General features: G+C 43.1%; 8 protein-coding genes across 21 annotated transcripts in view; 5 read left to right on the forward strand and 3 right to left on the reverse strand.

Annotated features, from left to right (window-relative positions):
- Positions 1 to 7458: 7458 nt before the first annotated feature.
- Positions 7459 to 34727, reverse strand: NRROS (negative regulator of reactive oxygen species). 2 transcript variants are annotated; one of them, XM_066620311.1, is made up of 3 exons: positions 34676 to 34727; positions 12089 to 12194; positions 7459 to 9719 (listed from the first exon to the last, which is right to left on the reverse strand). In XM_066620311.1, the coding sequence occupies exons 2-3, from the start codon at positions 12176 to 12178 to the stop codon at positions 7767 to 7769; spliced, it is 2043 nt and encodes a 680-aa protein (XP_066476408.1). In that variant the 5' UTR covers positions 12179 to 12194; positions 34676 to 34727; the 3' UTR covers positions 7459 to 7766. The 2 variants fall into 2 exon arrangements, with proteins under 2 accessions (XP_066476408.1, XP_066476407.1); XM_066620310.1 differs by lacking the exon at positions 34676 to 34727 and adding an exon at positions 14016 to 14067.
- Positions 28159 to 34948, reverse strand: FBXO45 (F-box protein 45). The gene is made up of 3 exons (XM_066620322.1): positions 34676 to 34948; positions 32053 to 32409; positions 28159 to 31293 (listed from the first exon to the last, which is right to left on the reverse strand). The coding sequence occupies exons 1-3, from the start codon at positions 34946 to 34948 to the stop codon at positions 31108 to 31110; spliced, it is 816 nt and encodes a 271-aa protein (XP_066476419.1). The 3' UTR covers positions 28159 to 31107.
- Positions 34761 to 45277, forward strand: WDR53 (WD repeat domain 53). Of its 9 annotated transcripts, XM_066620313.1 has the most exons (4): positions 35408 to 35439; positions 39078 to 39199; positions 39870 to 40363; positions 43742 to 45275. In XM_066620313.1, the coding sequence occupies exons 3-4, from the start codon at positions 39884 to 39886 to the stop codon at positions 44315 to 44317; spliced, it is 1056 nt and encodes a 351-aa protein (XP_066476410.1). In that variant the 5' UTR covers positions 35408 to 35439; positions 39078 to 39199; positions 39870 to 39883; the 3' UTR covers positions 44318 to 45275. The 9 variants fall into 9 exon arrangements, with proteins under 9 accessions (XP_066476412.1, XP_066476409.1, XP_066476410.1 ...); XM_066620315.1 differs by lacking the exons at positions 35408 to 35439; positions 39078 to 39199 and adding an exon at positions 34761 to 34843; XM_066620312.1 differs by lacking the exon at positions 39078 to 39199 and having other exon boundaries at positions 35393 to 35439.
- Positions 45278 to 49690: 4413 nt separating this feature from the next.
- On the forward strand, positions 49691 to 56162 carry SMCO1 (single-pass membrane protein with coiled-coil domains 1). The gene is made up of 3 exons (XM_066622376.1): positions 49691 to 49740; positions 53196 to 53345; positions 55746 to 56162. The coding sequence occupies exons 1-3, from the start codon at positions 49691 to 49693 to the stop codon at positions 56128 to 56130; spliced, it is 585 nt and encodes a 194-aa protein (XP_066478473.1). The 3' UTR covers positions 56131 to 56162.
- A 3184-nt stretch (positions 56163 to 59346) lies between these two features.
- RNF168 (ring finger protein 168) lies at positions 59347 to 73372 on the forward strand. 3 transcript variants are annotated; one of them, XM_066620887.1, is made up of 7 exons: positions 59347 to 59409; positions 62641 to 63112; positions 63746 to 63822; positions 64047 to 64223; positions 69235 to 69344; positions 71175 to 71262; positions 71922 to 73372. In XM_066620887.1, exons 2-7 carry the CDS (start codon positions 62812 to 62814, stop codon positions 72963 to 72965), a joined length of 1797 nt encoding a protein of 598 aa, XP_066476984.1. In that variant the 5' UTR covers positions 59347 to 59409; positions 62641 to 62811; the 3' UTR covers positions 72966 to 73372. The 3 variants fall into 3 exon arrangements, with proteins under 3 accessions (XP_066476984.1, XP_066476985.1, XP_066476986.1); XM_066620888.1 differs by having other exon boundaries at positions 59354 to 59409; positions 62770 to 63112; XM_066620889.1 differs by lacking the exon at positions 59347 to 59409 and adding an exon at positions 59429 to 59602 and having other exon boundaries at positions 62770 to 63112.
- A 3148-nt stretch (positions 73373 to 76520) lies between these two features.
- Positions 76521 to 110757, forward strand: UBXN7 (UBX domain protein 7). 3 transcript variants are annotated; one of them, XM_066620272.1, is made up of 11 exons: positions 76527 to 76605; positions 80922 to 81069; positions 85302 to 85369; positions 90338 to 90403; positions 93596 to 93708; positions 99880 to 100026; positions 102172 to 102262; positions 102379 to 102506; positions 102890 to 103280; positions 106284 to 106363; positions 108263 to 110757. In XM_066620272.1, the coding sequence occupies exons 1-11, from the start codon at positions 76533 to 76535 to the stop codon at positions 108422 to 108424; spliced, it is 1467 nt and encodes a 488-aa protein (XP_066476369.1). In that variant the 5' UTR covers positions 76527 to 76532; the 3' UTR covers positions 108425 to 110757. The 3 variants fall into 3 exon arrangements, with proteins under 3 accessions (XP_066476370.1, XP_066476369.1, XP_066476371.1); XM_066620273.1 differs by lacking the exon at positions 90338 to 90403 and having other exon boundaries at positions 76521 to 76605; XM_066620274.1 differs by lacking the exon at positions 76527 to 76605 and having other exon boundaries at positions 81025 to 81069; positions 85304 to 85369.
- An 8789-nt stretch (positions 110758 to 119546) lies between these two features.
- Positions 119547 to 127483, forward strand: TM4SF19 (transmembrane 4 L six family member 19). The gene is made up of 5 exons (XM_066622453.1): positions 119547 to 119723; positions 120891 to 120968; positions 123491 to 123672; positions 124609 to 124816; positions 127412 to 127483. Exons 1-4 carry the CDS (start codon positions 119547 to 119549, stop codon positions 124814 to 124816), a joined length of 645 nt encoding a protein of 214 aa, XP_066478550.1. The 3' UTR covers positions 127412 to 127483.
- Positions 127484 to 138125: 10642 nt separating this feature from the next.
- NEU4 (neuraminidase 4) overlaps positions 138126 to 141776 on the reverse strand; it is a 4930-nt gene continuing 1279 nt past the window's right edge. The window contains exons 2-3 of the mRNA XM_066621864.1: positions 139651 to 139906; positions 138126 to 139198 (exon numbers count right to left, since the gene is read on the reverse strand). Coding sequence (XP_066477961.1) covers positions 138126 to 139198; positions 139651 to 139906 — 1329 coding nt within the window. The remainder of the gene's footprint in view (positions 139199 to 139650; positions 139907 to 141776) is intronic.

The raw sequence follows: 141776 nt of genomic DNA on the forward strand, positions 1-141776 counted from the left end.
CTACTACATCTGAAGGAATGGACATCAATTGCAGCACAGTTACTATTTAAGGAATTGGGAAAATGTGTAGATTGCAATAGTGGCAGCAGAGTCCAATATCAACCACCAAGCAGGGCTTGTGAAATCTGCATCCCTGAAAGCGTTCTCTGAATATCAGTGCTGCGCAAAATCTGTTCTATTTATTTAAAATATTGATATACTGCTTTTAACTAAAAAGTTCTCCAAGCAGCTTAGAGAGTCTTTGAGCCTAAAATAATCCTCGGGGCTAACAGGTAAAATGATGGGAATATTTGCCAGTTTGGCCAATTCTTATTGAAATACTTTATATACCTTTCAAACGATGTAACTAGTCTCCTAGAGGCACTTAGAAAAGGGCTGTTCTATGCCTTCTCCTTTCTCCTTTGACAGTGATTATTATTATTAAGAACACTTATATACCTCTTTTCAACAGAAGTAGTTCACAAAGCAGTTTATACAGTAAAAAGTGATCCCTCAGATTCTTGAAACACACCACATGAAATAGTAGCAATATTGTGGTGGGGAGAGAAAACAGCCTTCAAGTAAGGCAGAAGAGAAAAGCCACTGAAAGAGAGCATAGAGAACCTTTGAGGTAAAGGCAGTTGAAGGTAGCAGCCCTCTGAGGTTAGCCAGATGCAAAAGAACCATGTTTAGCTTTGTCGAAATGAATGTCACTTTCTGTGAAGCAGGGGAGTGCATCAATGAGCAATTATGGTCATGCAGTTATGGTCATTGAAAATGTTAAGAACCAAAGCAAACACAGGACAGAATCAAGAGTCACATTAAGGCTGTTAGGCTTTGAGGTACAGTCCACTCAAGTGTCAGCATGCAAGTCCCTCACCCCCATCCCCAACTCTGTGGTAGGAAGTATCAATTTTCAAGTGCACCACAAACTAGAACTGGGCAGGAAACACACAGAAGCCAGAATGATTGTGATCATTGCTATATACCATTATCCTCCTCCCTTAGTATGCTTGCAAGCATCTGACTCAGTGGGGCCTGAATGCTTTTTATACCTGCCTGGCAGGCAGAAGTTTTAAAAGTATGTCATCAGCCTCAAAGAGTAATGTTAGAAGCTACCATCAGCAACTGTCAAAAGATGGGGGAGAGTTGAAGAGCACATTCTTTGCATGGAGAAGGGGCCTGCTTCAATCCCTGCCATCTCTAAGTAGGGCTGAGAAAGACCCTTGTCCCAAACCCTGGAGCACTGCTGCCAATCAGTTTTGACAGTGCTGTACCAAGTTAGATGAATCACTGAACTGACTTAGCAGAAGAGATGTTTCCATGTTCACCATGCAAGCAGGATTACACACAGAGCTGGCTCATGCATGAGGCCAATTGAAGTGGTCACCTCAGGCAGATGAGTAGTGGAGGGTGTCCATCTCTGTCTGTTTCTTTCCACTGCTCCTCCAACTCCCTGGACTGGAAAAGGAAGAGGGGAACAGAGAGGCAGAGAAAATGTGGAGGGAAAGAGAATGAGAATGTCGAAGGGTGTGAGGAGCAGAAGCTGGCACATCATTGCGTAAGGCAACTGGCATGTCATCTCAGTCATCAGGAGTGGAAGTCTTAGGCCAGCCCTGGCTGCCCAACAGCTTCCTTTTCCAGCTTAGTGCCACTACACTCGACTGAGAGTAAAAGAAGTGAACCCCCCTCCTGCAAGGCACTTTTTTCTGGTGGAGCATGTCCCGGCCTAACTACTGAAATGTAGTTTTGTAGCCTGCCAAGCCACCTGTATATACCCTGTCATGCAGCTATTACTCTGTAACAATTGAACAACCATCAGCCACTTTATTTCTGTATTTTGAAACCTTTTTCTCTCACATTCTCCCTCTCAAAAATCTCATGTATGAGAAATTCTCAGCCATAAGGAGGTACTAAAGTTTGGCATGATGTTTGATAGTTTTCAAAGTCTCACCCCCTCCATCTGCTATCCACTTTCCTCTGCAGCTCATGGCCTGTTTCACATCCTCATGAAATAAAATTTCTTTACTGTCCATGTGATGATCCATTCTCCAGCTTGCTATCACCAATCAATAAGCTACCTGTTTGTGAGCACATGGTGTGAGCAGCAGAATCCAGTCTGTTACCAAAATGCCTCACCAGTTAAGGTAACATACAGTCCAAGAGACCAAGAGAGGAAAGATCTGAAAATAAATATCAAGACACATTCTAAGCAACATTCCCAGTACTGGTTCACACATGCATATTAGACCACTTGATTTCTTCATACTTGAGTTGCAGCTGAATGTGTGAAGCAACTCCACTGAAACACGCTGTGGTTGAAATTACTGGAAATTCTACCTGTGGTGTTTGATGTGGCTCATTCACAATGCATATTATTGCTTGATGTTGCAATCTTCTCATGATGGACATATATATGACCTGACCCATAGCTTCAAAGAATTGAAAAGAAACAAGAAGGCAGTCAAACTCCTTGCCAAAACTCCTTGTCAAAAAGCAGAACCATCCACCACATTTTTCACATACACGCACAGATCTGTTTTTGCAATCCAGAGCATAATGTGCCAAAAAGGGAGAACATGTGGATTGCATGAGGGTGTCTACAAAGCAGGCAACTCCAAATGGCCTGCATCACTTTCACAGAGCTTCTTCAGTGGCATGTCCTGTGACTGATGAGGTTCTCAGGTTGTTGATCAGTTTCAATGAGTTAATTCCCATTTCTTCAGAACCTCCTACTGATTTTCGGTTGGGCAATCCAGATGCCCATGCTCTTAACCACATCCTGAACTGAAGCGGTTTTTCCCCAGCAAAAGGAGAACCAGTGATCTCTGTTGCTCCTATATATGGTAGAGGAAGTGAATGCATCTGCCTAATAAGGAAAATGAAGCACAGTCATTTCTGCCTTCTTCCAACAGCATTACAAGAAACTATTAAGCACATCTGAAAAGTAGGGCATCTTGTACCACCCGGCCTAACTGACTTTGGGACAGCAGTAATTGTTAGGGTAAACAACAAGTAAAGGTTGGGGGAGAGGGTAGATATCAGTGATAAGTCAGCCATAATGCACAGAGCAGACTGGCAATTTTGTTCTTAGGCCATCTGAAAATGTCAGAGGTCTTTTTCTCATCATTAGATATTTGCAGGTTGCTTAACAGTAGGTTGCCACGAGTGGGGTAGATGAGCACAGCTGCAATTCCAGTGGTAAAAAAAGAACTAGCTAGCAACTAAACAGTGACAGAGTTCAAAGCATGCACAGTGTTCAGTATGTAGCAGTATCAATGTTTAAACTACTCTTGGAAAGCGTGTGGTTTTCGTAGCTTCCCAGAATTGAACAGCCTGGATTAACCTTCTCCTAAAGGCCTGGAACAGGGCAACTTAAAGACTGCCCCTTTCTACATGTACCCCTGCGCGCACACACCTTTGTCAGAAGTCTGGCTTCATGTGCTCCTGCCCTTTTTAGTTAGATAGGCTGTGACAACCAATAGTGGCAACTCTCCCTTTGTAGAATTAACTTAGGGAAGCAGAAGCCTGCCAAGCTCATTCTTTCATATGCTTTTGTTCAAAAAATAAAAGAAATAATGTTTTCTGTTTATGTAAGAGTTGCAGCCAAGGTGGACCTTGCCAGTGGTACTGGTGTGGACTGGACTTAGGTTAATTTGTCATCTCCCATCATCTCATGCAGCTGTCCCAGCAGCATAGCTTTTATTGTATTGTGTCAATTTGCCATAAGTCAACTGAAAGGTAGGGCATCCAAACATAAAATGTGTTTATTTTAAACAGATAAATGGTATGTTTTAACTATTTGTAAATTGCCTTATGAGTCAATTCTCAAACATAAGGCAACAAGATAGAACTCTTAATTCATGTATGAGGTGCGACAAAGCAGATATTTGCTTTTTGGTTAAGTCACTGCAGCTACTTGAAAGCTTATTTTTATGCACTCCAAGCTTGTCCCCACTACTAATTCTGCATGCAAATAAGCAAATCTCAGAGATATTTGTATAGCAGACAGTGCTATTAATTGTCCCTGAAATTTCCCACTCAATTATCTCATCAGATGCATGATGTGGAAAGCACTGTGTATCCTTCTTGAATAAGATGTAAGGACATAAGAAGAGCCCTGCTGGATCAAGCCCAAAAGGTTCATCTAATCCAGTTTCCTGTATATCATAGTGGTCCACTCAGGGAGCACACAAGACAACAAGATACCTGCGTCCTGCTGCCAGACATCACATTAGTATTTACTAGCCACACTGCACATGATAAGGCCTAGTGAAATATGACCTTCAGAAATGCCCCCCCTCTTTCATTTGTACTGGGTATTGTTTATTGAAACATGTAACTTGGCCAGGTATTTCTGAGCTTAAAAGCAAACCAAGATGCATTCATGCTCATGCACTGTGTATGAGCCTCACAAAACACACACTGAGGTTTCCTCAACATGTGGTTTTCCTGCTTGTTTACCACAGGGAGGCCTCAAAAAGCGCTGATCCACATACATACCAAGTTAGTTACTTGGTATACTTGCTAGGGTGATGGTAGCTTTGTGTGGTACAGTAACACTTCTCCTACATCATCCTCCTCACCAACAGACTTATCACTGGTATTAAGCAGTTGAACTACAGTGGAAAAACTCTGTTGCAGAAATTAAGTATGAACTGCCCTTGATCTTATATTAATCTGTCACAGGCCAATCCCTACCAGTCCCAGAATACAGTCAGACCTGACAGAGACACTAATTCTAAATGACAACTCACATTTTCAGGGCCAGCCCAAAATTTCCTGGTACTTGAAATGCATGCCAATTGCTAATTAACCCCCTTACCTGGTGATGTGTCCGCTTCTGCCCCTCCCACTCTCTTGTATTAGAAAAGAAAGAGGAAGCAGAGTGCAAGAAGAAGCCTGGAAGAGAGTGATAAACTAGAGTATGTCTTTGCCAATCTGCTGCCTGAGACAACCACCCCAGTCAGTCTCATGGATGGGCCGGGCCAGGCCAACCCTGGGCATGGATGGGACTCTCCCAAGATAAGATCTTAACAAATGAGAAGAGATTTGTTTCTTGGCTAGGCCACAACTGCAGCTCATTTTGTTGCATTCATTCTGGACCTTAAACATACCATAATCATATGAGTGGCCAATCAGACCTTTGATTAAAAAGATTTCGTTAATGTTCCTTAATGGTTAGCAGATGTTTCTTATTTAGGTGTATCCAGAGATCTCTCTGGAATGATGAAAGCCACTAGAGCCTTGATGCCCAAGCTAAAGAGAGGGCTGTGTTTGTCTACATGTGTCTGTGTGTGTGTACAAAAGACACTGCTTATGACAGAGAGAAGGAATTGAGCTTTTTCTCACCCTTTATCTGTGAGAAGAGAGGGGGGGAATGATGAACTGACAGCACTTTCAGTGCAGGGATTCTCTCTGGGTCTCTAATATAGAGGCATCCCTTATAGGAGCACACAAGCTGTTTACCCACTCCTAATGTTCTACTTGCGCATTTACAAATAAAATTACAAAAGCCCTCCACTGCTATCTTCTCCAAAGGAAGTCAAACTCAGGAAGTGCTTCCCCTGGAACATCTCATCACTTAGAGCAGTGATTTTCAACCTTTTTCATCTCATGGCACACTGACAAGGTACTAAAATTGTCAAGACTCACCATCAGTTTTTGGACAATTGACAAGGCACAGCTTGCTGTTGGTGGGGGGCTCATATCCCCAATAGTCCTATTAATAAATGACCCTCCACCAAACTCCCATGGCATACCTGGGGACCATTCGCGGCACACCAGTGTGCCACGGCACAGTGGTTGAAAATGGCTAACTTAGCAAAATGGAGTGTGTAACTCATCATGTAAGATGAGAATGTCCAATAAAGTTTAAAGCAGACATAGTAAAGATCAAGAGACTTCAGAATGGCTTTTGTGTTCCTTTTCTCAGAAAGATCAATCCAGAGAATGACTGCCCAAGACTTTCAAGTGAGAAAAAGAAGGTCACGTTCTACTACAGTTGAAAATTTTCAACAAACTTCTTGGGAGATGGCAAAAGAGATTAGTTTGTGAGAACAAGGATAAAACTACATAGCACCTGATAACTATTCTTAGCTAAATTTGAGCTTTTCAGAATCTCTATTTACACATTTCACATCAGGCTACAAACAAACATAGCTGCAAAATATTATAGCCAATAAAATGGTAAAAGTTGGAAGCAGCTGAATCTACACCTGGTTTTGTGTGTGTGTGTGTCTTTTAAGAGACAGGATTAGATGTAATCCAGATGTAATTGATCCTAGTACTCTGATTTGTTTGGATAGCGCTGTTTCTCCCCACCAGCAATGGTGATTGTTCCACCAAGACAATGGGACTCAGAAATATACTGCGACATTGGAAGTTGGATTACTTGCATGATTCTCTAGTCAATCCCTTGGTTTCTAGCACTATAGCAGAACATTTTCATGTTGCTTTTCCTTCACAACAAAGAGGTGATAATTTTTTTTTTTTATGGAAGTTATGATAATTCCAACAATTTTGCCATATTTAGCTACTGACAGTGTCATACCTACACAGATTCTTATGCTCAAAGAAGCACCCTCAAAAATTTAGTTGTGTGCTCTGGAGCTCAGTAGATCACATATCTTCTGTCTTGCATCTCCAGCATCTTCACACATCTTAGGAAGTAGGGTTGGAAATCTACAGGCCTGGAGATCTGCCACAAGTCAGAATAGACAATACTAGGCTAGATGGATCCATGGTCAATGGTCTGACTCACTGAGGCTGCAATCCTAATCACACTTTCCTGACAGTAAGCCCCACTGAACAAAATAGAACTTACTTCTGAGTAGACCTGGTTAGGATTGTGCCCTGACTTATATTAGGCATCTTCACATGTTCAAATTCTGGCTGATTATCCATTTCAGATGCAACACTGTCACCTCTGTCCCATTACAAAATTCAAGTGTTAATTCTTTAATGGTGGATGAGTGCTAGTCAGTAACCAGCTCATGAAATCTGCCCCATAGTGAGTCAGGGTGTTCCCATTTACACTATTCCAGATTTAAAATATACAATGTATATTTTTTTTCTTTCTGTATTGGGCCTGCAGGAGCTGGTAGCACTGAAATGACCTCTACATGCAAAACTTATGCTACTCTGGAGAACAAAGAGAATCTTTGGATCCCCAGGCAGAAGCCTCAGTTCTATAATATTTGAAATCTGGGGGGAAAGATAGGGGGAAATCTCCCTCTTTTGCAGTTGCTAAGGGGCAGGACCCTTCCTACCTTCCCTACCCCCATAATCCATGTGCTGTCACAGCATCCTTTCCAACATTAGGCCTGTCCCAAAGGCCTCAATTAGTGTCCTTCAGCCGTGAACAAGGCTGCAAGTGGATGTCCCTCCTATAAGAAGAAAAAAAGCAAATTTTGCTTGTGAAGAAGCTACATCTACTGTATTTGAGAGCTGTATTTATTTAGAACTCACAGTCTATTCTCAGCATTAGTCTCTTACATTTTTCTTCCTTTGCAAAGCCTTTTTCTTCCAGTTGTAAAATTGTACAGTATTACCACCTTACCCCGCATCTTTCCATACAAACTGCATGCATATTGTGCCATTATCCCTGTCCACTACTGTATATACAGTACATTTGACTGGGCAGGTCCATGTACAGCACTGACACACACTGTAGTTTGGTGGAATCTGTAACTGCAGCACCTAAGAGGACAGGTCAAGCTTCCCCATCCTGCTTGTAACCTTTCCTGGGACTCAGTGGCTTGAGATTTCCCACCACCACCCCAAAGTCAATATGAGCTAGACTTTCTGTACCTGCTCTTCACCATTTGCATAATGTGTTGCCTGAAAGTCAGAAAGACAAGGGCAATGGCAACCAGGAGGGCCAAGCAGGTAGGAAGAATAAGGACCAGATACAGCAAAGCCATATCTGGTGTGAGCCATGGGCAATTCTGCAGGACTGAGTCAGGTAGATTTGTTGCACTGATGAATGTGGAGGAGTAGTTGCAGGTGATGTGTCTCTGGTCTGCAATGTGTACAGTGCCAAGGCGGTGAAGGGTATCCCACCATCCCAGTTTGCAGCAGTCAAAAGGATTCTGGCTGAGGTAGATCACTTGCAAGGTCTTTCCAAGTTGCTGAGGTAGGGTGTGAAGGCAATTTCTCCTGAGATCTAGAGTGTGTAGCTGCAGGCCTACTAAAGATTCTGGAAAGCTGGTCAGAGAGTTTTCAGACAGGTCCAGGTTGATCAGCTTCTCAAAGGCAGAGAAGTCCATATTTGCCCTTGCAGTAGAAAGACTAGTGTTCCTGAGTGAGAGCACCTGTAGGGATTGTGCAACATCTTGCAGAGATCCCAACCCATGGAAGAGCACATTGTGATTGTTAGAAAGGTCTAAATGCTTGAGGGAGGTCCCCTGAAACACATGGCTGCCCAGCACTGCTAGACCACAACCAGACAAGAAAAGATTCCTGAGGGATCCAGTGCTACTGACTTCAACACAACTGGGTCTTCCAGCACCAGTGACACTTGCATGTGGGCCACAAATCTCTATGTGATTGTTGCTGAGGTCAACTGTAGTGATTTTTGGTGTGTGAATAAAAATGTTAGCTGGCAACCTTTGCAGTCTGTTGGTGCTCAGATTAAGCCTTTGGAGATTGGGTAAGGTGCCTCCAGGACCCAAATTCACCTGAAGATCCGAAAGCTGGTTGTAGCTGAGGTCCAGGTCAATGAGAGAGTTTAGTAACTCCCTCTCCTGCATCTGCAATGTTTTTAAGCAGTTGTGACTGAGATTCAGATGAGTTAGGAGTGCTGTCCCTTCAAAAAACCTGTCAGGAAAATACCAGAACTGGTTCCAGCTCATGTCCAGAAAGCTCAGGGAAGAGAGGTTGCCAGGCCTGTTCTCTTCCCAGAGATTAAAGGTGGTGATGTTGGTGACATTGCCATCCAGGAATTGCATTTTCACTGAGCTTTCAGAATGATTGAAAAGATTGCCATAGAAGCCCATCTGATTGTGCCTTAGCAGTAGAGTTTGCAGTTTATTTAGCTTGGGCAACAGTGGAAAGAACAGCAGCCGATTGTGAGACAAGTCTAGTGTTTCTAGTTCAAAGACGTCATCATTCTCTGCAGCCAGGAACCATTCTATGAGGTTGCTGCTAACATTTAGCACCTGGAGTTGGGTCAGGTCAAAATCCACAATGCAGGGCATATAGTTGTAGGCCAGATTAAGCTGCCGCAGCCCTCGCAATCCTTCAAAGGTGCCCATCTCAATCTCAAAGATGTAGTTCTGGTGCAAATCCAGGTTCTGCAGATGGAGAAGGTTTTTGAAGTGGGAGTCATCCAGTCTCATGATGGCATTCTGGGCCAGCAACAAAGATTCTAGAGAGGGCAAATGCTGAACCAGGGTAGCAACCATATCTTCAGTGAGCTGGTTTCCAGATAGGTCCAGTCTCCTCAAGTCGGACAAAGTCCATAGAGCAGCTGCTGTCACAGAAAAATTCAAAAAGAGGGCATTGTTGGCCACAGATAAGCTAACAAGACTTCTGCTGCCAAGGAAGGCCCCAAGTTCAATGAGCTCCAACCTATTCTTGCACAGGCTGAGGCTCTGTAGGACTTGATATGGTGCTAAAGAAGCATTTTTTAGTGTCTGTATAACATTGGAATCCAGGAAAAGGTCCATTGTTCCAGAAGGCAAGTCTGCTGGGATGGAGCCCAGCCTCCTTCCATTGCAATCTGCAATTCTTTTTTCCTGCAGCAAGAAACAAGTAGATACATAATCATAACAAGCATTTACAAAGGCTTTCAACAGTTCTCAATGCTTCACATGATTTCACCAGCTATTCCTCACCTTTCAGCCACACTGCTGGCCCATCCATGAGGTGGGCTGCATCAGAAGTAGACTTTGAGAAGTTCAAGGGGACAGTAGACTTGGGTTGCCTTTTACCCTGAGTCTGCTGCCACCACCTCTATCCAAGCTGCAATGATCTGCTCCCCTCCCCACTTGGATCATCAGGTTCATACCAGACATGATAGGAAAGCTGTTCATATCCCTACCTCATTCACATATTAAAGCAGAGGCAGGATCCTATGAAGGAGTGCACGGAGATGGGAAACCAAGGGTGCACTCGTATGCATGCTTACTTGGAAGTAAGTTCCACTGAATATAATTCATTGAGTTACTTCTGAAGAAATGTACATAGGTCTACACCCCTTCTCCCCTTTCCCACCTCAACTTGCTGCGCTCCACTGCTTTAAGCCATTTTCCCTTACCCTAACACTAGAAGTGAATAAAGTGAGAGAAAATTGCTTCAAGATAAGTAGGGTTAGGCAGGTTTTGCTCCCTTCCTTGTATAGAGTACACACCTCCCCACTGCTTTTTATGTGGTCCAGGCCAGTGTTTCTCAAACTGTGGGTCGGGACCCACTAGGTGGGTCCCCAATTTCAGATGGGTCCCCATTCATTTCAATATTTTATTTTTAATATATTAGACTTGATGTTACCATGGTATGTGACTGCATTTGGGAACATGTACAGACTTGTACTTTTAACAAGCTACTATGTATAATCTTTTAACAATGATAGCCAGTGGGATTTACTCCTGGGTAAGTGTGGGTAGGATTGCAGCCTAGGATTGTTAAAAATTTCCTGTTTGATGATGTCACTTCTGGTCATGACATCACTTCCAGCAGGTCCTGACAGATTCTCATTCTAAAAAAGTGGGTCCCAGTGCTGAATGTGTGAGAACCTCTGGGCTAGACACATGAATAATACACATGGTTATCACATCACATCTAGTTTGACCCTAAATAACCAGCAGTTTTGTGTTAGCAAACAAACTGCCATAATCGATATTATCCTTTTTTCCCCCTTTATTGGGAACTGTATAGCTTAGATTTCTATCCCTCATTTTAAATTAACCATGCATATCTGAACAACATGTTAAAAGGGATTGTGCTATTAGATTATGGTGCATTTTCAGCCAAGAGAGTCTCCCTCTTTTTTTTACTGCACTGGGAAAATTCAGATCCAGATTAATCTAGGACAGTGATTCTCAAACTTTTAGCACTGGGATCCATTTTTCAGAATGAGAATCTGTCAGGACCCACCAGAAGTGATATCATCAAGCAGGAAAATTTTTTAACAATCCTTGGTTGCAATCCTACCCACACTTACCCAGAAGTAAGTCCTATTTACTATCATTGTTAAAAGCATATACAGAGTGGCCTGTTAAAAGTACAGATGTGTAACATTTCCCCAGTGCAGTCACATACCATGGTGACATCAAGTCTAATATATTAAAAATAAAATATTGGAATTAATGGGAACCCACCTGAAATCAACTCATGACCCACATAGTGGGTTCTGACCCACAGTTTGAGAAACACTGATCTAGGATATTGAAGTTTCTTGTGATGGTGACCACTACACCAGAAATGTTATTGCTTTCCATGAGTACAGTTCCTTTCTTGTTTGATCTTTCTGTAAACTCATATCATGAGTTGTGCCTTGACATGAGATACTAGTGGTTTTTAACAAATAAAATTTACTGCCTTGGAAGCGAAAGATGAAACCACATTACATTACAACCACATTTTTAAAAAAGTCCAGGTCATAGGAAAATTCTTGAAATATTTCTAAAATGAAAAGACAAATAGAATGGTTGAACATCCAGTGATTTTCAACCTTTTTCATCTTAGATCAGTGATTTTCAACCTTTTTCATCTCCCACCACACTGACAGGGCACCAAGATTGTCAAGGCACACCATCAGTTTTTTGACAATTGACAAGGCACACTGCCCTTCTGGTGGGGGGTTCACATCCCCCAATGGCCTTACTAAGAAATGACCCTCTCCCCAAATCCCATGGTACACTTGCAGACCTTTCGCAGCACACCAGTGTGCCGTGGCACAGTGGTTGAAAAATACTGTCCTAGATTCTTAGGATAAACTAGTGATTCCTGGAATCTGGGAGTTGCAACACTTAACTCAAACACCAGCGTAGGATTAAAATGCTGGTCCAGCTGTTACCATTTCAGTTAACACCTTTTATTGAATCTTTTCATTTTTTTTACAAAATCCAACAGAGAAGAAATACATTTAGGATTTCCAGAGACTCACTAGTTTGCAGAGACTGTGAGCAGCTGTAGATTTGCTTCCCCATCCTATGAAAATGATACACAGGGAGATACTCCGAGCTAATAACGCCATTTCAACAGCAGGACTCCTGCAAAGGGAGACAGCATTCATTTTAAAAGGCTTGTTCTATCTTTTTTTTGTTACTACCGTTTATTATAGAAAGAACTACATGCTTACAGGAAAGGATAATTCCAATGTCTTGTAACACATCGTATTAACCAAAAGAGGTTTGTTCTTCAAACATTTCAGATCCACCACAAACCATACACCAATCTCAGCAAGTGAATATTTTCTCTTTGCAGTGCATATGCATTCCCCACATTTTGAGTTCTTCTGTAAAGGTACACTACACAGCATAATTAGGGCCAGATTTGGAGGGAAAGTGGGTAGATTCAAGGGTCTCATTTTGAAGGCTCATCACTATAAATAACTCTTATGCTGGAGACAAACAGATTTAAGCAAGCAAATTTGAGAGTCTGTTCAGATGTAAGAGTCTGTTCTAATCTGTGGTTTTGTGTTATATGAACAAATATTGAAGACTGAGCCTCAGGCTCATGCATTTCTTCTTTCACCCTCCCTCCTCCCAATTTTTGTTTGTAGCAAACCATTGTTTGCCAGTTCATCCTTATAAACCAGTGGTTCCCAACCTGGGGTATGCGTACCTCCAGGGGTACTTGCCAGAACCTTTAGGGGTACTTGAAAAAGAATTGAATAATGGCAGGAAAGACAGGTCTGTATTAGAATGCCTTCCGGGGCTGGCATTAGAATGCCTTGTGGGGCTAATATGAAGGGTACAATTTATGGAAATGCCAAAGGGCTGCCAAGGGGTATGCAAGCGATACAATGTTGGGAACCACTGTTATAAACTATGGTTTGTGGTGCCTGCAAACTCAATTCTGAGCCTCATTTTTAGGCAAGCACAACAAACCATACTTTGCCCATTCAGATGAACCAGCAAAACTATGGCATGTCACGAACAAGGTTTGGAGGTCCAGGATCATAGTGCATAAGGAAAGGAGACAGGGGAGGAGGGAGCATGTGTACCCAAGGTTTCTTGAGCCTTGTTCATGCAACGCCAAGCTATGAAGTGATATACAATACTATTGAAGATGCTTCAAGTTTTCACTTCCACAAGTGCGTGAACATTCCACATCACCTCTGGTCAAGCACATATTGCAAAAACTATATTTAAGAGTAATAAATGAGCAAATTCATATACTTTATACAAATCATCATCATCATCAAGATCCAATGTTTTCAGTGGATCGATCATCAGGTTAGAAGATTATTTTCTTTCTCTCTCAGCCACTGACTAGCAAGATTGCCTACCCAGAGTTCTTGCCCTGCCCAGTGTCTGTAATTTTCTTTCCCATCATAGCTTAATGCCTACTTCATCCACCACCTGCTTTCCTTCCTAGTTTGATTCCTGCATGCTCATTGAAGTGTAAGACCCCATGACTATTCAAAGCAGGTAGACAGCTATCACTTTGTGTATTCCACATGTCCAGCACCACCCTTGGATTGAGGGTCTGTTACCGAATCCTACATCACATACTCCAATACGAAGCACATGGCATGAAACCAATACACTCACATGCTGTCAACTAAGGATGCCCTCTTCAGTGTGGGCATTCAGAATGAAACACAAACTGCTGCATGGTTCCCTTTGGTCACCATCAGCCAATACTTTAAGTATCAGGGGAAAAGTGGAAGGGGTCTCATCCCCTTACCCTTTCCTGCCAGCCCCCTTAGCCACTGTTCTTAGAAGCCTCCAGAGAGGAGGCATAATTAAGCTAAAAGTGGATGGGCATTGTAGAGTCCCTTTGCTTTTCCCCCATCATTTGAGTGCTGCCATCAGCTGCCCCCACTTAAGAGAAAGAATGTAGCCAAGTTCTGGATCATTACTCACCCCTTGGAGCAATGTGCTCAGCTCTAGGCAGCTCATTCTGCAACAGCACTGTCCTCCAATCTCTCAGTATGGCTCAAAAAAAATAAAATTAGCTGTTTTCTCTTGCTTCGCACCAGATTAATTTAGCACTTGCGGAAGGAACTAAGTAACGGAAACTGCAGTCACATGGATCAAAGACTGAGTTGCAAGCAGCTTTACTCTTCCCCACCCCACCCCCACCCCACCCTGTGCTTAGCAGTTGCACACCAAAAGGCAAATCACTTGAAAATGAGGAGTCGAGAAGAAGGGGAGTGAGAGGAAGAAAAAAATTGTGAAACCATTAGTTTAATCTTCGGTGACTGTGGCCCAGTGGAGGTTGACCAGCTCCTTTCCCAACAGTACTGGTCGTCAATAACCTCTGAGTGGAGCAGAGCTTTGGGAACACTAGATGAGAAAAAAGAGTTTAAGTGAAGTTCCAATAACTTTAGTAAGTGAATAAAATGACTATAAAATTCTCTCTCTCTCTCTCTCTCTCTCTCTCTCTCTCTCTCTCTCTCTCAATAATAATAATAATAATAAAAAAACTTTATTTTTATCCCGCCCTTCTCTCTAACGGGACCCAGGGCGGCTAACAACATATTAAAAAAACAGATTTTAAAAACATTAATACAAGCAGATAAAAACATTTAAAAACACACTACAGAGGCCATAAAAACAGTAGTCAGATTAAAAGAGTAAAAGAGCAGAGCACCGAGGAATCAAGCCTGTAAAACTAAAAGATGTATAAAAAGTTAAGAAGGCCAGAAATCAGAAGGCTTGTTTAAACAACAGTGTTTTCAGGCCTCGCCGAAAACTCTCAAGAGAGGGAGCCATTCTCAAGTCAAGGGGAAGGGAGTTCCATAATGTTGGTGCCACTACCGAGAAGGCCCTATTTCTTGCAGCCACCCCCCGGACCTCCTTGGGTGGCGGCACTTGCAAAAAGGCCTTCTCTGATGACCTGAGAGGGCGAGCCGGATTGTACGGGAGTAGGCGGTCTCTAAGATATCCTGGCCCAGAGCAGTATAGGGCTTTAAAGGTCAAAACCAGCACCTTGAATTCGGCCCGGAAACGAATGGGCAGCCAATGTAGCCCCCGGAGAAGCGGGCTGACAGAGTCAAACCACCTGGCTCCGGTGACCACACGGGCCGCCGCATTCTGTACTAATTGTAGTTTCCGAACCGTCTTCAGGGGCAGCCCCACATAAAGCCCGTTACAATAATCTAACCTCGATGTCACTGTAGCATGGATCACCGTGGCCAGGTCTGCACGATCCAAGTACGGTCGCAGCTGGCGCACCAGCCGAAGCTGAGCAAAGGCCCCCCTAGCCACAGCCGCCACCTGGGAATCCAGGAGCAGCTGCGAGTCCAGGTGGACCCCCAAGCTGCGAACCTGCTCCTTCAGAGGGAGTGCAACCCCATTCAGAGCAAGTCGATAATCCAGCACCTGCATCGAGGATTTCCGAACCAGGAGAGCCTCTGTCTTATCCGGATTTAATTTCAGCTTGTTAGCCCCCATCCAGATCCTCACTGCTTCCAGACAGCGCTCCAGGCCCTCAACCGCCACCCTGGAGTCTGGAGGAAAGGAGAGATAGAGCTGGGTGTCATCAGCATATTGATGACACCTCACTCCAAACCCCCGGATGACCTCTCCCAGCGGTTTCATGTAGATATTAAATAGCATGGGGGACAGAATTGAACCCTGCGGCACCCCGCACCTCAAGGGCCAGGGTGTCGAACAGGCATCCCCCAGCACCACCATCTGGGACCGACCCTCCAAGTAGGAGCGGAACCACCGCAAAACAGTGCCTCCAACTCCCAACTCGGCCAATCGGCCCAGAAGGATACCATGGTCGATGGTGTCGAAAGCCACCGAGAGGTCCAGCAGGACCAACAGGGACGCACTCCCCCTGTCCAGTCCCCGGCGTAGGTCATCCACCAAGGCGACCAAGGCAGTTTCCATCCCGAAGCCCGACCTGAAACCAGATTGAAAAGGATCCAGATAATCCGCTTCATCCAAGACCCTCTGGAGTTGGGTTGCCACCACCCGCTCAATTACCTTGCCCAGAAACGGGATGTTGGAGACTGGCTGATAGTTATTCAACACAGTGGAACCCACGGAGGGCTTCTTCAGGAGGGGGCGAACCACTGCCCGCTTCAAGGCGAGCGGCAACGTCCCCTCCATCAAAGAAGAGTTGACCACCCTCCCCGTCCACTCAGCCAGTCCCCCCCGGGCAGCTCTAATCAGCCAAGCTGGGCAAGGGTCAAACAGGCAGGCAGACGGCCTCACACTCCAAAGGAGTCTGTCCACATCCTCAGGCTGCACAAGCTGAAAAGAATCCCACAATACTGGACAAGCAGTTGCCAAGGGGACATCATCAGACATTGTCAATGTGGCATCCAAGTTGCGACGAATACAATCGATTTTATCTGCAAAGTGTTGGGCAAGCACGTCACAGCGGCTGACCGTGTATTCCTCCTGGACTACCGAAGGACTACCGAACTACCTGGACTACCAAAGGGGCCTGAAGGGGACGAAGGGGCCTCTCTCTCTCTCTCTCTCTCTCTCTCTCTCTCTCTCTCTCACACACACACACACACACACACACACACACACACACACACAGATAAAACCATTCATTTGAATATTTTATTTATAGATATATATGTATTCTGGCTTTCTATTTTTAAAACGACTGCTTCCACTCCACTATCTAGCCACCCAAGGAAGCTAACAAGGGGATCATGGATGGTGTCATGGAAAGGGGCTCCCTAGAGAAGGCCAGCTCACCAAGATGAGTAGCACCTAGTGGTTAGTGCACACGCAACCCTTCTTGCTCCCCACTTTTCCTTGACTGGAGCAGCAGCTGAATGGGAGAAAACCCTACATAGTTTGTATCAGCTGCCAGCATCCCAAGCTTCAGAGACCAGGCAGAGGAGGGTCAACTGAGAAAAAAGTCACCCAGGAGAGCACTGAACCCCAGGGGTTCTTATTAAAAATTAAGCCCACGGTAGTGTCTGCAAGGTGAAGAGATATGACAATCCACCAGATTACCTATGAACATGGATGAAGTAGACCAAGGGTCAAAATGTAATGTTTATTAGAAGTCCAAAAGTGATGGGAATCAAACAATATAGGTGGGGGGAAAGAGGGATAGTAAAAGTACAAGCCGGCTGATGAAAAATGCCTGATTTGGATCCTGTTTTTATATCCCACTTCCAGCTGATTGCAAGTTTTCTGTGTTACCCACCCTACTTAAATCATCTGTTGTTGTTAGCCACGTGTCAGTGTGATTGCTGGAACCCACCTATACTGGCAGAGAGGCTGCTAAATCTGCAGCGCCTTCAGCATTTGCCACCTCATTCTAGCTGTCAGGTACCCAACTGATTAGAGTTGGGTCATCACATTAGAAGATAGTTGATCTTTGGCAGACATGACCACCCACCACATGATCATTTTGAAATACAGCAATATCCCCCTGAATATCTGATTCTCAGTATCCATTTGGCAGCTCAGGCATTTCATTCTTACCTCTCTGTCTAGGCCGATACTGGGAAAGATGCACAGTCTTACTGTACCTCGGAATCTGGGGCTTTTCTAGTACTGAAGCCCCAAATAGCCAGCAATAAATTTAAGTCTAGAACTCAACTTTTCGTCATGTTAATTTTTTACCAATTTGTATATTTAGAGCATTCATACCAGTACTGGTGCCCAGATGCTCTGGGACCCCCATGGCATTTCCCCCCAGATAGTCCATTGGGCACTATCACTGGTACTGAGGGCTTAGGGGTGGCCTGGACACATGGGCCCTTGGTCAGCCTCTAATGCCACTCCTCTCTCTCTCACTCACACACTCCACTGCATCTTACACACACCCCACTTCATCTGAAATTGTACAGTCCATAAACAGATACATCTGCCAATCAGGTAAGTTGGGCCAAAGGAAAGGGAGAAGATATATAGTAATGAAGGGCCCGTCAGCAATTACCAAATGCATGCTTGGGCAGCCACTACAGTCCTCAAGTCCATAACAGCAGTTTTCTTCTTACTAGTTCTCTAAACAACTTAGTAGTACAAGTAGAGCTGCAGGGGGAAGAAAACAAGTGTGAAATCCATTTTGAATAGTGAATTGGCACACTAGCCAATGTTAAGATGCCCTGTGTCTCTAGACATAAAATAGCTTTCCCCAATCCTCTTCTAAACTACAGGCAAGCACAATGCCCTGATAGTCCACTGATAGGAAATAGCAATTTCCACTTACCTGCAAGTCATCAATCTACACTCTACCCTTAGTTCAAAGTTAAGGTTAGCAAAAGTGAAAATGCTATACTGAAGTTCCCCACAGACCCATGTGTGTTTCAAAGAAGCCACACTCACTGACCAAGATGGCTAACCATGTAATACATGGTGTAACATACCTACTATAAATTAAATAGCTCTCCATTTAAAGCTGTTTGTTGCCTCATTTCTACCCCTTTTATGAGTCAGCATAATCTTCAGACTTCTCAAGTAGTTCATGTAGAGGCATATCTAGAGACTACTGCTAGGGCTGGCTCATCCAGAAAGCCAAGTGAGGCAGCTTCCTCTGGCAGTACATTATCAGGGTCATTCGCTTTCATCCTCCCAGTTGCCTTCACTGTTTGTCCTCCTGCCACTGCCTGGCTTGAAGAAGGAAGAGGGGGCTGGAGCAGAAGAGGAAGTATGGCAAGTGGTGGGTGAAAGTACTCTGACACTCTAGCCCACCACTTTCACTTCTGTTCCACCCCTCTCTTCCTTTTCCAATTCAGGGGGTGGGAGGAACAGAGACTGGCACATCACCAGGTAGGGGAGGGGCAGCATTTGTCAAAGCATCTCAGGCATCAAAAGGTCCTGGAGTGACCCTGACCACCAAGGGCCCATGAATGCAAGAATACCGCCTGTGTGATATATGAGCATCTGCCATATATTTTAAATGTTCTGTGGTATTCTCAGACCAATGCTTTGGTCCAGTGTACAGTACATGTTAAAATGGGCTAAGACTACAGGTATAACTAATTATCCATGAATTTTTCACCCGTGGTTTCATCTCAGTGCGATAGAAGACCCTTTAAATTAAAGGGAAAAAGTTGTTTAACAATAGCCTCGTTAATGCGAGAGAGGGCTGCTGACTGACAATTCATCAATCATTCTCTCTCCAGGCACTTAGCACAACTTCACTCCAAGGCAAGTGAACCTTCCCCCCTCCCTGGGGGCTCAGAGTGAAGCTTTTCCTAGTGTCTGGAGAGAAACATTGATGGATTGTCTGCCTAATGACTGTCCTACATCACAAAGGCCAGCAAGGCTGTTTTTAAATTGCCTCACAAAGGGACATTGTTTTTTAAATGGATTTGCTTTAATGTGATTTTTGCCATCCATCTCTTGAATAAGGAGACTCAACCTGTATATAGAACAGTTGCCACAGGGAAATTCATGGAAACAACCTCCACATGCCAAACTGTTTCAGAGTTAATTCAAGGTCCTGGTTATCACCTTGAACATGAATAGTTTCAGAGCAGGAAACCAAAGCATTACCTGACTCTCATATATGAAACAGGTCACCCCCAAGATTCATTTCTTGTGCATCTGTCTTCTTGTGTATCTGTCACCACTGGAGGCTAGTTTGGAGGTAACGTGCAAACGAACCTTTTCTAAGATGGCACCCAGAATGTGGAACTCCTTGCCAGGGATGGGCAAATCCAATACAGTTGACTTGAATCGAGTCATGAGTCTCCACCCCCACAATTTGACTTGAAAACAAGTCATAATGGGGGCACTTTCCAAGTTACTGAGCCACCTTTTCACGACTCAAAAAGATTCGAGTCACTAGTCTTTTTGATAGAGTCAGGCGTGAGGGGGGGAAAGGGGCTTTTGCTGGGCTTTGTGTGTGTTGGAGTTCTCTTTAATCACTCTCCTGCTGCCCCATCCCATCTGTAAACAGAGCAGGAGGGGGTGGGACAGACTACATGAGAGCAGGGAGAGAAGCAGCAAATGAAATGAGGGTCATGTGCAGCAGCTGTGAGATTTACCATAATGACCCAATCCTTTGCAGCTCTACTCAGAAGTAGTCCCACTGTAGCTGGTCATTCAATGAGGCTTCCTCCCCTCCCACCAACTGAGCTCACAGCAGCCATGTGATTGAAAAGCGTGATTGCTACGAACCTTCCCCACCTCCTTTCTCCCTGGGCATCTCCAGCCAATCCTAAGGCAAGAATCCTCTTGGGCTCCTCCTCCTGCCCTCCCTCATCCAAAGAAACAAACCAGACTGCCCATCCTTCATCCAATGACCATCAGTTCCTTTTGAGATGGGCAAGAGAGCCCACTTCTGCTGGATGCAAAAGCAAACATTAACCCTTCCCTGCCTCCTGGCTGGAACCTCCCTGCTGCTCACATGATCCGAATGATGGTCCCACAAGGTTTTTCATGATGCAAAAACAGTAAGCAAACACACCCAGACACACTCGAGTTTGCATGTGTGGGGATGACTGCCAAGTCAAGGGGCCCTTGACTCATACACCCGTGGCTCTGGGCTGCATGGGGGGGGGCATTTTGCAGTGCTGGCCCTGGGCAGCACAATGCCAGGTTTGCAATTGAAAAGAGTTTGCAAAGTCTTCCACATGCGTGACTTGAGTGTAAACGAGTCAGCAAAAAATGCTGATTTTCACAACTCGGACTCCTGACTGAGTTCCCATCTCTGCTCCTTACCATGGGAGGAAAGAATGGTTGCTTTGCTTACAGTCTTTGGCAGTGGTTCAGAAATTTATCTCTCTTGTCAAAGTTTTTTTAGCTCTTAGTTTGTTCTTGGATTACTGATTGGGCCGCAGTATTATTGTTTTTCATTGGTGCATGGAGAGTATTAGTTGCTATTTTAGGAGATTGTTAACTGCCTTGCACACCTCCATTTCGTGGTGGGTAGATGAGATAAAATTTTTAAATTAATAACATACAATAAAGAATTATAGTGTTACACACATTATGGCTGCCCTGTGGAGCTGCTACCGAGTGAAGAGTGTTTGAAACAGTCTCCATTTGATGATTGCAACACATAGACCAGTCGTTTGAGACGTTAGAAGGAATGGGAAATTGCAAGTGCCCAACTCTGGATTATATGGATCTGTTTTATTTTGGATTCAGACCTGATTTTGGTAGAAAAATAGGTTAGTCTGATGTATATGAATTAAACTTTTCATTCATTTTGTATTTTTGTTGTGCAAATCTGTAATTCATGAATATGTGTACTTTCAATACATGGATACATGTAATTACATGCTTTCGAATGCAATAACTGAAGGAACTCCTTGCTGCATCCCCCTATGAAAAGGTTTCCTTTTTTCTTCATTTCTTGCAACTGTAAGACAATTTGAAATTGTCACCATGAGAGAAGAACTACAAGGCCAGGCAGACAGGTCATTTGGTGAATTGCTTGTCCCCTTCAACTGACATCCAAAGACCAACATATCCTAGCCAGCCCACTTGCTGAGACTGAACGACCAATTCCAGTGTTGGAAAACTGCTGCTCAGCCCCACACCTGTGCATTACAGGATTCCACTAGAAGATTCTCATCTCCCACACTATACAAAATCTACATGAAACTGCTAGGTGAAGTCATTCAAGGATGCGTAGTGAGCAATTGCAAACCTGGTATTGTGCTGCCCAGGGCCAGCACCGCAAAATGCCCCCTCCCATGCAGCCCAGAGTCGCAGGGCCAGAGAGGCCGCACACAGCCTCCCTAGCACCCAGGAGACCTTCTGAGGGCTCCAGAAGGCCTAAAAAAAAAAATCACTTGTAGTCTTAGCTGAAAACTGGATGTGATGTTTTTAGGCCTTCCAGCAACGTCAGAATACCTTCTAAGGCCCTGTAAATGAAGAAAAAACAAACAAAAATCCAACAGGAGAGGGGGTTGCAGCAGTGCCCCCGCTGGGTGGTACCACAGGGTATTTGCTCCCTGCCCCCCCGTGCACCAGTGGCAGAGAGGCACCATCAGCACACTGATGACCATTCTGTTCTGCTCTATCTTTTCATTAGTACTTTTGATTTCCTCCCACATCCTCCGTTGGAATAAAATTAACTGTTCTTTTTTTCTTTCAGCAAATGTCCTGGCTGGCAGCAAACACTTTCCAGAAGCCTTTCATGCCCACACTCTCAGATTTGCTATTCTAAGGCTACAGTCCTATGCACACTTATCTGGAAGTTTCATTGAACTCAATGGGGCTTACTTCTAAGTAAATATGCATAGGATTGTGCTCTTAGACACTTACACATTAATTAGATCATAACAGGGCTCGTATGCCGTGTGCATTTTACCATTACATTAGTCATGAACATATGACTAATGTAAGGCGTGAACCTTGCAAACTCATGGCAAAATTTTTTAAAAAGATCTGTAACCAGCATGTATTAGAAATTTTTTTAACAGGAGATCCCATTACACTAGTTTACTTCCAAGGATTTTGGTTACTCTACCCTCTGCTACTGTATATGTAAAGTTAGGGGATATTTTTTGTCTCTGAGAAACTGCTGTCCCCTGCTGGTGGGAAAAAAATTAATATTCAAACCTAAAACACAGCAAAATAGTCATACTTATTCTGGCATAAATATAAGTGAGCACTTTTCGGTGACACAAGCAGACACATTAACCCTATGGAGGAGAGAAGTTGATTGTTAGCAAACTCATACCTATGTTTGTTGTTACTTACTTTCTCCACTTCAGAAGTCCCAGGGGCAGCACTACAAGGTTTCTCATCCAAAGGAAATTAATGCCCTGGAGACTTAACAATCTCTTTGTTCTATTTTACTTATAAATATATTAACACCATGTACTGGAAACAAATATGCACTCCTATAGTAGACAGCACAGCTGTCCAAAACCTGCACTGTGTCTGTACAGAGAGCCATTGCACCCCATGATGTTGTGGCCAATTCCCAGCACTCTGCCACTCTTCATCTCTTCCAATTCAAGATATCTTCTTCTGCCAACTGGAGGATGTAATCCAATAGAGTATGCAAAGGTATTATACTCCAGAAGTTGAAAAAAGAGAGAGATGCCTGAGAGATTCTCTGAGGAGAATACCTTCTGTCATTAACTTGCACTGATAAAACATCAACCAATCATCTTGGAGTATTCATGTGTCATCAACAGAATAAAAGATAGCCAGCATCTGCAACAATGTATTACCATATATTTATTCCCTGAGTCAGTGGTGCAGTGGTAAGTATTAAAGTGCAGGGGCTTTTCATGACACTCTCCCCCCAAGTCTCCACCCCCCACAGCCGCAACCCATTGTGACTATAACAAAAAAAAAAATCAACAATAAAATTTCATTAGAGTTATTTCCACAAGGTCTAGCTCTCAGTCTCCTCTGGATTGTACCCACAAACTTCAGTGGGACTTGGGCTACAAATTTATACTTACGTTGGTGTATTGAACTCAACATGACTTACTTCGAAGTCAACATCCATATGCTCAAACTGCAAATCACTCTTACAGGGTAATCCTGTATAGCAGTGTTCCTCAAACTGTGGGACCCACTAGGTGGGTCGCAAGCCCATTTCAGGTGGGTCCCCATTCATTTCAAAATTTTATTTTTAATATATTCGACTTGATGCTATCATGGTATGTGACTGCATTTGGGGAAATGTTACAGCTCTGTACTTTTAACAGGCTACTTTATATATGCTTTTAACAATGATAGTAAATGGAACTTACTCCTGGATAACTGTGGGTAGCATTGCAGCCTAGGGTTGTTAAAATTTTTCCTGTTTAATGATGTCACTTTCAGTCATGACATAACTTCCAGTGAGTCCCAACAGATTCTTATTCTAAAAAATGGATCCCAGCGCTAAAAGTGTGAGAACCACTGCTGTATCGCGTTACAGTGTCTGCAAAAACTTGCTAGGCAGCTGGACCGGCGTTAAGGTCCAAGCCATCCTGGCAGCACTGAATGTCAACCCTGCATTGGCTGGCACAAGTAAATTCGTGCTGGGTTGTGCAGGGGTATGAGGGTAGTGGGAGAGTGGTTTGGAGGCAGAGATGGAGCACTTTTGAGTGGGGGAGGGTGGAACGGGGGAGGATTGGGCCTGGGAGGAGGGCAAGAACAGCAGGGGTTTCCTCTGCCATATCTTAACCCCTGCTCCCAGGCCAGACAGCCCTACATGGGCTTCCCAGATTTGTGCCAGCCATACAGATGGTGCAGATCCTAGAAGCTCCATGAGGGGGGCTGGGGCTTTACTTGTGGTAAGGAGAAAAACATCCTCTTACCCCAAGGAGACCTCCAGCCTGCTCCTAAGCTGCTTTGGATGCAGCACAAGCCATGCTGATTGGCTGTGCCAGCGCAGTTTAGGATTGGACTGTCCATTTATTCTCTTTCCATTGCTTCCTCCCTCTGCATCCCATTGTTTTCCCATGTACATCCAGAATAGTATTCTAGATGGCAAATGATGACATGCAAATATACTGCACAACATCGCATAACATCAATGTACATGGCCAGATGTGGCAGAATGCTAGTGTGATCTTTTTCTGGAAATGTCCTACCGGCTTGTAATTTGAGCAAGTATACAAACAAGCAATCTTAATACACATTTGTCCTGCATATCGTAACTTTAGTTCACCTTTTGTTGCTACTTGCCTTTTCACTATCATTTAAATCTGTAAATTAAAAGTCAGCTGGAATATGCAATTACATATTAAGCAAACATTAGTAGAAATCAGCAATCGAAAAAAGCAAATATTCACATGACTTTCACGTATTAAAAATAATTCCTGAACTCAGCTGACAAATAGGAGTTCTGCAGCTCCATATTATGTTTGAGCGCTAGCTATTTAAAATAGGTGTACCCATCAAATGTATCACTTGCATTTTGTGAAATCAGAAGATCAGACAATTTCTAGCATTTATGTTGTTGAAATTTGAAATGGAAGATGAACAGGTTGAAGAATGTAGGATTAATTAGACTAAAGTGTGGGTTATGAGCTTTCTATGGAAAAATGGAAGCATATGAAATTTACTTTAAATGTCAACTTCAAAGAAAATGTATATAAGGTGATTTATAGATGGTCTATGACAGGGGAGTCAAACTCGTTTCATACAGACGGCCGAAGTTAGCATTCAAGGCTCCAGCTGAGGGCTGGAAGTGATGTCATTAAGCAGAAAGTGACATCATTAAGCAGCTAATGACCAGAAATCAAACCCTGTTCTCATATAGAAACTCATTAATTGCAAATGACAGAAAAGCAAGTACGCAAATCTTGACCATATTTCAAGATTTGGGAAAGCCCAATTTTCATGTGGGCTGCCATTTCAGCTGTAACACCTCAGCAGCTGAGAGCCGGATAAAAAGCTTCCAGGGGCCGCATCCGGCCCCTGGGCCTTATGTTTGACACCCCTGGTCTATGACACCAAGTAAGTTAACTAAGATGTACAAAAATATGTCAAATAAGTACTGGAAATGTAAGAAACAGGAGGGACCTTTTATCATATGTGGTGGGCATGTATTAAAGCAAAAAAGTATTGAATACAAAGACATGCACAGATACAGTTGATTCTAGGAACAAATATGCAAATGAAACCTGAATTCTTTTTGTTGGGTGTGATAGATGAATATGTGGGGAAAAGCTTCAAAATTTTATTTTTATATAAGTGTGGCTAGAATACTTTATGCACAATATTGAAAAACTACAGACATTAGAATGGTGGACAAAGGTTATGGACTTTGCAGAAGTGAGAAATGCAGAAGAGAAATCAACAGAAAACTTTATGAAGAACTGGAAACCAATTATTGACTTTCTGTATGAAAGAGAGAACAATAAGTTAATGAGTTATGTATTTGAAGATGAGATTTTAAGAGATAGATAATATTGTTCCAGAATAACAATTTTAAAAGGGCTGTTGGAGATATATATAAAGGGGGAAATTTAGTTTTTTAAGATATAAAGCCTAAGTAATTAGAATATTCGACTTTGCTTATGCTACACTATTAGGTTTTCTTTGTCTGTAGTTTTAAATCTATTTTTAATGATGTGGTTTTTCATTTTACTGTTTATTTTTCTTTTCATTTTATTGTATGTTTTCTTTTTTCTTTTATTATAAAGGTAAAAAAATGAACCACTTGCATTTTGATGTACAAATTTTCAAATAATTGGTAGGCGGAGCCAGGCACTGGATAAAGATGGCTGCCTAAGGCTGCAATCCTACTCATACTTTCCTGAGAGTAAGCCCCATTGAATAGGACTTACTTCTGAGGAGACCTGGTTAGGATTGTGCCCTAGGTTTATCAGTCTACATTCAGATACATTTAAAACAGCTAAATATACTGCTTTACCCAGTACCTTTTTAGCAGCAGCTTGGCTATGAGTTAAGGGCTCAGGTATCAAAAGAAAGGGTTCTCACCACTTATATGAGGCAAAGGGTCCACTTTAAACAGATGGAGGAGAGAAAATGAGGGAAATGATGCAGACGTCATGGCTCAATGCAATAGGAAGCCAGAGAGTGCAGGTTGTTGATGAATCAACCATGTTGCACAAGGTAATGGTGCAATTAACAAACATGGCTTTAAGCTGCGCTCAGGCACTTCAGCTGCTACAATCTAGCACTGCACACATTTCTAATAAAATTGAAGCATCATCACTACTGCAAGTAAGGTCCTTGATCTTGAACTCAGAAATGAGTGTGGAAACTTCAAAGGAAATCAGATGACCTCAAGAATACAATGGAACCTTCAGTCTGCGGTATTCCTGAAATTGAATAAGTTAACAATTTATGTGATCTTCCTGTGAAGTGGAGAAACACTATTCTCTCATTTCTCCATCTCAGAGGATGATTTCAAAATGGAACAGAGCCCTGGCCTCTCCACCCTCTTGCCAACAGTACCCAAGTGACATTATTTTCCACTTTGCACAATTCCTTATAAAAGAGAAATCAATGAGGGATCTTTGTGCAGCTCAACCCCTTCAAAACAAAGGAGTAGAAACTATGGTATTTTAAGACCTTTGTCCAGAAACTTTGACATGAAGAAAGCGATTTCAGTGTTATACTGAAAAACTATGGGAAGCAAGGATTCATTTAGGAACCAAAGAGGGTATTCTTCAGGAGAGGGGTACTTCACCTTCGAGTCAATTCTCAGTTTCCTGCGTACACAGGTGTTTTACACAGCAAGGGACTAAAACAAGTCTTAGACTTGTGTATTCTCCTCCCATCCAGCATACAACCTGTCATGAGAACCAAGGCTGATGTTCCTGTTTTCAGTAGAGGTTATGCAGACAGTAGGAGAGGCTATGTGCGGACATGAGTCTTGGGTATAATATTTCTAGCAGTCCTGCAGGAAGTAAACAAAACTTACAGTGACAAAGAAGTCACAGAAGCAATCTTAAAAAGAAGCATCTTATGTAAAAGATATTGGGTTGTATCCAAAGAAAGTTAGTCATGACTATGCACCATTGAAATCAAGTTAGTCGTAACTAACTTAAGTTCCAATTAATTTCAATGAGATTTAGGGCCCAACTTTCCAGTGCTAATGCAACTGTGCCAATGGGGTGTGAACTTGCAGTTAGAGGGCAGTCACTGAGGCCTCCTTAAAGGTAAAAGAATACTTATTCCCTTACCTCAGAACTACATTGCAGCTGCATTGGTGCTGGAAAGTTGGGTAGGACTGGGCCCTTAGGACTAATTTTTGTAAGATACAACCCACTGTATCATGCAGCTAATTTGTGAACTATTTACAAGAGAGGAAAATCAAGTTTCTACAGTCCCTTTAATTCTAATATTGTGTGAAACAAATGGTGCATTTTCCCATGGGAAATTCAAAACTCCAGTCATAGGAGTACTGTAAAAATGCTCTATACACTATTCAAATAGAAGATATCCTAAGATCATTAAGGACCCAATCCTATTCAATTTTCCAGTGCTGGTGCAGTTGTGCCAGTGGGGTGTGCACTGCATCCTGTGTTGGAGGGGCAGTCATTGGGGCCTTCTTAATGTATGGGAACATTTGTTCCCTTACTGTGGGGCTGCATTGTGGCTACACCGGAGCTGGAAAGTTGGATAGGATTGGGCCCTTAGTCAATTGCTCAAATATAAAACACAATATCACAGAGTACTATTTCTATTTTTAATAATTTATTTCAGTATTTTGTACAGCTTGCAGTTGGTCTTCAGGTGATAAGTTACAAGGTTTATACACATTTGTCCTCTTCACTCCAAAGAATGATAGACCAATTGGCAAAAATGGAATGCTATGCCACAAAAATATATGGGAAGGAAATGCAAGGTATCCTAAATAAATGGCAGCAAAACCTAACAAATAATATTCCCTGGCATACTTCTTAGGATCAACTCTCACTACTTGGAGTCCATAAATAAGTGAAGAAGGTAATCTATCCAAGAATGCACAGAGAGAATATATTAAAATAAAAGGAAAGGAGTTTTTTAAAGTTAACTATAGTGATATGTTTTATAGCATAGTATATAGTCAACATTTCTAACCAATTTTTTCTGAAAGATGCATTTCTCACTTCATTCAGTTATTCTGAGTACCAGTACAGTGAAAGGCATTCATTTGCTTAGTTTTGCATTTGTTTTAAAGACTGACAAGGAGCAAGCATGTCCTGTTAAGCAACATACTAAAGAAGAAATATTTTTAAAATCACTGATTCACACATGCAGCCCCCCCACCTCAGTGCAATTTTGTGGTATCTGAGCATTAAGGTGAGTAGAAATGAGAGAGGTGGGAGAGAGTCAAGTCTGAACAGGTGAGAGGATGTAAACATGAGAATCTCCCAGCACACAGTCACTCTTCTCTTTTCTGAATCCCCGTTTTCTCCCTCACATTTTCAGGGACTATGAGAAAACCCCCTTTCTGCCTAGAACCTAATGCTATCACCATCATCCATACCATTAACCAGAGAGCACAGGCAGATACATTAACTGTAATCCAAAACCAAGCCTCAACCCCAAGTGCTCTCTGCAGTTACCACAAGGAAGCAGCACCAGGATTTTGGAAACCAGATGACAGCCACATGTGTTAATGTGCCAAAATGGTAGAACAGGAGACAATATAACTAAACAGCCCCAGATTTCTATGAAGGTAACAGCTTAACGGCTACAGCTCTTACATACTAAAGGTCAGCATCACCTTTTGGCATTACCAAAAGATACTGGGTTAAGTAGTACTGTTTTAAACTTTTCATGCAGTTAACAATATACTCTCCACCTGTAGGATATAGGTCTATTACCAAGAAATACAACCTAGTAGTTTAACAGCACCTGCAGAATTCAGTCAACTGTACGTACCATTTCTCTGGCTTCAAGAATATAAATAATATCCAAGAGAAACTTTTTACACATCTAGCAAAGATAACTACAGGACTGCATAATTCATATTATGTAGTGACAAGTGTAAACATATCTCCTTTTCTCCCCAAGGCTGCAAGTCTATGCACACTTACTTGGGAGTAAGCCCCACTGAACACAGAGGGGCTAACATTTAAGGAAATATGCACAGGATTGCACTCAAAGTGTTTTGTCACTTACCCTTAAATAAATAAAGTACAGCAAAATAATATTTTAGTACCAAGAACTGGTCTTTGGACTTGCACAGTTAAGACATACCAAATATGCAGGATATAGATGAATGTTGCACTAACAGAGAATGGTAAATTTCTAGAATACTACAGAGAAATGTGGCCTTGGGTAAAGACAGTTGCTCCATCATCCATAAGTGCTTCCTTTGAATACAACTCAATAGCTTTGCAGAAAATCTCAACCTCCACAGTAAACTTTAACACAGTCAAAAGACAGACTCCATATCTAAATGTGAGCACTAGACATTTAATTCCTGTTTGAAGTTCAAGGTGTTTAGGCTAAGGTTTAAATATTTCAAAGTAGTTTTCCTAGGAAATTTTTAAACAGTAAGCATTTGGATAACGCTTTGGAAGCGTACATTTCCAAAAGCTTAATATGCAAGGCTTGCAGAAGTCCAATATCTATATCAAGAGGACTATAGAGGTTTGTGTACAGACCAAAGTGAAGGTTGTGAGAACTAGAGACCCATGAAAGGCACAGTCCTCCAAGCACTAGTTCTGCGCACACATTGTAAAATTCTATTTAAAGTGAGTGGAAGATAAAGAAGAGCCATACTTAGCTGATGCTGCCCACAGACTGTAAGGTTAATTTAAGTCATTTCTTTTTTGAAGGCTTATCATCACTTGCAAAACTCATTCAAATTTTATGCAAAACAAAAATACTCGTATTAGAAACAAACTTCTTCCTCCACATGAACATAATGATCTGACTACTGAATCTCAGCCATTTTACAATAAGCACACAAGCTCTTTTTGCCACAAGAGATGCTTTACAACAAAACAAAAGAAGTGCACTTGTATATATGTTGTCCATTTCTTGGATAGAAGCCAACAATTGACATGTAGTGGTTTTTCCATTTAAAAAAATTACATCCCAGTTAGAGTAAAAGCAACCCTTTGTTTTGTTCTAACTTTTTTAAGTGTTCTGTATATATAGTCTTTAAAACACACTTCAATATAGCTGCACAGTGTTTAGATCTGGAGAAGTGCCACCCAGAAACCATGCTTCTCAGTACATTTAAAATATAATAAATAAAACCCAACCAGTTCTGGTTACCTTCGGTGAACACACTGGCTGAGAGGCAGGAAGGAAATGAGCTGCTTTAAAAATGGGAATCTTTTCACAAAACACACTAATTACAAATCTCAGGTGACTTCTTCAACCATTTCTATTAAAGATTTCCTTGAATATGTACAGGATTCCACATTGCCACCTTTGCAATAAAATCTTATCCAACAGACATGTGGTTAACTGCCCATTCAACCAACTGCAGCCCCCTGAGGACTTTTCTGGTCCGGCAGAAAAAGGAAACATAATACAATCTCTGCAGTGCGGCTGATCTTATAAATCACAAATCTTGGTTCTCCTGGATGTCTCTTGGACACACATCCACACAATTCGCTCATGCTTTCCTATAAACCAACATGCAGGTTTGTCCATATTGTTAACTTGATCTTCATGTCCCAGTAAAAAATCCCCAAAGTTATCCATCTAAAGGTTTTCCCAGATAGACTAACGTCACCTCAGTATTGCCATACACAGCAGACACTGCTGGATACAGACATGTTTTTGGCAATCCTCGGAATGCAACTCCTAGGAACTCATAGCCTCGCTCGAAAGCCAATGTCTTGTCTTCCATATCCAGGATAACACGAATTCTCTCACCTATCTGTAAACAAAAACAAAAAAGATTTAAAAGAAAAATAGATGGTAAATGGCTGTTAAAGACACAACTCATGGGGGGAAAAATTTATACACTTAACACACATATAAGTCCTTCTGAAGCCATCTTCAGTTGATCAATACTAAGATTCAGTCATATTGTTGTCAAATAGGATGCTCAAAACAACTACATTATTTAACCAAAAATAGGTTGCCTTCCTGTGTACACTTATTTGGGAGTAAGCACCACTGTAATACAGAGGGACTTCTAAGTAAACATGCACAGCATTGTACTGTAAAACAAACAAACAAACAAACAAACAAACAACAAACACAACAACAACAATAATAATAATAATAATACAGGTATTTCTATACCGCCTTTCTTGGTCCTCAGATTTCTCCTCGGACTTTATTCAAGGCGGTTTACATAGGCAGGCAATTTTTAAATCCCCGTAGGGATTTTTACAATTTGAAAGGTTCTATCTTTCAAGAAACCACAACATTCAGATGTTTCTTTCATTGATCTGGTCGCACATTCTGGCCTCCATCCTCCCACGCTCAGAGCAGATGGAATAACTCGGCTCAGCTTGTCAGCTGCTTCAAGGTTCAAAAATGTCCCCCTTTTTTGCATTTTGTCCTGTTTTAAAACAAGTTCCCACTGAAACAATGTAGCAGCCTAACAATGCCTCACAGCCCAAATATTCAAAGATGCTACTCTTAATAAATTAAACAGAGCTTTGAGAATACACCCAGTCTCACTCACTTGATACTTTGGGGCATTGTTGCACTGCGGGAAGCTGCCATTGACTTCTCCATTATGTAACAAATTATTGTCCACCAAATTCCAGCCCCAGCTCTGGTCGTCACTGCCCAGGAGTGCTACATAGCCCTGACACTGCATGGGAGCTCGTTTTGTAGCAATTCCAATTACTGCCACTGTGCCAAGAGGACCTTCCCACCAGACTTCCCAGGCATGACGGCCTTCACTGAAGCCAATCTTGGTCCTTGCTCCATCTGTGCTCTGAGCAATAGGATTCCGGTGCAAAGTAAATCCATTCTTCTTAATATAGACATTCCTTGAACAATCATTGGTGCTGAAAGCATGCTGAAAGGCACGTACCTAAAATACAAGGGTTGAAAAAAGAAAGAGAAAAAGGATTATGATGGAGATAAAATTGTCAAACTAAGAGAATTAGGGAATTGCCTAAATTCCCTCCCTTAGATAAAGGTTTAGTCAAATTAGTTAGCCCTTAAAGACATTTTTGGTACCACAATTGACAATGTACTATTACAATCAAACTTAAGCACTACAGCAGGGGTTTTCAAATTGGGGCATCACTGATGCCCCAGCCTGAGGGCCCTGACCTCTGCCCACTTAATGGGTGGGGGTAGTGAGGAGGCAGGGAGGAGGCAGGATAGCGTTGCTCAGGGGGCTGCAGGGGCTTGGCTGTACTTACTAAAGCCTCCTGCAGCCTCCTGGGGGTGTGGGGAGCCCCACACGACTATCTGCAGGGCTCACTGAAGCTTTAGAAGCTAGAGCAATCACGTGCTTCTTCCAGTTTTGCATTGGTGGGGTGCGATTGCTTCACTTTCACTTTTGAAACTTCAGGGAGCCCTGCAGATGGTCGCACAGGGCTCCCCGCACTTCCGGGAAGCTGCAGGAGGCTCTGGTAAGTACAGCCAAGCCCCTGCAGCCCCCTGAGTGACATGATCCTGGGGGTTGCGTTGCTGCCTTCCCCCTGCCCCGCCACCTCCCCCCCCCCCAAGGACTTACAGTGGTTTTCAAACTCCCAGAAAGTTTGAAAACCCCTGCACTAAAGGCTTAAGGGGCCAATCCTATCCAACTTTCCAGCACTGGTGTTGCTGCAATGCAGCCCCAAGGGAACATTTGTTTCCTTACCATGAGGAGGCCACTGTGACTGTCCCTCCACCACAGGATGCAGCACATGCCCCATAGGCAGGGCCGCACCTGCACTGAAAAATTGGATAGGATTGGGCCCTAAGGCTGCAATCTTAGCCATATTTACATGGGAGTGAACCCCAATGAACTCGGAGGTACTGTACTTACTTCCAAGTAATTATGTAGGATTATGCAGAAAGACACAAGGCAGATAAGCAAGGAAAGAAAGGACTGCACAAAGGGATAGTTCAGAGTGAGATGGGAAGTTAAGAAAAGGGGTTGTTCTTACAACAAAAATAGAAATAGAAAAAAGATCAGATTTCTTACTAGCAAGAACAGCCCATCTGGCTTTTGCTGCATACATATATTGGCAAGAACAAACAAATAGATGCAGATGGCATTTTAAAACATGTTTCACAACATGAAGTTTTGCATCATGTTTGCAAGCTAACTATGAGAAGGTAGGAACTAAAAATTCATCAGTCTGAAATCTATGCACGGAAAACCCAAACATACATTTTATTCTCCAACTACAACACAATCTACATCTATGAAGAGACACCTCAGAAGTGAAGGAATATTACAATGCCACAACTTCAGACTTTGCCACTTGCAATACAGGGCTGATATTGGGACCTGACTCAGCATGGGAGAACTAGACTTGCAGAGGCCTTGCAGATACACAACAAAAGAACCAGCAGAAGCATAAGGAAGTTTTTTGACTCCAGCTTTTTCTCAGTACTGCTGAAGGCAGGCATTTCCATCTGAAATGCATCAGAGTCCAGCTCCCAAGACAGCGATTCCTTAAGCAGTACAACTGCCTGAATTTAACACTGCAGTCCCCCAGCATTGAAGGCCCCTGGACCATAGCGTGAAGTTGGCATAGGTACCATATTCACATAACATGCTTTGGCAGGGGTTGGGGGGAGGAGGAAGCAGACAACTTTCCACATCACCAGAACCAGTTTTGCATGCCAGAGCTTTGTTTCAGAACTCAGTAATAAACGGCTTTAACCCATTTCTGCCCAGATCACAGCTATATACATGTGATCCCTGTAGCTATATACATTTGATCCCTGTTGTGTACGTGCAATAGCTTAAACCTATGCAGAAGTGCCTCAAAAACCTGGATTCAAGGGGCAGGGGAGGGAAAGCATCCAGTTCCCAAGGCATGGCTCCTGAACAGCCCTGAGCCTCAGAACCTCCAATTTTGAGGACTGGGTACGGGAAGTAAAGCAAGCAGATCCCCACAGAACTGGTCTGAGAGCCCCATCCTGTGCTTGGCAACTCAGAAGAAAGCCCCATTATAGTCAATAGGACTTACTCCCAAGTAAGTGTGGATAAGATTGCAGACTAAGGTTGCCATCCTCTCCACACTTTCCTAGGAGTAAGCCCCATTGACTATAGTGGGACTTGCTTCCAAGCAGACAGGCACAGGACGGGCTCTCAGCGGGCCCCCCCACCCGCTGGAGGGAGGGCCGCTGACCTTGCCCTTGTAGGTGGGCACGTTGCAGAGGATGTCGGTGCGCAGCGCCTCCTCGGCGAGGCTGCGGGCAGCGAGGCTGCGCCACACGTCGCTGTTCTCGTCGCCGTGCAGGACGCGGTGCCAGAGCCGGCACACGAGCGCGCAGCTCCGCAGCTCGCGCAGTTCCAGGTAGGAGAACACGAACTCCAGCACCCGCCCGGGCAGCCGCCAGCCCGCCGCGCCCGCCGCCGCACTCGGCGCCCCGCCGCTGCCGCCCGCCGCGGCCGCCGCCATCGCCGCAGGCGCGCCCGGCCCTCGTGTCTGTGCAGCCCGCCGCCGCCGCCGCCGCCGCCCCTCCAAGCCAACCGCCCCGGCCGGCCCACAGGCAAAGGCGGCGCGAGGCCGCGAGCCCCCTCGACCAACCAACGAACCAGCCCAGCTCGCGCCGTCAGCGCTGCGCATGCGCTCCACGCCTCCCCTCAGTTGCCGGCAAGGGCGGGCGGAAGCGGGCTCCCCGTGTTTGCGGCTCGACTTCGCGAGGAACGCCGCCTCTCACGCGCGGCTTGTGACCTACGTAACCCTTACGCGTCCCTCGGGCAGAGAGGCTCTCACCCATTCCCCTGTGGAACTAGGCCCAGAAGCCGGGGCGGCCATATTGACTGAGGGCACAGCTGTCAGCTCATGACAGCATCGCACGAAACGGAGGGAGGGGCTGCGTGATGGCGTCACTTTCCTGCGCCGGAAGAGCGTCGTCGAATGGAGAGGCTGTGCTGCTTGTGTGTGAGGTGGCTGAGTTTTGTCGCCCAGTGTGGTGGGTGGGATGGTGGTCAGGGCGCCTAGGCCTCTGCCTGTCTACTCTGAAGTAAGTCCATTCTAGTCAGTGGGGCTTACTCCCAGGAAAGTGTGGCTAGGACGGCAGCCTTCAACGTCCTCCTTTTCCCTGCGAGCAGGCAGTTCAGAGCCTTCTTTTAATGAGGGATATATATAATTATGTGTAACTTGGTTTTAAATGGCATAAGTAATATAGCGTTTAAATTCAGCACATGAAATCAGCCTTCGGGTGTTTCCAGCTTTGGCGTTGTCGCATCTTGCATTCTCCTGGGTATCCTGCCCTCTTCTGTTCCCCCTGCTGGCAGTCAGGCGTGCGGCTGCATCACTGTCTTCCTTGGGATGAGGTCTTGTTGAATCTCTGGGACTTGTTTCTAAGCCTGTGTGTGTCGCCCATCAGTGCCAGTGGTACTTGAGGTGGTGTCTGGTGGCACTCGCTGCTCCCCTGCCGCCTGGCAGTAAGGCCAGAGTTGTGACACCACAAAAATGGTAGGAGCCTTGGCTGGGCTGGGGGGGAGCAGAGCTCCAAAGCACACTCTCCTGCACTCAGAAAAGCCCACCCAGAGCCTCTTACTGGTGTATGTCGCATTGCAGGTGGCCTCCCAACCCAGAAGTCACTGGCGATGATGTTGCTTCCGGTGTTACTTCAAATAGGTGGACCGTGCGCTGAGGAACACTGTTCTAAGCACACATGTTTGGGTTTTGACTAAACATGTTTTTTGAGACCTGTAAGCTTATTTTAGTCATGAAGACAAGTGCCTCTGTTTCCAAGTCTTTCTTGCTATTTTTCTTACCTCCGAAGAGCCTTCTGTTGTCCTTTCTCTTCCTTTCACCTACCCTTTACTAAATGTTTTTCTTGTCCTGACTATTGTCTGACATGTTCACCCACCTTTGTTAGTTGACTCTCTGCCTGGGCTAGCATCACGTACCTGCCAAGGCCCAGTCCCCTCCCCTGCTTCATCTGCCCTTTCCACTCTGAGGCTTTAGGCTGTAATCTTATACTCCCTTTCCTGGGTTTAAGCCACATTGAGCACAATGGGACTTACTTCTGAGTAGACATGTATAGGATTGTGCTCTTATTCTGGCCAGTGTTTGTCACTACAGTGTGCTGCAGTAGCCATGATAATATAGAAGTTAGGTCCATGGAGTTCTCACCCTTGGAAGTTCCTGCCTGCAGCTCTGTTCTCATATTTTAAACATATGCACTGTTGTCCATTCCTATTTTTTCTATAGTTCAACTACCATAGTTATTGTATGCCTAAGGCAAGTGGTTTTTTTTAATGTAAAACAAATCTTGTTGTGTTAGTAGTCTGTCCTAAAACTGCAAATTCCTGCTTTGCTCCTCAGAAAGGTTTTCCAGAAGATTCCTAGTTCTTCTGGTAGACTGAGAAGAGGTTTTTGTGGTTGGAGTGATAAACTGAACTTTGCACTCAGAAATGCAGAATAAATAATTCTTTTTCACTTGTCTATATAGGAACAACACTACAAAGAACCATAGACTGGCATTAAAACATACATAGATTATTTGTTATTTATATTGTTTACTTTTATACCCAACATTACTTTAATCTGATGAAATACATTTAGAAAAACAAGTACTTGAAATATAAACATCTACTTTAAATACGGTTGTTATTATCATTGAAAATATTTGTACTCTATATTATTCAACCAAAAGGTTCCCAAAGTGGTGAGCATAGTACAATAAATAAACAATCTTACTAAATATACTTGCCACTTAAACGATCACTCAATCTAGTCAGAAGGGGAAAATATGTTTTTAAAACTTAAGAAGAATGTCTTATTTGTCTTCCCTAAACATATTTATTTTGAATTATATTATGCTAATTTCAGAGACCCTTGCCTTCTAGTAAAGGTATTTTGGATTGCAGCCTGGTATCTTCATTGTCAGTGTTTGTGATAATTGAGTCATTATGTCACCTTACCTGTTAGGTTACACCTGTGCATGTTGCGTTACAAGCTGTTTTCTACTGAGTCAGCCCATTGGTCCATCTAGCTCAGCATTGTTGACAGTGATGGCAAATGGTTCTCTGTGGTTTCTAACTGGAATTTTTCTCTGCCATAATTGGAGATGCCAACGATTGAACTGTGTGTATACAAAGCATGTGTAGAGCCCTTCCCCTCTAGCGCAGAAAGTGAAGCAACATTGTACTATCTTAGTGTTGTGTTGTGTTCTGTATGCGCAACCTCCTGATTTTAGAAATGGGTTAAGTCAGAATGCCAGATGTAGGGGAGGGCACCAGGATGAGGTCGCTTGTTATCTGGTGTGCTCCCTGGGGCATTTGGTGGGCTGCTGTGAGATACAGGAAGCTGGACTAGATGGGCCTATGGCCTGATCCAGTGGGGCTGTTCTTATGTTCTTATGTTCTTATATGTTACACATAAGGGTTCCTGTGGGAAAGAGATCCCAACTCCTTGAGGCAGGAAGCCACATAAGCGATTTCAGCTCACTATCAGTTTATTGCCTGTGTTCTGGACAAGACATCTTGACCAGGGAGTGGCAGAGTGATTATTTTCCTGGTGTACCAAAGAAGGTCCAGAAGGGTACAGAAGAACATGCATCTATTTTCCTGGAATTAAGGAAATTTGCAGTTAGTTGTACAATGCCTCGTTTGCATGTACATTTTTGTCTGGTCAAGATCAGATCATTGTGTGATCATAAGGCAGTTTGAGAAAGTCAGAAAGGGATAGTTAAGCATGCGTAGGGAAGTGTCTAACTCTTCTATGTCAGTCAAGAAAACTTTGACAGTTCTTTCCAGGACCAGTCACAGTTAAAGCAGAGTCATTTCTGTCACTAAAACACATTGGGCTGGATGTGGCATAGCTGTAGCCTTTAGAAACCAGCTGCCTACACACTCCAGGAAGTTGGGGTTCAAATTGAACCTGAGAAATTTGTGCTGAGTGGATAAATTAGCAGTTCTTCTATACCTCAGATGGGTATCTATCATCTAGCACTTGTAGTGCCATAGCTTGACTTGGAATGTGAATCAGCAAAAGGTGCTGATGTTCTCCTGGCACTGTCACTTGCAGTGCATTTCAGGATGCTGGAGATTTAGGGCACCTACAAGTATCTAGTACTTTCACATGCCACGCCTAGCCATATTTGCTTAGAAGCCCTGTTGATTTTAAACCTAACTTTCAAATAAATAGGATTAGTATTGAAGCTGTTCAGATAATTTCCTTGTTTCTTCAAATTCCACCATGTTCAGTATGACTTTCTTCCTGGTAATTTACACATGATGACAACCTTACCTGCAGAAATTGAAGTACAAAAGAAGGATTAGTTGAATTGTATCTTGTAGCTTAGTCTTAAATGCCTGTATTTGATTTCAATAGAAGCTGTTCTTTTTCCATGTAAAGCTGCAATCCTATGCACACTTACCTGGGAGCAAGTCTCTTGGAACACAGTGTGATTGACTTCTGATTAAATATGCATAGGATTGAGCTAGAAGTGTTCTTAGGCTAGAAGCCTGGAACTTGCTTTATAATTCACTTGAATCTGGTTATTGTTTTGGAGTGTGCCAAGAGTTTTTAATTGCATTTTGTTTTTCTTCTTTTAAATTTTATATAATAGTCAAACACAGCAAAAAAATTCTTTGCTTGACCCCATCTTATGGATTTTTAGCTGCTGGAGTTGCACTGTACCTAACAATTTTGTGTGACCTTGTGCTAAAGACATAGGAAATAAGCTTAATTGTAAGTACTTAAGAAATTTTTTTTTTCAATTTCAGGTGTCTCATACTGTATTTTTGAAATAACATGTTCCTTTTTCTGTAGTTAAATAAAGGAGTCATATTCTCAACAATTTGTATACTATTTCTGATATTTGTTTTACAATAGAATATTTATTTATTTAATCGATGTGTACCCTGCCTTTCTCCCAGCAGGGCACTCAAGGAAGCTTACAATCATATTAAAAACAGTACAGTATAATAAAACAATATAAAATAATAAAAGTAAGGCCCTACTGAACAGTCTCCAAAGAGGGACCAGTTCCTAATTCTAAGGGGAGGAAGTTCCTTAGATGAGATGTTGCCACTGAGAAGGCAGAGTCTCATGCTATTCATTCACACTGAAACCTTTACTGTTTAGGAACTCATGACATTGGCATTAACTCAGGCACTAAAATATAGCAGAGACTTATAATTACAAAAGGAAGTGCCTCTGATAATGTTTTTGTTAACTGATGGCCTGATATACCAGTATATTTGAAGTATGTGTTCTTATTTCTAACCAGTATATGCTGAACCATGGGCAACTACTACAGGTATTTCAGAAAAATATTGCATCTTCTTATACTGCTGCATTTCTAGAGCTACATAAGGAACAGTTCTTACCTTGTTAATTGGCTTCTTCTTTTTTTCAGGCTCTGAAAGTACTATGGCTGAAAAGTGGACCAATGGACACTCTTCTTCTATATTATGCTTAAATGTGAGCAAAGATGGTCTAGTGGCTTCAGGAGCAGAAGGAGGGGAGCTCACCATCTGGAGTGAGGAAGGGACCCCATTAGAACGGACACAGGTCCAAAAAACAGATGATGTCACTTGTGTTATGTTCTCTCCCAAATGTCCCAGAAGACTGTATGCTTCTCATGGGGAAATAGTTAGCGTGTGGGATGTCAGATTTCTCAAGGAACCAGTTGAATATTTCCATGTGAATGAGGAAGAGATCAACTATCTTTCCATGAATGAAACAGATAGTTTCTTGGCTGCTGCAGATGATTCTGGAGCAATAAAAATCATTGATTTGGAAAGTAAGAAGTTAAGCCGCTGCCTGAGAAGACACTCTAATATTTGTGCTGCTGCGGTATTTCGGCCTCAGAGACCTCAAAGCCTTGTTTCATGTGGTCTGGATATGAAGGTGATTAGCATAAGAGCAGATGAATATTCGTTATGTATCACATACTAGCCATATGTGTGTGTGAAAATATTTTCTATGTTCTATTGTATCTTTTATTTATATTAATGTATTTATGAACTGCATATGCACCTAGTCACCTTTGTCTTTCTATGCATTTGTTGAGGAACTAAGATGTTGCCTTTTAAACCAGTTAGTATGGAAGTCGGCTTAGGTAAAACAAAGAAGTAAGGCCATCTTGGGAGTTAACCAATCTTGGGAGGGACCAAATGTGTACATCTGTGGGCTGGGCAGAAATGGATCAAAGATGCACCAGCAAATAATGACTCTTCATCTTGCTGGTTTTTCTTCCTTTTTCTTCCCCAAGGGAGAGGTTGTCAAATACTGTGGTATACAAGAGATAGGAAATTGATGACAGATAAGAGATTACCATCTTCTCCAGAGGTTCCTGCTCTGGGGCAGAGAGTCTTTTCAATTGGGAAGTTGGTTTTTGCAAGATCTTTTTATTTTCCCAGGCCTTTAAGTGATTTTAGTAAACTGTCACAGTAGTTAAAATTCTACTGCCTTGTAAATCTTTGAATTGGTGCCTTGTGCATTTTTGTTGTATGCTGTTTGCCTACAATATATTTATTGCACTTTTTTGAGAATATATGTATTGAAGGGCAGAATAGAAATTTTCTATATAACTGAAAGGTAAAATATTAATTTACTTTATTAATCTTGAAAAGCTTCAAGACCCATTAAACCCTGCATAAGGTGAATTATGATACATATAATGCATGCTTAGTTTTTATAACACAGTGTCTGGTTTAAGAAAAGCAAAAATTATTTCTATCACCTTCTTGGTTAGTGATCATTGTATTTCTGACAATGGAGAGGTCTGTAGATTATCTGAGATCTGTACATTTCTGTTTTCATAGCTGAGGTGGGGATGGATCACCATGTCATTTTGATCACCTCTGTAGTTGTGGTTGATGATTTTTTTCCTCTGTTGGTCAAAGGATGTAATAGACAAATATTTAAAAATTTAGAATGCTTCTACATTTATGTAATTTCTTCAAGCTGTAGTTTCAAAGCAGAACAGTGAAATGAGGACTCTTTTAATACAAATTATATACTTTTTCAGTTGATTTATAGTCACAGGAACTGAAAAAAATGCATTTAAGCATTGCTTGTGAAAAACACCTCAGATGGCAATCCTATACACACTTTCCTGGGTGTAAGCTCTATTGAACACAGTACTACTACTTATTTCTCAGTAGACATGCATAAGATTGCGATGTCAGTCACTGATTCTGGGACAGAACAAAGGAAGGGAAAGGCCTTGGGACCATTTGGATGTTCTCTAGGATAGAGGAACTGTTACCAAAAAGGGCTGTTATGGTTTAAGGGGAATTATTATATTACCCTTTTGGAAACTTCAGGATCGCAGGCTGGATAACAAGACAGCGTAATGCAAAGAAATTCCTTTTTAGCTTGAAAAGAGACTGGGAGAAAGATAACTTTCAATAGGATTATATTTTTATTGCAAAAACACACAGGTATACATAATGCACATGGAAAATGGTAAGTATATGTTTCTTGGTTCCTAGTACTTGGATCCTGTGTACCTAGCTTTATGGTGGTTGCATGTGCTGTGTATTTGGTGCATCCGAGAAGGACTCAGAAAAGGATAGGTTGTAGGGAAGGATTTTAGGGGCCCCTGGTCTGCATAACCCAGTTGCTAACTAAGATGGGGAGAGAAGGGGAGAAATAGGTAGGATAGAAGGGAGAGAGTTCCAGATGAAAGATATAGTTACCTGTCCTGAGAAGCAGTTGGGGGGGAGGGGGGAAGAGTCCTATGGAGGACCTGTGCCTTGGAGGGCAGCCAGAGAGAGAGAGAGAGCACACATGGCAGCCTTTCTCTTTTAAGGGTTTTTGCTGACCTGGATGCTGACCTAAAATGACCCGGATGTGGCCTCCTGAGCTGTCCTAAATGCGCATGCGCATGCTCAGTACACACGTGGAGCAAGCAAGAGAAACTGGAGGCTCAGCTATCAGCCATGGCTGACCTCCTGGGGGGGGAGGCAGTTTGCATAAGGTGCTTAAGAGTGATAAAGCTACAACAATAGAACAATAGACTTCGGAGGTGCATGCTTGTTTTGCATAACAGTGATTGGATCAGGAGGCATTTTTGCATTGCTAGAGGTTGTGTAAACTTGTGACTTTTACCAGGGTTTTGGAAAAGTGTACTGGGGGAAGGGTGTCCTGTATTTTGAGGATCAAAGATGACCTGCATGAGTTTTTGTCCATAATACATAACCAGACATAAAAATCACAACTTAAAAGGAAAAAGGGGATTTTCACGTAACAGAACATGTTGAGAAATTAAGTGACTAAGTTGTTAGAAATGGAAAGATCGATGCTTTGAAGTAGAATGAGTCTTCCTGTAAGCTTGGGAAAAGGAAATGCTGTGGCACAGGGTTGTGGATACTTCGAAGTTCTTGCAGAACCAGAGCCCTGACCAACTGGAAGAATAAAACTGCCAAAGGAGGCACCAGAAGGGATAGAAACAGCTGGGAAGATCTCAGGAATGAGCTGGGTTTGGATGGCTAGTGTCTGATTGTGAGAAATTGAGTACACCTGTGAGAAGAGTGACAGATTGAGGGATGAGCTAAGCGTGATTCAGCAGAATTATGGAGAGTTGGATTGGCCCAACAGAGATCATGGAAAAGGGGTAAAATGGGCAAGGTGTGCTCAGAGAGGGAGGGTCTCTTGGCCCTGACTCTACTGGATGCTGTTGGTTGGAACAGGGACTGGACACCATCAACATGCAAATCTTGTAAGCCTTAATTATGTAGTTTATGAAGTTAGCTTCTTTTTTTCTTGTTGCCTTCAAATATTCCAACTTTCCTTTCTGGAACACTTTTTTCTCACCCCAGTTTGGAGTAGAAGAGGTCCCTTAACTTACTAATGATATTTTTCTTTTAATAAACCTCTCTGTATTTTTCCTTATATTTCCAGGGAAATACATCCACAAGGAACCCAGGGAAATGGGGGAAGACTTTGGCTATCTCCATTCCCTTTTCTAGCATCCTCCTCCTGAGTAAGCCTGCCTGCAGGGGAGGTTCCTGTAGAGCGTGTGGGAAGCGCTTAGCGGTTTTGCTGGTTGGTCAGCAGGCTTGGAGGAAAGACTTGGAGCAGACTGGGGCTGTCACTCCTTTGGGAGTTGGGAAGGTACACCCCACCAGCACCCAGAACCCTCAGCTGGAGGGGTCAAGTGTAACTTCAAGCGTGTCGCAAAAACTTAAACTTTGTGCAGCTAGTGCTATGTTTTCATTCCAAAGTATCTGTATTATAGGTCCTATACTACCAAATAATTCTGGATTGTTTTATTTGAAGGTAATGTTGTGGAACCTGCAGAAAGCTCGCCCACTGTGGACTGTGAACTTGCAGGATGAGGAAGCAGAGGAGCAGTCAGCTGGTCAGCTCTTTAACCCTCCTCTGGCCCATTCCCTTTCTGTTTCTACTTGTGGCAATGTCTTTGGCTGTGGAACTGAAGATGGTAAAATCAGAATCTTCCGGGTAACAGGTGCCAAGTTTGAACAGGAGGCAGCATTTAAGGGTCACACCTTGGGAGTGTCACAGGTTTTTTTTCTACCAGAATCCTATCAGTTGATTACAGGAGGAAATGATGGCAAGGTGTTGTTGTGGGATGTCAGCAATGGAATAGAAAAACAGAAGAGTCCAATCAAATCCATCCACAGAAGGAAGACAAAAACACAGAGTGCCACCAAAAAAGTTGACAAAATGAATGCAGAACTTACAAATCAGAGTGAGCCAATTTCACCAAAACTAACCATTGAACATGGAGAAAAGGTGAACTGGATTTCGTACGCAGAGTTTAAAAGCTCCAGAAGCATACTGGTTGCTGATCAGACTAGCACAATATCTGTTTATTCTGTTGCTGAGCAATAAGCATGACCTACCTAATAACTGGTTCCTTGACATATTGGGCCACATTATTTCTCTGATGCACCCTCTCATTTGTTTCTTCCAATAAGTTTACCTAACTGCAGTTCTTCTGTATATTGCTAAGAGTGTTTATTTTGACAATTGATAAAGCTAATTCAGTATTTGAATAATAAACTATCACTTTAAACTTGGTATGATCTTACAGTTGAGTTTTGCAAAAAAAACTATCAATTGTAGTAGGGTGTGTGTGTGTGTATTGGGAATTTTTAATGAGAGAAAGAAATAAAGACTGATCAATATCTGTTCCTCAAAGTAGTTGTGCCTATGCTTAAAAGGTTAAATAGACATGCTCTGTTTTTATATTGTTGTATTGATATTATTTTATTAATTGGTGTAGTGGCCAATAGGTAGAGCAGTTAGGAGACTAACAGTGAAGTCCTGTGTTTGCTTACTCAGAAGTAAGTCCCACAATGTTCTGTAGGACTCATTTTCAGGAATGCATACATAGGATTGGAGCCCAAGCTGTGAATTGAGATTTCTCTGGTTCAGATCTTGCCTCTACAGCAAAGTTCCAAAGTCCCACTCAGAGTTTGGGACCGCACTAAAGCTGCGTTCTTTTTTTAGCTAGGAAAATCAGCAGAAGTGATATTTCAGCCATGCTACTAGGATGCTTTCAGAGCGGTTAATTTAAAAACAACAGAATTGTAACTCCTCATTAAAATCAATTGTACGGAGGTTGCCATGTTGTTCCCACTGCACTGCACTGCACTATGGAGGCCACCATGTTTTTGGCATATTCTTCCATTCTTTAGACAGGAAAATAGGCAGCAGTGAGGTCAGCATGATGGCAGCCATCTTTTCTGGAAGGTAAAAAAAAACACCTTTCTAATGCTAGAAGCTAAAAAAATGAACGCAGTCCAAGTGTTTATGTGGGTGGGGACTGGGGCAGAGGTATACCCTGCAGTGATTGCGGGGACGTAGGGGCTTGTATCCTTACCAGGGGGGTGCACTGGCTTTGGGGAGGGCCCAGGAGGCTTGCAGCCCCCTGTGCAAGCCTCATGCAAAAACTGAAAGAGGGCTCCAGTTGCTGATTGAAGTGGTTACAAGAAGTGGGAAAGTGGCAAAGGGATCTGTGAGCCTCCTGGATCCTTCCCAAAGCCAGCGTGACCTCCCAGGTAAGGATACAAATCCTGGGTCCCCATGGAACTGTGATCACTGAGCCCCTATGAGGCACCCATTTCTGGGCCACTTCCCTTAAAGGCCTGATCCTTAAAGGGGAATGGCACTCTTCTGGTTCCTGTGGTGGGTCGCGACCCATCACTTTGGGAACGGCTGCTCTACAATACTATGAACTCACTAGGTGGCCTTAAGCATGGCACTCCATAGCTTCAACATTCCAACTAAAATATGGAGATAATACTTACAAGGTTGCTGACTTTGTCAAATAATACACATGAAGTGCTTTTCACACTCAGAAGTGCGGTACAAATCACTTAACTCATTTACCGATGACCCAATCCTATGTCAGACTGGCACCCATGTACCTGCTTTATGGAAGTCTAATGGAGGCTGCCTCCAGAGTATTTGCCTCCGGGCACAGGTGGAAGCAACTTTATAGTGGTCACAAAGCACCGGATGTGCACTGCCAGGCTGCTGGTGGGGAGGCCAGAGCAACTTCTGACATGCTGGCAGACTGCTAAAGCCACCCTGAAGCTGGTAATGCCATGCAGGGACTGGAATGGGGTGGGGGTGAGGGCAGAACAAGGAAGGGGTGGGTGGAATGGGGCGGTGATGGGGGAAAGAGAATAGATTAGGTGGGGGGGAGGTTTTGGCAGCAGATGCCAAATCCTGATCCCCCTTCCCAGGCCTGATCCACCTTCCTGGATCAACATGGACTTGCTCCTGTGATTGAGTTAGCGCAGGTCTAAGTTGGCCCATAACGGCTGCTGGGGGTTACTGCAGGGCAAGGGAACTAATATTCCCTTCTCCTGAGGAGGCCTCCAGTGTCCGAATATCCCCCATGGCATTGTTTCTCAAACTGTGGGTTGGGACCCACTAGGTGGATTGCGAGCCAATTTCAGGTAAGTTCCCATTCATTTCAGTATTTTATTTTTAATATATTAGACTTGATGCTACCATGGTATGGGACTGAATTTGGGGAAATGTTACAGACCTGTACTTTTAACAAGCTACTATGTTTAGTCTTTTAACAATGATAGTCAATGGGACTTACGCCTGGGTAAGTTTGGGTAGGATTACAACCTAGGATTGTTAAAACTTTTCCTGCTTGATGATGTCACTTCGGGTCATGACTTCACTTCCAGTGGGTCCTGACAGATTCTCATTTTAAAAAGTGGGTCCCGGTGCTCAATATGTGAGAATCACTGCCCCATGGGATAGGTGGAAGCCACAGTGCACCACTACATCACCATGTGGGGATTTAGTTAGGTTTGGGCTATAAGTGAACATGTGCAAAGCTTCAGGCTTGGGAAAAAGATTAGCAGGTTTCCTTTTCTAAAAATGTGCAATAAAGGTAGCTTTTTAAGATGAATTGTTTAAATAGCTGCAAAAATGATATACACTGTATAACATAAACCAAACAGAAGTCTCTGAACCTGGGTACATTGCAAACTGCTAAAGAATACCAACTAAATGTTGCAGTAAGATAAACATATTATTACCTGCCACTTACAATATGGGCTAAATACAGGAAGAAAATGTTGAGAACAATTTTTAAATAGCTACCTACTACTTTTGTACATAATTTGTAAAGTAGTAATGAAAGAAAATTGTCCAGTTAAAGTCTGTCAAATCATTTGATCGTATTATCTTTTTGTATTTGATCCTCTCTTGTATTTGATCCTCTCTATTATGCACATGACATATTAGTGGTTACAGGTGTAAAAATGCTAACCTTAGTTCCTTTCTTTTAGAGCAGTGATGGCCAAACTCGTCACCGCTGTGCAATGGAAATGCAGTCCCCATTCGGACCTCATCTTTCCATTCCACCCAGGCGCTGCATTTAGTCCTCCTTGATCAGGGGACAGGGACTCTCTGGGCACATGTGTCTGCTGCCCAGTGTCCCAATAGGCCATGCAGCAGGACGTCCAGGCATATATGACTGCCCAGAGCATCTCTGTCCCCCGATCAAGGAGGACTAAACATGGCACCTAGGTGGAACGGTCAAGTCCACTCAGCAGGTGGATGAATTCATCTGAACCCTGGATCTGGCTGCCAGGCCGGGGCTCAAGCAGCCCTGTTTTAGAGTATTCTTACTTTGATCGTTAAAATCCTTCCATGCACTTTGAAGTAAATGAACAGGGACTCTATCCTAGTGTTGAGTCTTAAAGCCCAGCTTATGCATGAGGAAGCCCTGATTTGATTGGGTGATGTATGGACACTGTGGCTGCATTTGTTTTAAAAAATAACAGGAAGTTATCTCGCATGCTTCTAGCTCAATTCAAAAACAAATGACACAGAAAATGGCATAAAATACAAACGTGTATGGGGTTTTTACCATAGAGATGCAGTGGCTAGAGGAGCACCATCCTGTCCTCCATACAAAATCATTACAATGGCAATGGGGATGTTTCTAGCATCAAGCTCAAAGGAAAGATTGCTAGCAGGGTGAGTGTGCTAGAACGGGTGTCCAAAGTTTTTGGCAGGAGGGCCACATCATCCCTCTGACACTGTCTCGGGGGCCGGGGGAAAAAGAATTAATTTACATTTAAAATTTGAATAAATTTACATAAGTTTACATAAATGAATATATTAAAAATGAACTTATATGAATGAATGAAGGTCTTGAAATAGCTCAAGGCCTACAAAAGGCTGTGCACAAAGCAAGACTGGTCTTTCCTTTGCTGCTGCTGCTGCATCACAGACGTGAAACACGAAGCAGTGGAGGAAGCCCTCATCCCACAGCTCATTCAAGAGGTCAAACAGTTGCACTCACACTAAGAGCAGTTGCATCCGGCCAGTGCGGGCTCCAACAAATCTCTGGAGGGCCAGAGGCTCATTGGAGACTGGGGGCTCCCTGAGGGCCGCATTGAGAGGCCTCGGGGGCCGCAAGTGGCCCCAGGGCCGGGGTTTGGGCACCCCTGTGCTAGAAGGTGAAAAATGAACGCAATCCTAGTATGCTGGAAGGAGATAAAACAGCTCTCTTAGCTCTAGAAGCTGAAAAATGAACCCAGCCTGTGTTTGTTACTTGTTGGTCCATAAACAACAAAAGAATCCAGCACTCTTACAAATTAAGCCATTTCTGCCCAACATGCATATACGCAACAGGGATCAAATGTGTACCCTGTGGGCTGGGCAGAAATGGGTTAAGAATGTTTCATCTACAAAGCTGCCATTGCATAAGGCACACGATGGTTTAGTTTTTTGTTTAGCTTTTTGCCACATAAGTTGGTATCCTCCAACCATTTTTAGTGTGCTGTGGTTCAAATAATTCTGCCTGGATTTGTAAGTTAATCTTTCTGTTGCTACTGTTGGGTAATTTGTTATCCAATTTAGCTTTAAAACTTACATTAAACACTTAAAAAACCTTTTCCTAAGAAAAATAGTTCCTGTGCTCATTATTGGTGTAATAAATTTAAAGCAGGTAACAAGTTTTTTCTGTTTTTAGTTTGTTAAAACTGATACTATAATAAGCTTACAGTAAAGGAAGAAATGTCCTCTGTGATAGAAATAATGAGAAGGGAAGGTAAAACTCCAAGCAGACCATTTCTAAGATCAAAGCATGACTGAAAAATGAAATATAATTCTAAGCAAATTTGAAGAATGTGTGCCCGTCTAGCTTAGCTACCTTTTCCTCTTTAAAATGACCTTGAACAAAGATGGATTCTTTGCGACTTGTGTTTTATCAAGGAGGTAAGTGGCAACCATTTAACATTTCTTCCCTTTATATCTGAAGTGATACATGGTGTCTTTTTGTTGATGAATATTGACACCCATGTATCAAATTCTGAAATAAAAATGCGTAATTGAGAAGAGGAGTATTCCATGTTCTCTGTAGAACTTTAATATAGAAAGGCTGAAGTGTTTTAACCAATTTGCTTCTATAACTTCCACAGGGCAAGCTGATATGCACCTCATTATACATTGATGGTTTATTATAGTGTACCCAAAAGTAATTCATATAATTTCTTTGTATAAGCTGGAGAAACCAGCATAGCAAGACTGTTATAGTTCAATAAATAATGTGCTCGTGGGCATGTGTTAATAAGCTATACTTGGATGTCCTAGCTATAAAAAGCTTTACGTGAAAACTGACCTTCAGTACAAACTGGATCTTCTCTGCACATGATTGCTGTCTGCTACCAAAGTGAAACAAGACGGCACTTAAATGTACTTTTTGTTTTTCTCCCTATGAAGATGACCAAAAAGGCTATATCTCTGTGTGCTCTGAACAAGGCATTAAACAGGTCACAACAATGGAGATTTGCTTTACTGGGGAGGAATCTGGGAAAGAAGCTAACATCTACTTGGATATAAGGTCTAGCAGTTAGAGAAGCCCTTTTATTATGCCATATTTATTTATTTAGCAATTTATAAATCAAGTTAAAATATTTCAATGTGTTACAGGTATTTGCATTTCCTTGTTTCTTCTTTACCCTGAAGTACAATTTATAAACCACTAGCTGTGCAGTTGTTTGTGTTAGCACTGTGTGGCTGAGAACCTGTGCCCATGTTTTTGGGTATAAATGTCTATTAACATTCAAGGTGAATGTGTTTTCAGGACTGAAGTTTTTGGTTGCACAGTGTGTTACAACTTGCATGTCTTTATCATTTCAGCCTTGCAAAACAAGATGATTGTTTCCATATTACAGTCACAGGGCAGATGTTGATGGAGAAGTGATTAGAGAGGCTCAAATTTAACCTGGTTTGCAAAGGGTTCTAGCAAGCTTTGATCCCCACACCATCAGGATACTCTTAAGAAATTACTTCAGGAAACTGTATGCTGGTATGAAGGAACAGGGCTGTACTCCCAAATAAATATATAAAAGCCCTATTATAAATGGGTCTATGGATCTAAAACCGATTTGCAGCTGTTCTGAAAACAAGGCTCTTTCAAAAGGGAGATCTCCTATCAATATCAAAGGGAGAATTGGTTAATGGCAATTGACTAAGTTTGCTCTTCTACACATCTATGTTAAATTCTGTACATCAGAGTAGAATGCTTTTTCTCTACAGGATCTGTTCAGTAATTTAGCTCTTTTGGATTACTACTATTAAACTGACATAGGAAAGGATAGGGTGTTTACTCCTTGGTTATCCTGAGGATGCAATCCTATGCATACTTTCCTGGCTGCAAGTCCCATTGAACACAGTAGAACTTACTTCTGAATAAATATGCATAGGAGTGTGCTGGACTGGTATACTGTTGCTTGGAAGAGGAGATGAAAGATAGTGTTTTGGAAGTTACTATGATTTTTTTTTTTTTACAGTGGCTAAACTTTTTACAAACTGGAACAGACTGATTTCACCAACAGTAGAGTGAAAGTACCTTTGGAATGTTGCACTGCTATCTGAGTTAACCTATTGTAGGAGACTGCCAGCCCAATCCTAACCTCTCCTGCTCAGTAAGGCTGTGTGGCCTGCACTGTATCCAGCACAGGTTAGGAGGTGGCTGGGGGTCTCCTCAGAGTAACAGGATATTTTCCCCTTACCCTGAGGAACACCCTGGCCTGCCCTATGGGGCTAATCAGTTTTCCACCAGCTGTTTAGCTGGTGGAAGTCCGAGCAGCCCCATGTAAAGCTGCCTAGCCTAGCAGAGAGGCTAGGATACAGCAGAGGAGGCCAAGATAGTAAAACCAAGATGGCAATCCCTAGCTCCTACTTTCAGTAATGGGAGAATATGTTTAAAGTGGGAGCCCTGCTAGGTTATTGGAGCAGCTGCCCTAGGGTGACTGCCTCAATTCTTCTTTCCCTATCTGATCTCTTGAAGAGTTGGTCACTTTTCTGTTCTCATCCTACAACTCTACATGCCTCCTTGACCCTATTCTCTCTCAATTCCTGATTGCCATTAGGACCTTCCCCTCAATTCATGCTTGGGGAAAAGAGCTTGGATTCTGCCTTTGGGCTTAGCCGGACTATCCAATTGATCCCCAGCAATCTGGCTTTTGTCCTCTGCAAGTACCCTTGCTAAGATCACAGATCATCCTACTGCCAAATTGAGTCCATTGTCCTTTCTGACTTCTCTGCTGTCTTTTCTACAGTCTTATCCTTTGGTTGTCTTATCTCTGTCAAGACTCTGCTGCCAAAATTATTCACCTATCCCATTGTTCTACAGCCCCACCTTTACTGGCTTGTTATCCCTTCTGTGTCCAGTACAAACTCATATTTGTTTTTCTAGCTATCAGTAGCCTGGCCCCACCTTTCCAGCCTTCTTTCTTATATTCCTGCTCCTGATCTCTGCTTCTCTACCAACATTTGATATTTGTGCTGCTCCTGAATATTAGCTTGCTGAGTACCAGGGATTATCACTTTCTCCAAACTTTCAGAAAGAGGATCAGTAGTGCGTTTTGCTAATACCCAATTTTCCTAAATTGTTTCAGATTAGATAAATAAACCGGTTAGATTTATATATTAGATTAATAAACCAGCTAATCATATAAAACAGTTTTTAAAATAATATTTGAAGTGAACTATAGGCAACATGTTTGGTAGAAATAGGAACCAGAATAAACTAAACTGTGTTTTCTGTTGGCAATAAAACACTGTTAATTATGTAAACTTGTTTTGAATTTTAAAGTAGGGGCAGAAGTAATAACAAGGTAATGTATCTTGGCAGAACTCAGTACAGATCTGTGATTAGCTGGTTGTACCAGATAAACTTGAAAATGGTATGATAAATAACTAAATACTTCTTGAGAACAGAAACATTACATAAGGAAATTTTGATTAATTAAAAACATACATCATAATGGTGTTAACTGTTAAGGCTGCCAATCTTTGCCAAATTGCTTTCATCTTTACCAACTGGAGGAATATTTCATGAGAATGACAGTGAACATATACTTCTGAGCAACCGGCTTCTTTTTGCATGTGGTAGTGTGTGCCTTTTCAGAAATATTGGAGCAAAGAGGTGCTATAGTATAGTATAGTATAAAGAGGTAGTAAGGGGACAGGAGGTCTGGTTGAGAGGGTAGAGCCTCCATTAGCCCAAAGATAACATCAGAAGGTCGCTAGTTTGAGGACACCGGCAGCTCCCTAAATGGCTGAGAATGGCAAGACCTTGAAGCAGCTGACAAAGCCGAGCGGAGTAATTCAACCTGCTCTTGGTGTGAGCAAGAAGTGTCTTGGCTGCCTTCCATGTGAGAGATGGAGCTGCTTGTCAGCCTGCGTGGGAGAACTAGAGGCCAGAAGTGAAACCAAACCAGGAAGATCCATTCTGAAATGTTGTTGGTTCTTGAAAGAGAGAACCTCTATGATTGTAAAAATCCCCTTGAGGGATTTGGAAACGCCTGCCTATGTAAACAGTCTTGAATAAAGTCAGAGGAGTAATCTGATGACCAGAATGGCGGTATATAAATACCTAATTATTATTATTAGTAGTATGTGCCATGTCAGAAATATTGGAGCAAAGAGAGAACTCCAATGTCATCCGCTTGGTGCTTTAAGATTTATTTCGATTTAAGTTTATTTCATTACACACTTGTTTTATAGTTTGTAAGTAGAGGAGTAAGTACAGTTTGTATGTGCAGGAGTTGCCAAGTGCTAGCTGCCCACATAACACAAAGGAACTATGGTAAAACAACTCCCAAGTGGTATGCTAATGAAATCCATCAAAGAAAAACTGAAGGAGCTACAATGAAACATATGGTGTAGTAATGGAGCCTCCTAATTTTAACTTGTTCTGGCTTTTAAATTTCAACAGAGTGGAGAACAAACTGCAAAGTATAGAGACTCAGTTCACTGTGCTAGAGTCCAGCATGAAGAAATTATCAGAGAAATTGGCGTTTCGGAGCACAGCTCTGGAGAATGAGATAGATCAAAATGAAATGTGGGAGTCACTATTAGAAAACAGGTGAGAAACTTAAAGTAAAGGCAGAAACATGTATGAAATGATTAACTTTTTATTAGAGAATGTTTCACATTTACAAACAAAGAAAAACAAGCAAGTAGCAAATATGAGGTCCTGAAACACGGTTACATATGTTGGAAAGACATTGGTAATCACATGCACAGAGCATTCAGGCATGGTATGCAAGTCCGTTTCAGGAGGTTACAAGTGGTGGGTTTAGAGTTTGTAAGTCACTAGGACTTGCCTGGTCTCACCTTGCATGTGGCCAGCAGTGCCAGGCCAGCCTTCTTCTGCCAACGGCAGCCTCCGGTCATAGATCCTGGGTCTAGGGCATCCTTCAAGGGGGCTCTCCACCATCATTGTTGGCATGTCTGGCTTCTGGATGGGTTTGTTCTAGGCATACATTACAGCAATGGGGCCCAAAATCAAAGCACAAGGTGACATACAAAGAGTAAGATATGATAGGGTTGAATAAAGTGAAGAGATGGCATATGTCAGTCCTTCTATGACGGCATGTACCTGAAGGTGCAGTGTTGTTCAGGTAGTCCAGGGTCGGAGGTGGGCAAGGCCCACCTTAATGCTATGTGGGGCATGCCCCCCTGGGCACCCTTGAGCTGATCAGTCTCTTGGCTGGCTTGGGGGCTGCTGAGGGATCCACCTGCAAGACGGGTTGCCTCCAGCACTCCTAAAGTTGGTGGGAGGCTGGAAGGCCATTGCTCATGTTGAGTGGGACAGAGTGGGTTCTGGCTCGCCCCTTGCATGGAGCAGGGTTAAACCATGGGTGGCTCCCCTTCCACAGTCTCAAGAGGGCAAGCTGTGGATGGCCCCCTTTCACAGGGTCAGGAGGGTGCTCGGTGGCCCGTCCTCTTTGGGGTTAGGGGAGCAGGCCAGTTGTGGTCCCCCAATCTTTGAGTTTGGGAGGGTGACCTGGTTCCTCATACTGGTGGTGGCCCAAGATATATAACACATGGAATGGCTAGCAGTTGTTTCTGGGTACATTTTAGCAAAAGTGTAATTACTGTAGATACTTGCCTATAAGATGAGAAATTTCTGCCAATAAATCAAGTGTAAATCATCTCCTAGCCTTATCTGTGGGTCACTCAGGGGTCAGGGCTATTCAGGCAGGCAAGAGAAGCCCAGAGGAGAGCAAGAGGACAAGGCAGAGATAATTGAAGGCTATTAGTTTCCAGGGCAACCAGAGTATTAGTCTCTGCAAGCTGCAGCCAAAGTTAACCCTTTCATCCTCCAGAGAAAAATGTAAGCTAGGGCTCAAGGCTTCCATTTAAATCAAGCAAGCCTCCTTCTCTTTGGCAGGATCACACACAACCCTTCTGCACCATTTTGCAAATGTTTTGCAAACATTTTGCAAAATGCATTATTTTGCACCATTTTGCAAATGTCTGGCAGGGGTCTGGTTTTTAAAACACCCAGAATGTAATCCTCATTTCCACTTGAAACAAAGTCTCAGGCTACAATTCAGTGCACTATTACTTAAGAATTGCATCCATGGAAAGCAGTGGGTCTACTGAGTAAATCAGATTGCAACTACATGTAGCTATGCTTGGTCATGTTCAGTCCTTGTTGCTGTGAATTGAATTACACACTCCCAGTTGTGTGTTATAAGTTGCATATTATATGTGAAGCCTCTGGCTTAACACACCAGGCACCTTAAAGAAGGATTTGATTAATGGTTCTACTGGTATGTTATTTTAGTGCACTTACTCTGATAGTGTTTACAAAAAGGTTGTGGAGACCGCAATTAAAAAAGTTAATGAATAAAAATGTATCTTATGATCTTTTACTATATTTAATACATTAGAATCTGTACGGTTCTTGGGTAACAATTACTGGTAGGTTATTTTTCAGGATCTGGCCTTGGGTAAAATCAGACAAAATTATAGTCAGGCACCCACCCAAGTTTTTTTTAAACTCCCCCCCCCCCCCCCACTTATCCAAGAGTTATAGAAAATTCTGTGATTTTGGCTCATAACCTGCCCTCAACTTATCTGTGAAATCAACTTATAGGCAGGTTATCTACGATATTTTTAATGCTTGAACAGAATTTTTGTAGGAAAGGAATGTTATATCAACAATTCGGTTAAAGACTTGAACAAATCTGGGGGAGTGGGAGCAGTCCTAACTTTATGCCAATGATATGAACCTCAACATTGCCTTTTTGTTCAGTCTAGAAATGAATTCAAGTTTGAAATGGCTGTGTTTAGGACTGGGTTGTAATTATCATAAAATATTTCAACTGGACCGGCTGAATGGGACTTATAAGCATAATTAGGATGGGAGCGTTAGAAACTCTATATTCTCTTCTCATCTGGAACTCTTGTCATCTGGACCTGTTAATATGATCAGTTATTTGAGAAGTGGATTATATTTCCACCTCTTTTACAGCTTCACTTCTGTGGAGGTAAATCTTTTCTACAGCTACATCTGGGAAACAATTAATTGCTTACATTCTCAAGTGATTGAAAGCCTATCGGATTTGGCAGGATCCCTTCCTACTCTGTCATCTATCCTGAGGTGGAAAGGCAAAAGCCAAAGAATTAGGTTGGCATGGGAATCAGCACTGGAGACATTGGAGCTGCAAGAAAGAGACATTAAAGCACTCTGTGCCTTTTTCATGATACATAGCTATGATGCTTGCTATTATCCTGCTAATCAAAGGCAAACTTACACCAGTGACATCAGCTCTCTAATACATAGAGTGGTGAAGAGTCAACATTTTAAGCGTAGTCTGCTGTGTGCTGTTCATGTGATAGAGAATAAGAAAGTTTGAAGATAGTTTATAAAGACAAAGAAAAAGTGTTTGTATGAAATTACTTATAAATGAGAAGCCCTTGATTCATCATTGAACTGACTAGATGATTTTATGTGTGACCATCTCTCAGCTTTCATTCTTTTGGGGAAAGGTATTACTGGCCTACCTTACAGAATTGTTGTTCAGATGATAAAGACAACATGTATGAAGCAGTCTAGACCCTCTCAGGTGCACAGTACTTTCTGCTGATGGTTTTATATTGCTTTTCTTGTTATATAGCTTTGTTCTTTTATTGATTTTGTTATGCTTTTCTTGTTTTTATTATTGTTCTTAGACTCCTTGAACCCCTGAGAGAATATTAAAATAAACAAATAATAATTTAATCAATGTTTGGTGTCATACTACAATAACCAGCACTGTGAATGGGAGGGGAAATTAGCAGAACCAACCTGTTCAACCCTTCTTGTTTTTCCCTTCCTATGACCTTCCTGGTGCCATCAAGCAGAGATTTATTGTTTTATAAAGCTGCCTCCAGTAATCAGCCTTTTGCCTTTGGAGCACTCTTTGACTACTTCAGTATTAAGACACTGACAGCCCAATCCTAGCCACACTTTCCTAGGAGTAAGCCCCATTGACTCTAATGGGACTTACTTCTGAGTAGACATGCACAGGATTGGGCTGTGATACTACCGGCTACTAGGCATGGAATTGGCTATACCAGTAGTGCTTCCCAAACTTTCTAGCACTTGGACCCATTTTTTAAAATGGCAATCTATTGCAACCCACTACTAGACAAAAAAAGAAACATGTTTATTAATAAGATATAAATTATTAATCAATAATAGTTGAGGTCTTGTGCCCCTGAGGCTGCTAAACACCTTACGTATAGTGTGTATGTGTGTGTATACATTTGCTAGTTTCTTCCTAGAAATGGAGTTTAAGGACTGTTCCCCCAAAACTTTAGAGTCATTCCAGGGAACCCAGAAGGCTGGAGAGCAAGATGGGTAGTTAGGGAATTCGAGGCCAGACAAAAGGCTGAAACTGGGTTCACAGGTAACCTGTAGCACTCCAATTACTAGAGAAAGAAAATGTGACATTTTAATTTGGGGGTATGAAGATTACCTTATATCACTGGTTACCAGCTAATGATTTTCTTAGGCAAATCAGGGAAGTGTGCTTGCAAGGTTTTTTTAAGTTTCAAAAACATTTTGCGACCCACCAAAAATCAGCTTTCAACCCACTGGTGGGTCCTGATCCACAGTTTGGAAACACTGGGCTATATGCTTAGTATATGAGAGCTCTATATCAACTACACAGCAAAGCCAACAGTTGCGACTCCCATGTCACTCATTTTGATGTTTCATCACTGAATGCCCACATGGGTCAAGTTTCTCTCATGTCCATACTACTGAACCTGTATTTTGAAAAGTCAAAGCTTACATAAATAGTATAGTTTTTTTAAAAAGAAATGCTCCTACACAGTCATGCATTCAAGCTCTCTGGGTGACTTTTGATACCATTAAAGAATAATAGGATACTGAGAGGTTCAAATGTTTGTTCTAGCTTGAATGTATCTTACTTACACTTTACTACTGAGTGAAGAATGCTCCCTGTGGCCGTGGGAAGACACAGAACATTTCACTGCTGCAATTAGGGATTGAGGCTGCAATACTGTCCCTTACCTGGGAGCAAGCCCCATTGACTATAATGGGACTTATGTCTGAGTAGACAGGCCTAGGCTTAAGAACATAAAAAGAGCCCTGCTAAATCAGGCCAAGGGCCCATCTAGTCCAGCTTCCTGTATCTCACAGTGGCCCACCAAATGCCCCAGGGAGCACACAAGACAACAGGCACAACCTGCGTCCTGGTGCCCTCCCCTGCTTCTGGCAATCAGAGGCAGCTTGCCTCTAAAACCAAGAGCTTGCACATACCTACTATGACTTTGTAACCCATAATGAACTGCTCCAGAAATTTGTCCAAACTAATTACATGCTGGGTAAAGAAATATTTTCTTCTGTCTGTCTTAACTCTCCCAATACTCAGCTTTCGTGGATGTCCCCTGGTTCTGGTGTTATGTGAGAGTGTAAAGAGCATCTATGTATCCACTCTGTCCATCCCCTGCATGATTTTGTATGTCTCAATCATGTCCCCCCTCAGGTGTCTCTTTTCTAGGCTGAAGAGGCCCAAACGTCTTCCTCATAGGGAAGGTGACCCAGCCCTGTAATTATCTTAGTCGCTCTCTTTTGCACCTTTTCCATTTCCACTATGTCCTTTTTGAGATGTTGTGACCAGAACTGGACACAATACTCCAGGTGTGGCCTTACCATCGATTTGTACAACGGCATTATAATATTAGCTGTTTTGTTCTCAATACCTTTTCTAATGATCCCAAGCATAGAATTGACCTTCTTCACTGCTGCCGCACATTGGGTCGACACTTTCATCGAGCTGTTCACCACCACCCCAAGTTCTCTCTCCTGATCTGTCACAGACAGCTCAGAAACCATCAGCCTATAGGTGAAGTTTTGATTCTTTGCCCCAATGTGCGTGACTTTACACTTACATACATGGAAACGCACCTGCCATTTTGCTGCCCAGTCTCCCAGTTTGGAGAGATCCTTCTGGAGCTCTTCTCAGTCTCCTCTGGTCTTCACCACTTCACAAGAGTTTGGTGTCATCTGCAAACGTGGCCACCTCGCTGCTTCACCCTGCCTCCAGGTCCTTTATGAAGGCTTGGACTCTAAAGAGCCCCTGCTCTTAGAGCCCCAGCCTCTGCATGTCTACTCAGAAGTAAGTCCCATTAGAGTCAATGGGGCTTACTCCCAGGAAAGTGTGGACAGGACTGGGCTGTCAGTCTCCTCGTTGCAGCCAGTGGGGCTTGCTCCCAGGTAAGTGCTGCCATCGTGTCCACAGTGACCCAGGAGCAAGCCCCATTGTCTGTACGGGGACTTCCTTCCGAGTAGACTCCAAAGAGCCCAGTCGTACGCGTGTCTGCTCAGAAGTCAGTGCCATTGCAGCCACCGGGGCTGCTCCCAGGGAGTGCGGGCAGAGCCTGAAGGGCAGTGCAGGACTCCGAAGTGCTCCGACCCGCTTCGGCGCGAGGCACCTCCTCCCCGCCCTGGAAAGCGCGCGCGGCCTGCGAGGAGCCGCTGTGGGATTGGCTGCGGAGGCGCTGCGCCGGTCGGGCCTCGGAGGAAGCGGTTGGGCTCGCGCGCGGCGCGCTCTGCCGTTCTTCCGGCGGGAGCCATCGACGTCCGGGAACAGCAGCTCGAACGGGAGGCCGCCAGTGACGGAGCGGTGAGTGAGCGCGGCCCCGGGAAGGGGGCGCCCGCTGGGCCTGTGCGGGAGGGGAGCTTGTAAAGGCGAAACAGTCCAAGGCTAGGCGAGCGTGACTGTGTGCAGGGCAGTTCCGAGTGGAACATGGACGTGACCCTTCCGAGCTTCGTGAGTCGCGGGCGTTGCTACGAGCACCGCAGACCGAGTCTTGGAGGTGTGTTTATGGTAGTGCTGCAGGGGCGGGTGGTGAGGCAGGTGAGGCAGAGCCTCCCCGCCAGAGCTCTTCTGACAGCACGAGTGCAGTGTGAGGCGCCAACAACCCATGGTGGGTGGGGAGGCAGGTGAGGCAGAGCCTCCCCACCGGAGTCCTTTGAAAAGCACCACTGCAGTGCGAGGCACCCACAGCCCACACACTCTGGAGGGTCTGGGGTCCAGGGTCACGCTCCACACATGGATTGTGGGTGCTTGGGTGCCTCCCACAGTGGCAGCGCTTTTCAAAGGACTCCAGTGGGGTTGGAGGCCAGGTTGGAGGTTGGAGGCCAGGAAGCAGAGAGTGGGTGTCAATGGGCAATTTTCACAATGGAGAGAGGTGAAAAGCGGTGTGCCCCAAGGATCTGTCCTGGGACCGGTGCTTTTCAACCTCTTCATAAATGACCTGGAGACAGGGTTGAGCAGTGAAGTGGCTAAGTTTGCAGACGACACCAAACTTTTCCGAGTGGTAAAGACCAGAAGTGATTGTGAGGAGCTCCAGAAGGATCTCTCCAGACTGGCAGAATGGGCAGCAAAATGGCAGATGCGCTTCAATGTCAGTAAGTGTAAAGTCATGCACATTGGGGCAAAAAATCAAAACTTTAGATATAGGCTGATGGGTTCTGAGCTGTCTGTGACAGATCAGGAGAGAGATCTTGGGGTGGTGGTGGACAGGTCGATGAAAGTGTCGACCCAATGTGCGGTGGCAGTGAAGAAGGCCAATTCTATGCTTGGGATCATTAGGAAGGGTATTGAGAACAAAACGGTTAGTATTATAATGCCGTTATACAAATCGATGGTAAGGCCACACCTGGAGTATTGTGTCCAGTTCTGGTCGCCGCATCTCAAAAAAGACATAGTGGAAATGGAAAAGGTGCAAAAGAGAGCGACTAAGATGATTACGGGGCTGGGGCACCTTCCTTATGAGGAAAGGCTACGGCGTTTGGGCCTCTTCAGCCTAGAAAAGAGACGCTTGAGGGGGGACATGATTGAGACATACAAAATTATGCAGGGGATGGACAGAGTGGATAGGGAGATGCTCTTTACACTCTCACATAATACCAGAACCAGGGGACATCCACTAAAATTGAGTGTTGGGCGGGTTAGAACAGACAAAAGAAAATATTTCTTTACTCAGCGCGTGGTCGGTCTGTGGAACTCCTTGCCACAGGATGTGGTGCTGGCGTCTAGCCTAGACGCCTTTAAAAGGGGATTGGACGAGTTTCTGGAGGAAAAATCCATTATGGGGTACAAGCCATGATGTGTATGCGCAACCTCCTGATTTTAGGAATGGGTTAAGTCAGAATGCCAGATGTAGGGGAGAGCACCAGGATGAGGTCTCTTGTTATCTGGTGTGCTCCCTGGGGCATTTGGTGGGCCGCTGTGAGATACAGGAAGCTGGACTAGATGGGCCTATGGCCTGATCCAGTGGGGCTGTTCTTATGTTCTTATGTTCTTATGAGGCTCTGCCTCACCTGCCTCCCCACCCACTGTACATCCCTGGGATCAAATGATCTGTTACAGAACCCCCAGAGGATTAAAAAAAATCAGTGGGTACTACATCAGTGGAAACATAGCTTTAAAGACCCGCTTCCTGGTTTCTTGCTTCATACCAGGGGTGTCTAAACTTTTTGGCAGGAAGACCACATCATCTCTCCGACTCTGTGTCAGGGGCCAGGAAAAAAAATTAATTTACATTTCAAATTTGAATTAATGTATATAAATGAAGGCCAGCCTTTCCTTCACAGCCACTGATGCATCACAGCTATGAAACAGCAAGCAGTGGAGGGAGCTTTATCCCACAGCTCACTCAAGAGGTTGAACAGTCATACTGAGAGCAGTTGCGTCGGCCCAGCATGGGCTCCAGCAAGTCTCCGGAGGGCCAGAAACTCATTGGAGAATGGAGGCTCCCCATGGGCCGGATTGGCAGTCTCTGAGGGTTGCAAGTGGCTCCGGGCTGGGGTTTGGGCATCCTTGCTCTATACCAGGGGTGTCCAAAGTTTTTGGCAGGAGGGCCACATCATCTCTCTGACACTGTGTCGGGGGCCGGGGGGGGGAAGAATTAATTTACATTTAAAATTTGAATAAATTTGCCTAAGTTAACATAAATGAATATATTAAAGATGAACTTATATGACTGAATGAAGGTCTTGCAATAGCTCAAGGCCTATAAAAGGCCTTAGACAAAGCAAGGCTGGCCTTTCCTTGCTGCCTCTGCTACATCACAGGCATGAAACAGCAAGCAGTGGAGGGAGCCCTCATCCCACAGCTCACGTGAAGCTCAAACAGTTGCCCTCACGCTGAGAGCAGTTGTGTTGGGCCAGTGTAGGCTCCAACAAATCTCTGGAGGGCCAGAGGCTCATTGGAGACTTGGGGCTCCCTGAGGGCCGCATTGAGAGGCCTCGAGGGCCACAAGTGGCCCCCGGGCCGGGGTTTGGGCACCCCTGCTCTATACCATTGCATTCTGGTGTGACAGTGGAAGAGCAAGAAATCCAGAAGTGGGTCTTAAAAGCTACCTTTAATTCCCGGAAGCTTGCAACCAGTGCAGTTTAACAGTGTTGCAAAAGTAGGAAATTGGATTTTGGTGCTTTTTTTTTTCTTGTTACATGGCATTTAAAGGCTGACCCTGGTGTTGGTGAGTCAAATCAGTGGATATCGAAGTCTTACCTGTGTCTTCATAGTAACTATAACAGGACAATCTGCAGTGTGCACACAGAAACCAACAATCAGCAGAACTGAAATGCCTAGTAAAGCCTTTGTCTGAGAGCCAAAATTTAGTAGTAAGTGGCTCAAACCAGCTTACAAGGACAGAGAGTTTCACAACCTGGGGACTACAATAAAAAGGCCTTTCCTATGTTATCAGTGCTGTAGAGAAAATGTATGCAAGTAGAGTTTCTTAGAAATGTTGGATCTCGATTTAAACTCTTCTCCCTCCCCCTTAGTATTTCATCTTAAGTTAAGATAATGTCCATATTTTTAATTGACATTTGTTTGTTCCAGCAGGTTTAACACTGGGGAGGATGTTGAGAACATAATTGGGTGAAGATAACCAAGCAGTATCAGTAAGGAAATAGCAAATGTTTTGGGTCGCATTTTTGATGGCTTCTAAGTAAGTAATGTGTTTGATTATAGAAGCTGATGATGCTGTAGCCACCATCCCTTTGTGGAACAAAAATGTCACAGGAATCAGAGGCTCCACTCTCCTTGTCTGACTGTCGCTGTAATATTTGCATGGAAATTTTTCTGGAACCAGTTACATTGCCATGCCACCACACTCTCTGCAATTCCTGTTTCCAGCTGACTGTGGAAAAAGCCAGCCTATGCTGCCCTTTCTGTCGTCGGCGAGTCTCTTCTTGGGCTCGCTATAATGCTCGCAGGAATACTCTTGTCAATTCAGACTTGTGGGAGAAAATTAAAAAATATTTCCCAGAAGAGTGCCAGCGTAGAATTGATGGTCAGGCTCTAGAAGAAGATGGTGAGTAAAATTGTATTTGTCTTGGGATGTCATATATAATTCTTGCTTTGAGATTTGGGTAATGTTTGGGGAAATCAGCAATAAAAGAAACACTCGCCTGGTAGTATGATACAAGAGTTTCTTCTAAATCAGGGGTCTCCAAACCCAAGCCCAGGGGCCAGGTGTGGCCCTCATAGAGCCTCTATCTGGCCCATGGCCAGCCTCTGATCCCCTGAGTGCCCAGTTGACCAAACACAACCAGAGTTGTGCTTGTGGGGTGAGGGAATGGGGATCCATTTAAGTGTGTGCTTTATTTCTTGGGCTGTGTTGGTGCTTGGAGAAATCCTGGACATTGGTGCCCATTCAGTCATTGATTCATTCATTCAAGTTCCATCTCTAATGTATTTAAACTTTATATTTAATTTTTTTCCCCGACCCTCAGCACTGTGCCAGATAAATTGCAGGTTGAAAACAAATAATGGATTGTATCCTAAGGAAATATTGAAATAAATGGGGCCTAGTTATAATGAACTAAATTTAGGATGCAATCCATTGTTCTCATCTCTTCATAGAAATGGTGTAATACTGCAGTCTAAATGTATTCATAATAACTACACTCTCTCCCACCTTTTCCTTTTCTCCTCTATGAATTAGCATGCATACCTCAGCCAGTACGCTGCCTAAGTAAGCCTGGAGAGTTAAGGCAGGAATATGAAGCCGAGATTACCAAGGTAAATCTATAAGACTAAGTAGGGCCAGCTGGTTATTTTTGAAGGGCCCACGAAAATGTACAGTCAGTTATAGAATCAGGGAAGGGGAGGATAAGTAGTTACAGCAAATAATACCTGGTTTGTTATGTTTAACAAACTTTGTGGACTTCTGCCTGGAAAGCAGTTAAGGTAGTTTTGAGCTTGAATACAAGTTTGAAATAAACCATGATAAACTGCTGCTTTAGGTGGAAGCAGAACGACGGGCTCATGAACAAGAAGAGAGCAAAGCAAGTGAAGACTATATTCAAAGGCTGTTAGCAGAAGAAGAACAAGAGCAGAAGTTAGCAGAAGAAAGAAAGAAACAGATAGCAGAACAGTTATTACAAGATGAAATACTGGCACAGCAACTGAGTTTCAGCCTGGTAAGTTCAATCAAGGTGACACTTGCTAGTACTTAAATTTGATATTTATTAGTAGATAAATCCTCTGTTTATGTTCTTAAATGGTGCTAGAAATTTTTAAATTAAAATGGTGTGCTTGATAATTTATACTTAAATAATCAGATATATTATTTTCAATATTGCTATCTAGAACAGTGTTTCTCAACATTTGCCCTCCACTGCACCAGTTCACATGGTCCACCTATTTGAAGTACTACTGGAAGTAACATCATCAGCAGTTACTTCTGGGTTGGGAGACCAGATGCAACGCAACATACACCAGTAAGAGGCTCTGGGTGGACATGAGGGCTTTTTTGAGTGCAGAAAAGTGTGCTTTGGAGCTCTGCTTGCCGAGCCAAGACTCCTACCATTGTTCGTTGTGTCACATTCCTGGTCTCACTACCAGGTGGCAGGTGTCCAGTGAGTGCCACCAGCCACTTCTTTTGCTCATGCCATCTCATGGCACACCACTGTGATACAGCACATCTGTTGAAAACTGCTTATCTAGAGAAGCAACATTTACTCTGTATATTAAAATTGGGGGAAATTAAAAGCAAATACTGTCAGTATCTTGAAATGTAGTTACTACTTTTACAATGGCTCACTGCAGTGTTTTTCCTGGATTGCATAATGTCTAGTACCCATATGCATTTTTAGAATAAATTTGGATTTTGTGAAAAAAGTAATGTTAAAATTGGTATACCTTGAAAGAATCTTATCTTCTGAAATTATTGTAGGTGACATTTCTGTTAGAACTGCAATAAATTATAGGTGTGCCCTGGTATCTGCAGGGGTTCTGTTCTGGAACCCCCCACTGTTAACTGAAACCGGAGATACTAGGGAATGCCCCTCCACCCTCCGGAGGCAAGGGAAATTCTGCTTCCCTTGCTTCAGAATGTCCATTGAACCCAGTAGTGGCCATGGATGTCTGTCTGCATCCTCTGCTGGGCACCAGGATGCAGTTCTCTTGTTGTCTTGCGTGTTCCCCAAGGCACCTGGTGTGCCACTCTGAGATACAGGAAGCTGAACTAGATAGGCCTTTGGCCTGATCTAGTGGGGCTCTTCTTACGTTCTTATCCCTGGATATATATTTTTAAGAAGACCGTTTGCACGGATGCTCTGGTAATGCATGTACACGCAGTCTTCCTAAAAATACATGTCCAGGGATAAGAACGTAAGAAGAGCCCCTGTATCTCACAGTGGCCCACCAGGTGTCTCAGGGAGCACGCAAGACACCAAGTGAAGTGCATCCTGGTGCCACTCCCTTGCATCTTGAGGCCTTGCATCCCTTGCCTTCTTAGGTAGCCTACTTCTAAAACCAGAAGGTTGTATATACCCATCATGGCTTGTAACCTGTGATGAACTTTTCCTTCAGAAATCTGTCTAATCCCCTTTTAAAGGCATCTAGGCTACATGCCATCACCACATCCTATGGGGAGGAGTTCCACAGACTAATTACATGGTGGCTAAAGAAATTTTTTTTTCCTGTTCCAACTTCCAACTCTCCCAACACTCACTTTTAGTGGATGTCCCCTGGTTCTGGTATTGGTGTGAGAGGGAAACGAACATCCACTCCATCCATTCCCCTGCGTAATTTTGTACATCTCAATCATGTCCCTGCTTAGGTGCCTTTTTCTAGATTGAAAAGCCCCAGGCACCGTAGCCTTTCCTCTTAAGGGAGGTGCCCCAGCCCAGTAATCATTTTGGTTGCTGTCTTCTGCACCTTTTCCACTTCCGGTATATCCTTTTTGAGATGTGGAGACCAGAACTGCATGCAATATTCCAGGTGTGGCCTTACCCTCAGTTTGTACAACGGCTTTATAATATTGGCCATTTTATTCTCAATCCTTTTTTTAATGATCCCAAACATGGAATTAGCCTTCTTCACCGTTGACACTTTCATCAAGCTGTCCACCAGCACCCCAAGATCTCTCTCCTGATTTGTCACAGGCATCTCAGAACCCATTTACCCATATATGAAGTTTTGATCTTTTTTTGTCCCAATGTGCATTACTTTACACTTAATTACATTGAAACTCATCTGCCATTTTGTTGTCCATTCTCCCAGTTTGGAGTGATCCTTCTGGAGCTCTTCACAATCCCTTCAGCTTTTCATCACTTGGAAAAGTTTACTGTCATCCACATACTTGGCCACCTTCCTATTTAACCCAGATCATTTTTGAACAAGTTGAAAAGCACTGGTCCCAGGACAGATCCTTGGGGCACACTGCTTTTCGCCTCTCTCCACTGTGAAAAGTGCCCATTGACACCCACTCTCTGTTTCCTGGTCCTCAAACAGTTTCTTATCCATCAGAGGACCTGCCCTCTTATTTCCTGACTGTGGAGTTTTCTCGATAGTCTTTGGTGAGGGATTGTGTCAGATACCTTCTGAAAATCCACACATTTAATATCTATGGGTTCCCCCGCATCCATATGCCTGTTGACCTTTCCAAAGAATTCTAGAAGGTTCATGAAGCAAGATTTACTCTTATAGAAGCCATACCGATTCTCCCTAAGCAAGGCTTGTTCTTCTGTGTGTTAAGATTTTATCTTTGAGGCATTCCACCATCTTACCTGGAACAGATCGGGCTGATAGACCTGTAGTTTCCTGGGTCACCCTCCTTCCTTTTTAAAAGATTGGCGTGACATTTGCTACCCTCCAATCCTCTGGCACAGTGACCATTTTAAACAACAAATTGCATATTTATAGTCAAGAGATCAGGATCTTTAGCATCATGCATTTTTGCACATGCCTTTTGAGACTGGTAACATTAAAGGGAAGGAAGGGTAGAGAGTGACTTGGAACCCAAGCACTCCAAACAAAAAAATTGTATTAAAAGAAATTAATGCAATGAACTAAAGGAACAGTGTTAAAAATATGAAAGCACTAATAACTATAAGCAATTGCCAAAAATATGGGATAGAATTTTTTACAAATGTTTAACTAGAAGAGAAAAACCACAAGAGGTTATATAAGATTAACTACTCATACAGTTAAGTATAAATAAACATTGCAGGCAGAAAAAAATAAAGGAACCAGAAAGATGCTGCTTAAATATGCAAATAAAAGCTTTCCCAGGAAAGGTAGCAGGTAATTCCTGGCAGAGGAAATGCTTAACAAGAGTTAAAAGGAAGAAACCAAGTTGGCACAAAGAAGAAGGGTTGTTAACCTGTTCTTGAAGCTAGAGAGAAATTCAGCTTAAAAGAAAGAAATTGTTTGAAGTGATGTGCTCATGCTCTTTGTTTCTCTCTTATGTTTGGGCTTACATCTCCACTCACTTTCCTGCACTCTTGGGAAGGGGGCAACTTTTAAGGAGGTTGTCCCTATGGTAAAATTCCAGGGGGGGGGGCATTCAGGTGAGCTAAATCCAAGTAAAACCAGTTTTAATTTGATAAGAATAATAGGATCATTTCTGGAGATAGGGAATTGGAACTTGGAAAACTTTCAGTGCCCGTTTGTTTCTCACAAATGAAAATGGAACCACTTAGCCAGCATCATCTAGTCCAGGGGTCTCTAAACTTTTTGGCTGAAGGGCCACATCAAATATCTGGCACAGTGTCGAGGGCCAGAAAAAAAAACTAAATATAAAATTTAAATAAATACACCCAAGATGGAACTTAGATGAATGAACAATTGAATGGGTTCAAATGTCCAGGACTTCTCCAAGCATGAACACAAACCAAGAAATAAAGCACACACTTAAATGGACCCCCATTCCCTCACCCCAGAAGCGCAACTCTGGTTGTGCTTGGTCAACTGGGCCAGAGGTGCTCAGAGACTGGCCGCGGGCCAGATAGAGGCTCGCTGCGGGCCGCAGTTTGGAGACCCCTGATCTAGTCAAAGGAGGCACACTGTGTTTTCTTCTGGGAGGATCTTGAAGGCAAAAACTCATTCAGATTTCAGAATTTACGTGTCATCTTTTGGCTATACCAGTGGTGCCCAAACCCCGGCCCTGGGGCCGCTTGCGGCCCTCAAGGCCTCTCAATGCGGCCCTCAGGGAGCCCCCAGTCTCCAATGAACCCCTGGCTCTCTGGAGATTTGTTGGAGCCCACACTGGCCCGATGCAACTGCTCTCAGTGTGAGGGTGACTGTTTGACCTCTTGCGTGAGCTGTGGGATGAGGGCTTCCTCCACTGCTTGTTGTTTCATGTCTGTGATGCAGTAGCAGCAGCAAAGGAAAGGCCAGCCTTGCTTTGTGCAAGGCCTTTTATAGGCCTTGAGCTATTGCAAGACATTCATTCATTCATATAAGTTCATCTTTAATATATTCATTAAATTTATTCAAATAAATTCAAAGGTAAATTTATTCAAATTTTAAATGTAAATTAATTCTTTTTCCCCCCTGCCCCTGTCAGAGAGATGATATGGCCCTCCTGCCAAAAACTTTGGACATCCCTGGGCTAGACATTTGAGGAATTTTGACACCTTTCCTCTGAGAGAGGCTGCAGTTTAACCCTTTCAGTTGCTCAGAGGGCACTTAGCTTAAAAGAAATGCAAGTGAAGCACTAGTTTTAAAGAAATGTTCATGAATGTTTCTGTTTAAACTGCAACTTCCAGATGAGAATTATTTGGTTGTTCTGAAAACATCCCAGGTTCAAACCCAGAAGCATACTTGGTCAAGCCAGTGCCTGTGTTAAACAAAGTAGCAGGGGGGAGGGATTTATCTTTGACAGGAAGCAATGAAACTCACTCAATTCTATCTTGGGCAAAAATAAAGTCCCACCTGAACAGAGTCCCATATTACTTGAAAGCAGTGTTCTCCTCTTTAACTATACACTGGAGACTACTCAGATTATCTCTGAACTCTTGAACCTGAGTTCAAGCATTGAAACTCAGTTAAGCATTGAACTGGCTGAAAGAGAAAAGAACCAGGAATTTTGCTTCCACTATGCATTTTCTTCTCCCTCTTCCCCCAGTTAGGGAGAACTATCATCATGATACATTTTATGATGAACTACATAGGCGTTCCTTTTATTTCTTTTTGTCACTGAAGAATAGCTGTAATGAAGAACATAACCAGAGTGGTCTGTCACCTGGCCCCTCTCCATCTAATTCCTGCAGAACATCAAAAAACAAATCGAGCAATACTGGAGGCATTGAAAAGTAAGTAACATCCAGTGATCTGTCTCAAGATTTGCTGTTGGTGTTTAAAGTCAGCATGTTCATTAACAAGAACTTTACAATGTAATTCTACTTTGGTACTTTTTCACTAAAGTTATTTAAGATAGATATTAAAATGACTCACAGCAGATTGGGAGTTTTTTCATTTTCAAGTAAACTGTATTTTCTTGCAGTGTTACTCTTATTACTTTGTGTAGTAGTTGGGTTCTACTTCTGTAGTACTGCAATCTTATCTCAGTATGCCTACTTTGAATATGGCCTTCTAATCTGTATATTGCTCAAATTATTAGTGCCCTTAATTTGTTGTTGTTCATGTTGCCCTTGTAAAAGTGTTAATCTTTCCCTCTACATTTGAGGGCATTTTTTCTGATGAGTCACTGACCCTTCATGGCATCTTAAAGACTGACAAATGTAAGGTGTTTGGTTTCTCGGTCCATACCCCACTTTATCAGATACATGGTTACCTAAGTAGGTAAGCAAAAGAGCAGGAAGAAAAGATGAGGCAAAAAGATAAAGTAATATAAGAACTAACAATAATGTATTACAGTACCAAACAGAGTTCAGTTGAGTACCAGATTCAGTCAATATGAGTGTGATGCATTATTGATTAGCACCCCCCTATGATGCTGAATTAGCGCAACAATCCCCTGGAATTAAAAATGACTCCCTCTTAGGAGACCTTTCTGTGGGGCCTCAAGACCTTATTCGTAAAGGCTTTTAGGTGATGCTGGGGGCTGGCACTTTTTAATGATTTATATTTTAATTGCTGTGATCCTGTTATAATAAAATTATTTTAATGTTTTGTTTTTAATATAATATTGATTTTATGTTTTTACATTGTTAGCCACCTTGAGTCCCCTTTGGACTGGGAGAAAGGCGGAATATAAATAAATAGTGTGTAAATAAACACCTAGAGAGAGACATTAATTTTTGGAGTGAGCTAGTTAATATTTGTTGAGATCAAACCCATCAAATTTGCTGACTTCAGTTTGGGAGTTCCCCTTTTCTAAGTTTTTGTTTAGTATAACAATTGGAAAATTGCTGATAAATAACCCGACTTCTTGCTGCATTCTCAGGAAAGCAGCAGGCTCTGGCATCACAATGACTGTACTTCCTGCTTGATGATGTCACTTCTGGTCATGACACCACTTCTGATGGGTCCCAGATTGTCATTCTGAAAAGTGGGTCCCGGTGCTAAAAATTTGGAGAACCACTGTTCGATGATATAAGCAACTTCTGCAATAACCAATGATAAAAGAAGCTGCATCAATGTTTTGCCATACAGTGAACTCATTGTGTGCATGCCTATGCAGAATACTTCCCATTGAGTTCAGTGAGATTTACTTTCACATAAGGGTGTATAGCAGTGATTCTCAAACTGTTAGCACAGTTACCCATGTTTTAGAATGAAAATCTGTCAGGACCCACTGGAAGTGATGTCATCAAGCAGGAAAATTTTTAACAATCCTAGGCTGCAATCCTGACCACACTTACCCAGGAGTAAGTTACATTTACTATCATTGTTAAAAGCATATACAGAGTAACCTGTTAAAAGTATAGATCTGTAACATTTTCCCAAAGCAATTGCATGCCATCAAGTCTAATTTATTAAAAGTAAAATATTGAAATGAATGGGGACCAACCTGAAATTGGCTTGCAACCCACCTAGTGGGTCCTGACTCACAGTTTGAGAAACCGGTGTATAGGATTACAGCCAAATTTAAGAATTGTGCTCTCTTTGCCCAAATATACTCATAAGACTTTGCTCTTCAGACTGTTAAAAAAAAAATGTTTGTCCCTTTTTCTCTTCAGGTATTTGTCTCCAAAGACCTGTAGTGCTGTTCCTCCAAACTTGCTCTTCAAAACATTAGAGGAAGAAAGCATTAGCTCCTTTTATGGGGTAATCTATACATATTTGGATTCCTATATACTGCAAGCTGATAGTTGTTCAATGTTCTTATATTTTTGTGGTGCAAGTGCATGTGATATTTCCAAAACTTGATTAGAACAAATTTCCCAAACTGCCCATTTTTATTTCAATTCCAAGCTCATGTGAATCTGTTTCTTGTTTTATTTTTTTATTATACTTTTTTATGTTAAAAACAAACTTTTACAACAGTCTAACTAACCCAGATATGAAGGGGAGGAGGGCAGAGGTAAAATTAGGAGGGAAAAAGAAGGAAGTTCCAGTTGAGAGTAATAAATCATACTGGTTAGAAGCAGGTACAAATTAGTACGAGTATATGCGGATTATAGAGGCAATTTGATTAAGGTGCATGTGAGTCCCAGAAGAAACCCAGAAGACTTTCCATGCACTGAAGAAAGTATCTTCATTATTTTTACAGCACATAATAATTTCAGTTACAGCTGGGAAATGTAGAGCCTCCAGCTATTAAGACTGATACCTGTCTTTTCAGGTGTGCAGTGTTCCTAGTTTTTCATTTACACCCAGCAAAAATTCCAATTTTCATTTTTTTAAAAACTTGAACACATTAAATCTCAGAGTAAACTCTGTTTGATTGCTTAATTTGTGCTCTTATTCTCCCTTCTCCTTCCCAGGAAAACAGCAGCACTAAGAATGGTTTTGCCTATGGGAAAGAAGGAAGAGAAGATGAAATGCCCACACTGTCTCCACAAGCAGTCAGCGAGGCAATAAATACTGAGGATTCCATTTTGGGAACATCTATGCCGCATTTAAATGTATGTAATGCAATTGCATCCAAGGCTGTCAACCTGGATCTGTCATGTCCTTCCCACTATCAGGTAAATGACCTAGCAAATAAACTTTCCAATGTAACACAAAGTGAAGAAACTGAGACAGGATGTCTTTTCTCAAAGAGTGGTGCAGCTTGCTATGACTTCAAAAATGCTAATGTTACAGGAAGCATGCACTTGACAAAACATGCAAAAATTAATACTTCTCATGAAGCATTAGTTTCTGTGACATCTGATAACCAGCAGAGCAGCTGTGTTACAACCTGTGACCTACTAAAAACAATGGGAAACAACCCTGTAGAAAATGACCACAGTGGCTCTTTAATCACTGAAGCAATTTTGAAGAGAAAATCTCAGTCTTCTCCTGACACAACATTTGAGTCATTCATGGGTGACAAAAGGAGAAGAACTTTCTTACAATCTGATGATGATGAAGAAACTGATATACAAAAACAGATAAGTTTGCAGAAGCAACTTTATGAAAGGTATAAGCAAGAAGAGGAGGACAGACTTATAGCTCTGAATCTTCAAAAGCAAATGGACAAAGAGCAGAAGATGCTAAACCGCAAAAAAGGCTCTCCAGATGAGTACCATTTGCGACCCAAAAAGTCTCTGACAGCAAAAGAAGCTCCAGTGGTAAAAAAACACTGCAAGCTGTCAAAAAACGCAATGCCTTCAATCAGCCGTACTGGAGTAGAGCAACAAAAAGTGCGCAAAGGCTCTCACAATGAAAACCGGAAGCCCTCTTACAAGGTCTGGCCCAAGTCACCTATTGTAAAAGGAGGAAATGTCTTGAACTGTGTCCTTAACAGCTCGAAAGATCCAGAATTGTTGCCAAACAAACAAAAAACAATCCTTCAGATGTTTAAGAAGTCTTCCACAAAGTAGATGATCAGCAGCACTTAAGAATAGCAGCACTGTGTCACTGATGGGAAATAAATACCTGGAAATCCTTGGGAAACCCAACTGGATTAAAAATTAATTTGTGCAGGGATCAAGAGTTTTCATAATGTGCTCCTTGGCTGGGAACCAATAGTGCCTGCTGCATACTCATTTGCTTTGGAGACTTGAGGCATCCAAGTTCTTTAACCCATGCATGTTAACAGGTTATTCTTACTGTTGAGTTATTGCCAACATATGTATTACAGCTCATGGCAGTGCTATGTGTTTGGGTCAGAATGTATTATCAAAGCAGCTCTCCAACCCTATTCCTACATACAACAGCAGTAGGTAAATCTGAGTGGAGTGTGGTGGCATTTGACTGGGAGCAATAAAGTTTGTATGCATCAAGTAAATGAGTAATATTTATGGAGATTTTGAGTTGAACCCTAACATTGTTCTGCTTGTCGTAATGTGCTCCTTGGCTTAGTGTGATTAGTGTGATTGACACTGTTGCCCATATTGACTGTGGTGTCCACCTTAACACTTACAAATCACACCTCTCCTAATGTATATTTTCCCATTGACTAAGTATATTATTTCCAAGTAAACAGATGTTTCTATTTCTTTGAATATACAGATTTGCATTTGCTTATGACATTATCCATTAAAATGGCTTTTGAGCCCACCTATCTTGAATGGTTTTTCATTTGCCATTCAGTAGGACTCCTTAAGACATTTTGAAGAAATATCTATCACAGTGGGTTGTATTTGCACTGTGCAAGAGGCAGGAAGCCTATTAAAGTTCTAGATACAACCCACTATGAGTATGAAGATAAGGCATATGCATACTTTCAAAGTGTACTACTGATAAATAACATGCTAGAAATTTCATACCTTTAAGACACTTTGATCTTCATAAGCAACAAACTGGCCCCTGAGTCCTTAAACGTGGTGACCAGGCCTGAAAATATCTTTATTTCTGGAAAGATTGATGCTGAGAAATGTTGCTAAATAAAGCATGTGACAATGGAGTGGTATACAAATATATTTTAACTGCATCTTGTAAATAATCTTCAGCTCCATTCCTACTAGTTTTATCTCTTTTCTTCATTTAAAACATACTTTTCTGAATCTTGGGTGGGAACCCAGCTATGAGACCTTGGTTTTCTGGCATAAAACAAGCTCCCACCTATACAGTACTAGATAGTTCTGCCTTCGTGGAGCAAACAATCCTAAGGTCAGTTGCAAATGTTCTTTTGCTCTTTAGAATGTTGCTTATTTCGGAGGAAGGACAAAAAGTTTAGTTTGTGAGTGCATAAACACCTTAAATCCAATAAAAGCCCCTATGTTCTCTCCTACCCTGTCTAAGGTTTAGAGCAGGGGTGTCCAAACTTTTTGGCAGGAGGGCCACATCATCTCCCTGACACTGTGCTGGGGGCCAGGGAAAAAAGGAATTAATGTACATTTCAAATTTGAATAAATTTACATAAATGAATATATTAGAGATAGAACTTATATGAATGAATGAAGGTCTTGCAATAGGTCAAGGCCTGTAAAAGGCCTTGCACAAAGCAAGGCTGGCCTTTCCTTTGCTGCCGCTGCTGCATCACACACATGAAACAGCAAACAGTGGAGGGAGCCTTTGGCCTGCAGCTCACACAAGAGGTCGAACAGTCATCCTCATGCTGACAGCACTTGTGTCGGGCCAGCTCAGCCTCCAGCAAGTCTCTGGAGGGCCAGAGGCTCATTGGAGACCAGGGCTCCTCATGGACCACATTGGGAGTCCCCAAGGGATGCAAGTGGCCCCCGGGCTGGGGTTTAGACACCTCTGGTATAGAGCAACATTTCTCAAAGTGCTCAGGGGCTTGTGAAGCCCAGGGGCTTCACAAGCACACCAAAAGTGGCCACTATCTGTTAGACTCTGTGCCATTTCACACATGTGCCTGCACTTGGGCTCCCCAAGGTTCCATGCGTGCGCAGGCATGGCTTCCCATGCCCCAGTTTAGGAGTGTTAAAGAGCTCCAGAGACAGAAAAGTTTGGGAACTGCTGGTTTAGATATTTTTCTTAATATATTATTGTGTTAGCTCCAGATCTGCTATTGTGCATCAACAGTTTGGAACTTTTCTGCTCCACTGGCATAAATATGTGATATGGGCATGACTTGAAAATAATTAAGGAACAAAAATAATCTAAAGATAAAAGTCAGTCTTCAACTGCAACAGAAACTACATGACCAAAGCAAACAAACCTATTTTTCATATAGTGTAGGTGAAACGAATTATCAAGTAACAGTACTTTCACACCACCATTACCTAGTAAAATTGCCTAAAGGGTAAGAACCTTATTAGTTTATGATACAGCAAAATCAAAAATCATCTGGAAAAGTGGTAGGGACTGGTCATTTTTTGTATTTGTTTCTGAGCTGTAGCTGCTTTAAGAAAAGGAGCTGTCTTCTAGTTCTGCCACAGGATTAAGCTATTTCTCTCCAAAATGTCATTTCAAAAGTGCCTGCTGTGCTCTTTAGGGGTCGTGGTTATATAAGCAGTGCTGTAATTAAACAAATTACAAGGCTGTACCCTTCCTTCCAGACACACAGCTCTGGGCCCAATCCTATCCACTTTTCCAGTGCTGGTGCAGCTGTGCCAGTAGGGCATGCACTGCATCTTGCAGTGGGGCAGCAGTCACAGAGGCCTCCTTAAAGTACGGGAACACTTGTTCCCTTACCATGGGGCTGCATTATGGCTGCACTGATGCTGGAAAATTGGATAGGATTGGGCCCTGTGATGTGAATGGTGCTGTTATAAGTTGTGGTGTGACCAAACGCTTGTTTCTGTGGCTGGCTGGCTTCTGTGTCGCTCACAGAGTCCTGTGGAGTGCAATTACGAGCCCGTTGTAAGGTGAGTGATATAATGAACCTTGTTTTACAGTGGAGGGTCCGTTGATCTGATAGTAAAGTGAACACATTCTAAAGGGGGGGGGGTCTTGGTGGCCTTTGGCCAGTCGCACAGAGTTGTGGAGCAAGAGGGGCGGAACTACAGGCGCCACCCTCAGCTCCTTGGGGGAAGGGGGCACAGAGATGTGGAAACTACTGCTCGCGGTCTAATGGAGATGGTGCAAAAGGAGTGGCTCCTTCAAGTGCAGGACAAAAGGGCAGTAGTGAAGTGGAACAGCCTTGCATGGGCTTGGGGGCAGCCCCTTCCTGTGGCTGTCCTGAGCTGTGGCCATGCACGCTCTTGACTTCCAGTCTTGTCAGTGCCAGTGGCCTGCACGAGGCCCCTGCTGCTGCTGGAGGTCCCTCTGGCTACGACCAAGCGAAGCAGCCACTGTGCAGCCCCAGTCCAGGATGAGACTGGTTTCCTCCAGTCCCACCTTAAGGGAAGACGCACGCCCGCCCGCCACTCGGGGGCGCCCGCGCGAGTCACGACACCCGCCGGAGAGGAAGCCTCCGGCCCCACGCGAGCCTCTCTTCCTCCCCGGGAAGGCGAAAGGCCTGCCGGGGCGCGGCTCCAGTGCGCCTGCGCACGGAGGCCGGCAGGTGGCGGGTGTTGTTGTTCGGCGGCGGGGGAGGCAAGATGGCGGCGTCCGGGGGCTCCGCGGGCTCCTCGGTGGTGAAGGGGTTAATCCAGCAGTTCACCGCCATCACGGGTGAGGCGCGCGGGAAACCGCGGGGCTGAGGCATCTCAGCCGTTGGGGGGGGTGGAGGGAGCCCGGCGGGGGTGCTGGAGGGAAGTGGCGAGCGAGCGAGCGAGCGGGCGGGAGGGGGTTGCTGACTGGGAGGGGGCGGCTGCTTGTGCAGTGGTGGGAGCTCGGGGGACGGGACACGGAGGCGGCGGGGCTGCGGGCGGCCGCCTGGCGCCTCGGGGGAAGGTGCCTGCCTGGAAGGAGTCGAGAGGACGCTCTTTGTGAGGGAAACGCGCAGGCGCTGGGCGGGGACGAACGCTGGCTGAGGCTGCAGCCCCCGCAGGTTCCAGGTCGGGCGAAGGCTCAACGCCCCCAGGTGCGCCGTGGGGACCCCTTTCCCCCTGCAGCCCCAGCCCCTCGGAGGAAGCAGAAGAGCTCCTGGCCACACTCGGGCCGTCCTGTGCAGGCTGCAGCCCCAGGTAGGGAACAGATGGCTCATTCCTCGAGGGGGCCTCTGACCGCCCCCACTGCTGGATGCCCCATTGGCACGACTGTCCCGCACTGGGAGGCTGGAGAGGTTTGGGCCCTCATTTGACTTTTCCTTAATGCAAATGAAGCCCCCTGGTACTGTGTGTAGTAAAACGCCTTTGAGGGGGCTTCTGTGACTGCCCCCCACTGCAGGATGCGGGCAGTGCATACCCCATTGGCATGGCTACCCCGCACTGGGAAGTCAGAGAGGTTTGGGCCCTCACTTGGCTTTCCTTAATGCAGACAAAGTGCTCTGTGGAGGAACTGTTGCTCTTAAGTACTACATGTGGTAAAACTCCATTTTAAATGGACTGGTGATCTGGTCAAGGCAAGGCTGCTGCTCTTGTTTTGAGCTGTGCCATTCTGCATTGAAGAACGTATTCTGGAAGTATTCATCATTAGCAAGTTTCAGCTCAGGATCCAAATGTGCACTTAAAGTGAAAATTTGCCCAAATAGATGTGGTTGATTAAGAATGTTAACGGAATTGTATTCCAAGTAGGGCTTGTCTGAGACTATTCCAACAGACCCCTTTCCCCCACCATGGCGCATTGTCGTTAATGTTCATGTTGAGTAAGTATATTTAAGAATTTAAATGCTTCTTCAATATTGTGGTTCTCCACCATCTCTCTTGCAGTGCTCCAACGTCTGAAGTTTAACATATGAGGCTCTTGCATTAAACCAAAGAGGCTCTACAGATTTCATGGATTGCTTTCCATTGTCAGTCAGTCATCCATGCTGATTCTTGGAGACTATAGGCCAGGGGTGGCCAAGCATGCTTAATGCAAGAGCCTCATATGTTAAACTTCAGATGTTGGAGCACTGCAAGAGAAATATTGGAGAGCCACTATATTTAATATATTAAATATTTAGATTTCAAATTCTTTAATATATTTACTCAGCATAATTAAACTGACATTTTAATCCAGTGGACTCTCAGTTTATACCTAATAAATAATTATAAAGCTTGAAAATTTTTATTTATCTTTTATATTGTGATGCGAAAAGGAGCTCAGCAGGCATATTTGCATGAGCCATACAAATAAAGAGCCATGTGGTGCATGAGCCACAGTTTGGCAACCTCTGCTCTAGGCCAACCCTTGAGAGTTGGCAACCATACTTACTAGATGAAGGCAAGAGCTGTGTAGTCCAGTGTAATCGTTACCATGGTAGATCTCCAGTCTCTTTTGGAGCTCAGAAGTATAGCATGAGGATGGTGGTTATCCATTGTTGCTTGCCCATAGCATCTAATAATTGGAGAGGTTCTGTCCCTGGATACAGATATTTTACTTAGTTTTACTTATTTAAAAATTTTATGTCATTTTCTCCCTTTGAGAGACTCCAGGAAGCTTACAATATTAATTTTAAAACATAGTGTAAAAATACAATATTATGACGCTGGTAGTTAAAACGAAATCATAAACAATAACAAATTAATCTTACTCACTAAAAGCTTTTGAATGGGCTCGATCTTGAAACTCTGGCAAAATATTGACAGGGAGGAAGACAACCACACAGTGCAAGGCAGGCAATTCCACATGACAGCTACAAACCCCTGCCAAAAATCACATCTCCTACAGTGAATGAATGTTTACTCTGAAATAAGTCCAACTGTGTTGGGCTTACTCTCTGCTAAGTGTGTTTAGGATTTGCCCAGGCTCTGTGTTGCACTAATAACAATTGGATGGTCCAAATCATGTGTTCCTGTGGCTGGCTACCCCAGCTAGGGTAACCATATGAACTGGGCAACCCAGAAAGAAAGCACCTGAAAGTTTCTGGTGTGATATGAAGCCTGATGATGAAGTCTTTGGCATCTACATGAATTGCACTTATGCTTTCTGGCTATTTAGTATCACTTGGTAATGAATTTCATATCTTAATCTTGTCTTGCATAAATAAATATTTCCTTTTGCCTATCCTAACGTATTGCCAGTCACTGTCATTGGATAATCTTGTATGCAATATTTTGAGACAGAGAAATTTCTTTATTAACTCGGAGTTGGTACCATTCATAATTTTTTAAAAAAATGTTAAACCTCTCTCTTTCTCTGTGTATATATAATTATTAATATTTCCCCCCGCCTATATTAGGATGCTCCATGCTCTTCAGTCTTTTTTTGTGGGGAAGATACTCCAATTTGATGGTTTTGTTGCCCATTTTTGTACCTTTCCCAGCTCTGATTCAGCTCTGATTCAGTCTAGTCTTTGCTAGACTGCATATACAACTTAAGTTGATGCTGTAGAACATTCTAATTGTAGAAATGCAATCATGTTTAGATTGGGAAGCTGTTTTTTCATCTCACTATTTTTCTATAAATTTCATCCCACTATTTTTCTATAAATAAACTATAAAAGTGTAGTTTTTCTTTCTCCTAATGACATCAGAAGGTTGTGCACAGGAGGCAAAAGCTAAAGATGGGACAACTAAAGGAGACATAATGGTTTTTGTTTGTTTTAATAATCTATTGCACTGTGTTAAATCACCCTGCTTTAATTGGCCTGTGCTATTGAATCCTTAATGGTGAAGCAACTTTACCCTAGGGAGGCCAGTGTTCCCATGAAAAGTAGTGTGAAATAGAGCTCCTAAGTGATCATAATAGTATTCACCTTTATCAAAACAAGGTATTTGTGCTTTACTGAGTTTCTTTCACAGGTTGGATAGTCTTAACCTTTCACATACTTCAAGATTTTCATAGCTGTAACAAGGCCTGACACTCTCCTTCCAGAGCCATTCTGGCCAGTTAATTTACAGCAAATTTGTTTCAAATTTGTTACATTACTAAATTCTGCATCATTTGTTAAGATGCAGAATATACCAATAAAATGTATTTTGTAATAAACGAGAAATAGTTACAGCCAAAAGTTGCTTTAATAAATAACACTGAACTTGTTTCCAGTGTTAGGAACCACATATCAAAGTGTAAAAGGGGGCAGTTATTTATTACTATATATTGCAGCAAAACCCTGTACGTGTCTGTTCAGAAGTAAGCTTATTATCTTCAATGAGACTTACTCCCAGGTAAATCTGTATTGGATTTCTATTGTGGTCAACCTATTGGGGGGGGGCGGTGATGACTCTTGGGTAGAGTTCCTAATTCCTTCCCATCCGTTATTTCCTGTCTGTTGAGATTTAAGAAAAGTACACAAATATGGTTCCATTTGATTTATAAATTTCTATCTAAGCTCTAGGTAATGAATTCTTCATTAGCTTAATTTGGTCACATTTAAATTGTTAGCAGTCATACATAATCTGAACAACATTGAAGTATAAACATGCTTATAACTGAAGTATATGTTGCAAACTCTTATTTCACTATTTCTGGAAGTTTTGGGAGAAGAGAAGGTCTCCTGTTTTGCTCAACTTCAAAGCAGGCAGAAGCTTCTGTTTGCTTTGAAGCCCAGCAGCGCATTGGAGAACTCCCCTGACTTTTTGCATTCCATGAGAACTTAGGGGACAGGATCTGTGTGTGTTGAGCCTCCAGAATGCCCATCAGCAGATTGCCAAGGCCAGAAGTGCCCGCAGCTCCAAATTGCTAAAGGCATTTCAGGCTGCAAGGGGAGTGTGTTGGAATTGGAATACTACGTGTCACTGATAGGGTTTATCTACTTTATACTCTAATTCACATATTTGTCATTAGGGTTGAGAAGGGGAAAGCAACTCTGTTCTGCCTTGGTGATGGGTATTAAAAATGCAAAGCAGATGTATACAATGAAATAATAATAATTTTAAAGAACCAAAAAATTGTTTCTAAGCACGTTCATCTTTGTTCTGTCTTTTGTTGGAATATCGATTTTGCTTTTCCTTGTTTTAAAGGTGCCAGTGAAAGTGTAGGCAAGCATATGCTTGAAGCATGCAGTAACAATCTGGAAATGGCTGTCACTATGTTCCTTGATGGTGGAGGGATAGCGGAGGAACCCAGCACTAGTTCAGCAAGCATATCAAACCTTCGGCCGCTTTCAGAGTACGTATCTTTGTGAATAAACATAGGATGAATAATTGGCTTTGAACTTTGGAAAGTATAGATACAGTAGAATTCTTGATTTTTGTTACTAAACTATTTCTGCTTTACTATTGTTCCCTTGAATAATTTAGTAATCCTGTTCTGCCCCACTTCTCTGTACCAGTCTAGACTGTTGATCCAGGATACACGAACCACGTAGTTTGATCTGATCGTGGGTTCTGACCTCGCAGATTTGCTGGACTTGTTGCCCTCCCAGTGGGTATTCTGAGGGCATTTAAAGCTACTTCTGGTTTTCAGGGGGAAACTGGAAGTGATGTTTTTAGGTCTTTAAAAGACATTTTGAGGGCTGGAGAAGCTGCAGCTTCCCCAGCCCTCAGAATGCCTTTTAAAGTCCTAAAAACATCACTTCCAGTTTCTCCCTGAAAACCAGAAATGGCTTTAGAAGGCATTCTGATGGCCCTCAGAACACCCTCGAGATGCAACTGGAGCACTTCGATTGTGTTCAGAAGGTTTGGCGTGCCTGACCCATGGATTTCATTATCAGTGGGTTTTGACATCTGCAGGGGTTCCAAGAATGGAGTCCCTGTGGATAGCAGGGCATGACTATACTCTGGAAAAATGCAGGCAAGTTCCAGTTTTTGCAGTACAGTTCCAGCCTTTTTATATGTTGATTTTTTTATCCACGGATTAGATTCAACACTGCAGATAAGAAGGACCCTGCCAATCCCTAGAGAAAGAAAAAAAGTCCCTTTACAATCCGTGTTCTAGAAGCCGCTTTTCTAGGAAGTCAGGCTATTAGAACTGCTATTTTGCAACTCACTCCAAGAAAAGTGATCCCCTTCCCTCACCCTGACTCACTGAACAATGGAATGTGCAAGTGATTAGTCACCAGCCACAAGCCAGGGCAAAGGGAGGGGGGTCCCTTTTCTTGGAGCAAGCTGCAAAATAGCAGTTCTGATTGGCTGCCTGACTGACTCATGTTTTGTTTTAACTGATTTTATTTAACACATTATTTTTGTTTTTGAGGGGAGTCCCAGAACCACATCCTGGCAAATACCAAGGTCTCACCTGTACCACATTTGCCTATTTAAACAGTTCTTTCCTCCTTGCTAGAAAATCTTAATCTCTAAGGAAGGGCCATAGCTTTGTGCTAGAGCACATGCGCTGCATGTAGAAGATCCCAGGTTCAATCTCTGGTATCTCTAGGTAGGGCAGAGAAACACTCCTGTTTGGAACCTGAAGACTGCTGCCAGCCAATGTCAACAGTACCAAGCTAGTTAGTACTTATAGTCTGTTTCAGTATAAGGTGGCTTCCTATGATTCTGTCTCAGCTAAGATGGAGGTAAATATTTAAACACAATTGCAAGTGTGGTACACAATGTTTGCAGTGAGTGCTGGACCTGCTGGCTCCAGAGTAAAAGGTAGCAAATGGAGCACCAGTCTTATGTAAAAATATAAATATGAATGAAGAAATTCAGTTGATTGCAACAAGAAGTTCAGGAATAGGGCTTTCAGTCATGTTGGCTTTTTTGCAAGAGGTGACTTTCATAGTGGTACTCGTATCTAATAGCACTGAAATTTATCCATATTGCCCAACACCACTAGTATGTCCCACAAAAGGGACCATAATATGAAAGAACAACACCATGAAGAGACAGGCAGAGGGCACAAGTAAAGAATGTTCTATACACCTTAGTTTGCTTTGTTATGGAATGCGTTTTGCATGTGCTCAAAAACATCTGTACTTTGATAACTACCAGAAGTGTATCCATTCCAATAGTACTGTTTAAATGGACCACATGATTAACATTTGGCATGCTACATTGCCTGAACTGGCTTCTAGGTAAGTAGATATAGGTCTAGGTCTGGGGTCGGCAACCTGCCATTCTGGAGCCGCAAGCAGCTCTTTCAGCCTTCTGCTGCGGCTCCATGCGGGGCCAACCCGTGGGAGGGAGGGGCTCACCCCTCCCGCAACGCACCTGCCCCTCACCAGCCTGAGTGCACTAGCGCAGCTCCCACACATACTGTGGCTGCGCCCCATAGGAGAGGGCGAGAACGGGCTGGCGGAGCAGCTCCTGCTCAAAGAGCCCGCACTGCCCGTTCCCTCCTGCCTGAGCCGCAGTGCAAAAGCAAGCAATTGAGTGCAGCTGCTCAGTCCTCCTGTGTGTGTCTCCTCAAAAGTAAGTCCCATTGTGCTTGCTCCCAGGAACGTGTGCCCAGGATTACAGCCTTCAAGCTGCCCACTCAGCATTCCCCCGTCACTCACTCACCCTCTCACTGCCCCATTTCCTTCACTTGTTTCCCCCCATGATCACGGCAAAAGCAAGCAATTGAGTGCAGCTGCTTTGTCCTCCTCCAAAGCTCAGAGCACAATCCTGTGTGTGTCTCCTCAGAAGTAAGTCCCATTGTGCTTAATCCCAGGAAAGTGTGCCCAGGATTACAGCCTTCAAGCTGCCCACTCAGCATTCTCCCCCCCCCCCTCACTCGCTCACTGCTCCATTTCCTTCACTTGGAAACTTGAAAGGGTTTTGGAGACCCCTGCACCAGATGGTATTCTGTATAAGTTTGTATACTGTATGTGTAACATACTGTATATGTAGCATCAAAGCATATTTCATTGTTGGGAAGTAATCACTGTTAGTATGCCTTTTATTTTATGCAGTTTTGAACTCTTAACTTGTTTGTTCAGGAGCACCTTTGTGAACAGTGTTAAGTAGTACTAAGTGGTCTTGTTCAGAGGTAGTATTGTGTGGAAAGGCATTTACAGAAGTACAGAAGTAAATGACAGTAAGGAATGACAGTATCCTTCACAAGCAGTTCACCTGTGCACAATCTAAAACAGTTGTTCTCCAACTGTGGGTCTGGACCTGATTTTTAGTGGGACCTAGAAGAGGGAAGTGTATTATATAACTGTGATCTATAAGAGGGGAGCGCAAACTATATATGCAGTGTATATATACTCCCCTGGGAGTGAGTCCCGTTGACTCTACTGGGGCTGACTTCTGAGTAGACAGGGAGAGGAGCCACTCGCAGGCTGCACTCCTGTCCATGCATCCCTGAGATGAAGCCCTACTGACTCTACTGGGGCTGACTTACCTTTCCCCCTGTTTTTGCACTGGTATGTATGGAGATCTGCCCCCCCCCAACTTCCATCTGTTGGTTCTGAGTGCAAGGGGTTTTGCAATGGTTTTGCTGTGATATCTATATAGAGATCTTCCCTCCCCCGCACCTTCTCCCTGTTTTTGCACCGGTCTGTATAGAGATCTGCTCCCCCCCCCCACACTTGCATTGGAATCGAGGAAGATTTGGTGAGGAGGTAGATGTGGTGTCAGCAGTGGCCCCTTTAAGGGTAAGCCTGGGCATCCAGCAGAGTGTGCTGCACAGCTGCAGCCACTTGAAGGCAATAGGACCCTCAGGGATATAAGAGCACCTGAGGCAGGAAGGGTTTGTGGGTTGTAGAAGGAGTGCAGGTTGACTTTGGAATCTGACCTGGCCTATTGACTTTGTACTTTGACTTGGATACTCTGACTGATTTGACTGACTTTTTGGAATCTGACCTTGGACTGTGACTTGGCTTATTGACTTTGGACTCTGCCCTGGGTATTCTGACTGACTTTGTGACTAAGGGACTGCTAGAGACACTGGAGTTTGAAGTGCGGCTGCTGTGCCCAAGACCTGCTGATGATCCAGGGTCTGCTGTAGTGGTGGAGGCTGCTGGCAGGAGAGAGGACCTCTGCAGGTTGAACAGGGGAGCTACTGTGGAGGTGGGGTCCAGCAGGACTGCAGGGCAGAACCAGGGTCATTTGTTGGGGGAAAGGGGAGCTAATTTGCTTAAAGTGGGCATAATTCTCCAGGCAGAGAATGGCCTTGGAATCAGGCAAAACACCATAGAGGACCAGGTGTCTGAAAACACAGGACAAGAATGTATGATAAAACTAACTAAAAGCTACAAGAGGGGGCTACTTTATAAAAATGGGACCTATAAGAGCATAAAGGTTAAAAAAAAACACTATATATGCAGTGTTATCTTCATTTTAGGTGTCAAAAGGGTTTTGTGGCTCCCAAAGTTTTTTTCCCTCTGGAAAATGGGTCCAAATGGCTCTTTGAGTGTTTAAGGTTGCCGACCCCTGGTCTAGGTTGATGTAGCTTTTCTTTTTCTTTAATATGCAGGTTTCTTCTTCAGCATTACTTGTTGTAATGGTCATATAATTTTTACTTTTAAATCTTTGTAGAGATGAAGTACGAGCACCTATTCCTCAAAAGCAGGAAATTCTAGTAGAACCTGAGCCCTTATTTGGTGGTAAGTAAACTTCATTTTCATATTTTACTCTCCCAAATGTGCTAGCTTCTAAGGAAAGACTTTGCAAGATTGCTTCTCTCTTACAGGATGCAGTCTTTCAATTTGTATTGAAGTATTTATTATCTATTTGCATGCCCAGGAGAACCAATTATGCACCATAGTCCAACTTTCCATACTTAATTGGCACTCCTGAGGATATGACATTTCTTACACCCTATAATGTATTGCTGCTATTCCCATTTTCTAGATGGGGAACTGAGGCAGAATGGTAATGATTAGCTTGAAACTACCCAGTGAGTAAATTCTTAGAAAAAAGGTTCTATCTGTTTATAGTGTCACAGTATGTACTGAAGTAGTAATCCTTGTGTTTAATTTGGCATAATGCTATTGTGTTAGAAACTGAAGTCAGTTAAACTGAAGATGAATTTCGCATTACTTTTTCAGTTTCTGATTAAATATGGCTTCTAAGGATCTGTCTGTTCAAAGAGATTTTGCTGCTGCTGCTGCTGCTGCTGCTGATGATGATGACGATAATAATAATAATATTATTATTATTATTATTATTATTAACAACAACTTTATTTTTACCCCGCCTTTCTCCCCAAAGGGACTCAAGGCGGCTTACAACATATTAAAAACAATTTAAAAACAAATAAAAACATATTAACACATCATAAGAAAAAGAGCATAGAGCAGCAGCAAGTCATAAAAGAATCAGGCCTGTAAAAATATTAAAAGATGTTAAAAAGATGTTAAAAGGCTGAGAACTCAGAATTCTTGTTTATACAGGAGGGTCTTCAGGCCTTGCCGAAAGGTCTCAAGAGAGGGAGCCATTCTTAAGTCAAGGGGAAGGGAGTTCCATAGCGTTGGTGCCACTACTGAGAAGGCCCTATTTCTTGCAGCCGCCCCACATACCTCCCTAGGCGGCGGCACTTGTAAAAAGGCCTTCTCTGATGACCTAAGAGGACAAGCCGGATTGTACGGGAGTAGGCAATCTCTAAGATACCCTGGTCCAGAGCAGTATAGGGCTTTAAAGGTCAAAACCAGCACCTTGAATTGGGCCCGGAAACGAATGGGCAGCCAATGCAGCCGCTGGAGAAGCGGACTGACAGAGTCGAACCGCCTACCTCCAGTAACCACACAGGCCGCCGCATTCTGCACTAGTTGCAGTTTCCGAACCGTCTTCAAGGGCAGCCCCACATAGAGCGCGTTACAGTAATCTAATCTCGATGTCACCGAGGCATGGATCACCGTGGCCAGGTCTGCACGATCCAAGTACGGCCGCAGCTGGCGCACCAGCCGAAGCTGAGCGAAGGCCCCCTAGCCACAGCTGCCACCTGGGAATCCAGGAGCAGCTGCGAGTCCAGGTGGACCCCCAAGCTGCGGACCTGCTCCTTCAGAGGGAGTGCAACCCCATTCAGCGCAAGCCGATAGTCCAGCACCTGCATCGAAGATTTCCGAACCAGGAGAGCCTCTGTCTTATCCGAATTTAATTTCAGCTTGTTAGCCCCCATCCAGATCCTTACTGCTTCCAGACAGCGCTCCAGGCCCTCAACCGCCACCCTGGAGTCTGGAGAAAAGGAGAGATAGAGCTGGGTGTCATCGGCATATTGATGACACCCCACTCCAAAGCCCCGGATGACCTCTCCCAGCGGTTTCATGTAGATGTTAAATAGCATGGGGGACAGAATTGAGCCCTGTGGCACCCCGCATCTCAAGGGCCAGGGTGTCGAACAGGCATCCCCCAGCACCACCATCTGGGACCGACCCTCCAAGTAGGAGCGGAACCACCGCAAAACAATGCCTCCAGCTCCCAACTCGGCCAATCGGCCCAGAAGAATACTATGGTCGATGGTGTCGAAAGCCGCTGAGAGGTCCAGCAGGACCAACAGGGACGCACTCCCCCTGTCCAGTCCCCGGCGTAGGTCATCCACCAAGGCGGTTTCCGTCCCAAAGCCCGGCCTGAAACCAGATTGAAAAGGATTCAGATAATCCGCTTCATCCAAGACCCTCTGGAGTTGGGATGCCACCACCCGCTCAATTACCTTGCCCAGAAACGGGATGTTGGAGACTGGCCGGTAGTTATTCAACACAGTGGAATCCAGGGAGGGCTTCTTTAGGAGGGGGCGAACCACTGCCCGTTTCAAAGCAATGGTGATGGTAGTTTATTTTTATACCCCTTTCCAAAAAAAGGGTTCACAAAGTCAAATAAATGAAAGAAAAAATGGTCCCTGTGCCAGGAATCTAAAATTGTATCGGCAGACTGTAAGAAAGCACAAGTTTTTTGTTAAACTGGATGAGCTTATTAGGAGGACCTCATAGCCAGGAAAAGCTATTGGTTTAGGGCATATTGGGAAATGCATTTTTGTAGAGACCAGCAAGTGTTGGTGACCAGAAGTCATATGATGAGTTATAATAAATTACAGATTAAAAAGTGTGGTTGAAGTGATAGCATGACATCTGGTGACTGGCCCCTGCATGAAGCTGCTTGCCGGACAGTAGAATAGTCACCAGAAAATGTTTTGGGTGGAGGTGACTGATTCTTGACCATGGGTTATATGAGATCAATTTTACATAATTGATGGAATGTAATTGTAAATTCCTTCGAATTATTTTTTTGCAGTCTATACTTATTATATACAATGCATTTATTTGCAATCTAGCCCAGTGATTTTCAGCGTTTTTCATCTCATGGCATGCTGACAAGGTACTAAAATTGTCAAGGCACACCATCGGTTTTTGAACAATTGACAGGGCACACCATGCTGTTGGTGGGGGGCTCATATCCCCGAAAGGTCCTATTAATAAATGACCCTCCACCAAACCCCCGTAGCACACCTGGGAACCATTTGCGGCACACCAGTGTGCCACAGCACAGTGGTTGAAAATGGCTGATCTAACCAATTCATACTGTTCATTTGAGATGGGACAACCAATAATGTTATGCGTTAATCATTATCAAAACATGTTTGGCAATTGAATCCTTATTAAAACAATTTCTGCCATTTTTGACAGTTTGTAGGTATCAGAATGGTGTTGCAAATTCTTTTCATTTAGCTATAGCTACACTTTGCAGTACAGTGGCAAAGAAATGGTTTTAAACCATTGCATCTCTAGTCTAATTTGATGTAGCCAACATAGAGAAAAGCAGCCATATGTTACAGCATGGCATTACTTGAAGGAGTTAGCTAAAACATAGTTTACCAGGTGAAACAGGCTTCATGCTTATAGCTTTCTCTAGGCCAGTGGTTCTCAAACTGTGGGTCGGGAGCCACTTGGTGGGTTGCGATCTGATTTCTGGTGGGTCGCGAGAAGCTGGCAGCCATCTTGGAAGATGGCAAAAGACCTAGGTGGCACCATTTTGGAGGGGGGCAAAGACTGGGCGTCACCATTTTAAGCTTTCTGGCATTGAGACGTAACTAAGAGCGGCTTGCACATGTGCAAAGAAAACAGCATGCTGCTTTTCCCCCAGAAAGTGTGCTGCTGCCTTCCAGCTGGACCTCCCTCTGCACTTGGAGGCTTCCCTTAGGGGGGCCAATTGCAGAGTGCAGGCTTGGATTGCAGGTAAAGAAGGACTGGGAGAGACCTGGATGAGCCAGCCAGGCTCCTCCCCACCAACCTTTGTCAGCTTAGCTGCCTTGATGGGATGGGCTACCTTGGGGTTGCAAGACACAGCAGCTCCCCCCCTGCAGCTGGACTGGGCTGGAGAGTGTAGGCGGAGACCTGAACACAGGACTTGGGTGAGTAGAGGCAGACCTGCGTGATCTCCCCTCTTGTGAGCCTGCCTTGAAAGCAGCGCCGCCGCCGCCACCCCAATGCCGTTCTCGTCCTCTGCATCACAACGTCTCCCTGAAATCTCCTAGAAGCCACGATCCTTTCCTGCCCTGGCTAACATGTCCTCTCTTTATATCTTTGCTGATTGCCTGGCTGCCAAGAGAGCAGCCGGGGGGGGGGGGAGTGAGGGCAAGCCTGGCATGTGGGGGGCGGGGAAGCACCCAGGGAGATTGCTGCTCCCCCAGCTGCTTCTCTGATGTGCACTCTTCTCATCTTCTTACTTCTCTCTTAGGCTGCAATTCTGTCTACTCTTACCTGGGAGTAAGCCCTATTGCCAATAATGGGAGTCAATTCTGAGTAGACGTGCTTAGGCTTGGGGGAGATGAGGGGAAACGTCCCTGCTTATCTTCCTTCTGAGGGGGATACTACTGTTTTTATTTCCTTTATTTACAAAAGCTCAAGCTACTTGTATTGAGGTGCATGAGTAGGGTGCACTTGTTTCTGGCTAGTTCTAAGCACAGTATCAATAGCCACATCAATGTTTGTTAGTTTCAAGCACAATACAAGAAGTAGCTTGAGATTTTGTAAATAAAGACAGAAATAAAAGCAGTAGTAAATAAATACACAAATATTTTGTTCCAGATGTTTTATTTTTTGTTTGATAGCAATGGTAGAGAGGGCAGGGAGAATTGGAAGAAGCTTCTGAGCTGGAATACTGTCTCTTGCCATTTACAGTTTGAGTCTCTAGGCAAGAACTTCCTGCTTGATGAAATCACTTCTGACTCTGACATCACAGTGATGTCACTCCCTGTTTGATGATGTTGTTTCTGGCTTGACATCACTTTCAGGTTGCTGACATCACTTCCAGTGGGTCCCAGACAGTCATTCTCAGAAGTGGGTCCCGGGCTAAAAAGGGTGAGAACCACTGCTCTAGGCAATCCTTCCCTCGTAGGTATGCTGAGACTAGGACATACATCCACACGTGCAAACATAATCTGATGATTGGGAACAAAAAAAATCATGTGCCAAAAGGTACCCATGTTCACATGAATCTTGGGATGTCAGTAATGCATTATGCTATGATTCAGCCAACCAATTAGTGTAAAACTGCTTGCAGCTTCAGCCTCTCATATAACAAATTCACCGTGCAAAATTCTTATCACTAATCCATGTTTAAATTCTTTGTTTGTTAAGCTCCTAAAAGACGTAGACCTGCTCGTTCAATATTTGATGGCTTTCGAGATTTCCAGACAGAAACCAGTAGGTATCTGTGCGTCATTATGGCACATCTTTACACTCTATTGGCTTTGTTTGTTGGCTGTATCTGGGTTTAGCAGTGTGTGTATATAGGATTGCAGCCTAAGGGACATTTTCCTGGGAGCCAACCTAACTGAACACTTACTTCGAATAGCAGAATTATGCCATTGGAGCACTAGCTATGTAGTGTAACCAACCGGGCTTCCATGTTGATTCAGGATTAAGTAAGATTGCATCACACAAAAGTGGTGATATTGCTGGGTGAATAGTATTTCTTTGCAGACTGGAGGAGACTAATGCAGATAAGACCCCTAGCATCAGCACAGGAGAGTACACATGCTGTCTGGGGAAGCCAGCTGGGTTGCTCGTGACTTGGTTGCAGTAACTGAATGTGTTGTAGCTTTCATGAAAGAAGTTTGGAATTTGATCTAGTTGTAGCAGGTGACTTTCATTTATAGTTTATTAAATCCTACAAATCCCTTTGCAAGGTCACCAGATGTGACAGCCTCCCCCCAAACTCTGCATGAATTGCAGAGGGAGTATGCAATGGAGGGGTCTGTCATCTTTTGCTAAAGGAAGGCACAGGGCAAAAGACTGCTTTTGCTTTCTACATAAGTATTATGCAAAATGAAACAGGACCCAGATTTACTTTTCTTCTTCCTCCTCCAGCATGCCCAAAGATTGGGCAGGGTCTTTCTCTTTACTCAGGGCTTTATAGAAGGCAAGATGCAGTATGAATTCGTTTTGCATCCCCCTGTCCCTGAATACTTATTTAGGCAAACAAGCCAAATCAACATTTGTAGAACTGTGTATTAACAGTGTGATCCAAAAGTAAATTCTATTGAGTTAATCAAACTTACTCCAAGGTAAAGGTGAATTGGATCGCAGCCTCAATAACTGTTTGGATAAATGACATTTTATAATATGTTCCAAAACGATTTGCAGTCATTGATAAATGAAAACAATAGCCTACTAGATTATTCTATAGCATGTAGCTTTTTGTCCCTTCTACTTCTGTACAACAAAAAGAACTACAAATGATATTAGCATATAAATTGTTTAATAATATTTGCATTAGTGAATCGATCTTTTTTATCTAGATCAGGGGTGTCCAAAGTTTTTGGGAGGGCCACATAGTCTCTCTGACAGTGTGTCAGGCTGGGGAAAAAAAGAATTAATTTACATTTAAAATTTGAATAAATTTACATAAGTTTACATAAATGGATATATTAAAGATGAAATTATATGAATGAATGAAGGTCTTGCAATAGCTCAAGGCCTATAAAAGGCATTGCACAAAGCAAGGCTGGCTTTTCCTTTGCTGCTGCTACTGCATCACAGACGTGAAAGAACAAGCAGTGGAGGAAGACCTCATCCCACAGCTCATGTGAGAGGTTAAATAGTCGCCCTCACACTGAGAGCAGTTGCGTCGGGCCAGTGTGGGCTCCAACAAATCTCCAGAGGGCCAGAGGCTCATTGGAGATTGGGGGCTCCCTGAGGGCTGCATTGAGAGGCCACAAGTGGCCCCAGCGCTGGGGTTTGGGCACCCCAATCTAGATGAATAATTGCACATACAATGAAGACATGACTTCGGTATCCGTGGATCTGGCATCTGTAGATTTAAATTGGTGTCACAATTTAAATGCCCTTTAAAAAGAAAGGGCAAAAATTGCACTTCTTACCTTTGTGCAGTCAAACTATGTTGTTTTTAATCCTCTCTAGGCTGAAAGTAGCACTAATGACCCACTTCTGGGTCATGCAGAGGTTCCTGGCTCCTCCTAGGGTTACCCCAGAATGCATCACAATATATCAGGGATGGGCAAATCCACCATGGCTTGAGTTATGAGTCCCTGCCCCCTGCAACCCAAATCGAAAACAAATCCTAATGGGTGCACTTTCTGAGTCACCGGGAGCATTTTGGCAACTTGAAAAGTCTCAAGTTATCCCCTTTAAGCAAGCCATGGAAGAAATGGGGCTGCTGCTGGAGTGTGTGTTCGTGTCAGGGTTCTCTTGAACCACTCCCCTGCTGCCCCATCCCATCTGTAAACAAGGCAGGAGGGGTTGGGACAGACTGCGTGGGTGTGGGAACAGAAGTGGCAAGAGGGTCACATGCAGCAGTTGCGGGGGGCTTGCCAGTGTGACCCAATCCTTTGCAGCTCTACTCAGAAGTAGTCCCACTGCACCCCATCATTAAATGGGGCTTTCTTCCCCCAAGTAACAAAGAAACTCACAGCAGCCATGCGATTGGAAAGTGTGATCTCTACAAATCTCCCCCCCCTTCACCACCTCCTTTCCCCCTGGGCTTTTTCAGCCAGTTCCAAGACAAGAGCCCCCTTGGGCTCCTCCTTCTGCCCTCCATCATCCAATTGAACCTTCCATCCTTCATCCACTTATCATTGGCTCTTTCAGAGATGGGCAAGAAAGCCCACTCCCAGCCTCCCTCCCTGGGTTTCTCCAGCCAATCCTAAGGCATGAACCCCCCTTTGGCTCCTCCTTCTGCCCTCTTTCATCCAAAGAAAAAACCAGACCACCCATCCTTTGTCCAATGACCATCTAGTGATGGGCAAGAGAGCTCACTCCCACCCAGTGCGAAAGCAAACATTAACCCTTCCCTGCCTCCTGGCTGGAACCTCCCTGTTGCTCACCTGGTCTGAATGATGGTCCCATGAGCTTTTTCACACCACATAAACAGTAAGCAAGCACACCCAAACACTGCATAAGTGGAGACTGAGTGCCAAATCACAGGCCCTTGACTCAAGTGTTTTGCCTAGTCTTCCATGCACACAACTGGAGTCCACTGATTTTTGCGACTTGAACTCTAGTTACCTGACTCGATTTCCCATCCCTGCAATATATTAATAAATCACCTTTAAACTGGAGATGCTTCATTAGTGAATGTGTTTTTAAGCACAGACCTGCTGCTTTGAAACTTAAAGGAGAGATAATGAAGAGTTTGCCAGTAGGCTAGAACTATATTTTTGTATTATGACGGCACTACACTTATACAGCAGAATTCTCTTTATTGGGCATTTAATTCATATTGCATACGTTTGGAGCATGGCCTTGTAGTTTTTCTCTCCTCCTTCCCCACTTCCTGCCTTATATTCTAAACCATTTTGTTTATAGTTGGTGGGAGGTAGCTGAGCCTGTGAATGTTTTGTCTAACTCACTGTTCTTCCTTCTGGGGCTCTACAGTCCGGCAGGAGCAGGAGTTAAGGAATGGAGGAGCAATAGACAAGAAACTGACCACGCTTGCAGACCTCTTCAGGCCTCCAATTGATCTGATGCATAAAGGAAGTTTTGAAACAGTAGGTCACTAATCTTCAGTATTGTGGTGGCTCAGGCATAGCTCTTTGTCTGTGTGTGACACACGTAAATTGACTTCTGACATAATTCAGCATGTTTAAAGAATATGTCTTTGCATGTTGGTCAATAGCTGTATTTATGCTGCTTTTACACAGAGGGCTAGTCCTCCTTGACTAGAAGTCTATTCTGAGGAAGGGCAATTCTGTGACTGTGTTCCTCTACCTATCTTCTCTTGTTCCCCATCCCTTTTTAAAAAGCTATTCGGCGTATGAAGTAATATGTATCTTCATGAGGTTGCATTGTCTGGAAGTACCAATTGTATTCAGTATTAAGCTGCATGCTTACTGCAGCTTCTTTTTCAGTGCTCATAGGATGGAAAAATTCTTTTAAGAAACACTTGCTTTAATACATTCGAGATTTTATCCACAACAGAAGGCAAGCTGTAATAACTCAGTGGTAGAAAACATGCTTTGCATTCATAATGTCCCTGGTCCAGTCCTTGGCATCTGAGTTTGAAAAAGATCTGAGCTTCAAAAAGTCAAAAGTAGCTTTTTGGACACTTCTGCAAGCCATTCTAAGGGCAGATGCGATCCGGAAGAGGCCTCTGGGTCTCCTAATGACAATTCAAACACAAAAAATCACTTAGTGGCAGGTTTGGAGAACGTATCCCCATCGTTAAGTGACACACACCTATAAGTATGTTGAAGACTATAGCTTTGGACTCTGTTGAACTGAAGAGAGTTCTTATTTATTCTTTTCTACTCTGTTTATAAGCTAGGAAGAAACTAAATAATTGTTCTAAAATATGTAAAAGGACATTTAATAAGATGGTAGTTGAAAATTTCCATATCCCTTATATCTGTTGACTAATAATACATATTTTCCTATTTTATGTTAGTTTTAATGTGTACTAAATAAATGTACATGCATAAATTTCAATATCTCCTACAGTAGAGTATGCAATATCTCCTGAGTAGAATAGCTCAGATGCATTTTTTTTTTCCTCCTGGGATGCTAGAAGCCCTACAATTGTGGCCCTAAAGACGGGTGCATTAGTCAAGTGAACAATTTTGTGGGTAAACCATGTCAGCTCACCTCTTTCTATTTCTGTGTTGTGCTGAAACCAGTTACAAAAACTGCTGTTCCCTTTGACCTTCTGTTGTACTTTTGAAGTTCTGAGAAAGAGAGAGCACGCACCATTTATGTATAACCTAGCTCTTCGTGGGTCAGTGATGTAGTCGGCTTTCAGCCCATTTTTTTTTTCAGTTTTTTATACACAACTTCATTTTATGTAGATGTTAATCAGAAAAAATCCACATTTTTTTTCCACTCTTAGGACCCAATCCTATCCCACTTTCCAGTGCCAGTGCAGCTCTAAGAAAAGGAAACAAATATTTCCTCACCTTGAGGAGGCCTCCATGACTCTCTCTCCACCATAGGATGCAGCACACACCCATCGGCACAGCTGCATCAACACTGGAAAGTTGGATAGGATTGGGTCCTTAGTTTCTTCCAATATACACCTCCATAAATTAGTGTGATATTTCTCCTTCTTTTACTTTCTCTTCCTGCTCAGAGTAGGAGTTTGCTTTTATTCTTCTGCATTTTTAGTGGGCTCACTGCTTTGAAAATTCCCTATATTTTTCTTTTACTTGCCATTGGCTTTTAGATTTAAGTATTTTATTATCCTATATTAGATTTATAGTTTTAGTCTTTTTCAGTTTATCACTCCAACACTTTATTTGACTAAAGCATGATAGCTGTCCAGCCGCAACTTGAAGTTGTCAAGAAGAGTCTATTCATCTTGGGAGGTGGATTCTGATTCTTAATCCTGCAATCACTACTGTTATCCAAATTGAGTGCAACTCCAGTTTTTTTAACAACTTATTAGAAAGAATTTCATCCTATAGTATATGGTATATTTGGGTTGCAAAGGCTGGTGTGGGTGTGCAGAGGCTGTCTGGTTACTGTTAATAGTGCTACGTTGCTGAAGTAGATGATCTTTAGTCCATTCTTTCTCTGAAACTGTAACTTGAACATTGTATGTTATATTGCTTGCCCTCATTGCTTGTTTTTCTGCTCCAAACACGACTGTTCATATGCTTGTTCAAGCAGAAGGAAATCCTTTATTAGCAACCAGTGTGGTCAGTGGTAGAACAAATATTTGCTCTGCCAAGATCTAAGTGGCTGGATTTGGATCAAGTCGCTGTACATCGACCTAACCGAATTCATAAGATAATTGTGAAGTTTAATTGGATAATATATGTACATTGCAAAGTATTATGGAAATTGCCAAGGATTATGATGACACCCACATTGCAGTTCTTCTTCCACAGCATAATACCCTTTTTTCTTTTTGCCTTCTCTGTTTAGTTGAGACTTGGAAAACTGCATGAGACTTGAGTTATAAGGCCTTTATAGAAAAAAATAGCTTATCCCATAATCATATTTTTATATTTTTCCTCTTTAATTTAGTTTAATTTGATATAAGACTGGTTCAGGGCAAATATACAGCCAGTCTTTCTCAAGCAATGGAGAAACACTCATATTCTGTAATAGCCTTAACAAAATGGCTATTTCCTAGCTCTGCAGTCAATTCTTTTACATTTATGTTCATCTTGTGTGTATTTGAGAGATTTTGCTCCCATATTAAATCCAGCTTTATCTATGTAGGAGAAATAGTGAAACAGAATAGGCAAAGTAAAATATAGGCATTAATATAAGTCAATCTCCTGCTTCCTTTGAATATTTACAATAAAAATTATACACTTGAAGATATTTGAATAATGTGCTGCAGCAATTTTGACCACAATTTAAATATGCATTTTATTTTCACCACTGCAGCATAAATCATATACCAGTCCAACTGCAAGATGAGTTAACCTGAATTCATGAAGTGGCAAATTATAACACCTCTACAATCTGAATTCAAAGTTAATACATATTTAAGAGAATTTTGAGTTTGCACCATGTGAATATTTTAGATTTGTCAAGTTTGAAGATACCTTTTTTTACCCTAGGTTGGTGGTCTCCAAACTTTGGATTGCCTTTGCTGAAAATCCCTCCCTTAAAAACCAGAGCTTACTTTTCTGTGAGGAGCCTGCTATCTTCCTCTCCCATCTACCCCAAACGTGGTAGGTGCAATGTTTAGGGGAAATGGGAGAGGAAGATAGCAGGCTCCCCTATGGACCAGTAAGCTCCATTCATGCGTGGAAGAGATTTTCACAGGTCCCAGATCTAACCTGCAGCTCAGGGTTTGGTGCCTGCTGCTCTAGGTAAAGCACCATGTACCCTAGTGAAGCTATGTAAATTTTAAAAAATACAGGTTGAGTCTCATTTCCCAGAAATCAAATGAACTCAAATTGATTTGCACTATAGCAAATCAATTTAAAAAACAAAGTCCCCTTGCTCCCATGATTTAAAAACAGCCTTGCTGACCTTTGTGATGTTAAGATAGAGTCTTTCAAGTGTTCACCCAGGGAAGGGAGGGGGTCGCTTGGAGAGCGAATGATTAAACATAGGAACCGTTAGGATTGATGGATTGTCAGCTGGCTGCCCTCTGTCTAACTATTGTAAAGGACTGTTTTCCTTTTATATAAAAGGTCCTTCTCATCACCTTGAGATAACAATCTCTACAACAGTAAGAAAAGCATTTTAAAGGGGTGCATTTTTCCCCTTCTTCAGGGATCAGCACATTCCTTCTCATTTGCAGTGGCCATTTGTGTTGAGTCAAACCCCTGTATAACAAGGTTGGACCTGTAGTTGTGTACTGTAACAGTAAACTGACCACAAATTTGAATACCAATTCCCCCCCCCCCCAACTGAATTTCCATTTTAGTTGCTGGGATTAGTCTACTCCAGAACATCTCAAACTGACTACATTCTAGGTTCTGATCTTTATTCTGATGCAGTTTTGTCAAAGTACTTCTGTAAGTTGTAGACCAAATATTTAGTTGGTTTATTACATGCAGGTATACATAGCCTGCTCATTTCTTGCACAATACTGTATAGGCCTCGAACATTCCCTGTCATAAATACACTAATGTAGAAGTCCCATTAGATTCCAAAGAATGGGTTAGGATTGCAGCATTATTTAATGTACGTAAGTATAAGATACAATCAGATCTTTAAAGTTTAGCTTTTAGTAGGTTGAACAAATGTGAATATAAACACATTTATCAAATAATTATAATACAGTCATGCCTAAGCATCCGTAGAGGTTCCAGGAATGGAGCCCCTGCAGATACCTAAACCAGTGGATAATCAAATCTGTGGGTCTTGGCACTTCAGACCCTCCGACCAGTCGTGTCTGGAAGGCTTTCTGAGGGCCAGGGAGGCTGTACACAGCCTCCCCATCCCTCAGAATGCCTCTAGAAGCCCAAAAATAGTCACCTCTGGTTTTTGACCTTCTGGAGTTAGAAGACCTTCTGAGTGTTGGGGAGGCTAAGCACTGCCTCCCTGGCCCTATGTCAGCACAGCTCCAGTCGGGTTCTGAGGGTCCAGGTCTAGCCAAATCCATGGGTTCAGAATGCATGGTTAGTTAAAACCATGGGTTCCAAACATGCTGATACAGAGCACAGCATGTACTTTTTTCATAATATTGTTAAAAGTTTAACAAGCCCTTCTTTTTGAATATACGGTATTAATACTCATTTTAAATATCTGATAGTCGACTTCTAAAATTCCAGCCCTCTTATGTGAACATTCTTGTTTGAGTGAAAGACAGGAGCGTTGATAAACGCTATAACTGTGGGTGGTGTCTACAGATACAGGTTTGTCTGAACAGGCCTATGTTCTTCGTATTTTTTCTTAATATTGGGCCATGCAGAAGTATAGCTACAGAGCGTGAACTGGGATTGTGCCCGTTCCAGTTTACTTCAGCCTTATTCCAGAAAAAAAATTGATAGAGAGAGATACCTGTAGCCCTCTTTGCATGTTATGTAACCATTACCAGCATCTACAATTACATAGAGGATAGGAGCTCACCGGCAACCTCCAGTCCCAGTGAACTCCCTAGCCCTGCCATTGCCCAGCATTCTAAATGCAACAGAGGATCTATCTCTAGTTACTGCATTTACCTTCAGCAGACAAACACCATCCTGCTTGCCGCCATGCTCTTGTGTACCCATAACAATCCGTGGTTACGTAACATGTGAAGAGGACTATTATTATTATGAGTTTTTTTGCTTCCCTCTTCGAGTCAACCCAGGTGTTCAAATCACCAAATGTGTATATATTTTCTTGTTAAGGTTGCCGTCAATAATGGTTGACCTGAAAAGTGTTTCGGTGTAAATTGTTTAGACATGCTCTATTTTTTTTGCCAATATAGTTTTCATTTTAGTCTTTTCCCTTTTATGAATAATTCATTTGGTGCAAACTCTTAAGTAAATCTTATTTATGGAAGTCCATACACCTTTTCCTATTTATTTGGGAAATGTGAGCATTCCAAATTTTGATATAGCACTCTTTTTTTCAACAGGTATGACAATTCAGCGATCAGAATTACATTCTTGATCAAACTCCTACATTAACTTGCAACCAACCAATCAGGCAATGCCAGCTTTGTGACTCAAACCAGTAAGACTTCTTCCTGCAACTTCAAATCCCCCACCTCCCAAACTTGCAGTTTGAATGGTTATCAGAAAATGCCTCTTAGTTTTTCAATAACACCAAAAATACAACATAAGAATGAACAGAAAATGAGAGGGAATTAATAGTGAAACAAGAAACAACATGTCTAGCGATAATGCTAAACTACCGCAACTTTGCCTCCTGAATTGGCTGTTCTGCCTTGCAGTCAGATCAATTTGGTTTGCTTCGTTTTTCTTCTCTAAAATAAATGCTTTGTTCAGGTTTTCTTTGTACTCTTAGTTCTGATTTTTTTAAGCTTCCTCTCCCACTCTCATGTCCTTGGCATGTTGACACCCACCAGTTTGGGATTATGAAAGTGTATGTGTTAATATGACAAAATGTTAATATGAGAGGTTTACCTGCAGAGTCCTAACCTTGTATGCTGCTTGTCAGACTTTTTTGCAGATGTCGTTTTCTAGTCCTGATTGTGCTTTCCGGGGTTAGTGAAGTCTGGCACGATAAGTAGAACCCATCATTGCTGACATTGCTTCTCCTAGATTTTCACTTTTGGCAAATGTTCTCTATGTTCTTTCTTTTTCCAGGCCAAGGAGTGTGGTCAGATGCAGAACAAATGGCTCATGATTAACATCCAGAATGTGCAGGATTTTGCTTGTCAGTGTCTTAACCGTGATGTTTGGAGTAACGAAGCTGTGAAAAACATAATTCGGGAACACTTCATTTTCTGGCAGGTGGGAAGGCTTTTCTGAAGAGATTGAAGATTAGCTACAGAGCTGATAGCTTTCAGTACAAGTAGCCCCTGAGTAAAGGGCATCCAACTCACAATGTCCTGACCCTAGAACAGCCAGTTTGTGCTTTCGTGCAGGCACAGTCCATCTACTCCAGGGGTGTCCAAAGTTTTTGGCAGGAGGGCCACATCATCCCTCTGACACTGTCTCAGGGGCCAGGGGGAAAAAGAATTAATTTACAGTTAAAATTTGAATAAATTTACATAAGTTTACATAAATGAATATATTAAAGATGAACTTATATGAATGAATGAAGGTCTTGAAATAGCTCAAGGCCTATAAAAGGCCGTGCACAAAGCAAGGCTGGCCTTTCCTTTGCTGCTGCTGCTGCATCACAGACGTGAAACAGGAAGCAGTGGAGGAAGCCCTCATCCCACAGCTCATTCAAGAGGTCAAACAGTTGCCCTCACACTAAGAGCAGTTGCATCGGGCCAGTGTGGGCTCCAACAAATCTCTGAAGGGCCAGAGGCTCATTGGAGACTGGGGGCTCCCTGAGGGCCGCATTGAGAGGCCTCAGGGGCCGGGGCTTGGGCACCCCTGATCTACTCTGATGTTTTCGAGCAAGTGTGATAGTGCTGGTTTGTAATGGGAGAGAGAGACACTAGTTTGTGAGTGGGGAGAGAGCGGGCTATGTGTTTGAGAGGGAGAAAGATGCTGCATTATGTGGTTTGTAAATGACAGCCAGTATGCTACTTAATAGAACTGTACTCTTGTTCCTGCCCAATTAATACAGATGAAAATTGTAACTTGTTCTAAAATGTAAAATTCAAGTTGTGAAATGTAGCTAAACAACTGTAGCCCCCCATCCCATTGTTCCCGTTAAACTGCGTAGCCATGCAGCTCAAAATACAACCAAGCTCTATACAACTTGAAACTTGGCATTCTTACAGATCTAGCAATGATGTCACTGCTGTGCATCTGGAAACACCATCAAGCTGCTGTGCAGCCAGCAAAGAGGTATCACTTTGCAAAGAGCCACCTCGCTTTGGACCCCTAGGGGAATACTGCCCCATCTAAACTGCTCTTGGGCCCACTTTGTACTTTACACACGCAACAAAACAGGTTTATCACACAGTGCACATTTACTAGGGAGTAAATCTTATACATTTTATGTTTTACTTTATGTATAATTATTTATATATGTATATTCCCCCTGCTAACTGGGTAAGAGGCACTCTTTCAAGTGGGTGCTCCTCTTTTTAGCAGGGACAGAGTAACTAGCCCACCTCACCCTAGCAGTGTCTTTTCTAGTGGCTGTCTGCTGGTGTTCTTTTGCATCTTTTTAGTTTGTGAGCCCTTTTGGAACAGGGAGCCGTTAGTTCTTTGATTTTTCTCTTTAAACCGCTTTGAGAACTTTTAGTCAAAAAGCGGTATATAAATACTGTTAATAAATAATATGAATATACAGTTGGCTTGTGCAAATTCAAGTCGATGCGCTTGCCCCCCCCCAAAAAATTAGGGAATATAATAGTTTAAATAGTGCAGGCAACTTTGCCTGCCATTCCATTTACTCTGTTTATGCCCCAGAGCGAGCCTGAAATGGAAGAAGGAAGCTGCTGTTCCCTCAAACCTTCTCTGTTGCTGCATGTCTCTCGTACTGTGCTCTAAGTTCTTAAAGAGGCAGTATATATTTGTTGGCTTTAAGGGAGTTTCAGCTATATGCAATTTTGGCTTTATGCTCCAACCTTGGAATGTAACCCTCACATAAGTTGTGGACTGACTGTTTTTCAAAAAAGGTGGAAAGTTGTTTACAATTTAGTTTGTCGCATAACTGTTTCAGCTTAACGTAAATAATGTTTCAACTTTCAACTACAGGGTTTGGACCACAGGGTCCAAAGTATAGACCTTTGAAATGTAACCTTCACTTCAGTAGGAGACTGCCTATATTTGATGTCTCTTTGATAACCTTGCCCAAGTAATATTTAGGGATAAGAGGAATTACGTGTAACAGTCATGTTGTAACTTGGGTTTTTTTGGTTATGTTTAAGTAATTTTGTCAGATTCTCTCTAATACTCTGTGTCCTCTTTAATACTAGAATGTTCTAAGAATGTTTTCAGAGATTTCCATTTTTCTTTGCTCTGCATTAGGTGTACCATGACAGTGAGGAAGGACAAAGATACATACAGTTCTACAAACTGGCAGACTTCCCTTATGTCTCTATTTTGGATCCTAGGACAGGTAAGAAGGAAAACAATCATGAAACATGGATAGCTACTGTAGACTAAGTATCTGAATCACTTTGGTGATGGATAAGTTCCCTATTGCTAAAATATGTTTTCTTCTATTTCCAACAGGGCAGAAGCTAGTAGAGTGGCACCAGTTAGATGTGACTTCTTTTTTGGACCAAGTGACTGGGTTCCTAGGTGAGCATGGACAACTAGATGGGCATTCTACCAGTCCTCCTCAGAAACGCACTCGCTCTGTAAGTAGTATCTTTGTTTAAACTAGGGGATGGAATCTGTGTTCATATGAATACACAGAATTGGTATTACAGCACAAAAACATCATTAAAAAGTAAAATGCAATACAGGCCACTTCACTACTTTTTCTTAGGACTTTTAATGTTTTCTGCTGTGAATTGCTTGGTTTTTATGCTGGATTTTCTTTGTTTAGAGTTTTCTCTATTTTTGTAAGGCACTTTTTATTGATTTGTGAAAAGAGTGGAGTATACATTAATCTTTCTTCAAAAACAAAAATGTTGTGAAGGAGAAATATTTGGTCTCCATTCTTTTTGTCCTTTACCCACCTCCTTCTCAATGTACATGTGTAACTTTTTCTTTCCCTGTTTATGGTTGCATCGACTAGGAGAGCCTCATTGATGCAAGTGAAGATAGCCAATTGGAAGCTGCTATCCGAGCCTCCCTACAAGAGACACATTTTGACTCTGACCAAGTCAAGCAGGACAGCCGATCAGATGAGGAATCTGAATCAGAGCTTTTCTCTGGAAGTGAGGAGTTCATTTCAGTTTGTGGTTCTGATGATGATGAACCAGACAATCCTGCAAAGTCTAGGAAGTCTCCACACAAGGACTTGGGGTGCAGAAAAGAGGAGGGGAAAAGGCCCCAACCTGAGCCCACAGCAAGGACTGAGTCTGAGATTGTAACAAACCATCGAGGACTGTCTTGCATGGATTCTGGGGTGCTAGAGGAGTCCACAACTAAGCCAGAAGCTGCAGTGCAGGAGCTGAATGTGAATGGTAGGTGTGACTTTGAAATGTACCTTGTTATTTTCCTAAAACTTTGCCATTAACAAAACTGGTTTGTATAAGAGCCAACCTGTTTAGATGCTAGAGCGTTTCAGACTATTTATTCCTATATGCCCCTTGCAGTACAATAATAAAATTGACAAACTGTAGTTGTCGTATTTATCCTGTAACATCTCCAAGAAAAAAATTCTAAATTAGTCCAACTTAGTAAATCAATTGATTTACTAATTGCTAAAAGTGAATTTCATTAAAAGTGCCAAATATGTGACCAGCTCCAGTCGCATTCAGAGGATTTCAGGTGCTCAGATCCATGGATTTCATCATTCGTGGGTGTCTGAACCTACAGGGGTTTCCTGAAACGGAACCCCTACTGATACCAAGGGTCCACTGTAAATGCAGTCCAGCCTTCTGATTTTGCAGAAGTTGTCCAATGTGAGAGAGTTCATATTGTGCCTTGGAAGTAGGTAAGTGTTTGCAGGATTGAGATGATGGGGGGTGTACATATTAAGACTGTTCTTTAATGCTAATACATCTACAGAAGCGGACTGGGGATGAAACTGCTGTCGTTATCAAGTTGTATTGTTTCATGTGAAGTCTCAGTGCATTAAAAACAGAAACCTGACCTTTCAGAAATAAATTATACAAGCAAAACATTTGAGGAATGGTGGAAGAAAAATGTGTGTGTGAGAGAGAGAGAGAGAGAGAGAGATGGAAGGAATGAGCTTCTTTCAAAATAAATGAGAAAATGTGATAAATATTTTCAGGAATTGCCTTTTGAACAGAGATGAGAAAACGCAAAAAAATAAGAGGCCTGAAAAAAGGAGGAGGTGGGAAGAGTTCAAGATGGAATGTTGTGGAAGTTAACACACTACATACAGAGGATGGAACCAAACCATTCAGGGCTTTCAAAGTAAAGCCTTAAGGTTAATACAAAAGAGACAGAGAGAATAGTGATGAGCGAATATTATTAGGTGAATATTTGAGGCAGTACAGTTCCAGATAGTGTTTAGAGTGGGAGATATGAATATCAGGAAACAAAATGTTACAAATGAGAAACAGTCGAGGCTTGAAGCTATGACCTATATGATAGGAACAGAAGAAAGGGGAGGGATTTTGCAATGTTAAAAATAAAAACCAGCAGACTCTCACTATAAAATTTCCCTTTGGTAATGGTGGTAACATACAGTACAGTCCTATAAATCTTTCCTCCAAAGTCAGTCCTAGTATGTTCAGTGGGGCTTACTCACAGGCAGTGGCGTAGCTATGGGAGTGCAGGGGGTAGCGGTTGCACTGGGCATCAAGCTTTAGGGGGGCACCAAGCTGAGCTTGACACTAGTGACCAAAATTGTGAAAATCTTGGTATGTATGAATAATACCATCATGATATGTATCATTGGAAAGGTAACTTAATGCAGAATGCAATGAAATAAATGGCATTGGAATATATTTATTCTATCAGAAGTTATGGCCAATTAACCAGAAAATGAAAACACAACTGTCTTGTGGATCAAAACGTGGATTTGCCCAACTCCAAACTGACCTATGAGACTGATTGTTCTGAATGCCAATGAGATGTTATTATGATACAGCATGGAATTAATAACTTTTTATTTATTTGCTTAATTAAATATGATTTTATCATGCAGGGGCTCTACAAAATCTTCTTTGACTCGGGTAGCAGATAGATGCCTTAGCTACACCACTGACTGGGGGGAGGCAGCAGAGCAAGTGGGTGGTGAGCTACTGGGTGGGGGAGGAGGTGGTTTCCTCCCAATTTTCACATTCCTGATCTTGGAAGCTAAGCAGTGTCAGGCCTTGTTAGTACTTGGATGGGAGACCGTCTGGGAATACTGGGTGCTGTAGGCTTATACCATAGTCTTTCAAGACTGAAGGTTGCCAACCATTCAAAAAGCCCGGGCTTGATGTCACTTCTGGTTGTGACCATTTCCGGGGCAACATTTTGAACTTGGCTCCGGGCTATGCCACTGCTCACAGGTGTATAGGATTGCAGCCAAAGTCAGATATTGCTAAAGGTTGTTAGCTGCCTTGAACTTGGGAGAAGCAAGATAAAAATGTCTTTAATCAAAGTAAAAACAAATCTTGCCTGGTGAGAAATTTTTTTGTAAGTAGAGCTTGGTGAGAATAGTTTAAAACACAGAGGAGAACAAAAAGATTTGGTTGGGAAATGAGCCTTTTTTAACTCATTCTAGGATTTTCTTCCCCTAAAATATTGTTGCTGCATCCATGCAGAAGTTGTTGAAAGTCTCTATGATGAAAAAAAGGGAAAGGGCAGAAATATGGATTTAGGTTTCATTGGCATAGAGATGATAGAGCTGCATGAGTTTACTAAGAGAGAACTAAAAGTAGTAATAGGAGACAACCAAGAACAGAACCTTGAGGAGCCACCCAAAGGAGAAAAAAGCAAACATGCTCCAGTTGACATCCTATTGATATTGCTGACTAACACTTCATAAAGCTTAAAAGAGAAGTGGGAGGATAGCTGGACAGAGAAGATGGATTAGGAACCCATGCATAGAAGCAGCAGAAATAATAGTCCATTTAAATAAGATCACAATTAACTATGTTGGATAATGTTAATATTTAGCATGCAGAATTCCTTCATTATGGTACTTGTTTCCTCACCGTCTTGAAGATGGGGAAAGTAGCCATAAAGCCACCTCATATGGAGTCAGACTGCTGGTCCTTCTAATCCAGTTTTGTTTTGTCAGATGCTGGCTCTTGGGCAGAGGCCTTTCCCGTCACCTGTAATCTGATCCTCTTTAAACTGGTGATGCTATTGGGGATTGAATACTGGATCCTGTTGGCATGCAAAGCATGTGCTCTACCCCTGAGCTGTGGCCCCTCCCACAAACTCAAAGCTTTAGAGAGTTTGCTTTTTGATATTTCATCTGTTGGAACCAATGCTTATATGTGGTTATTTTAAATTATCAGCTTAAAGCTAAATTCAGGAGTTCTGTAACTTTCTTCTATTAGGACCAAAGGCTCACCTAATGTTAAGGTATCCAGATGGAAAGAGGGAACAGATTTCATTGCCGGAACAAGCTAAGCTCCTGGTAAGTAGAAGAGATTAAATACTCCAAGTAGGGAGTGAATGCCCTTTCTTCTTTAGCCTTTCCAGTCCCAGTGTGTATTTCAGGTATTGACGCTTTTGTCATCTCTCAGAGATTTTGTTTTGTTTGTACCAGTACCCTTTAAAGTCCAAAATACAGTCATCCCTTGTCCTATGCACTGTTGGCTTGCGCAAATTCAATTACACATGACTAGAAAACAAAAAAAGCAGAGGAAAAACAGTTTTTAAACAGTGCAAGCCATTCCATCTGCCATTCTCTTTGCTAAATACATACCTGAGAGCAAGCATGAGATCAAAGAATGAAGCTGCTGTTCTGTCAGTAAGTTTCCATTCTTGCATACCTTTTGTAAATTTGAAAGGACAGTATGCATTTTCCAGTTGTTAGGGATTTTCAAGGTAATTTTGAGTATACAGTTTTAGCTTTTGGCACTAACTCTGGAATGCAGCTCTCGCAGAAGACAAAAGGCAACTGTACAGTCACTTTTCCCTTTCATTTGACTAATACTCTGGCTAGTAAGAAATTGGGCATCTGTTCAACTAAATGTAGTAGTATGTTACCTCTAAGGTTGAGGGGAGCTGGGCTAACCTCACCTCTTCTTCTGAGCCCTGCAGAGGCCACACACATCCACCTGCGGCCTCTGCGTACCTCAGAATGACAGTTTGAAGGGAAAACATCAACTTCTGGTTTTCATCAAAAAGCGATGTTTTTATACATTTAAAAGGAATAAGGAGGGCTGGGGAAGGCATAGAAATGTCACTTCCAGTTTTTTACCAAAACCAGAAACTGCATTTTCCCCCTTAAACTGTCATTCTGAGGTCCTCAGAGGCCGTGGGCAGCCCTTCGGATCTGATCCGCAGTTAACTGAAACTGCAGATACGCGATCTGTGGGTACACGTATCCTCCATATTTGGATTGTGGTTTAAAGACCTACTGCAGCAGTTGCCAACTTGCCAACACTTTTCTTCTCCTGCTCCTAATACTCCTGTGCAGTCCATGAGGTCTTGTTAGAAACCTGAATATCCTAGCATTAGCTCCCCCCCCCCTCCCGGTTTGGTATCTTTCTAATCATTGTATCTGCAGAGAGGAGTTGTCACTGCAAAAATGCTTAAAGACCAGAAGCAAGGCATTTAAGGAAGCCTGGTTATGTCTGTTTAAAACAAACATACCTTATACTCATTGTTTAAAGATTTGCCCTTCAAAAATATCTTAATTTTTCTATTTTTTATCCTATCATATATACCTGTGCATAAGTTGATGTCATGGATAGGTTGAGGGCAAGTTTTAAGCCAAAAATCGTGGAATTCACTGTGACCCATGGGTAGGTTGAGGGTAAAACTTAAGACTGTATGAAAGTGTTTTAATTAGATAATTTTATCTGATTTTACCTAAGGCCAGATCCTAAAAAACAACTTACCAGTAATTGTTCTGAAGCAGCACAGAGAACAGAGCTGCCAGTTTCTCCAAATAGGAAGAAGGTGAAAGAGATTGTGGGAGTTGTAGGCTTTGTGAGGAGTACAGTACTTCCATAGCGGCAGCCCTCACAAAGCCTACAACTTCAATAAGCCTCTTGTAAAATAGCTCTGTTTCCCCTCCCCCCCGGCTTGGTATACCCACCCATCCTGTTTCTTGCAGGTGTATCTATGGCTTTCAAAAACTAACCAGTTTTTCTCACTTGTGGGATAGAAAGGAAAAATGTTGTGATACGTGAAATGCCTATCAGTTAGCTTTCAATTTTTTTCGTTTCTTTAGTAACATGTAGTGGTTCACAGTATGTTTGCTTTCAGTGATGAGCAAATTAGCACCCTCTTGTCCATTACATTGAAAGCTCTATTTTATGCTGCTATTCCATGACTAAGACCCTTGTCTCTTCACTCTTTTCAGGCTCTTATCAAACATGTACAGTCTAAAGGATACCCCAATGAACGTTTTGAACTTCTCACCAACTTTCCTCGGAGGAAACTTTCTCATCTAGACTATGACATCACACTACAGGAGGCTGGTCTTTGTCCTCAAGAGACTGTCTTTGTGCAGGAAAGGAATTAGTTCTCTAAGCCTTTCCCCCCACATCATCTTTGCCTACAATACTAACTCACCGAGTATGCAGTTGGCTTCATGAGATTACAGAGCTGAAGTCGGGCAGCTATTTGCCATCTCTTTTCTCTCCCTCCTTAATATGGCTCTTGCAAAGTGAGCCATGTGAAATCAGTGGGTTAGATTTATGTGACTTTATTCCTGAAAGAGGGCATGCTTGCTTCCATGGTGCATTGCTGTTCCAGAGCATGAATGGCTGCCTGTACATCTAGCATGCTGGGGACACTGAGCAGCAGGAGCAAGAAATATTTTTCCTTACCTTCAGGGAAAAAAGAATTTATTTTTATTTAATATAGTTTATTTTTCAAGAGGTCATGTTGTGAGCTTCTTCACACAATCATCTGAGCAGTGGTGGTTGCATGGATGCTTTTCTGTGTTCCTACCATCATGGACAAGATTTCATTTTTTTCAGCAGGCATTGACAAACATGGCTGTTTCCTGAGACCTTAATGGCTACAAGTTGAATCCTTCTTGTGGTCATGGGCACACACAATTGGCTTGCTGTGAATTGGGAGCTGGCTTTTTAGATAACCACCACATATCAGGATAGTTGTGTGAAGATGCTCTAACCTTTTGCTCATATGTAAATAGCTGCAGATGGCATTACCCCTGTAGTCTTGGCAAGTAAGGTTTCATAAAGGGCACTGAATCAGCAACATTAAAACAGCTTGTCTGGGTTGACCTGTATGGTTCACCACCTTTAGTTCTGGATGGGATAACTTGGTTTAAAAGAAGGTTATATAGCTAGTGGATCTAGTCCATCCTAACTTACCATCTAATCTCTCTTGCTTGGTCTAAAACTGTAGGACTTTCCTTTTCAAAATTTAAAAGAAGAGAGGCTGGTTTTCTCATTCTCTATCAGAATAAATACCCACAGTGGAATATGGCAAGATGCTGACTATGAATGTAAAACTTTATTAAAGCTCTTATTTTATAACTTAAAGCTGTTTTGATTCACCATGCCAGACTGGAGTTCTGTTAATATTGGGTCTTAGAGTATTCGTACAGGTGTTGGGTTCTAAGAGAGAGCCAATTTTAAAAATTCATTTTGAAATCTTCTATCTGATGAACGCACTAGTAACAAACGGGGAAAATTATTCGGGGCTGTAATGCTGATGTTACAGTTAACTCTCACTGCTCCCACAGTGGCATGCAGTGCTTTGTTAAGCACTGTTTTGTTAAAATTGGCTACCAAAAGTACATGTACATCATAATTGAATTCTGATAGGTGTAGTGTGACTTGGTTGTGTTTTGACTATATTCAGCCCTGAACTTGATGTTAGTCACACACTCTCATGTCTTTCCCATGTCTGAGCTTCTTATAAAAATTTTTCTTGAGAAGCAATACTTATACTGCATTGTAGATTGGAAGCATTTTTAAATCCTTGAGAATGGAAGCATGTAAACTCTTACTTCTGTTCCTTAAAAGATGCTAGTAATAAATTTAAAATGACTGTGATTATAACTGAGAGGTTACACTGTGTGCCCTGCACTTGTGGTAAAATGGCTTCATTTAATCAGTATGTGGAACTGCACCCTTGTACCTTCTTCTTGCCTCAGTTCCATGTCATCTCTGCTCTTTTCCTCAAGCTTTCTTCATGTCCATTAGGTTCTTGTTTCTTGATCCATTGTCAGCTCTGTACCTTTTCTTGAGCCTCTTGCTTTTGAGCGCCTTACCTCTTTATCTTCAGAGAACTCTTGCCTCTGCCTGTCCCACCAAAGTAACTTCTATGGTGGGAACTATGTGAGGTTTCAGTCACACTGGCAACTTTTGCAGCAAATTTTGTTCCCTGAGCACTTGGAATGTTTGAGAATATTCCCTGCCATTGTATCATCACATCTAGTTGGTGTCTGAGACGTCACTATGAAAGCACAGTACAATATAAATATAAATTTTACTATTTTACAAACATATTTTACTATTGTTATAGTAAAGACGTAACAAGGAAATCTTGAGGATTATCTATATTTCCTTGAAATCACTTCTTTGGTTCCCAAGCCTGTGACATGTTGAATATGTTAATGATATAAATGACCTACATTATAAATGTCCTCTATAAATGTCTATAAATGTTGCTGACACGTCTCCGTCTTACGAGCATGTCTTTGCACTCTGCCTATCTGAGAGATATAAAGATTCTACGTTAAGGTGCCTGTTACTTTGAAGATGTTGATCTCCTAATATTGCTCTAGACCAGTGGTTCTCAAACTGGTGGGTCGTGACCCACCACTTCATGTAAAGCACCCTTTAAGGGAAGGGGGAGGCAGTGACGTGATCCCCAGGATCATGTCTGTAAGGGGGACAAGGGGGGTGCTTTTACTTACTGTGGGGAGAAGCAAGGAGCAGGAGGTGCGGGGAGCCCTGCGCAGCCCTCTGCAGTGTTAGAATGTTGAGAAACGGTACACGTAAACCACTTTGGGTTTGCAGGAGGTGCTTTGTGTGCACTTTTTCTCAACATTCTAACACTTGGGGAGCCCTGTGGAGGGCTGCATGGGGCTCCCCGCACTTCCTGCTCCTTGCTTCTGCCCACAGTAAGTAAAAGCACCTTCCTTGTCCCCCTTAGCTACGCGATCCTGGGAATTGTGTTGCTGCCCTCACCCCTCCCCGCAAAGACTTGGGTAGTAATGCTCCCTAAAAGTTTGAGAACCACTGCTCTAAACAGATTGCAAAATGCAATTAAGCAATCAGAACAGAGTTCATTGGTGTTTGTGCAGAGCTGCCTGCAGAATCAATTAACATGCTTTGACTCTGAGGAATGGCAAAGGTACATACTCCATGTGATCTATTTTTGGCTGTGTTTAACTGTTGGAGCTTTTCAGAATTGGGCTTGAATGGTATTGATTTTCCTTTTCCCATACTTCTCATCAATTTCCCCCTCAACTACTGTGTTTAGGCATTAGGCAGTGCAACATTATCAGTGCCTAATGTTCAGCAAGTGTTCCAACTGCTGCATTCACCTGAAGTAGACAGAGGATGAGGAAACATAAGGGCATTGTCCTGTGTACCAGCAGTAGAAATAAACAAGCCCTTTCCTCTGAAGTTTTTTCATTGGCCAAAAAGGTTTGTAAAAAGTAACTTTGATAAAATGCTTTGGAAGTGGGTCAGGTAATGGCACTGGCTGCTTTAAAGATCAGCAACATGAAAGCTCTCTAGCCATTTCTTAAATACAAGATTTAAAGTATGCAAGTGGTTTGCATAGTTTCTGAATGATCAATGAGCAAAAACAACCCAAGCAGGCTTTTTTCCATATATCAGTGTATATTTGGGAACAGGGTGGGATGTTTTTGTTCTGTTCAAACCTAGAAAGGATCATCTAGAGAAATTTCCAGACTTAGGGCCCAATCCTATCCAATTTTCCAGTGTTGGTGCAGCCATGCCAACGGAGCATGTGCTGCATCATGTGATGGAAGCCAGTCACAGAGCTTCCTCAAGGTATGAGAACATTTGTTTCCTTACCTTGAGGCTGCATTGCAGTTGCACCGGTGCTGGAAAATTGGGTAGGATTGGGCCCTTAATCTTCTGAAGTATTATTTAGGGTATTCAGGAACTCTTTGAAATGAATGCTAGCACCTATCTTTCCTCCTCTCATTTGGTAGTTCTGGTAAATCAGGGTTTAGTCTTTTACTTTAATCCTCACCCCTGTCTTCTACTCTTTTTCCCCATTCTTGAAACCTTTCATCAGATTAATGTAAAAGTAACCTGTAATGTAGGATTGTTCCAAAATACAATCCATAGTGGATAAGGCTGGGGTTTGATACTAAAGTTTCTGTAAAAAGTGCCCTGACAGTAGAAAAGCAGCACATATGTATAACTAGATATATAACATTTTAAATTATACTGTTCTTAAGCCATTTCTGCCCAATGTTGCTTATCTGCAACAGGAATCAATTATGTGTATACCTGTGGGCAGGGCAAAAATGGGTTAATTAAGGTACTTTTACAGGCATTCTGTTCAAGCATAGGCTATCCCAGAAAGAATATAGACCCTGTTTAAAAAAAAAAATCAGATGCATTCATACCCAGTTTAAAATTGTGCACAGGTGACTGGAAACAAGATCATCCCTTCCACTTCAGTTAGAATAGCTTCCCCTATAGCTGTTTTCTCTGAAGAGAAGAGGAAGCTTGCCTAAGATTTTGCCCTGTGTAGATTCATGCTTGGCCCCCTAGTTTTTTATACCACTTGAAGCTTTTCACTAGGGTTCACAGATCTGTGTGGAAAGCTTCTGCTTTCCCCAGCCCCTTCCCTTCGCTTGCAGCACCTGGCAAACTATCCCTGAAACTTGAATTTGGAAATGGGGTATTTGAGTAAACCCTAGGACTATGGCAAGCAGGTGAGAATATGGAAGCTAATATTTTACTGACAAATGCAGTACCTGAAAATTGCCAAAACAGACACACAAACAAGGTCCCATTTTAAATGTCTTGTATAGCTGCAGGAGTAATATTGAAAAGCAAATTCCAAACCCCATAACTTGAAAGGCAAGTTATGACAGTGAGTGAGTTGTTCATTAGATAACCTCCATTTGAGCTGGAAATGTAAGTGAATGGTACCTTTTTATGACATTAGGTTGACTTTTAAAGTTGAATTGTGATAAGCTGATTTACGGCACAATCCTATACATGTTTGCAAGTTCCTTTGTATTCAGTAACACTTACTTCCAGGAAGGTGTGTATAGGATTGCAGCCTGAAGCTTTATAGCCTGAGCTGTAGAAAATTGTGACCTGCTGCATTATGTGTAGAAGCCATTTCCTTTGTAATTATGAGATCATACTAAGGTGGGTGGGGGAAGAGAAGATTTCAGCTTGCTGTGGTGGGAAGGACCAAACTCAAGGCAACCTCTGATCTATGTATACAACTGCTGCATTTTTATAAATATGTGTAAATGCCCTTCCTACTGTAATATTTTGATCCTGGAAATAAAGCAAACCTTTTCACTACTTTTAGCCTGTTGATTTTAGAAGGAAACAATCTCTCCTGAGGCACAAGGAGAAACATGTCTTCTGTGGGGAGAAGAAAACTAACTCCCTGCCAACATTTGATAAAACAGAAGTGTGACATGACATTTCCTTGACCACCTCCTACCTCCCTACAAATGGCAGTCAATAAGTTTTAAGTTGTACAGAAAAAAATCCTTAACACAATGTTGTCCCATTGTGGGTTTTTGGTTCTGAATCAAGAGTTTTGAATCGGACTGAGAGGATGGAGGATAACACTAATTATCCTGTTTATCCATCATAGTTTCTGTTGGACATTGGTAAACCTTGCTCAGTCCGTTTCAGTAGCTTATGATTGAAACTTGGCTAGCTGCTTCGTACATTATTGCAGCTTGGTAAACAAAAGGACTTCCACATCTCTGAAGAATCTGGACAAGGTTTTTGGTAGTTTTAAAGAGACCAGTGCATAGAGTGACAGGTCACGAACTGATCAGGTAAACCAATCAGGATGTCCATAAGGGGAAAAGAAATATGCTATGTTTATTGAGGAGTGTGTGTAAAAGCAGTGTGACAACACACATGCAAATAATATCACTCTTACATTTACCCTTGTTGCTTAGGCTACTCTCTCTCTCACTGTGGAGAGCTAAGAGGAGAAGCAAGGTGGTTGCGGATGGATTGTGCAGCTTCCTTAGATGTTGATGAAAATCCAACTTGTCCATTTAGGCTCTCAGTTGCTCAACCAAGTAGTTGTGGGAATACTGCCCAAGAGCACCTCATCAATTAATGGGGTGCTAAGTTGAAGGTTAATTGCTGTTGGCCTCTGCCTTTACCATCTGCTCATTAGTGTTGTTCCTTGATGGTATATGCATTCTGTTTTGGGTACCTGTGTCTTCAGCCTTCCTCCTCAGGGCAACAGTTTCAAAGCCCCTGTGGCTTACTCACTTTCCATTCATCTGAGGTTAGAAAAATAGTAAGTTTATAGTCATGTGTATACTTTTCCTTCAATTCAGAGTTTTCTAGCTTGTAAGTATTATTACAACTCCTATGTGTTTGCTTTGGTTTGATATCTTTTCTTTAAAAATGACTTCCTGTACAGTAAAAAATAAAGTGAAGTATTCCATTCAAAAGTTTAATCCTGTAAAATTTTGAAACAGATTTTTTTTTCCTACTGGCCTGGACTTACTGGGAACAATGAGCTTCCACTAAGGGTGAATTTTTTTCTCTAAGCATTTAGAGACTGAGGAAATGAGCAGTAACATCATGTGGAAGTCTTGTTTGGTCCTCTGTTCTTCACAGAAGGAGGAACAGTGGTCTTCAACAGGAATCTAAAGGCAACTTCCCTCCTAGGACTGCCTGCTGTTCACTCCATCACCCTGTTTCAAAAGTTGAAGTAATTTGTTCATACTTTCCATAGTACTGTAAGCCTGTAAATTTGCTAATGAACCTTTAGTAGTCACCATGATGGGAAAGAACAAGGAAAATGCAAGAAAGCATGATTGTGGTGGCTGGGTGCAGAATTCTTTTGCAATTCTTGTAAGATTTACTATTTAAAGATCTGAAGGAGAATGTAAACTAAAGCACACTCACTGTACTTGGAGGTTGACCAGTTGCACAAGCATTATTCAGCACATGTGACACCAAATATGCTTCTAATATAGGAGTGCTGAAGTGGTTAGCTGGTAGCCACAAAACATTGCAAGCCCACTTCTGCTTTTTTATGAACTGGCAGGTGGGGAGTAGCATCTCCATACAGTAGTCCAGGTTAGAGGGTTATATTATGTTGCACACCTCTATCCACACTCAGATTGTCCAGTTCTATTAAAAACTCTCTTAGGCTACAATCCCAAATACACTTACATGGGAGTAAATCCCATTGAACAGTACATCTGAATAGATATGCATAGGATTACACTGTAAGAGTCTTACAGCTCATCCTCTGGGCTGTGACCAGCAGTGGGCTGTGCTACCCACCGGAGCAGGTAAGCCACCACAGGAGACAAGAGGGGCAGGGGGCAGGCAAGGAGGCTGGAGGAGGGGATGGATCTAGTGGTGATAATGTGCACTGGATCTTACCCTCCATTTTCTCTGCCCCCTTTCCACGGACCTGTACTAGCACAGGTCTGAGGAGACCCACTGTGGGTTGGGAAGCTTATGTGGCGGTCATTGTTGGCATTCTTCAGTCTCAGAAGACTATGTTATGGCACTCTGAATAGTGGTTCTGGAACAGCGTCTAGTGTGGCTGAAAAGGCCAATTTGGGAGTGACAAGCCCTTCCACACTAGGAACAAGTGTAGTCTGGCCCTGGACTGTCTGTCTGGCTATGGGCCTTCCTCCTTTGCCTTGGTCTGTTGGGCAAGTGTCTCTTTAAACTGGGAGAGGCCATGCTGCACAGCCTGCCTCCAAGCGGGCCACTCAGAGGCCAAGGTTTCCCATCTGTTGAGGTCCATTTCTAAGGCCTTCAGATCCCTCTTGCAGATTTCCTTGTATCACAGCTGTGGTCTTTCCCTGTGGTGTGCTTTCCCTGCACGAGTTCTCCATAGAGGAGATCCTTTGGGATCGGGCCATTGTCCATTCTCATGACATGACCAAGCCAATGCAGACGTCTCTGTTTCAGCAGTGTATACGTGGTAGGGATTCCAGGTCGTTCCAGGACTGTGTTGTTTGGGACTTTGTCCTGCCAGATGATACCGAGGATGCGTTGGAGGCAGCGCATGTGGAAAGCATTCAGCTTCTTCTCCTGTTGTGAGCGAAGCGTCCATGACTCACTGCAGTACAGAAGTGTACTCAAGACGCAAGCTCTGTAGACCTGGATCTTGGTATGTTCTGTCAGCTTCTTGTTGGACCAGACTCTCTTTGTGAGCCTGGAAAATGTGGTAGCTGCTTTACCGATGCGTTTGTTTAGCTCGGTATCAAGAGAAAGAGTGTCAGAGATCATTGAGCCAAGGTACACAAAGTCATGGACAACCTCCAGTTCATGTGGGGGTAAAGGGGTTTTAAGCCCTCTTTCCCTGCTGAAATTTCCTGATACCCATGCCTTTTTTTGGCACAGCTGCACCAGCAGGGGGTGTTAGAATAGAGTGGGCTCTCAGAATTATTAAAAACATATATATATGGGTTGAGCCTCATTATTCGCTGAGTTCCAAGCACTCGCGTGGATGGCAAAAAACGTACTATACCAAATCGATTTAAAAAACAAAGTTTCTTTGCTCTAGTGATTTAAAAACAGCCTTGCTGACCTTTGTGATGTAAGATAAGAGTCATTAAGAAGACAATCCATCAATTGGTCATCCTCCAAGCACTTAGAAAGGCACTTCACTCAGCCCCTCCCATCACCAATGCAAAGCGATCACCTTTCTTTCTAGTGGGGATCTAGTGGGGATCATGGGGAAGGGAGGAACCCACTGGAGAGAGAAGGATTGTCAGCCAGCTGCCCCCCCTCCTCTTTCATTAAGGAAGCTATTGATAAAGGGCTGTTTAGTTTATTGAACTGATTTTAAAGGGATGCATTTTTCCCCTTCTCCAGGGATCAGCACATTCCTTCTCATCTGCAGGGGCCATTCGTGTTGAGTCAAATCTGTGTATAAAAAGGCTGGACCTGTATACCACTTTTCATAAAAGACCTATGCTGGGTTCAGTAGGAACATTTGATCTTCTCCTGCTAAATGCACCTTAAAAGGTGCCTCCTAACTGTTCATCAGGGCATTCCATATAAAACCCAAAAAAGATACACTATTAAGCTAAACTTACTTCCCCCCCCCATTTTCTTCCAATGGAGACTGTCCATTCACACTGAATGTTTGAATGCATGCTTCTACATCTTCAGAAAAGGGTATTTGTGAGCACATATGCACATGTGATGCATATGTGTGTGACCCCCTTCAAATAAAAGCATCTCACCAGCATCTCTAGGGCTATTCTTTCATTGTGTTGTACCCATGTGTGGAATGCCTGCATTTGGCTGCATGTTTCTAAGTGAATGACTGTACCTGAGCTCCTTTTTACAGATCAACTGTCCTGTACCCTGTACACAGATCATGCCTGCACTGAATGGAACATGTGTGAATAACTGTATCCAGAAGCAGAGTAACACTGATAGTACCCAGGTACATGAATGTACTTGGGCAAAGTTTAATGTGTGAACAGTTCAGGTATGTCTTTGGTAGTTTAACCCATTTTTGCCCAGCCTACTGGTGTACATATTTTATCCCTGTTGCATATAAGCAGCATTGGGCAGAAATGGCTTAAGTAAGCTTTTGATAACCTCTGGTGGTTGCTCTGTGTTCCTCGGCAATCACTGATTTGCACAAATATTCTTATGAGTTGTACTAGTTTATCATGATACAGACAAAATATGTTTGCTAGCATAGGAGGGCTAGGTAGGTGATATCTTAGGACACATTCACATGGATGCTTTCTGTTTGTTAGTTCATCAAGGTTATCTTTACTTGGAACACACGTCAACCAATAACATCTGAAGGCAAGTCATGTAGGCTGCATGGAGTTCACCACTGGCACATCTGTTTCTGGGTTGTAGAAGTCATATTTAGCAATGGGCAAACTCTCCTCAGCTCAATCTGGGTATAGGTTGACAACAACAAGGCCTGATTCTTTTATGACTTGCTGCTGCTCTATGCTCTCTTTACCTTTTTTTTTTTATTCTGACTGCTGATTTTTATGATATGTGTTAATATGTTTTTATTTGTTTTAAATTATGTTTTTAATCTGTTGTAAGCCGCCTTGAGTCCCTTTGGGGAGAAAGGCGGGGTAAAAATAAAGTTGTTGTTATTATTAGATAATGCTTAGGAAAAAAACATAGGTTGAGGCTTCTAAAATAAATTTGGAATCAACTAGCTTGGAATGTGTTTGCTTATTGCTTAAATGGACATATAAAGAAGACTTCTATGGAGTCTGACCTCTGGCATGCTCTTTGCTGCATGCAAAGCCAGTGCTCTGAAATTGATCAACACCCCTTCCCCAATCACTGAAGCTTACGCCATAATAAAGCTGTAAACCTTTCAGGTGCCACAAGACTCGGGTTTGTTTTTGTTGCAACAAAGTCACCCCTCTGGAATCAGCGCCATTGTTTATTTTGAGCATGTGGTGTGTTGCAAGTTTACTTCAAATGCAACCACCAACCTTAAGTCCAGTTCCCTACGGAAGCAGCTTTCTTCTTTAATTACTCACTTCCTTCTACAAAGAGCTTGAAACATATGTTCCCCCTATTACTGAATTCTTGGGGCCACGCATCATGAGGAGATGGGGCATGTGACTGATACGTAAAAAAGAGGATGGTCATCAAGCCTGACCATCTAGGGAGAAAAGAAGAGGAGGCCACATGCGTTGCCTCAGTCGGAAAATTATAAATAGTCATACACTTTTGTCGCCGTTTCCAGAGGAATCTCTCTAAGGTAGGCCGTTGCAGTGCTGGCTCCAGTCTTTGGTGGGCACGGTGCCTTTCATCCTCACCCTGTTTCTCAAAGGTAAGTGGAAAACAGAGGAGAATGAATTCTCAGAGGTCCATCTCATGATGGGCTTGCTAGGGTGACACAAGAAAGAGAAACAGCTATGATGTGCATTGTATTTTATGCTGAGACAAGTGCAGGGCAGATTTCCAGGAGCAATTTAAACACAGTCATGTTGTTATTGTATACAGGTTCCAGGCTTCTTTCCCAAATGTAGCACTTCTGCTGGGGGAATATTGCATTTCCCCTGCACTCAAATGGCATTATTTTGTCAATGGAGACATGTGATTTCCATCTATGCAGCCCAATTAGCATTTCAACTGCAATCCTTCATGCTGTATAGATTCAGAATATGATTGCATGTCTCAGGCATGTGTGGGACATGGGTATGCCTTTTACATCTACTTGTGATGTCACTTGTGAAAAAAATGCCTTATTTCTGATGCCTGAAATGACTGCTTCATGGTAAGGCCAGAAAGTTATATTTGCATGGAAGGATGTGCAGGATCCCTTGGCAGTGAAAAGGAAGCTCGTTCAATTGAAGCTGATGGGGCATGGCCCACTTGGCATGAATAAACACTTCTCATCTGAAGGTATCTAACTGGCATTGGGACAAAGACCTATAGAGAATATAATGACTCTTTCTCCTTCCTTTGCAGGGCTCTCTGGTGGTCATGTGTGTGGGGACATGTGCTCGGATCCTAGGCCCTGGTCTCCTTATCTTGGGTTTGCTTTCCGTCATTGCCAACACTCTCCTGCTGTTCCCCAGTTTGGAATGGCATTATCTGAAAGATGGCCAGATCACTAAAAAGGCTGTCCTAATGCCAGGACTGTGGGGAGGAGGCCTCTTGGTAAGTGGATATTTCTTTCACGCATTATTTCAAATTTCTGGATAGGGAAACAGTAAAATCCTGCTCTGTCTTGCACTTTCTAACCAATCAAGCTCTAGGGACAGGAGAGACATACACAAAAAGAATGTGCGGTTGCTGCTTCAGAAAAAAGGTTTAGATCTTCTGTAATTCGTTCTCCAACAAGGGAAGTTGGGATCTATAAACCTCTCAAAAAGAGCCTTGCACAATTCACAGACTTTTGGTCCCCCATGAAGACCAGTGACTGCTAAAGGAAGCAAAGCAGCCATTGTTCATAGGAAATTTCAATATTCCATTTAGATCAGTGTGGTCCAACACATGGCCCACGAGCCACATGGGCCTGTAAGGCTTCTTTTGGTGGCCCTAGAAAAGCCCTGTTGTGCACATCACCTCCTCCTGCTACTGTGTTTTTCAGTCTCCCTGCCGTGCCATTCTGGCTTTGGAGATGCATTTTGGGGCAAGTCTGGGTGAAGAGAAGGGTCTCCATGTGTCCCAGAAGAGGCTGCAGGAAACTGGACCCCTTAAAACATAGCGGTTTCGCTATGCCGTGGTAGGGAAAGCTATTGGTGGCTTTTTTCTTGCATTTCTAAACATTTTTAAAGTGGCTCCTTGGGTATTAATGGATTTACAGTATCTGCAGGGGGGTCTAGAACAGAACCCCTGCAGATATGGGGATCCATCCACACCCTCCCTTTTGGAGGAGTGAGTTGAAGAATATCTTCCTCATTTTCAAAAATATTCTGCGAGATGAAGACCTATGCATGATGACATGTATGAACAATCAAAGGCATATGACAGGGCAAGAAAATAAGCCATGTTATTTGTCAGTACTTATGTTGCAATATTGGAAGAAATCTCTGGGGAAGGTATTGCAATTTTGGAGTTAACTAAATATTGTGTAGTGCTTTTGCAGCCACAGAAATGCAATATTCCCAAAATGGTACTGATACCTTGCCTTGGAGAAGACATGGAGGCTATGGTCTGCAAATCTAAAATAAATCAAACACATGATGCACAATAAATTGATAATGCTGAAAGGACTAAGTGAGAAACGGCTGCTCCACTAAAAAATAAGAGCTCCAATTGCAGAGCACCAGAAAAATGCTCCTCATTTTCTGACTAATTTCTGTATCCCCCCCCCCCCCCTAGGTCCTCCCTGCTGCAGTTCAGATCACAACTGTTGGATGGAGACGGAGCTCTTCCTACAGCAGTGGCACTTGCCAAAAGGTAAGGCTCTTTCCATTGACCACAAGGTTCCAGGTTCAATGACAGTGTTGAACAGCAGAGTTTTTGACCCATTCTGGGTCAGGCAGAATTCAGAAATTCCATAGCAGGCAGGAATGCCAAGCATAAGAACATAAGAACAGCCCCACTGGATCAGGCCATAGGCCCATCTAGTCCAGCTTCCTGTATCTCACAGCAGCCCACCAAATGCCCCAGGGAGCACACCAGACAACAAGAGACCTCATCCTGGTGCCCTCCCTTGCATCTGGCATTCCGACATAACCCATTTCTAAAATCAGGAGGTTGCGCATACACATCATGGCTTGTACCCCGTAATGGATTGGTGAATACAAACAGTAAAGCAGTTGGTGAATACAAACATACTAACGCTTTTGTGGCTGAATGAGTTCAAAACATAATTTGAAATGTTTCTCTAGTCTTTAAGCCATGGATTAAAGCACATTGTTGGATCCAGTCCCAACATAGCACTTTCAGCTGCGGATAGCATCTGAATAGTTTGGACAAATGGCTGTTCACCAACTCCCAAAAGTTCTGGCTCGAACTACAAAATGATCCATAAACTCCCTGCTTTGTTAAACACGTGCGACTCTGCACTATCATCTTTTGAAAGTGTGTGTGTGTGTGTGTGTGTGTGTGTGTCAGGATGGTTCACAGGAAGAGCTATTAAACCTTTTCCTGATGTATCATTATCCTGATCAGTGGCGTAGCTAGGTCATTGAACACTCAGCACCCATAAATTTTTGACACCCTCCCATAGGACAAAATTGACTGATTGATTAATGTTTTTCACATTTTTATGCCACCCTTCCTCTAAGGAGCTCAGGGTGGTGTGCATGGTTCCTCCCCTTCTTTTGTCCTCACAACAACTATGTGAGGTAGGTGAGGCTGAGATAGGTAATTGTCACGACATGAAATGAATAATAAAAATGACCAGGAAATAAATGCAGTGAATATTTCCCCACAAGCAATGGATGAAAGTCGGAGTGAACCCTTTCTCCCCTGCTATTGCTCTCCTGCACATAGTACTCAGTGACATATTGTCCCTGCATCTGGAGGTTCAATGTAACCATCATGGTTAATAATCACTGATAGACTATAGTCCACCATGAACATTTAGAATCCACTTTAAAGTCTTCTAAGTCAGTGATCAACAACAGCAAACCTTCCCACCAGCAGTATCACTAGGATTGGTGACACCCAGTCTGGTAATTCATGGTGTCACCCTATTAGCTTTATTTATTTATTTATTTTACTATAGAACAATACAGGTCATCCAACCAATCAGAAGCCAACAAAAAAAAATTGACCAACTTGATGACACACACAACTAAATAGGACTCTGAGTACATGGTAAAGGGAGCTGACTCATAGTAACATCTTATTGGTTCCATGCTGTGTCATAATAACACCTCGTTAGCTCTCAGAACACTCAGACTCATTGGTTGGTTTTGAGTTAAGGAACTCCACTTTGTTACGCAAGTTGTTTTTTATTTTTCTGGTTTTTTTGGCTATAACTTTTGATATAACACAGATATTTCAGTGTGGTTTGTTTCATTCTATTCTGCATTAAATTACACATTGAGCGATATATAACATGATTGTATTTTTCCTAAAAACCACTATTTCAACAATTTTTTTCACTAATAGTGTCACCTCCCCACCCGAAGGTGTTACCTTATTAACACCTTATTGGTTCCCTGCTGTGTCATAACAGCTCATTGGCTCTTCGACAATCACTCATTGGTCCATTTTGAGTTTAGGAAATCTACTTTTTGTCACATAAGACAGTTGCATTTTTGTTTTCTGGGTTTTTTCCCCCATAACTTTTGATAGAAAGTTATTGGCTATGATACATGAAAAGAGGAGGTGAAATAGAGATATTTCACTCTGGTTTGTTTCACTGCATAGTGTTCCTAACAACTGTGATTTTCACAATTTTGGTCACTAGTGGTGTCTCTCTCCCACACGCACACACCCCTGAGGGTGGCATTTGGAATGGCCCACCCCCTGCTAACTACATCACTGATCCTGATGAAATTGTGCCCTCAAAGTTGCTATAAGTCCTGTGCAGGGAGTTCCCATGGGCACAATGGAAGCTTCTCTTACAGGGCTAAAAATACCCTCTCCCCACACCTGATGGTCCCAATCCTAAGCTGAAGCTCCTGACAGTCCACTCCACTGTGTCAAAATGACTGTGTACCCTTCCTCAGGGGTAGTTCCACATTTCAGGAAGCTTTCAGCAAACTGCCTTCCTTGGCCCCTCTCTTACTTGAGTCCTACTCTAAGAAATCTGCTCTCCCATTGCCATACAAAAGCTTTGGACACAGATATGGTCTCAGGGAACAGCAGTGGCCCCTCAGAAGATTCTGCATCCTCAGCTCTCCAATATTTTGACCCCTAACACTGGTCCTTCCAGTCATTGCTCCAGAAACCTGAGGCTAAGAGGTGCAGTTGAAGAGGTGACATATTACTAGAGTTAATTTCTATGCCTCTTTCACCCACAGATGTTTCTCTCCATTGTATTATCAGTACTGGCCTTGCTGGGATCAACTGCTTGCTTTATTTTGTCTGGTGTAGGCGTGACAGAGGGACCCCTCTGTCTATATAACTTCACCAACAATGGGACGAAGGTACAGCAGTGGGGTTATCCATTCCTTGAAACGGACGATCAGGCCTTGATCACTGGGTAAGGGAACTCAGAGTTCATGGGCCAAATTATACCAAACACAGACCTATTTTGCCCTGATCCTTCAACTGAAAGGAGCTCTAATATAAGAACTGAAGGCTCTTGCTTCATCATTAAAGATTAGAATAAGAGTGGAATAGCAAGCAGGGGGGGTAGTCCACCCTAGATACCAAGACAGAAGAGATGCCACGTGAGGCCCAACCAAGACAATAGTGGAAGAGGCAGCACTGGCACTGGCACTACCAGCCATGGTAGTTGCTATTCTTGCCTCTTCATGTTTGGTGGCTTCTCCATCTGGCTACCAAACCTACTCCTACTCCCCAGAGGCTCAATGAGAGCCTTCAGGGGAGGAGAGGGGGCAGTGACCAGATCGAGAAGGTGTGGCGGTGGCAGCCTCCTCCTCTTCATGCTAAGCATGGTGGCCTCTTGATCAGGCCACATTGCCCTCTCCTCCTTCCCCAGAGGCTTGAGAGAGACTTCAGGCACCTTTTGGAGATCCTCTAGAGAGGATTTTCCTACTTCAGGCAAAGGGTTGGACCTTGGAAGCCCATTCCAACTCTATGATTCTGTGACTTTAAATGTGTAGTAATTATTTGTGCAAGGAAGGTATGGAGGTCTTCAGTTGCAGTAGACTATAACCATTCTGTTAAAATGGCATTGTCCACAGTCTATTAAATCAAGATGTAAATGTATCCATGTGTGTCTGATCTTGAGATGATGTAACCAGAGATGGCTAAATTTGGTATTTTATTGTAATCATAAAAGCAACCAAGGAAAACAATGTATAACACCCAACAAACCCCTTGATCTAGCAACCTTTATCTAATATTTTTAAATAATAAAAAAGAACATCTCGCTGCTGAATTGGCTACCCTACCCCTGCTTTTTGATATCTCCTCTCTGTAAACTTTCTCATTCAAAATCTGTTTCTTTAAGGAAAGACATCTCTGTACGGGCGCAGAATTACTTGCATGAGCCTTCCCTTTGGAAAAGTGTTTGCATCAAGCCACCCAATGTTGTCACGTGGAATGTCTATTTCTTCTTTGCCCTTCTGATCATCAGCATGGTTGAAATGGTCCTGGCTGTCCTCCAGATCATCAATGGCTTTTTTGGATGTGTCTGTGGCTCATGTGAAAAGAAATAGGTAACATATTCAAAAGAAAATCATCATTCCTTTTCTATTGTCCCTCCTCTAATCTTTCAGATAAGTGGTCCCCCATTTTTCCATTCACACTCCAACAGAGGAGAACTGAAGCCAACAGTAGTTTTAGGTGTAATACCAATTGCTAAAATTCCTACCTCCCTTGTCAGCATAGATACCTAACTGGAGGGCAGAAGCTGACCCAACTAGTCATACCACACTCTCTCTTGAAAAAAAGTGTGATATACCGATTGACCTGGAGATGCTCCGTTTTAGCCATGTGACTGCAACAAAAATGAAATATGAAAAGTTACATTTGACGTTATGAGCACCCTCCTGCTGTGTTGTGTTGCAGCTGGTGTCAGCCTGACTTGGGCTCCTAGTTTAGAATTGTGAAAAGGGATAGAAGGGCAAGGCTGTGATGCTATGGCTTTGTGAAAATAAGCAGGGTAGCAAGAAACAACCCCCTAGAGAGTTTTAACTCAGTCTACTGTTGTTGGAAAATAATGCATGTTCTCCTGGTTTGGAAAACCATTCAGCTCTCCAAGCAAACAGTACATTTCTGTGAGGGAGAAACAAAGAGTGCATGCTTCTGAATTTCACAGTTAAACCCCAATTAAGAGTTCTGTGAAAACTCGAAAGCTTGTGTATCTACAGTAGTTGGCAACCTTCAGTCTCGAAAGACTATGGTATTGCGCTCTGAATGGTGGTTCTGGAACATCGTCTAGTGTGGCTGAAAAGGCCGATTCAGGAGTGACAATCCCTTCCACATTGGGAGCAAGTGCAGTCTGTCTCTCTGGCTATGGGCCTTGCTTCTTTGCTTCAGACTGTTGGCCAAGTGTCTCTTCAAACTGGGAAAGGCCATGCTGCATAGCCTGCCTCCAAGCGGGCCGCTTAGAGGCCAGGGTTTCCCACCTGTTGAGGTCCACTCCTAAGGCCTTCAGATCCCTCTTGCAGATGTCCTTGTATCGCATCCTATGGTGGAGGGTAATTATGGAGGCCTCCAAAAGGTAAGGGAACATTTGTTCCTTGCCTAGGGACTGCATTGCAGCTGCACTGGCAGTGGAAAGTTGGATAGGATTGGGCCCTGAGACAGCTCACAATTGTGCCCATTTCACAGACAGGGAACAGAGAGGCCTAGGGTGACCTAGTGGTGCGATTCAACAATGTGCATTTGATGGAATGGGGGCAGGGTGACCAGATGTCATAACCACAAGAGAGGACAAGGTACCCCAAAATGTAGAACATCCAAGAAAAATAAAGGACATGACAAAATAAAAGCTAAAAACACTCGTATAGATTTCATGTGGTTAATTTAAATTAAACACTATGTTACCTATAGTGCTTAATTTAAACTATATTACATATAATTTATTAATTTCCAGAAGGCTATGCGCTGCATTCAGGGACCCGCTCACAGGGAAAAGGAGAGCACTGAAGTTCTTTTCCAGGTCATGAGGCTAAAAAATAGGACATGTCCTAGAAAAAGAGGACATCTGGTCCTCTGATTGGGGGGGGGTGTCCAGAAACCTCCACAGGGTTAGACACTTTGGCTGGGGAAAACCGCTACTAAATCCAGGAAGAGTTGTAGGAAGAAAGCATGGGACACCTTTTGCATACATTGTCCCAGAACAAAGCAGGAAACATCCTTTTGAGGGCCATATCCTAACCAACTTTCCAGCCCTGGTGTAACTGTGCCTATCTGGTGTGCATTGAATCCTATAGTTGTAGTTGGCAACCTTCAGTCTCGAAAGACTACGGTATCGTGCTCTGAATGGTGGTTCTGGAACAGCGTTTAGTGTGGCTGAAAAGGCCAATTCGGGAGTGACAATCCCTTCCACAATGGAAGCAAGTGCAATCTGTCCCTGGTCTGTCTCCCTGGCTATGGGCCTTCCTTCTTTGCCTCTTTGCCTCAGTTTGTTGGCCAAAAAAATCATATTTTATCTAAGTTGTATCTCCTGTTGTTTGGGACCAACTCAACACATGGCTGTTTACTAAGGGCCCAAACCTATAATTGCCAGCATCAGGGTACACGTGTACCACTGTCTCTGGGTGTCAGAAACATGCCATAAAGCATGTTTGTGGCACCTGTTGAGGAAGGAGCATCGGCACTGGACCTCAGCACCAGGTAGATGCTGCAGAGGAGCCATCAATGGTAAGTATCACTACTAGGCTTCGGTGAGGCTTCACAGAGTGGGGGGGGGAGGGGAGGATTGGGCCTGAGAGGAGGCTGAGACAGTGGCAGAGTCTGCTGCTGTACCCTATCCCCCCTCCCTGGCCAGGCAGCCCAATGCAGCCCTCCTTGACTCTGGACACAGATCCAAGGAGACCCATTAAAGCCATTACCCAGGGTAAGGGAGCAAACGCTCCCTTCCCCTAAGGAGACCTCCGGTGACCCATTGGGGCAGAAGAGACTTGCATAAAGGAATTAAAGTTACCTTGAGGAGACCTCTGTGACTGTCCCCCATAGGATGCGGCATGTGCTTTGTTGACATGGCTGCATTGGCAGAGGTAGATTTTAGTTGGAGATGGGCTATAAATCTCTTATAAAGATTTGTGTTAACCTGGGTCTATCGTCATTGGCTTTTGTTGTTGCAGGTTAAACACATATCCGGTTCTTCCGCTGTCACTGAAGAGCAGAGGCTGCGTGAGCCAGGCAGTTATGATCAGCCATCACCCTTCAATCTGTCTTCCACGGTAACTTATATGGCAGCCACTGTCAGGGACTGTAGGCTGGAACTACTGCTGCCACCAAGAGAGCTCTCACTGTTGCAAAGGAGGCTGCTGATTTGGGATTCTTGGTTGCAATGCTTTGATGATAAGTAATGTTCAAAGAGTTATTTATTTATTCTCCCTTAGATACAAAATGATTATTTGTATTCTGATTAGAGAGATGGCAATATCCCACTGACAGCGAATGTAAATTCATGCATGATTTGCACAAAGTTTTACAACCCCTCACATGCCAAGGTTTGTCAGGTGGCAACTCTGACACGATGCCTTTCAATGGAGGGTCTTCAGTCAACCCTGGTTTTAAAACCTAAAATATTCTCTGATGTTGCTGATGAAGATGGAGGTGGGGCGGGGGGGAAGCTTGTTTTCAAACCACTGTTTTGTACCTTCTTCCTCTACAAGAGCATATTCAGTAGTACCATAATGTTTTCAAGAGAAAAACAAAGTTTTTCAAGATATATTGAAAGCGTTAGCTACCCCAAATGTAATTAGTTTGTTTTTTGGTGGGTTTTGTTTTTTAGCTAGTATCCACCATGATTAATGGTCTTATTAATGGAAACTGCTGAAATGCCAAAATCTCAAATAAAGATGCATATTTTTCTAAGCACCTTTGATGAGATTAATCTCTGGTAATTATATTCACAATATATTCTGGAGATACCAGAAACCAGATACTATCACAGGATCTGTTTCTCCAGTCGTGCCACCATTTGCTCACCATTTGTTTTATTTCTGAGAATCCAGACATTTCATTCTGAACCATTGAAACTGACATACCCTCTTTTTCTTGATTTGCTGCACAGGCAGAAGAAGCTTTTTGAATACCCTCAAGCACCTACATCATACACAGTGCGCAACTTAAGGGCTCATCCTTGTTTGAAAGTGGAAGCTAGTTCCATTTTGCCAGTGGAGGCTTCAGTTAATCTAAAATCTTAAAATTTGGGGACAAGCTGAAAGCTGGCATAGCATTTTCTTAAAGCCAGCATACACAGTGACAAGACCTTGCAAGGCCTTTCTGTCTTCTGAAGCCTGGCAAATGACAAGAAAGACCTGAAGTGCTATTGAGGATGGAGTAAGAAATGCAGACCTGGCACTGTACCTAGCAGGATTCTCTGCTAGAAACAATATTTAGGCATTGACCAGCAGATGGCAGACCCAAACTAGTAATATATATAATCAGAACCAAGTTCAGACCAAATTGACCAAGTTCAGACCAAATTCAAAACTTTAAAAAATGACCTCATCTAATTAAAAAGTATATCAAAGCAAAATGTTGTCTCAAGTCTTAATTTTTCTTAATTAAACCTTGCACACTCCCTAGGAGTGCTATTTCCTCTAATAAGAACATAAGAACATAAGAACAGCCCCACTGGATCAGGCCATAGGCCCATCTAGTCCAGCTTCCTGTATCTCACAGCGGCCCACCAAATGCCCCAGGGAGCACACCAGATAACAAGAGACCTCGTCCTGGTGCTCTCCCCTACATCTGGCATTCTGACTTAACCCATTCCTAAAATCAGGAGGTTGCGCATACACATCATGGCTTGTACCCCATAATGGATTTTTCCTCCAGAAACTCGTCCAATCCCCTTTTAAAGGCGTCTAGGCTAGACGCCAGCACCACATCCTGTGGCAAGGAGTTCCACAGACTGACCACGCGCTGAATAAAGAAATATTTTCTTTTGTCTGTCCTAACCCGCCCAACACTCAATTTTAGTGGATGTCCCCTGGTTCTGGTATTATGTGAGAGTGTAAAGAGCATCTCCCTATCCACTCTGTCCATCCCCTGCATAATTTTGTATGTCTCAATCATGTCCCCCCTCAAGCGTCTCTTTTCTAGGCTGAAGAGGCCCAAACGCCGTAGCCTTTCCTCATAAGGAAGGTGCCCCAGCCCCGTAATCAGCTTAGTTGCTCTCTTTTGCACCTTTTCCATTTCCACTATGTCTTTTTTGAGATGCGGCGACCAGAACTGGACACAATACTCCAGGTGTGGCCTTACCATCGATTTGTACAACGGCATTATAATATTAGCCGTTTTGTTCTCAATACCCTTCCTAATGATCCCAAGCATAGAATTGGCCTTCTTCACTGCCGCCGCACATTGGGTCGACACTTTCATCGACCTGTCCACCACCACCCCAAGATCTCTCTCCTGATCTGTCACAGACAGCTCAGAACCCATCAGCCTATATCTAAAGTTTTGATTTTTTGCCCCAATGTGCATGACTTTACACTTACTGACATTGAAGCGCATCTGCCATTTTGCTGCCCATTCTGCCAGTCTGGAGAGATCCTTTTGGAGCTCCTCACAATCACTTCTGGTCTTTACCACTCGGAAAAGTTTGGTGTCGTCTGCAAACTTAGCCACTTCACTGCTCAACCCTGTCTCCAGGTCATTTATGAAGAGGTTGAAAAGCACCGGTCCCAGGACAGATCCTTGGGGCACACCGCTTTTCACCTCTCTCCATTGTGAAAATTGCCCATTGACACCCACTCTCTGCTTCCTGGCCTCCAACCAGTTCTCAATCCACGAGAGGACCTGTCCTCTAATTCCCTGACTGTGGAGTTTTTTCAGTAGCCTTTGGTGAGGGACCGTGTCAAATGCCTTCTGAAAGTCCAGATATATAAATGTCCACGGGTTCTCCCGCATCCACATGCCTGTTGACCTTTTCAAAGAATTCTATAAGGTTCGTGAGGCAAGACTTACCCTTACAGAAGCCATGCTGACTCTCCCTCAGCAAGGCCTGTTCGTCTATGTGTTTTGAGATCCTATCTTTGATGAGGCATTCCACCATCTTACCCGGTATGGATGTTAGGCTGACCGGCCTATAGTTTCCCGGGTCCCCCCTCTTTCCCTTTTTAAAAATAGGCGTGACATTTGCTATCCTCCAATCTTCTGGTACCGTGGCTGTTTTGAGGGACAAGTTGCATACCTTAGTCAAGAGATCTGCAACTTCATTCTTCAATTCCTTAATAACCCTTGGGTGTATGCCATCAGGGCCCGGTGACTTATTGATCTTTAATTTATCAATGAGGTCTGAAACATCTTCTCTTTTAACCTCTATCTGACTTAACTCCTCGGTCAGGAGGGGCCGTTCGGGCAGCGGTATCTGCCCGAGGTCTTCTGCCGTGAAGACAGATGCAAAGAACTCATTTAATTTCTCTGCCATCTCTAAGTCTCCTTTTATCTCCCCTTTCCCTCCCTCACCATCCAGAGGGCCAACCGCTTCTCTGGCGGGTTTCCTGCTTCTAACATATTTGAAGAAGCTTTTATTATTCCCCTTAATGTTGCTGGCCATGCGTTCCTCATAGTCTCGCTTGGCCTCCCCTATCACCTTCTTACATTTCTTTTGCCACAGTTTATGTTCCTTTTTATTCTCTTCATTAGGGCAAGACTTCCATTTACGGAAGGAAGCTTCCTTGCCCTTCACAGCCTCTCTAACTTGGCTGGTTAGCCATGCGGGCACCCTCCTGGATTTAGTGGAACCCTTCTTTCTTTGCGGTATACACCTCTGCTGGGCCTCTATTACTGTTGTTTTAAGCAGCCCCCATGCACTCTGGAGAGACTGGACTCTTTTTACCCTCCCTTTCAACCTCCTTCTAACCAGCCTCCTCATTTGAGGGAAGTCCGCCCGTCGGAAGTCAAGGGTTTTTGTTAGAGATTTGCTTGGTATTCTTCCCCCAACGTGCACATCAAAACGGATCGCAGCATGATCACTGTTCCCCAATGGCTCAGTAACGTTTACATCTCTAACCAGGTCCTGCGTACCGCACAAAATTAAATCCAGAGTCACCTGTCCTCTGGTGGGCTCCTTGACTAGCTGATCTAAGCCACAGTCATTCAGCACGTCAAGAAATCCGGTTTCCTTATCGTGACCAGAACACAAATTGACCCAGTCAATATGAGGATAATTGAAGTCCCCCATGATTACAACCCTGTCCTTCCTTGTCACCTCCCTGATCTGTTTCCTCATTTCAAGGTCCCCATCAGATTTCTGGTCTGGAGGACGATAGCACGCCCCCAGTATTACATTGCTGCACAAGCCTGGTAATTTAACCCACAGAGATTCTACGGTGGAGTCGGACCCACCTTCAATCTCTACTTTGCTGGATTCTATCCCTTCCTTAACATAAAGGGCCACCCCACCTCCAGCACGCCCCTGCCTGTCCCTCCTGTAGAGTTTATAGCCCGGGATTGCGGTATCCCACTGATTCTCCGCATTCCACCAGGTTTCCGTTATGCCCACTATGTCAATATTTTCCCTTGTCACCAGACATTCCAGTTCTCCCACCTTTGCTCGTAGACTTCGGGCATTTGCATAAAAGCATTTATACACGGAATGCCCCAGGATGGGCTGCTTATTCGCTCCTTTGTCCCCGCATCCTCTCATTGTGCCAAACCGTCTATCACATCCCATCACCCTACCTTTCCCAATTTCTTCTCCTACCCTGCCTTTGTCTTGTTGTTCTCTAACCTCCCCATCCTCATCCCATAGGGATGAGGAGTCCCGAACCGGATGCCCCTCGGCTCCTGTCGGCCTTCCCCCAGGGATCAGTTTAAAAGCTGCTCTGCCACCTTTTTAATGTTATGCGCCAGCAGTCTGGTTCCATTTTGGTTCAAGTGGAGCCCGTCCCTCTTGTACAGGCCCCGCTTGTCCCAAAACGTTCCCCAGTGCCTAACGAATCTAAACCCCTCCTCCCTACACCACCGTCTCATCCACGCATTGAGACCCCTGATCTCCGCCTGCCTAGCTGGCCCTGCGCGTGGAACAGGTAGCACTTCAGAGAACGCTACCTTTGAGGTCCTGGCTTTCAGCTTCCTGCCTAAAAGCCTAAATTTGGCCTCCAGGACCTCCCAGCTACACTTGCCCACGTCGTTGGTGCCGACATGCACCACAGCCGCTACCTCTCCCCCAGCACTGTCTACCAGCCTGTCTAGACGAGAAGTGATGTCCGCAACCTTCGCACCAGGCAGGCAAGTCACCATGCGGTCCTCACATCCGTCGCAAACCCCCCTCTCTATGTTTCTAATAATCGAATCCCCCACTACAAGAAGCCCCCGACCCCCCTCCCGCCGAGGAGTATCCCGAGTGCGCTCGGATACGGGCCCATCCCCTGGAGAAGGGGTCCCCCTAGGGGATTGTTTCCCTCCTCTCCAGGATGACGTCCTCCAGTCCCGAGACTTCCCACCCGGGCAGCCGAGGAGCTGCACGCCTGAGGTTGGGACAAAACCTGATCATCCCCGGAAGTCTCCCCAAGGTCCTCCTCTGCCTGCCTGCGCTTCTCCAGGTCGGCCACCAAGGATTCAAGGGAGCGGACACGTTCCCTGAGACGCTGGAGCTCCTTGCACCAAGGACACACCCATGACTTATGCCCAGAGGCATATAATCATACATGTGGCACTCAATGCAGAACACTGGATAGCCCCCTCCCTGCTGCTGGCTGTCTGACTGAATAGCTTTTTTGTTGTTGTTGTTGTTTTATTTAGGGGTACTTTAATAAACCCTACACTGGTTAGCAGCCCTCTTCTCAAGGGAAGAGGAAGGGCAGTGTATGGGGCCCTGGCCTCCTCACCCTGCTGTTGAACTCGCCCAGATGCTAAACTCTCAGTTTACCTGGCACTTGGGGTCCCAGAGGCCACACGCGATGGCGATGGCCTAGCTTTATACGCCTGGCTGGCTCCTCCTCCCTCCTTTCTTCCTTCCTGATTGAAAGGGGGGCTGGTCTTCCCAGGTGAGTTTACAAAAGCTCAGGAAGACAAAAGGCTGCTGATGGGCATAACCTACTCTGCAGGCTCCTGAATGGAGTGCTTGGATTAGCCTAATGGGGCTCTTATCACCTCCTAAGGTGGTGATGCTGAAATTCTAAAATGGACTATGCCTGGGTGGTTGGAAATTGCCCCTTACTAGGTTCTTTCCCTCCTAGTTCTGTTCTCTTAGGCTGGACTGTTTTGTAACCTCAAGCTAGTTTTTATTTGAGTTTGTTTAATTATTTATTGCTTTCTAGATCCTGTGTCCCAATTTACTGAACTGTTTAGGTTATGTTCTAACTTAGATTAGGTTTAACCTGGGTTAAGTATAGGTTTAATTTAAACAAGTAGAAAAACCTGCTTTCCACTTTATCCTCCTCCCTTCCTTCGATTAAGTGCTACCTTAGGTGCAGCTAACTTTCAACTTTGATTTAAATGCCTGACCTTTGGGCTCTTACTCACGAGTAGGACTCTGCTCTTACTCACGAGTAGGACTCTGCTCCTGCTCACGAGTAGCCCTATGTACCTCCCTTAGGTGCTAACTTTCAATTTTGATTTAAGGTTGCTTTAAAGGTAAGATTAAGGTTAGAAGACAGGGAGTTAGAAAGACAAAGCGTTAGAATGAGTACACTTACCTCCTCCTCCTGCTCCTCCTCCTCTCCTTCTCCAAAACTCAGAGGTCTCCTTGCCTTCTCCTCGCCCAGATGCTAAACTCTTGTGCCTTACCTGGCACTTAGTTCCCAGAGGCACTTGGTTCCCAGAGGCCACACGCGTCTGCAGACTCTAAGGGGTCTGTTCTCATGAACGAACTCTTCAGCAACTCTGTGGTGTCACAACTCATTGCAACACCACCTCTGGACATTGTTGAACTTCCAGGTGGCTGAGCTCCATGCTGTGTGGAGCTTGGTTGGGAGGTGTGTGGCCATATCAACGCACTTTTGAGGGAACACCTTCCTAGGGGTGCAGCCCCATAGGTTAAGAACTGCTGTCCTGAATGCTCAGGAAAATTGAAGATTTCAATTTTGAAGAAATTTGTGAAATTTTGCTTCCAGTGATCTTATGGCCCAATCTTATCCTCCACCATTTGATGCTATGCAGCTATGCTGCAAGAGCATGTGCTGCATGCAGTGGTGGTGGTTGGGGAACCAGATAGCTTGGGAGAAGTAAATAAAAATATCTTTTTTATTTTTATTTTTACTTACCTCTCCCTAGGCTGCCTGGCAATCAATGGGTCTCCTCAGACTTATACAAGCAGAGTTGGGGGCAGGTCCAGGCCTGGAAGAGGGGCACAGGATCTTGGTGTGTGCTGCCACCACCAAGATCCTCCCCCTCCTACCCACTGCCTGGTCCAATCCCCAACCTGAACCTCCCTCTCCTGCTGCCACCATATCTGCTCTGGTGGGTATCTGGGATCAACTGGTGGGCATGCAGAGCCTGTGGCCGTTCATGCTAGCGGCTCTGAAACACACAGTGGCTGCATGCCCTTCATGCCACAGTAACAAGACTATGGAAGTGGATTGTGGGATCCATTGCTGTAGGCCCTGTTTTGGATTGAGCTTTTAGTCTGTTGCAGTAAAAACTTCAAAAAGTCTTATGGCACCTGAAAGACACACACCTTTATTATAGCATAAACTTTCTTAGCAGACACTTTCATTCTCTAAACTTTTTCATGAAAAGTACAATAAATTTGTTTGTCTTCAAGACACAAGATGCTTTGTTCACATTTACAGTCTTATGCCACCAGAACTTGGTGCAATAAATTGATCACTCTCCCAACTTTGAAATGAATGAAGCCATTAATTCTATGTAAAAGTGAAATAGAGATTGACTGGTTTTCAGAGAGATGTTTTAGATTAGTCTCGGAAAAAAATCCCTGGGTTTCTGCTTTCCTTCCTCTTTTATTTTATTTGCTTTGAAAGCGCTCCACAATTGTAAATGAAACATTTCACCCTAAATTTCTATCATCTTATACGTGAAGTCTCAGCACAATCAGCACATGTGCCAGAGGAGGCAGGGGAGAGTGAGAAGGTAATAAGACAGTGATAGGCTAGAGCTGTGTTTCTCAAACTCTGGGTCGAGACCCACTAGGTGGGTTGCAAACCAATTTCAGGTGAGTCCCCATTCATTTCAATATTTTATTTTTAATATATTAGACTTGATACTACCATGGTATGTGACTCAATTTGAGGAAATGTTACAGATACTTTTAACAGGCTACTATATGTATGCTTTTAACAATGATAGTAAACGGGACTTACTCTTGGATAAATGTGGGTAGGATTTCAGCCTAGGATTGTTAAAAAATTTCCCGTTTGATGATGTCACTTCCAGTCATGACATCACTTCCGGCGGGTCCTGACAGATTCTCATTCTAAAAAGTGTGTCCCAGTGCCAAAAGTTTGAGAACCAGTGGGCTAGAGAAAAGGAGAGATGCTTTTATGATGCTTTTATTATTTGCTGAATGAGTGGATAAACATTGGGCTAAGGGTTATCTGTGCATGGGAATTTGCAAACCAAGATGTTGGCTACAGGTCTCTTGTTTACCAGGAAAGAGTTACATTTACAACAGGCTGTTAAGTGGTCAATAAAACCTTGTGATGTAGTTTGAACACTTACCTATATCTCTCAGGAATCACTGATGAGAACATATGACACCGCCTTATAACAACTCATATACAGTACAGTATATCTAACAAATCTTGTGACACAGTCCTTTTGGACCCTTACCTGTATTTCTCAGGAATCACCAGTGAGACCATATTGAAGCCACCTTCTATCAACTCATATATGTATAAAACAAGCCTTGTGACAGTCCTTTTGGACATTTATCTATATCACTCAAGAATCATCAATGAGAACGTATGAAGTCTCCTCATATCAATTCAGACCTTGGTCTACCTAGCTCAGTACTTTCAACAGACTGACTGGCAGCAGCTCCACAGGGTTTTGGATAAGGCTCTTTTCTAGCTGTGCCTGAAGTTGCTTGAGATTGACCACCAGACCTTCTGCATGCATATGCTCTATCTCTGAGTGTCAGCCCCGCTCATACAGGAAGATGTAGTCTTCCTGTTTTTTTGAAAGAAAACGGTACTGGATGAGCATTCCAGCACAACTAAAGCACACTGGGAAAAAGTACAGCCACTGACACTATTGACAGAAAAGAAAAAGAAGAGAAAGTTCACAAATAGGGTGAGGAAATTCAAGGACTGACTACACCAATGATTATAATAGGAATGAATGTGCTTCTGTGAAGGCAGAATCATGTTTTGCCAGGTGTCCCCACAGCAGAAATTTGAACAGGAAGGAACATCAGTAGACTCTGCATAAAAAATGGAAAACAATGGTACATTTATTACACTAAAAGCTGGTCGGAAAGACTCTTGGAGTGTAAGACCAGGAAAGAGGATGGTGGGAGCAGCGGTGAAAGAGACCTTTAATTAACTCATATGAACACAGTTTACAGTGTTTACTAATAGTTACTCATATACAGATTCCATATCAGTGTAGCTGCTGGGTCATCAAGACATCTACCATGTTGGCCTTTCAGGTATGCATATGGAAAATTCAAAATAAAGTGTCACTTGTTACTCCTTTTATAGCCATGAAGTGGCAGTACCCTCCGATTCTTCCATAAGATAATATCAAACTTATGAAAGTAGTACTGTGTAAATGAGAGTATGTACAGGGTGACCAGATGCCATTACCACAAAAGAGGACAAGGCACCCCAAAATGTAGGGCAACCAAGAAAAATGTAGGACATGACAAAAAAAGCTAAAAACACTCCAATATTGATTTTGTGTGGATAATTTAAACACTATTCTTACTTATTATTAAATTTAAAACTATATTACATAGATATACATATCACATATAATTATGAGAAGGCTATGAGCTGCCTGCTCATAGGGGAAAGGAGGGTATTTAAGTTCTTTTCCAGGATGCGAGGCTAAAAATAGAACATGTCCTGGAAAAAGAGGATGTCTGGTCAACCTGAGTATGTATGTGATTGCAAAGTTTCCTGTGATTGTAGTGCCTCCAAAATTTCAGCCACAACAATAATATTAAGCACTTAATTCTAAGTGTTCAAAGGGCTGTGCGCACACACGAGTGTGTGTGTGCATAATACATCATCTTATAATTGGATACTATTATCTTCTTGTGTTTCTTACAGCAACTCTATAAGGTACAATTGTATATAGACTTACCTAGGAATAAGACCTAATTAACTCATGAGAGCTTATTCCAAGCAGACATGCATAGGATTGTACTGTAGAGTTTCTTACAGCAACTCTATAAGGTACAATTGTATATAGACTTACCTAGGAATAAGACCTAATTAACTCATGAGAGCTTATTCCAAGCAGACATGCATAGGATTGTACTGTAAGTACCATTATCCCCATATCACAGGAATGGGGGTGCTAAGATTGAGTGGCTTGCCAAAGACCACCAAGGTAGAGCTCATGGCAGAAATTAAATTCAAAGGTAACACAATTACAGGGATCTGCATTACCAGTTAATGTGGTATTTTCACCACTCAGTTCTGGATGCCCCTGTCCTCAGCCTGCACAAACGATCTTACTCTTGTATGGAAGATAATGCATATGTACAGCTCACATGAACCAGCTCTTATGTATGTAACCAGGGTTACGAACAGCTTATTAAAGTGGTTGGAACACATATCCTCTTGGTGATGGTGCCACCAGCAACATGTTTCAGGTCCAACATACATGCTTCAGGTCTGACTGTTAATAGTAATGAGCTGAGGATTTTCTTTCATGGATTTTTATCCTGTGACACAGGACATCAATTCCCTTCAGTATTTAACTTTAAGAGATGACACAACTCCTTCCTTTCCTCTTTCTATCATTTGATGGCTGTATCAAGTCCTGAGAAGAAGTTGTCAGGGGGATGTTCTGAAGCACTTCATGCAGCGTGAACATGCTGAAGGAGATTTGTTCGTATGGGGACCGCACCCCATTCTCATACAGGCAAGCAAAGGCTATGGCTGGAATCCCAGTTATTGAGAACTCTGAGTAAGGAAGCTCAATGTAAGCCAGATCTGAGTAGGCGCTGGGGCCTTCATAAATAACCCATGGCTCAGACCAGCTGTCGGCATCCTTGGGAAATGGGCTGAGGTAAACCCCAAGATTGACCCGAGATCTAGAGCTCGTAGGGTGAGAATACAGCACCCATGTTGGGATTTGAAAGTAAAAACCTGGTGTGGAAACATTTCCAGCTTTCTGATGTTCCAGATCTGTGTGTGCTTTACCTGAGAAGATGTGGCCAAGACAGTTTCTGCAATAGTTACTAGAATTTCCAGATAATACAAACTTTTCCTGCTGTTGAGGACATAGTGACTGGCTGCAGAAAGAACTTGAGGGTGAGGCAGGAGTAGACTGGAATTTCTTACTAATAGGGGGCTGTGATAGGAAGTCCAAGTTTTTAACAGACCATGTTTCTCTCAGGAACACACAGTTATTGTTATGCACATAGTAAAGTGGAGCTGGAAAACCAATGATGCTGCCATGACAACCATGGGGAGGCTCCACAAGCCTCTGCACCAGTTCCCCTGAGTGAAATACTGCTCCGTCATCCATGCTGAGTGCTTGCACCCGGAAGCCTAGAGGGCTTCTAGCATTACAGTACAGCACGTTGCTTCCATCCTCTTCATCCACAGAAACCATCTGGCACTCGACAGTCTGCAGGTTTGGGATGAACTCACCAAACTGCCAGTTCTGTCCATGGTCATCGCTATAGAAAGTAAAAGCATGCGGGGTTGTTTTGCAGAGTTTCCCAAAGCACTCTCTGCAGTCAATGTAGTAAGCGTAGGCTGGCAACAGAAGGCGGCCTGACTTGAGCTGGATGCCATGCCCGGGACCTAGTGCAAAAGTAGCCCAATCTGCATCAAAAAGAAAAGAGTTGTCAAAAAAAGGGTCAAGAAGGGTAAAGTGTGTATGTGTGTGACAAACATGGACTTCCAGCAGAAGTCTCTGACACATTACTTCCAGTACCCTGACCCTGCAGCAAGTCAGGCAAACTAAACCTCCATGGAACAATGGCAACTTCTAGGCTGAGCACTCTTAGCCCAATGAGGATGCATCAAATCTTAGCACACCCCTATGTTCAAGCCTGCCCAGCAGTCTACACAACTTACTGCATCAAACAGTTATGCAGCCTCACCTCACCTCAGCCTGTTTTTCATGACACCTTCGTCTAGCTCTCAGTTCCTCACAACCTACAGCCTAACTGTACCACCCCCACTGAGGCTTATCCTGACAAGGCCTAACAAGAACAATCCCCTGCCATTGCCCCGCCTGCTCTTCACACTACCTCAGCTATTATATCTCCTACCGTTGATGGACATGCCAATAACTTGTTGGGTGAGGTCAGTCACGTGGCTCCAGCTGATGCCCTGGTCAGAACTAGACACAAAGCAGAGGCGGGCAGCATTTTGGCCTGTGATGATCTGAAAGGCTTCAGGGGTCCGGCCCAGCACAGCAATGAAAAACAGGAAAACCATGCCTGTGAACTCATCATAGATGGGGCAAGGATTCATGGACCGATAGTGCGGCAACGTTGCTGTTTCAAGGGCCCGCATATCTTCCCACTGGCAAAGAAAGACACCAAAAGAATTTAGAAACCCCACAATACCTTCCTCAGACCTCTGGTTTGGAGTTGCTATCATGGATTCTGAGTCAGCAAGCCATTCATTTTTAGGTTTGTTTCTATGGTAGAGAGATGAATACAAAGCCAAAGCCAGTTAAAAGCAAGAGTCCCCAGTTAATCAGGTGCTCTTGCCTCATTTCAGGAGAAGTGGCTATGTAAAACAATATAGTGATTCATGACTTACAGCATGCAGAACTGAGTGAGGGTTGTTAATCTAAAGACCAGTGGTAAGTATACAGTCATAAACATTCCTTCCATAAAGCATAATTGCTCCTTAAAGTAGCTTCCGCATGCATTTAAAGGCCTTTTTGTCTCTCTCCCCATTGTGCCCTGCAGAAAGACACACATATTTTCATGGGCATGTAAGGTGGAAGAGTGGTTACGGTGATCAGCAGTACCAAAGGCAGAACCACCTCCTGGCAGCCACTATTTCATTTTTCCACAACACCTGGGATGCAGTGTTGGTGTACGGCGTTTTGGGAAATAAAATGGCAGCTGCCCCCCAAAATGTAACACCCATTGATTGACACCATTTTCTCTTCCTCACCCCCTACAAAGCCTCATTTTGACTTTTTGCCTAGTATGTTATGGAAAAAGCTGATGGACACCATAAGGCAGCTGCTCAGAGGAACTCCTTGGCACCCAGTTGGCCCACCTCTACTGGGTGGCGAAAACTAGCAAAAAAATAAAAATAAAAAAAAGAGAAAGACACAAAAGTGAATGGGAATAACTAAAATCAAAATAAACTGTAGAAATGAAGAACGAAATAATGAATGAAATGAATATTTATTATTATTAATTGATTATCGATTGAGTCATTTTTTACTTATTATCAAAAATAATAAAAATGAAGTAAATACTAAAACATTTACTCCTTGTGCCTGTCTAATAGTAGTAGTGTTTGGCATTTATATGCCAGTTTGGGGTACTCAAAGCACTTCATATATATTATCTCAGTGACTTTTACAATAATAACCCAGTAGGGTAGATCTGCATTATCATCTCCATATTGAAGATTGGAGGCAGGGTTGAATGTTGAGAGAACAGTAGCTTGCTGAATTTTATGGCAGAGGCAAGAATTTAAACCAAGGTTTTCTTGGTTCACAGCTCAGCGTCTTAACACTCTACATATTACAATATCCATGAGGATGTGCAAATGGGATTAGTTGTGTGCGGAGTTCATAACAGCAGCAGTGGAGAGAGCAAACTTCATGAACTCTGAAGGCTGATTCATTTATGAATGTACATTTTATGATCTCTGGTCATGGTTGTTTGTCACCCAGTGACTAGTTGCTAGGCTGCAGTGACATATTTTCTAGAGCAGAAAGTCAGCATGACCCACACCCCTCCCATAGCCACGTCCTACCAAAACAAAATAAATCAACTTTAAATTTCTTATTAGATTGCTTGCTTCTCCTGCTACTTATTTCTACTTTGAAAGACCTAGCTCATTAAGAATTAGATTTAATTGGAAAACTCTTGGTGTGGGTTGCAAAAGTAAAAACTGAGTAAGAATTTAAAAAAACACCAAATATAAAAAGTATTTTAGATGCTACCTATACATGTATACTCAGAAGTCCCACTGCATTCCTTTGGATTTACTCCCAGGTAAATTTGCATGTATGAATGTAACATAAGCTACACAGAGTGGGTTTGGGTTTATCCATGGGTTTGGAACCCACAAATTTGATCCACTGTGAGATCCGAACCCATGGCTGAAGGACCTCCAATGGACTTCCTGGATGGAACCAGAAGCAACTTCTGGTCACATCCAGGAAGCTTTCTGAGGCCCAGAAGGCTGCACGCAGCCT

This window comes from Tiliqua scincoides, chromosome 3 (genome assembly GCF_035046505.1).
Source record: "Tiliqua scincoides isolate rTilSci1 chromosome 3, rTilSci1.hap2, whole genome shotgun sequence".
NCBI lineage: Eukaryota > Metazoa > Chordata > Lepidosauria > Squamata > Scincidae > Tiliqua > Tiliqua scincoides.

Bases quoted from the DNA above. Each gene is read 5' to 3' on its own strand.
- TM4SF19 (XM_066622453.1), top strand. From the start codon at position 119,547: ATGTGTGTGGGGACATGTGCTCGGATCCTAGGCCCTGGTCTCCTTATC. The intron at 119,724-120,890 runs GTAAGTGGATAT...CCCCCCCCCTAG, and splicing joins TGTGGGGAGGAGGCCTCTTG to GTCCTCCCTGCTGCAGTTCA. The intron at 123,673-124,608 runs GTAAGGGAACTC...TGTTTCTTTAAG, and splicing joins GATCAGGCCTTGATCACTGG to GAAAGACATCTCTGTACGGG.
- NRROS (XM_066620311.1), bottom strand. From the start codon at position 12,178: ATGGCGTTATTAGCTCGGAGTATCTCCCTGTGTATCATTTTCATAGGA. The intron at 9,720-12,088 runs GTGAGTCTCTGG...TTCTTGCTGCAG, and splicing joins CTCACAGTCTCTGCAAACTA to GAAAAAAGAATTGCAGATTG.
- RNF168 (XM_066620887.1), top strand. From the start codon at position 62,812: ATGTCACAGGAATCAGAGGCTCCACTCTCCTTGTCTGACTGTCGCTGT. The intron at 63,113-63,745 runs GTGAGTAAAATT...TCTATGAATTAG, and splicing joins TCAGGCTCTAGAAGAAGATG to CATGCATACCTCAGCCAGTA. The intron at 69,345-71,174 runs GTAAGTAACATC...TTTTCTCTTCAG, and splicing joins AATACTGGAGGCATTGAAAA to GTATTTGTCTCCAAAGACCT.
- SMCO1 (XM_066622376.1), top strand. From the start codon at position 49,691: ATGACCAAAAAGGCTATATCTCTGTGTGCTCTGAACAAGGCATTAAAC. The intron at 49,741-53,195 runs GTCACAACAATG...AAATTTCAACAG, and splicing joins CTGAACAAGGCATTAAACAG to AGTGGAGAACAAACTGCAAA. The intron at 53,346-55,745 runs GTGAGAAACTTA...CCTCTTTTACAG, and splicing joins GAGTCACTATTAGAAAACAG to CTTCACTTCTGTGGAGGTAA.
- FBXO45 (XM_066620322.1), bottom strand. From the start codon at position 34,948: ATGGCGGCGGCCGCGGCGGGCGGCAGCGGCGGGGCGCCGAGTGCGGCG. The intron at 32,410-34,675 runs GTCAGCGGCCCT...CTTGTATTTTAG, and splicing joins TGCCCACCTACAAGGGCAAG to GTACGTGCCTTTCAGCATGC. The intron at 31,294-32,052 runs GTGAGTGAGACT...TTTTGTTTACAG, and splicing joins ACAATGCCCCAAAGTATCAA to ATAGGTGAGAGAATTCGTGT.
- UBXN7 (XM_066620272.1), top strand. From the start codon at position 76,533: ATGGCGGCGTCCGGGGGCTCCGCGGGCTCCTCGGTGGTGAAGGGGTTA. The intron at 93,709-99,879 runs GTAGGTCACTAA...TTCTTTTTCCAG, and splicing joins ATAAAGGAAGTTTTGAAACA to GCCAAGGAGTGTGGTCAGAT. The intron at 102,263-102,378 runs GTAAGAAGGAAA...TATTTCCAACAG, and splicing joins TATTTTGGATCCTAGGACAG to GGCAGAAGCTAGTAGAGTGG.
- WDR53 (XM_066620315.1), top strand. From the start codon at position 39,884: ATGGCTGAAAAGTGGACCAATGGACACTCTTCTTCTATATTATGCTTA. The intron at 40,364-43,741 runs GTGATTAGCATA...TTTTATTTGAAG, and splicing joins CATGTGGTCTGGATATGAAG to GTAATGTTGTGGAACCTGCA.